This window comes from Oculina patagonica, chromosome 4 (genome assembly GCF_052425735.1).
Source record: "Oculina patagonica isolate OP01 chromosome 4, crgOcupat, whole genome shotgun sequence".
Classification (NCBI taxonomy): Eukaryota; Metazoa; Cnidaria; class Anthozoa; order Scleractinia; family Oculinidae; genus Oculina; species Oculina patagonica.
Window position 1 is genome coordinate 54,110,972 of NC_135761.1, and position 143,277 is coordinate 54,254,248.

General features: G+C 38.3%; 9 protein-coding genes across 17 annotated transcripts; 3 read left to right on the forward strand and 6 right to left on the reverse strand.

Moving 5' to 3' along the window:
• Positions 1-1,185: 1,185 nt before the first annotated feature.
• On the reverse strand, positions 1,186-2,450 carry LOC144648852 (univin-like). Its single transcript, XM_078508298.1, has 2 exons — positions 2,165-2,450; positions 1,186-1,956 (listed from the first exon to the last, which is right to left on the reverse strand). The coding sequence occupies exons 1-2, from the start codon at positions 2,370-2,372 to the stop codon at positions 1,604-1,606; spliced, it is 561 nt and encodes a 186-aa protein (XP_078364424.1). The 5' UTR covers positions 2,373-2,450; the 3' UTR covers positions 1,186-1,603.
• A 2,229-nt stretch (positions 2,451-4,679) lies between these two features.
• Positions 4,680-5,906, reverse strand: LOC144648853 (univin-like). The gene is made up of 2 exons (XM_078508299.1): positions 5,647-5,906; positions 4,680-5,438 (listed from the first exon to the last, which is right to left on the reverse strand). Exons 1-2 carry the CDS (start codon positions 5,852-5,854, stop codon positions 5,086-5,088), a joined length of 561 nt encoding a protein of 186 aa, XP_078364425.1. The 5' UTR covers positions 5,855-5,906; the 3' UTR covers positions 4,680-5,085.
• Positions 5,907-16,545: 10,639 nt separating this feature from the next.
• Positions 16,546-18,262, reverse strand: LOC144650676 (uncharacterized). The gene has a single exon (XM_078510398.1). The coding sequence runs from the start codon at positions 17,924-17,926 to the stop codon at positions 17,201-17,203; it is 726 nt and encodes a 241-aa protein (XP_078366524.1). The 5' UTR covers positions 17,927-18,262; the 3' UTR covers positions 16,546-17,200.
• Positions 18,263-44,141: 25,879 nt separating this feature from the next.
• LOC144650680 (ras and EF-hand domain-containing protein-like) lies at positions 44,142-76,956 on the forward strand. 8 transcript variants are annotated; one of them, XM_078510404.1, is made up of 25 exons: positions 44,142-44,611; positions 55,416-55,568; positions 56,100-56,190; positions 56,793-56,888; positions 57,149-57,220; positions 57,718-57,833; positions 58,170-58,238; positions 58,789-58,843; positions 58,983-59,095; positions 60,408-60,636; positions 61,403-61,603; positions 63,955-64,049; positions 64,666-64,720; positions 64,872-64,910; positions 65,243-65,331; positions 65,859-65,964; positions 66,855-67,832; positions 68,834-68,899; positions 70,132-70,335; positions 70,762-70,897; positions 72,198-72,279; positions 72,799-72,913; positions 73,375-73,494; positions 74,009-74,085; positions 74,611-76,956. In XM_078510404.1, the coding sequence occupies exons 1-25, from the start codon at positions 44,298-44,300 to the stop codon at positions 74,711-74,713; spliced, it is 3,774 nt and encodes a 1,257-aa protein (XP_078366530.1). In that variant the 5' UTR covers positions 44,142-44,297; the 3' UTR covers positions 74,714-76,956. The 8 variants fall into 8 exon arrangements, with proteins under 8 accessions (XP_078366530.1, XP_078366531.1, XP_078366529.1 ...); XM_078510405.1 differs by having other exon boundaries at positions 60,411-60,636; XM_078510403.1 differs by lacking the exon at positions 44,142-44,611 and adding an exon at positions 52,330-52,765 and having other exon boundaries at positions 60,411-60,636.
• Positions 76,957-78,123: 1,167 nt separating this feature from the next.
• LOC144650677 (m7GpppX diphosphatase-like) lies at positions 78,124-82,274 on the reverse strand. Its single transcript, XM_078510399.1, has 4 exons — positions 82,079-82,274; positions 80,546-80,856; positions 79,462-79,686; positions 78,124-78,509 (listed from the first exon to the last, which is right to left on the reverse strand). The coding sequence occupies exons 1-4, from the start codon at positions 82,242-82,244 to the stop codon at positions 78,204-78,206; spliced, it is 1,008 nt and encodes a 335-aa protein (XP_078366525.1). The 5' UTR covers positions 82,245-82,274; the 3' UTR covers positions 78,124-78,203.
• Positions 82,275-82,348: 74 nt separating this feature from the next.
• On the forward strand, positions 82,349-89,937 carry LOC144650678 (ADP-ribosylation factor 6). The gene is made up of 5 exons (XM_078510400.1): positions 82,349-82,568; positions 84,769-84,869; positions 85,498-85,601; positions 86,767-86,965; positions 87,478-89,937. The coding sequence occupies exons 2-5, from the start codon at positions 84,788-84,790 to the stop codon at positions 87,618-87,620; spliced, it is 528 nt and encodes a 175-aa protein (XP_078366526.1). The 5' UTR covers positions 82,349-82,568; positions 84,769-84,787; the 3' UTR covers positions 87,621-89,937.
• Positions 89,938-91,731: 1,794 nt separating this feature from the next.
• On the forward strand, positions 91,732-102,898 carry LOC144650708 (ADP-ribosylation factor 6-like). The gene is made up of 5 exons (XM_078510444.1): positions 91,732-91,859; positions 95,044-95,137; positions 96,191-96,294; positions 98,349-98,547; positions 99,549-102,898. Exons 2-5 carry the CDS (start codon positions 95,056-95,058, stop codon positions 99,689-99,691), a joined length of 528 nt encoding a protein of 175 aa, XP_078366570.1. The 5' UTR covers positions 91,732-91,859; positions 95,044-95,055; the 3' UTR covers positions 99,692-102,898.
• A 1,625-nt stretch (positions 102,899-104,523) lies between these two features.
• On the reverse strand, positions 104,524-112,331 carry LOC144650679 (splicing factor 3A subunit 2-like). The gene is made up of 9 exons (XM_078510401.1): positions 112,151-112,331; positions 110,577-110,648; positions 109,690-109,736; positions 109,097-109,148; positions 107,716-107,773; positions 106,981-107,030; positions 106,338-106,478; positions 105,433-105,501; positions 104,524-104,886 (listed from the first exon to the last, which is right to left on the reverse strand). Exons 1-9 carry the CDS (start codon positions 112,274-112,276, stop codon positions 104,728-104,730), a joined length of 774 nt encoding a protein of 257 aa, XP_078366527.1. The 5' UTR covers positions 112,277-112,331; the 3' UTR covers positions 104,524-104,727.
• A 29,010-nt stretch (positions 112,332-141,341) lies between these two features.
• Positions 141,342-143,231, reverse strand: LOC144648854 (uncharacterized). Of its 2 annotated transcripts, XR_013569789.1 has the most exons (5): positions 142,895-143,231; positions 142,173-142,245; positions 142,018-142,083; positions 141,842-141,919; positions 141,630-141,650 (listed from the first exon to the last, which is right to left on the reverse strand). XR_013569789.1 is itself a non-coding variant. In XM_078508300.1 (4 exons), the coding sequence occupies exons 1-4, from the start codon at positions 143,024-143,026 to the stop codon at positions 141,561-141,563; spliced, it is 537 nt and encodes a 178-aa protein (XP_078364426.1). In that variant the 5' UTR covers positions 143,027-143,231; the 3' UTR covers positions 141,342-141,560. The 2 variants fall into 2 exon arrangements, 1 of the variants encoding a protein (XP_078364426.1); XM_078508300.1 differs by having other exon boundaries at positions 141,342-141,650; positions 141,842-142,083.
• Between the last annotated feature and the right edge of the window lie 46 nt (positions 143,232-143,277).

A 143,277-nucleotide genomic window follows, 5' to 3' on the forward strand; every position in this document is an offset into this window, starting at 1 on the left:
TGTTTTTAAAATTTAAAAAATAAGAACATTTGAAGTATATTTTAGGCTCAAATCTTCGAAAAAGTTAAGAACGTCCAGCCTCAGCCGAAAAATTAGACGTTCTCATATAAAAAAAAGAGTGTATACTCTCACCTGGCGTTGGTCAGAGAGCCAAGTACATTAAACCAAGTCTCGTTTAATCTCTGCTAGTGGATCTGTCCGGGAGGTAACCAAAATGTGGAGAAAATTCTTCTCTCGAAATTTGTTGCCCCCTGGACAAATGACGATCGACAATTTTAGAAACAGTATAATACATGCATAAGAATGTGATTGTTCTTATTGAAGATGCGTGTTTTAATTGTCCATTACGTACTACTTGACATCTCAAACTTTAATTTTATTGCCTCTAAAATATTCTTCCGCATTTTGTTGCATTATAGCCGTGCTTTTAATACATTGGACTGCTGAACTTTAGCACTGCCCAGGACATGTTGGCCGTACATCTAAAAACACATGCCAGACCAGTCAATCGTAACCTGCGATCAGGCGAAAAAAAAAGAAAGCCTGATCGCAGGTTAAGTCAATCGCGGAAACACACAATGAGATCGAGATAGATTGATATCTTTATGCTTCATAATTTCGCTTTTAGTTTCTTACTATCTATGGAAGCCTACAACAGTGGGACTTAAGGCGCTGCAGAAACTAGTGTAAACTTGCAATATCTTGCGAGCGATAGTGAATTTTTAGAAAAGAGAACTAAGGCAGCACATGAAATTGCTCTTCCTATCTAACGGCCATGCTCTTTTTTCAGACTTCGCAGATTCCCTCGATTCAGTAACAACTTATGCTAAGTGATTTCCAACAGTTTCTTTAAGTAACACCAAACAAAGAAGGTGAACGAAGTCCGAGCGTACTTTGACTGCCAGTACTGCCTCGTACCCAGACGCCTCTCTCTAGTTTGGGGACATGGGCCTTCCCGTGGTCCCTCGCGCTTCGCGCTCGGCACCAGTCACTCGCGCTTCGCGCTCGCTTTGTTCTTTGTCGGAGAAAGAAAATCGAGGCGCCTGAGGAGGAGGCAGCTGCCAGTACGTTATTCTTCTACTGAAAACAAACGAATATCCTTGTTACAACTAGTAGCTAGCCGAGTGGACATTAATGTAACGTACAATAATTTTATCACACAGAATCTTCCATGGCAAAACCTTTATTGTCATTAACTATTCCATACAAAAGTCTTACTACAAAGGAAAATATATTGTGAAACTACAGCAATAATGACCAGATTCAGTTCGCGCTCTGCGAAGACGAATGTTGATTGTTCTGTAGTAAAACATTGACATTGCACTAATCCATTCATGAGAAACTTTATTCCAGAAATCAACAAGAGATATGGCTTTAATTCGCAAAAACAAAAACTATTATGCCAGTAAACGCTACTTATAACTTGCTTCCTTTTAGCAATATAAGACACCTAAAAATAAAAATTACAAGCAAAACTGAAGAGCCCCCTTTTGCTAGAGATCTACATGTCATTTCTTGTTATAATGGTTTCCATCATTAAAACTATCTTGAGATTTTAGTTATGCCAACAGTTATGCCACAAATGAATCAAATGCGGGGACTTTTAGTAACATCCGCATTCTTCAACAACCATATCATAATTGCGCATTACGACATTTCCATTTTCTTCCATTTGAAGGAGAGATATCGGTCGCAGTTTGGTTGGGACACAGCATGCCTCGCCATTGGTTTTGTTGCCGTTCTTTTTCTCTATCAAGGCTTTGAGCAGCGAGTGGTTTGTTGGGGAGCATTTGCCTTTGCACTGATAGGCGTTGAACGACGCAGGTGCAATGATCCTGTCATACAAGCCAAGATCTGCAAAGTCGACAAACATGTCCACCTTTCGGCAGGCATCAACTTGGAGTGCAGCCTTCCCTGGAGAGGTGTCACGATCTTGAGGTTGGACGTCGCCAGGACCTAGATCAAATAAAGAGCGATCGTTAATATTGTTAAATTCAGAATTCCAACTGAAAACATACTGGCTAGCTAAATCAAAATCACAGTTTGTTTCTCGTTTCAATCTTAGACACGCCTTGTGAAGTGAAATATCAAGGACCAAAGCCCCGAAAGAAACCACTGTTTTTATATTACGTTGTCTTCATTACAATGCAATTTGTACACTTACATTTCCCATGACATTTTCTTTCCTTCATGATTTCGCGTTTAATTGGCAGGAGAAACTGTGGAGTGTTTCCGTCAGTGGATTCCGATTCGGTCTTGTCCACCTTCAAAGACAAAGGTTCTTCTTTATTCTCAACTTGTTCTTCTCTGATCACCGATGGAGTCACCAAGAAGAGCTGCGAGGCGAGAAGCGAGAGAAACAGAAACAGCATTGTGAAAATGTTCACAGCAAGTTTCTGATAGCGTCAAGTAGATCGTTCGAATGTCACCGATAAACTACTTCAAAAACATGTGAAGCTCTCTTTATATAGCACTGCAAGTACTCATTATTGACCTTTTTGTTCGTGTAAGCATTTTAAGAACAAAACTAATACTTTATCTGTTACATGATAACTCAATCGCATTTAGGGAGGTCTTTGGCAGATAAACTATTCTTGAACCATTTCTACCTCCAGCGGAAAATTAAATGTCAAAAATATCCCATGGGTTAAAATAAATTGCACGCGACGAAACAAGCACTCAACATATTCTCATTTTTGCGATATGTCTGATCTGCCCTGGGCTGATATGTCATTGCTGCAGTCTTGTCATGCAGTATTAGTCAGTATTACGCACTAGCCGCTTGTTTCTTTCTGCTTTGTTTGTGGAAAACATACAAGTAGCTGCTGGTAAACTTTAAAAACTAAAGTTTACTCAATTGCCAATCTACACTCAGCTCCTTAGCGATTTATTCCTTACAGGAACAAACGAATCTCCTTGGACCGCTAGCAGAGATGATATCGATTGCGAAGCGGAAATCTGACCTTTCGAAAGTGCTAAAACAATCCGACTGCCAGAAATGAGGTTAAATACTGTGATATGAAATATTAATGTCGTCTTAATCTTTACAGGGAATTGATCTGTTTTTAAATATTTTCACATTTTGATAAATTACGGGCTAACAGCTTGTCATCGAAAACAATACGTATAACAAATAGAAATTACTTTAGGGTTAGGGGGAGTGAATTTCAATTTTTTATGCAAAACCGTAAGATGTAGAAGTTGAGAATGGCTAATGAATAAAAAGGTTTTAGCTCAACATGTAGAAATTAAGAATATAGCTTATATTTTTTCGGACTTCCCTTCCAATGATAGCTTCGTTTGCAATTTTTCTTTACGTTTCCAAAAATCGAGTGGTTTCCAACCACAGCAGGAAACAAACAGTGTTTCACCCATTTATTAGTCCTCTCGAAGTTAAGTTTATATAATGAGATAAATTCGGATAAAACGTTAACACCATAATTATTTTCAGACTTTCCGTAGGTAACCAAAACATTCAATTAATTTCCTAAAATACAGTGTACACTGACGTTTCGCGAAAAAACAATGTGAACAAACAGTTCCTCTATCTGATTTTTATTAAAACCAGCATAGATCATATCAACTAAAGCACTGATATAATAATACCAAATATAAAGAAGAAAATACCAGCTTGTTGTTTCTTCCCAATCTTTCCAGCTGGACTTTTCGGTCTTATATTGTGCGTTCCCCATTCAGATTTAAAGGGACTGTGTCACGGCTGAGTTAAGTTTATTTTATTAGGCTTTGCCAAATACTTGCTATGAAACTTAATGTTTGCAAAAAAAATACTTCTAGGGATCTAACTGACAAAACCATAGCTTCATTACAACCAAATGTGTCTACCAGGCGTTATAATTTAAAGTTACAAGCAAACAAGACTAAATTTTAAAGCTGTTCAGCCCAACAATATTTCAAAAACCCATATCGCAATCCGTTTCAATCTTCGTCGCTTTTGGCAAATCGTACCTTCTCTTGTATTCGCTGTGTTCATTGAAATATTCTTTTCCACTATTTTAACAGGTTATTTTTTATATTTTACCCAATTTGATTGTCATTTCCCATGCCTAAATTTCCCTTAAATCCGTGTCACTGTCCCTTTAAGCACACAGTAATAATAAGCAAAGACAGTGCAAAGGTCATAAAGAGCATTTGATATAATGCCAACCCAACTTTGAGAACTCCATAACACGATAGTCATTGCGGGAGTCTTCGACAGTGTATCTGACGCCATGACATGCCATGACATGCCTTCAATGTGCTTGTCTAGGGGAAAAAGGGTGTTACTAGTTGCTAATACAAGAATCTGGTGCATTTATCTATTTAATGATAAAAATTGAGTGTTGTTTGAACTTGTGTCTTTCAATGCAAAACGCAAATTTCATCGGCAAGTAAAGAGTTGTCGACAATTCAACATATTCTGTCAACAGTGTTCAAGGGCAAAACAAATCGACATCTTAAAGAAGTTGACGAAATCAGAAGAAGAGGATAGAAAAAATAAATGGCTCTTTGCAGTGATGAAGGACGTGGCTTTCACACGGCGATTTCTTTTTTCGAGCGGGAGAATTCATGACATACTAACTGATGATTTTTTTGGATAAAGTGGACATTTACCTAAAGTACAATCATTTTATCACAAAGGATCTCTCATGGCAAAACCTTCATTGTCTTTATTAAACTATTCCATACAAAAGTCTTACTACAAGGCAAAATGTATTGTGAAACTACAGCAATAATGACCAGGTTCAGTTCGCGCTCTGCAAAGTCGAATGTTGATTGTTATGTAGTATTACATTGACATTGAACTAATCCATTCATGAGATACTTTATTCCAAAAATCAACAAGAGATGTGGCTTTAATTCGCAAAAAGGAAAACTATTATGCCAGTAAACGCTACTTATTATAACTTGCTTCCTTTAAGCAATATAAGACAACCAAAAATAAAAATTACAAGCAAAACTGAAGAGCCCCCTTTTGCTAGAGATCTACATGTCATTTCTTGTTATAATGGTTTCCATCATTAAAACTATCTTGAGATTTTAGTTATGCCAACAGTTATGCCACAAATGAATCAAATGCGGGGACTTTTAGTAACATCCGCATTCTTCAACAACCATATCATAATTGCGCATTACGACATTTCCATTTTCTTCCATTTGAAGGAGAGATATCGGTCGCAGTTTGGTTGGGACACAGCATGCCTCGCCATTGGTTTTGTTGCCGTTCTTTTTCTCTATCAAGGCTTTGAGCAGCGAGTGGTTTGTTGGGGAGCATTTGCCTTTGCACTGATAGGCGTTGAACGACGCAGGTGCAATGATCCTGTCATACAAGCCAAGATCTGCAAAGTCGACAAACATGTCCACCTTTCGGCAGGCATCAACTTGGAGTGCAGCCTTCCCTGGAGAGGTGTCACGATCTTGAGGTTGGACGTCGCCAGGACCTAGATCAAATAAAGAGCGATCGTTAATATTGTTAAATTCAGAATTCCAACTGAAAACATACTGGCTAGCTAAATCAAAATCACAGTTTGTTTCTCGTTTCAATCTTAGACACGCCTTGTGAAGTGAAATATCAAGGACCAAAGCCCCGAAAGAAACCACTGTTTTTATATTACGTTGTCTTCATTACAATGCAATTTGTACACTTACATTTCCCATGACATTTTCTTTCCTTCATGATTTCGCGTTTAATTGGCAGGAGAAACTGTGGAGTGTTTCCGTCAGTGGATTCCGATTCGGTCTTGTCCACCTTCAAAGACAAAGGTTCTTCTTTATTCTCAACTTGTTCTTCTCTGATCACCGATGGAGTCACCAAGAAGAGTTGCGAGGCGAGAAGCGAGAGAAACAGAAACAGCATTGTGAAAATGTTCACAGCAAGTTTCTGACAGCGTCAAGTAGATCGTTCGAATGTCAACGATAATCTACTTCAAAAACATGTGAAGCTCTCTTTATATAGCACGGCAAGTACCCATTATTGACCTTTTTGTGCGTGTAAGTATTTTAAGAACAAAACTAATACTTTATCTGTTACATGATAACTCAATCGCATTTAGGGAGGTCTTTGGCAGATAAACTATTCTCGAACCATTTCTACCTCCAGCGGAAAATTAAATGTCAAAAATATCTCATGGGCTAAAATAAATTGCACGCGACGAAACATGCACTCGACATATTCTCATTTGTGCGATAGGTCTGATATGCTCTGGGCTGAAATGTCATTGCTGCAGTCTTGTCATGCAGTATTAGTCAGTATTACGCACTAGCCGCTTGTTTCTTTCTGCTTTGTTCGTGAAAACATACAAAGAGCTGCTGGTAAACTTTTAAAACTGAAGGCAACCCAGTTGTTATTCTACACTCAGCCCCTCAGCAGAATCTCCTTTGACCGCTAGCAGAGATGATATCGATTGCGAAGCGGAAATCTGACCTTTTGAAAGTGCTAAAGCAACCCACTGCCAGAAAGGAGGTTAAATACTGTGATATGATATATTAATGTCGTGTTAATCTTTACAGGGAATTGATCTGTTTGCGAGCTAATAGTTACTTTAGGTTTGGGGGAGGGGGGGGGGGGGCGTGAATTACAGTTCTCACTGCAAGCAGCTGTATTTTGGTCTATTTTTACCGCAAAATTTCGCTCCTGTCCATTTTGCGACCATTTCTTCTCAATTGAGCAGGATTAAGGTCGCGGGCGACACCTTAGGCTCATCATTATGCATTTATTTAAAGCGTATGCACGAAGTACAACGACTGACATCGACAACTTTACGAGATATTTATGACTAGACAAAAATATGGGCGAGTGCGCGTGACTTGTAAAAAATCCCTGTTTCTTTGATATTTTAACCAATTTAAAACAACACAGCGATATACGTTAATATAGATTGTAGGAAGTCTTTGAGCTTATTTTTATTTAAATTTGAATATTTCTGCAACTCAGGGTAATCACAAAAATATTCGGCATAAACAATCGTGTCCTTTTTAAAAACGCATTGTTCTCACCAAAAAAGCGTGGAATATAATTACCATAATTACATCTCTCCTTGGCAAAATGATCGTATTTAGGTCGGGACACCTTCGGAAATCTCAAAGTTTGGACTTTTCCGACAATTTTGTGGCAGAGAATACAGCACGGATACAGAACTTCATGACTTGCCACTGCAGATAGGTAAACTATGAATACTGTAGTGTGTCATAACAGAAGCGGGATTTTAAAAGAGCGCTTTTAGAAAGATGTAGAAGACATTAAATTCAAATTTGCATTAAAGACATTAAATTCAAATTTGCGCACTTAAACCGCCATAAGTTGCTGGCAAACTTTAAATTAAAAAATCAGCTTCTGTTCACGACACTCTAGAGGTATAGACTGATTAATTTTTGACAAGATCACAGCGTGCTGTCTCCTATTCGTTCCGCAAACTCTGCCACAAAATAATGTTTTTCCCAATTTGGCACTAACGAGGCTATAACATCGCCGTTAAATGTAATCTACCAAATAAAAGATGACATTCACAATCTTTCCTCATTTTTTTATGTCTCAGTAAAATTTGAGCTTAATCGCACCCATAACTGCGGAGAAATAAGCGTTTTAAAAGATGCAGGTCAAGCAAAATTTCCCTTCATGAATTTATTCATGCTGTAGATATCCCCCGCGACCTTAAAATAAATGTGATTGCGTTTGAGATTACCCAGCCTTCACTATAAGATGTGGAAGTTGAGAATGGCTACGGAATAAAAAAACTTTTAAGGCGGGGGTTCGCGTGAAAGCCGTTTTCCACCATTTAATGTGGGTTTTATGCGAATATCTCGTTAGCGTTTCAAGCAATCCAAAAACTCTCCGCTCATTTCACAAATCTATGTTTAGCGGTGTTTTGTACATATTTGGGTTATATTTGGGATTTTTTGGGAGGAGATAATTTTTCTCAAAGGATATGTAAAATTTAGAGAAATAAGAAATATTGGAGATTAAATGTGATTTTTAAAATTAGAATTTAAAGTTTAAAATTGGTAGGCGGACATCAGTTAGTCCCCCTGACAACCTGGAGTGCTCTTGCGTGGGGGTCAACTGTCTGGTGGTGTTTCAAAACCAATTTTCTTTTTCCTTTCCTTTCTATAAACCTCCTACAATTTCACTCAAATTCATATTTAACCCCGCCTTAACTCAAAAGGGAGAAATTGAGAATATAACTAATAATCTGCGGACTTCCATACCAATAACAGCTTTACGCTTCCCGCAAAAATTGAGTGGTTTCCACTGAATCGAAGCATAAAACAAACAAACTTCAGTCACCCATTTATTAGTCCTCTCCGACTAAGTTAAGCCGAGTTTGTATAATGAGATAAATTGGGATGATAAATCGTTAACACCATAATTATCTTTAGACTTAGTTTTCCGTAGGTTACCAAAACATTTAATTAGTCTGCCATAAAACAGTGTACACTGAAGTCTCACGAAATGTGAATAAACAGTTCGTCCTCTTTTCGCTTTCAATACCAGCTTGTTGTTGCTTCCCAATCTTTCCAGTTGGACTTTTCGGTCTGAGCAACGAGTATTAATGTATCAGTGAATTCCAAGCGACATCACCCCCCCCCCCCCCCACCCGGCTACCCCCGGGCATTTGACCTCTACTGAGGCCCAGATAGTGTGAAATTTGATCGAACAGAACCTCAGATGGTCGGGCATTTGTTCGTTGACAAAATGTGTCATAAACTATAAAAACGCTAGTGAGAGTGAAGTTAGTATTTTGTTACGTTAATGTAAAGTAGTTTCAACGTACCTTTTTCTATTAAAATTTGCTGATTATTGAATAGGGCATGAGTGTCCGTTTAGACCTAGTATTAACGAGAAAACCCAACTCACAATGACATTTCAGGTCCGACTAGTGCAACCGGCCCACATAGTGGGGAATTTAATCAGACATTTTGAAAAAAATCAAATGCCCGGGGGTTTGCCCGGGGAGGGATGATCTCGCTTGGAATTGACTGATACATAACGAGGCAGCTGTCTTCTCATCGTTAACTAGTTTACATTGTGCGTTCCCCATTCACATTGAAGCACACAGTAATAATAAGCAAAGGTCAAACAGATTATTTAACATAAGGCCAACCCAACGTTGAGAACTCCATAACACGATAGTCATTGCGGGAGTCATCGACAGTGTATCTGACGCCATGACATGCCATGTCATGCCTTCAATGTGCTTGTCCGTAGGAAAAAAGGTGTTATTAGTTGCTAATACAAGAATCGACACATTTATCTATTTAAGGTGGCCCGCGGGTATTTATGAGGCTGACAGTTCCCTTTTTTAAGCGCGTTTTAAGACGGGAAAACGTGAAGCGATTGCTAAGATTTTTGAGACTCTGAAAGAAAATCCTTAAATTATATAAAATGATAAGCCTTATAGCGATCAAACGCGATTTGTTTAAGTTATGAGCGATTTTCGGAAGCCTTCGTTTATAATAAAATGCGATTATTTTTAAAATGCCACGGTGAATTTTTCTTTAATTACCCCAAAACGCTGCCAAACAGTTGAAGTTTACTCACAACAACTTACAGGGAAATCCACTCCGTAGATTTCCTGAACGAGCGACATCTTTATTTTGCCTTTAAAAACTGTTGTGTTATGCGTCTGTCTTGACCGTCGCATAAATTTGATACTTATAATAACCCAGTACCAGCCAGTTTTGAGGCTGGTGTAACCTTAATCTTGTGCGTAAAAGTTAGAACGATCGTGTATACTGTATACATCAAATGATAACAGTCAATAAAGATGGATGGTTTTCAGCCGAATTTTTGAAAATATCAAACAAATGACGTTATTTCACATTGCGAAAAATTTGTCAATTTGTTTTGCATTTTTTTAAAGCTGCAACTAGAACAGGATATTGCAAAGGTTTGTGCTAATTTTTAGCGTGTTCCTTTCATACGGTTTGAAGAATTTCGGTTGCAAAGTTAGGTACATTTGCTTTCCAAGTTCTGGTCGCTTTGTAAACCCCGCATTTCGAATGAAGTTATACTGTTGTTTTCGAAGAGAGGTGTTACTTTCAAATTCCGCATGATCTTCTGTCACTTGGAAATTACACAGCCTGAAATAGTTACTAATAAAATGACAATTACCGTTCCTCCACATGTATTCTCTGACGGCAGAAAATAATTCTTGATGTTACATAATTTAAGAATTATTCTTTCATATTCTTAAAAATCTAAGCAATCGTTTTACGTTTTCCCGTTTTAAAACGCGCTTAAAAAAGGGAACTGTCAGCCTCATAAATACCCGCGGGCCACCTTAATGATAAGTGTTGTTTGAACTTGTGTCTTGCAGTGCAAAACTCGAATTTTATCGGCAAGTAACGAGTTGTCGACAAAATGTTCAACATATTCTGTCAACAGTGTTTAAAGGCAAAACAAATCAACATTTGAATAAAGTTGACTCTTCGTTGCGGGACGCGAATGAGAGGCGGCTGTATTCGCAGGCTAAAAGTTGACAAAATCAGAAGAAGAGGATAGAAATTATTTTAAAAAGACATTAAAGATATTAAAGACCAGCTTGCGAAAGATACATCGATTCATTTGATCATTCTGCTTAGCTAAATTAGAATCTATTTTGCCTAATGACTTTTATTTTTTACCTGTTAATGCTATAATTGTGAGTGCTGCCATGTATGCTCTCATTTCGTGTTGGTCAGAGTGCCAAAAACATCAAATCAAGTCCTGATAAATCGCCGCTAGTGGATCTGTCTGGAAGGTTACCAGAATTGACAAAAAATCTGCTCTCAACATTGGCTACCTCCTGCAGATTTTTTAAGAAGGCTGAATGTAATCAGAAACTGTGCATTAATCAGGGGCACCCAACGGAATATTTCGTTAAAATATCTGTTCGGAAGACGATTTGAGATCTAGAATTTTAGAACATTCATTGTAAATTTTTTTGCTTGCCTGCCTTTCCTGGGATTTTCGAATATCTAAAAAATAGTATAATTGTTCATTTTTAACGGATTTTTTACTCTAAAAAGGTCGCCTAGAATTTTCGGGAGCCTTTCTCTGGCTGGAATTTTTTCGAAAAGGTAAGTTTTGATCTCTATAACTTTCGGATCACTAGACTTTCAGCTAGGAAATCCGAACAGATAAAAAAATTTTAGGGGAAAAAATATGTCTATATCTACCCGGTTTAAATACTAAAATACGTTCAACGATGCTATCTTTAAGTGGTTTTAAACTATATTCTCGATGGGTGCCCCTGATTAATTATTTTAAGTGATTCAATACCTTAGTGAAGGTTGAAAATTTGTGATGACATTTGGAAAACAGCCTGGCCTTTGAAAGGCCACTATTTCTGCATCAACATGTCACTGAATTTCCATGAAGGTTTATATTTTTGATCTCTAAATATTTTAATAAAAAAGGAACGGCTTTTAGAATTAGAAGTTAAGGTCTTAGATGATGTAATGTAAGTCGCGAATCTATATTTCTTCTTCCTACGTAGCAGGGTAGAGCAATTCTTTTCCAAAAGCCTATACGCATTTTGACGATTTCCTCGACTTAGTCACGATATAAGCTTACGAACAACATGCCTTTCAACATGTGTATTTTCATGAACGGCCTTGACAGTACTTATCTTCAGGAGGTCGTCAGTGCGGTTAATCTACAACAACATGATCTTACGGACAGTTTCCTTCAAAAAGATCTGCATTGATGAAAGAAGTTCTTAGGTTGGTGTTCATGAAGAATTCGTCAAAAGTGGGCTGAAAAGACACACTGAGATAAAATGCTTTCTGAACTTTCCAGCCGCTTCTAGTTTCTTACTGAGTTATGGATTCCTACAACTTAAGTTTGGAGTTGGACAATACCTTGCAAGCGATCTCAAATTTTTAGAAAAAAATACTAAAGCACATAAAATGCTTCTGGCGAGTCTGTCCCTTTAAAGTAAAATAAATGTCCGAGTTTACTGCTTATGTCTTCGTAATTGTACATGGGTTGAAAGGAGACAAGAAAGCCAAAGATATAAAAATAGAACAAAAAATACGGTATTTGGTTCGTAATGGTTGAGAAGCACACTGGTTCTGTGTGCCGCCACCAATTCGATATTCAGTTCAAAATGCTTTATCATCAATCTATATCTGCGATAAACGGTTGTTACTTCCTCGTCCCCAATGAAGCACAGTTGAAATTTGCTGGTAAAAGGCGGGAAACAGGGGGGGCCGCAAAACGTTGAGCAACAGAGCCCACAACTCCACGCCTGTGGACTGGGCAGCAGTTGTAAAGTCAAGCTCGAGACCAGTGCACCGCGCAATGAACGCATAGATTCTTTAATTAATTCGCTTTAGGCTTAAATTTTGAAATAATGAATAGACAAAAACCTTCAAAAGTGAAGTCGAAAACTTTGTAGATTGTATTGACTATGTACGTTCATCTTTGACCTTGGTTGTAGATAATCGGAAAATAATTCTTGTCAAAAAGGTCGGATAATTTCCCAGCGAAATGTTCGAGGCACAGTCTTCATCGGCGATTAAAGTGCGATGCAGTCGAAAAGCTTTGCTAGGAAATTATCAGACCTTGTGACAAGAATTATTGTCCGATTCTGTAATTGTATTGTTTGTGTATTCGGTGTCATTTTGAATACAAATCTGCAAATAAATTTGACACTTTTATCCTCATAACCTCATTAATTAAACCAGGCTTAAAAATATATTAAAACGTCGAGTTTTATATCGGCAAAAATGACATCTTATCTTGATTGTAGTTGAATAGTCAGAAATGATTTGATTTACTGAATTTATTTCAAACCACTTCTAACTATTAAAACAGAGTAAAGTTTAAGCCTTAATATGAATTGGGTACCAGTTATCAATATCAAGCTTTCTCTCTGTCCGTTTGTGTTCCGTTTGTTCCCGCATATCCCGGCTCCTGACATGAACATTATATTGTATTAACAAAAAGCAACATGGGTAATAATTTTGTTAAAGTTTACTGTTATACTGTCATAAAAATCCTTTGGCTTTTTCTTTCAAAACAGATCATAAAACACGTGTTAAAAGTATACACTAAAATTTTGATTAATGATTTCTCGATGAAGAGAGCACAATGCATCACTTAAAGTTAAAAATTGAATTCACTTGTTTACATTTGAGATTTTTTGGCGGTAAAAGTGGTATTTTTAATATTAGCTTTGCTAGTTAACTAATATTGTAGCGACAAGAGAAGTGATCGGCGTTTTTTAAGGCAAGAGCACTCAAATTTTACAGCAAATGGAAATTTCTAGATCATAATTAGTTTGCGGTTAGTATAAACACACTTCTCGTGGCACGCTGCATGTTTCCTTGCTTTCTAAGATCTTCAACGACTGTAGCTCACGCAACGAGGGGCGTTGAATGGCTCAGCGGGTCAGCGCGTTCTGCGTATGTTTCCTAATCAACACGCTGTGTGCGCAAAGCGGGCAGGTTATCAACCTGTATTCAATTCTGCTGACCCTTTTCTTTCACTGCAAGCGAAAATTCATTAAGAAAGCAATTAACGCTACAAAGTCCTTGGGGGTTAATTCTCTTGCTAGCATTATTCCCATAGTATTCATTCTCTTCGCAATTAAAGGGCTGTTGTTCAGTTCCTTAAAGAACATAAAATGGGTCAGTCTCTTTAGAAATCTTTTAAAAGAAAGTAGATATAACATTTATAAGCAACTCACGACTCTTGTTTGGTCAATTGACCGGTTCAAAGAACATTTCTAAACACCTCGCTGGCGAGGCCGCGGAGCAGATTTTTTCCCAAACTTTGTTGTTTTGGCAAATTCATATGCAAATTTTTTTTCTAACGCGTTGTTTACGACTTGAAGGCTGTCTCATGCAATTTGTCATAAGGACGGAAAAAAAGATTTATCATTAATAAGTCTTGAAAGTGTGTTTTTCTTTTTAATCTGATGGTGAAAAGATAAGATTTGTCCTTGCACATCCTTGAAGCAAAAGATACTTTTTTCATGGGATTATGGCTGAATCTAAATTAGCCATTCATTTAGACGCCAGCAGTTGTTCAAAGATTGAAAAGGAATTAATGATTGTAAAAGGCGTCATGGAGTGTTACTTTTCCGCTTATGGCTCCAGTGATCGCTTCATGATCTAACGCACAGAGCGATAAAACAGGAAAAGAGTTATTTGAAATCTGGCGTTTTCTAAGTTTGTTTAAATCGTGTTAAGAAAAAAAACCGCGGTAGATAATATTCTTGATTAGTGCATGTTACAATTGCGTTAACTCGAATATCTATTGATATTTAAGTGAATTATTTCAATGCGAATCCTTAGAACCAGACAGCCAGCATTGGAAGTAAATTTCTGTGGCTTTTTTTCCTAACTTAAACATCTAGATAAACAAAGAAAATGAAAATCGCAATTCCGGTCGGTGTTTTCAATAGGTTCTTTTTTAATTAAAAGACCCTGGATTAAGGTTATTGACAGGTCGGTTATGCATGCACCATGAACGTGCTCTTGACTTTGTGGGAGGAGATTGATGTTGTGCCCGAGGGACCGAACCGATGCGAAAAAACCGCCACAAAAAATGTACAAACACCACAATTATTAAAGGTTCTTTTCTGATATTATTTTTTACTCTAAAGAAAATTAGGTTTTCAGCTAGATTGACTAACGCTAAAAAGTGAGTGAAAGCCATTGAATAGTCTAAGTGTCATTTTGGTAAGATGCTTCCTTCGGAAAAGAAAAATGGGAGCGCAGACATTATTCCGCATTTGATAGCGAAAAGACAATGAACTCGACAATCAGAGCGTTTTTTCTTAAAGAATCGATTTTCTTAATGCAGTAGCTTTAGCAATTCGACAACCTTAACTTGTTACTGAATAAAAGGCATATTCTTTGTCGCTATTCACCGGCACAAAAAGCCGCCTATTTGTTTTGACAACCCAACTCAATGTGTCCCTTTGAATTTCTCTGCGTGTGTCATTCTCGCTACAGAGAAAAAAAGAATTGTTTCTATTTCCTCGGCTTTTCCGGCCTCGTGTTGAGAAAAAATGATTTTCAACCGTGAAGTTTCAGTAGGTTTTTAATAACATGTGGTTAGGATTTATTGGCCAGGGCACCAGGGCTCTGTTTGCTGTGGTGCAAGTCTTAGTTAACTCAGGCATACTAAACGGCTCGTAGAGAAGAAATTAAACTGTCGTTAGAAAAATCTTTAGTTTTCGTTTTCAGCTGTTTCCTGTTTTGTCCGCTAAGACAGGTGTAGATTCACGCGGTGGCTTGAAGAAAGGGTCACAGTCGTGGCTTAAATCCATGTATCCATTTAATTTGTTAAACGAACTTCGCGATACTTTAACTGCCAAATAATTCTTCTTAGCTCTTTCCTCGTGGCCAGATTAATCAAGACCCTGCTTTAACTTCACCATGACTAACTTTCGGCTAGCTCAGCCGTGTATTTAACGGATACAATTTATTTTTATTGCGTTCTGTGTTTTTATTCTTAACCACAACACCCACGCGCTTGAGGGCAAATGCAAATTCTCAAACCACCGAAGATGAGAGCCAAAACATGACGGACCTCATTCTGTCTCTTCAACTTTTCAGCGCCCGTGTTTGCACGATCCCTTAGCTTGTTTTCACGTTTTTACAAAGAGCGACCAGACAATTTGTTATTCTTTTCAAATAAAACCCGCTTTCCTCATTGATTGAACCGAATCGAACATAAATTTTCAAGATGTTTGGCACTTGAAGACTCGTTAGTATTCATTCGTGCTATCATTATGCAGTTTTCAATGTGCTACGGTTGTAATTTTCGTTGTTAATGGCTAGTTCACTCTACCGTTTTATCGTTAATTTTATCTTTTACGACGTCCTTAACATAAAAAGGCAAAATAGCTTTGTAACAACTTTGAAAAGAGACAAGAAAAAAAGAATAAACTTCAGAAGAACGCTTTGTTTGCATCGCTTTCTTGTATCGGCGCCATTTTAGTCTAACAAATAAGTGTTTATACGCACCACAAGAAGTGACATTATATTAGTTTTACTCACAAAGACATGACTGTGTTAAGTTTGAGGCTGAGCGATTCCTTTGAATTCACTTTTGAAAACTTTTATATTGTGTTGTTCAAAAGACATAACCCTTTTATTGTATAGTTTTATAGCTTCTTGTACAGGCAGCGAGTAATTTCACCATTAAATTTGAGTTGAATAGGCTCAAAACAAAAGAGTAGACATATCAACGTTCGATTTCAATGCACTCTAGACATTGAAGGTTACCTTCCTTTATGATGGTTTTCGTGGTTCGTGATTGATACATTACCGACTTTTTTACCTTAAAAACCTCTCCTTGAAAGTAAGGGGACTAAACGACAGGGTTTTTGACTCGTATTTTTATCAAACAAAGACGTTCTTTACAAAATATCGGCGTTGCCTCTGGATACCAAGACCACTAAGTTCTTGCCCCCTAAATTAAACGTTTCTTTTCTCCTGTTTAATGAAACTTAATCACTGTTGTTTTATCGCTTTCTTTAGCATGCGAGTATTTGACCTTCTGCGCGTAACCAGCTCAACATCTTTCACAAACAATTGACGCTAAACGCATAACAGAATATTCATATTTTATTAGTGTGATAACACTTAAACGTGTTCAGCATGCAGCATGCACGATCATCAAAAAAGAAAGAAATCCAATTTTCACTCTTGCATGATTAGTCGCTGGGTGAATAGTACAGAACACAAAATTCACGACTGAATAAGAAATAACTCTCAGCGATACTCGGCGGACAAGGTTTACCGCCATCTTTGATTTAGGTGTGAAAACCTTGAATAAATAAATCAAACAAAGAGCCAGTCGTTCGATTATCGCCGTTATAGCTTCTAAAAGCGTGTAAACTGTAAATTATTTAGATAAGAAAATAAATGATCAAAATAATTCTCTGTCTAAATTGAATAGAGCGGACACAGGTTTTATTCAATTTGTTATCTTTGCAAGCCTCCTCTGCCTGTGGTCTTCAGTTATCAATAAACTTCGTCAAACATTCGCGATGTAAAGATCGCGGGTCAATAGCATAACGTTATAATCCTATAAACTTATAGTGTTTACAATCGTTCCTCGGAAAAAGTAAATATAAACTTAGCTAATAATTGAATGTCAAGTGTTGGGAAAATTATTTTTGACACATGAATTGGAAGATAAGCTGTCTTTTTGTACCGTTAGATACACAAAGTAATAATACCGCGCGTTAATCAGTCAAACCTATACATGCCGTTGTGTGTAGAGTTGAGGATAAGAAGAGTTGGATTCTGTCACTTGTTGACTATGAATGTTCTGAGCAAAGGACGCCGCCGAGGAAAATGCCGACACGGCGCTCGTTGTAGGTCCTGGCTCCATTGCGCTGCTGTAAAGATGGGCCGCCGTGTGTCCGTGAGGTCCCGTTGGAGACACCATCATTTCGGTCGGACGAACTGGATAGGGCAAATCGTGCACGCTGTTAGCATGGCTTGGAGGCGGCGGTGGAAAAGCATGAGTTTGTCTCTGAGCGTGTACAGCAGCCATATCGTACATTGGATAAGAGGCGTGTTGTTGCATCTGGTAGTATTGATGTGGATACATGGACTCGGGTGTCATTGTAGGCGGATATGCCGTTAATTTCATGGCGGCAGCGTGGACTCCAGGCTCTGCACCACCGTATGGAAACGAATACGTCGATTTCTTCATTAACTGCTTTTGTTTTCTCCGTCTTGGTTTGTACTTGTAGTCGGGATGTTCTTGACTGTGTTTCTCTTGAAGTCGCTTGGCCTCTTCTTGGTAAGGTCGTTTGTCGTGGTCCTTCATGTTTTTCCATTGCGCTCCCAAAACTTTGCTAATTTCCGAGTTGTGCATCTTCGGATTCTCTTTGGCCATTTCTTTTCTTCTTTTCTGCGACCAAACCATAAAGGCGTTCATGGGTCTCTTTATGTGATTCGGATCAGTTTTACTCATGTTGGTGATGTTTACGCGTCAAAACTTTGCAAGCGCTTTGTCCCACTCGACTATCAAGTGAATAGTTAGCCGTGTCAACTGGTTCTGTCCGTCAGAACAAGGCCATACTTTGGTGTGTAATATTCAACAAAGCTATTTACATTTCTGGCGTTGCATGCGAACAATGGAGTTTTTAGAAATCTTTAATTACCATAATCATTCCAAACATCAAAAGGACAAAACACAATAGAGCAAGTATTCAACATATTTACTTGAATAATTAATTATTTCGCTGATGCTTTACCATTGCTCTTTCTAATCCCCGAAGTTCTTTAAACGTCCATTATTCCGTAACGTAGCTTTTGTGGACCGTGCGACCAGTTGAAGTTTGGTTTTCGAGCAAAAAACGACGTTGCTTGTTAAACCTCATTTTCATTAGAACACAGCTGGGTACCCGTGAGATTAATCATTTCAAAGTTAATAACATGTTTGCTTTAATATTTATGTCCAATTTAAGCGAATATTGAAGTAAGTGTATCTCGAAACTAATTACAGAACGTAGTGATTTCAGCGCATTGTTGGTATAAGGTAGGATTAACAAGAATTTAATTTATCTAACTACATTTCGTTTGGAACGGAAAAAATAAGTTGAAAGAGCCCAACAGCGGGCAATTAAAATTAGGCCTCGACAGTAATTCATATTCATAATAAACAGAGCGTTCTTGTAAAGTTTTCTGACAGTTTTATTGTTATGTAGATGATTCAATTTACAACAAGCCTAGAGGCCTTTTGACATTACCTACACAGATCCGTTATAGACGAGCAATATTCGCGCACTGATGTTTGAGTTTCAACTCGCTATCAAATATTGAATATAAACACTCGAGTGGTGTAATCCGTGATTATTTACTCAATACTCATCCATACAGAGAAATTTTAATATCAATTAAACAAGTTCGTAACACAATAGGTCGACAATATAATCCTTCATATTCCACTTGACCTAATTTTCGTCCAAGTCTGTAAAAGATGTCGCTTCAAACGCTGACACTTTTGAAGAGTTAAGCAGCGATAATGATGGAATCATAAAGAAAACAAATCGCATCAAAAACAAAAAGAACAATGTCTGTGCCCGTCGGACAAGTTTGTGTTTCGAAGGAACAAGGCGGACAGCTTAAACTCTTTTAACAAAATTTTACATAACAGAAGATTGCGAAATGAGATGATTTGTGAGGCTTTGTTTTTGTTTCTTGTAGCATTTGAACAGGATATAAGGTGGATAATTAGTAGAAATGAACAAGGAAAATTCGCTCGAGACCACAAACTTGTTAATTGCCCAGCTCTCAAAAACTCGTTATTGAATGACGTTAATTAACGAGTAAACTTTGAGAAAAAAAGCGCCCTCGAACGGAAATTGACTAAACAATACCAGGAAACCCAAACAAATATTGTTCAATCTTTTGTCCGTTTTGATTTGAAAAGAAACACACACTATCCAACGCTGTACAAAACTTGACGGAAATAAAGAAAGGGAAAGGACTTTAATTTGTTCCTTTAACCCCATTTTTTTAAGTCTGTTTTTGCATGTTGAAACAACAGTGACGCAAGAAGGCCGGCGCGGGAGGGCCGCGAAGCATTATCGCATTTTAGACGCGCGAAAATTGAGGCCCTCGCCCCAATTTTTACGCGGCCAAAATGTGGAAAACTCTTCATTCCTACCGAAATGCTTGCTACACAGGCTACCGATAAACGCGCCAAAATTTCGCTTGTCACGTCACGTCACGCAATTTATCCTCAGCTATCCTTTAACAATTTGTTCATTATTTTAACTGACAAAGAAGGTGTATCTGTAGGACTTTTCAATATAGAGCGACCTCTCTGTGGAATGAGTTGCAGCCTGCACTCAAACTTAGTCCATCCTACTCAGGCGACAGCTTTTTTATGACTGTTTTATCTAATTTTTATTCAACCTTTGCGTTTTTTACGTTTCATTGTCCTGTGTGTTTAGCTTTCTGGTTTTTTTTTGTTTTTTTTTTTTATTTTGTATGTACATGACTCTGAAAAGCCCCGTGAGGACGACCCAATAAAGTATGTATGTATATAAAGCAAAGTCTCGAATGTGAACTGAGATAATGGAATATAACTGGATGTAACAACAGCAGCTGCAGTTTATTTGTATAAAAATGAAAAGATATATATATATATATTTACAAAATATTATCTAGAGCACCTGAATTGACTGTAAGGAGCTGATCTAGGTCGGATGCCCATTGAATATTACAATAAACAATATATTTGGTCCGGTGTTAATAAAGATATCAGTGTTTATTATTCAACACATGCGCGCGCTGCCCATATATGTAAAATTGTTTATAAATTTGTTTATTTTTTTACTTGGAAATGTTGATTTTAGAAACCCGGCCTACGGCTCGTCGGCTAAGTATCAGCCAGAATCCCCGATTTCGCAGGATAATTGTTAAATATAGTGCTCAATTTAATAGCGTCGTAGGTGGCAGTAGACAACTGCCAAAGGCAAATCAGGAATTCTGTATTTTGAAACAGTCATCCCAGGAAACGTCAAGTCAGCGAAAAGACTTCGAACTCTCGTTTTCGAAGGCTGAGTAGTCATAAGATGAATAAGAAAACTAGGACGAGAAGTGCTACTTGAAAATGCAATGAAGGTGTTGGTATCAATTGAAAATCCACTAATAGTGGCCTGGCATTGCTAAAATGTTCTGTACTAAATAATAAATATGGTAAATTTTTAGCTCGGTGATAAATAATGAAGATGAATTTTTCAACAATGACACGAGCATGAGACAAAGAAAACTTCTGAGTCCCCGATGAGAATCAAACCCATGGCCTCCCAGATACCGGTTGGGCGCTCTAACCAACTGAGCTACGAGAGACTCGTGGTAGTTAATTGCCCAGCTCACCACGAGTCTCTCGTAGCTCAGCTGGTTAGAGCGCCCAACTGGTATCTGGGAGGCCATGGGTTCGATTCCCGTCGGGGACTCAGACTTTTTCTTTGCCCTATGCTCGTGTCATTGTTGAAAAATTCATCTTTATGTACTGTACTAGTCATAAAAATTGGGTACGGACGGATAAGGCAGTGATAAGGCAGTAGTAGTCTAAAAACCTTGAAAAAGTCTGGCCGATGTTTTCAAGTCTGACAGTGTTTCTTATAGAAAGTCACTTATAAACCATTGATTACATTTATTCACACCTTGTAGAATAAATTTATGCCTTTTTTGTTGTTCCAAGTTTATTTTGTTGATCCCTGAATGCACCTTCATAATTCTATCATAGTTTACACAAGAACTTATAAGAATTCTCGTGATACTGCCCCTTTCAAAAAACAGACCAAGATACATATTAAAGGTGAACCGCGCGGCTGCCATGTTTTGTCACTCATTTGCTTTTACGGTCGTGGGGATGGCTAATTGTCGCCTGAAATTTTTGGGATACCCCATGAAAATTCGTGGTCTGTGTAAAATTTTCACCATCAAGCGAGCGCGTAGGGTGCAGTTCACCTGTTAAGATTTGTGCAGCGATTTGTAAAACTATAAAATATATAATTCATGAAACTGAAGTCTCGCAAAAATATAGCCTGCGAACAGGCTCCCGAGCGGGCCCCATTACTCCCCCTCAGGCTCCGCTCTTCCGCTCGCTTCGCTCGCGTAACCCCACTCACCACCCCACTCGGGAGCCTGTTCGCAGGCTAGCAAAAATACTGCCCACCTTGTAAAATGAAACCGTCAAATTTTTCAAAGGAATCGTTTAATTTTTTGTATATAAAAAAGTTAAGAATAGGTTATTTTGTTCAGCTTGTCAGTTATATCACCTTACACTCGTTAATACTGGTATCTCACTCCACGTTTTTATAACATAGTCTATTATCCTTCTTTATTTTACTTTACAACTGAATATTTGAAAGTAAATATTTGAAATTTGATATGTCGTCGTAGTTATGTACTCAAATGTCAACTATACTTGGAAATAGCCCAAAATGAAATTCCTTCAAACTCGGCCTGAATAAAGCCCCAGGGGTCCTAGCTACAAAAATATAAGTTTAAGATCAATCGGTTGTTTATTGATTTTATAACGAATTCTTTTCTTCCCAAAACTCAAAACCGGACAAAATCGAACGAAAATGTGAGGTAAATTCGGAGGCTTCTACATTAAAAATAACGTTTGTCATGAAAAATTAATTGCACATCGACTTTGTACTTTCCTTCGACTATCTTTAGAGATAATTAGATTGCAATTTGATAAGAAAGCAAATATTTTACAAAATTTTGAAAACCGGTACCTCAAATCACCTAAATAATAGGCTAAATTTTAAAATATTTTCAACTGCTTAAAATGCCTTCTTGTACATCGCTGTGCCCAAAACAGTTCGGTCAGTCTGAAAGAGCATGTTTCCTACTACAAGTATGTGAAATAAAATTTTTGGGTAATTAAAATGGCGAGCGCTGAGGCAGCGAAGTATTAAACTGCAGCCCTCCTCCTAAAAACCCGACCTTTGACCTTGCCGTTACGAAACCGCTAATAACGAGTTGTGACAAACTTTTCCCTATTTTGCGTAGGTTTCTTCCGTTATCGGTCCAAAACACGTATAACTTTGATTAATGCAATCTTACTTAGTGCATGAAGCGCCCAAAAGTCACATATGGACTTCTGTTCGGACAAAATAAAGCACTTCGTTTATAAATAAGCTTGCCGAAATTTCAACTTGAACGAATACAATATTTAATTTGGTTTATGCGTTTTACAAACTAGTAAAATCACGACAATACCCACCTGAATATTGATATTCACAGCAGTTCCATATCCCTGGAATAACGTAAAAAGGGAGCTGAATCGAAACTTTGCAATGTTTGCGACTGATACGAATCGAATGTTAAAATTGTCACGCGCCGATTAGATTGTTCATCAGAGGAAAACAAATGCATTGTTTCCACGGGCAACTAGGCTTTTGTACATTATGCTTTTGTTTCCCCACTAAAATGCTCCACCTTAATGCTTCATTTTTTTCCACTAAAATGCTCGGTCTTCCCCAAAAAAGTCACTAAAATGCTCGGATAATGCTCGTTATACAAACGGTTTTTTAAATTAAAGGAGAAGTTCACTCCAGAATGGCCTTTTTTTTTCTTTACGCTGATAAAAAGTTTAAACAAAGATATGTTATTCACCAAAATTTCAGCATTCAACGTTCGCTATAACCCTACGAAATCTCTCCCAAAACTCGACAACTGAACGCCGCCATCTTGGAGGTAGTCATGTATGCGTGACGTCAAAGAGCTCAGCCTGAGATTTTGCAGGAAAATTTTAATAGTCGAAACTCCTTGCTTTTTGTATTTTTTGAAGCTCTGTTTGAGCAAAATGGAGCTACATAAAGAGGCATTTTGACAAACAAAATCCACTACGAAGAAACAAGGAGTTTCGAGTATTTAAATTTTTCCACCAAACTTCAGGCTGAGCTCTTTGACGTCACGCATACATTACCAGCTCCAAGATGGCGGCGTTCAGTTGTCGAGTTTTGGAAAAGATTTCGTAGGGTTATAGCGCACGTTGGAGGCTAAACTTTTGGTGAATAACATATCTTTGTATAAACTTGTTTTTGGCGTAAAGAAAATAAATGGCCATTCTGGAGTGAACTTCTCCTTTAATTTCAAAGTTTTTAACATGGTGTTAACTGTTAACACTTACAAAAACGTACAAGTGTTAGAAGTAACAAAAACAATGTATAAAAGTTCATAAATACAGCCAAAAAAATCATAATCCTCGAAATCATCTACGAGGCTAAGTACAGAAAGTAGTTGACTATCTCCAGAAAGCTATTTTCTGCAAAATTTAGCTGCCAAAATTGTGCTCGATATGCCAAGGCATTCATCTGCTACCGAGGCGCTCCAACAGCTTGGCTGGGATAATTTAATGGAAAGAAGAAGACTTCATAGATTAATTTTGTTTTTTAAGGCATTAAGTGAGCGTCCGTGTAAGAACCGACCACTCGATTTTCGGCCCAGAACAGAATTCCTTCAAATTTTCTGTGCAAGACAATTGATCCATATGATAAACAAAAATAGCAATATTTTGGCTTGTAGTGTTATTTGTCAATATTTTTGGCGATGATTGCTGAGAACGGTCAAAAACCGAAAAAATCATCCTGTTTCGAGTCAAATTTAGGCGTCGCGCTCAACGCGCTGAAAAATTACTCTTTAACTTAAATAAAATGAAACTTGTATATCATTTTATTTTATGTCTTGTCTATTAGTTCATGTTAAAATATTTGAAATCGGACTTAACGAAAATTAATTATGATTTTTTTAAAACACCCCATAAAGAGCCATCGCAAAAATCACGCAAACATACTGTTGGTTAGAGAGGTTTTTCTCAAAAGTTTAACGCGATCTAGAGCCCTAGACACTATCCACGATTAGTACTAGGCTTGGTGTATTAGAAACAAGAAAAAAAGTTTTGGGCACTAAGCCTTTTGAATTTTAGGAGTTCTATCAACAAAGCCTATTTTTAACGGTCGTAACGCGCGTCACGCAATTTCTTACTATTGTGTTTCCTATCTTTCCCACATATAACAGTTGTCCGAGGGAGCAAATATTTTTGAAACTAGCTTTCTGCTCGGAAAAAGGCATGGACAAATCTTAAATTTATCAAATATCGCCCCAAAAATAAGAATTAAGAAGGTTAAATCATGAGCGGCTCCGGTATGAGTTGTCTTTAGTTCCGTCTTTAACTGTGCAAAAAGCTTCGAAAAGCGGTTTCCGTGATTCGGTAATCATAAATAGGGAAAGAACTACGAAAGAAACCCTTAATAATTTAACATATTAAACACATTTAACAGCTAGAAATTATTATCATTGTATTATTAAAGTGTACGCCCAGAGAAAATGCAACACAAATGAAAATAGGCCAAAGCGAATTTCTCAGAAAATGTCTGTTTCAGTCGGCTTTGATGCACGCGGGAATGTCAATGAAAGTTATTTTTAGTAGGTTAATTTCAACCCGTGTGACAAATGCTTGCTGCTAAAACTATTTCTTGTTTTACTTTATATCATTTGTTTTTCAATTTTGTGAATAGGCTACAAACTTTGCCTTTAATATTTATTTTCTTCACTTTTTTTTTTTTTGCACTGCCCTTGTGCTAAATTTAACTTATGCAAATTTGTGACAATTGATGTCGTGCGTGCTTACATTACGGCAGGAATAGTTTTGCTCTTTGCGTTTCGTGTTGTTTCGTTCTGTGAAATGGCAGGATTTTGTTCCTTCTCGGCAATTTTAGGTGGTAAGTGCGAAAGTAGTCGTGGACATACCGATTGTATAGCCCTAAATGATTGTGACGGCGATATCAGTTTGCATCTAGCAAATCACCACCTGTCAAGAGAAAATTCATGTGAAAGGGATCTAATACTGGCAAGAGCAGGTCTTTTAGAACTCACTGAAGAACAGATTAAGAATATGATGGTTTGTCCAGCCCATCGTTTTACCTTAGGAAAGTACTGGCAAGCTCCGAAGACCTGCCAGTATCCAAGACATCATGGAAAGAAATCGGCGGTAACAGGGACTCATGTTATAAATTTCAAGCTGGCCAGGGAAATTAAAAACCTCTTTGGAGAAGCTGCACCCGTTGGTTCCCGTAAGTTTTATTGTTAAAGATTGTTCTTAATCGCTAAAAATTGTTTACATTGTTAAGCCCTAGGCTGAAACAGATTTCACTTCCGTAAATATGAAATGCTAGGTCATTACTATTGTTGCATGGTGACAACTGTTCTCTGGACGCGTTCTGTTAGCTTACCTGAGACCGGCTCAAACACAGGATAAAATGTTATTATAAAGTAATTTGAATGCGACTTAAATAATTTATTCTTAGTGACATAGCTTGCAACACCTGATGTTTTTAACCGTGACTAAATAAATTACTCTTTCAAGTTTGCTGCGAACACACAGGGGTCAGGGTTGGTTGAAGGCGATTGTGGGGGAGGGGGGGGGGATTACTATACGTGGAGGTTCTGCCCATTTGTATGGTTTAGGTATATTAATGGGCAGAATTTTGCAAGTTTAAGTATATAAAAAGGTAAAGCATGTATACGAGCCTAGGGGCCCATCACGTTTCCGTAGCATAAAGCGACTAGGAGTATTCCCATCGCAGGGTTACCCCCAGTCTTGCCCAAAGAACACGACATATTGAACCCGGCCAGGACTCGAACCCGACCACTGCAGGAATTTTGCACTTAGTGATCCGGTAGAACCCGAATTTCAAAAGTCCTGTTCACATCAGCACTTATCCACTTGCGATGACTGCCAAGGGCTAAAGAAAGTACTTCAGGAACTACGACTTGAGATCGAAGGTCCATCCTGGACGCCAGTTAATTCAGAACAACGAGAAGATTTACTGTACGACTTTGACCGCGCAAAGTCAGATATCTTTCTATGGAAAGCGCACATTGTCCGCTCAATAAACCAGGAAGAGGCGAAGCAAGATTTACTGAAAACAGCCGACGCGACGTCCGCCATTGTTATAATGGACGGGGCCATGAAATTTCTTCAACTGAAATATCGTGAGAAGCAGTCCGAATGGTTCGGAAAACGAGGGCTCAGCTGGCATATATCCACCGTCATAACCAAGAATGTCAGCACTGGTAATCATATGCTCACATCCTTGATTCCTGCCAGCAGAATTGGTATGCAGTCTGTTCGATCATCGAGAACACACTGGAGGCCTTAAAGAAGGAACATCCTCACATAACTCAGGTGAACTTTAGAAGTGACGAAGCAGGCTGTTACTACAACAACTTTCTCGTGGCGGCCGTAAGAGATGCTGGGAACCGAGTTGGTATCACCGTCACACGGTACGACTTTTCCGAGCCACAATACGGGAAAGATGTCTGTGATAGGATCCTTTGCCCGATGAAGTCAGCTATCCGACGCTATTGCAACGAGGGACACGATGTTCTTTCTGCAAAGGACATGCGTACAGCGCTTTCCGAACGTCCTGTCCGAGGCACAACTGCCAGTGTTTGCTCTGTGAATGAGTCTCAAAAGACACTTGAAGTAAAAATGACAGATCATTTCAGCAGGTATCATAACTTTCAATTTGAATCAAATGGCATTAGGATCTGGAGAGCTTATAATGTAGGGCAAGGGAGGCTCATTCCCTACCAAGACATCATCGTCAAGCCTCAGGGTCCTACAGATCTTGTTATAGATGTCGACTTTTTTCCAGTCAAGGAAGCACGAATCCATAACGCCACATCAACTGATGGTGAGGAAACCAGCGGTCTTTTCTCTTGCCCTGAGCCTGGGTGTCAAATGGTCTTCAAAAAAGTTAGTGAGCTTGAGAATCATCTTGATGTTGGCGAGCACCGCCAAATGCGCGGAGGGTCCGAAACGGTGTATGACAAACTCAGAAGAGACTGGGCCGAGAAATTCCTTAATGTTGACAACAACGAGGGAAGTAGCAGTGCACCGGTAGCACATTGCGATGAGCGAGGAGACGAATTTGAATATCAAGCTCCTAGTTTTTGCAGTGACTTACAGCTTGGCTGGGCTCTACACAAGGCGCGAAATCAAGGTGTGCGATTTCCTGATGATGTTAAACAATACCTAACGAGAAAATTCGACCTTGGAGAGAGAACCGGCAACAAGGCAGATCCCGGAAAAGTGGCTGCAGACATGAGAACAGCAAGAAGACCAGATGGTTTGCGGATATTTGACAGGTAAGACTGGCTCACGAAAAGTCAAGTACAGGGTTTTTTTTCGAGACTAGCGGCCACACGAAGAAAGCAGGGGAACCAAGAGTTACAGATGGAGGATGTGTACGCAGAGGAGGAAGAGGAAGAAAGGCGTGAAGTGCTAGAGAGCGTCGCCGCTGAACTCAGTCCCAGGCATCCAATCTGCTATGATTCTTACTGCCTGTGTGACCTGGCACGAGACGAGAGTCTTGACAGTTTCAGTGTAGTTATGCTTAGGAAATATTAAGTTATTTTGAGATTCCCTTTGGTTCACGAGATCGGAAAAAAATCTAGTAGTGAACTTGTTCTCATTCTTGGAAGAATGTGACTGTCGCCAATAGGAAAAAACGTTCAAATGCTATCTATTCAATTCGCGGATGCGTTTGGCTGTTGTTCAAACGTTTAATAATAGTTTTCTGTGAACCGAGAAAATAAAAATAGTTTAAAGCCCTGTATTACTGTTAATGTAGGAAAGGATTAAAGTCGTTCCTTTTTGTTGCTGAGTTAAATTAGTTATACTATCCACTTTAGAGACCGGTCATTATTTATCAGGGGTGGAGGGCCCACGAAATTGTGGAAAAAGTGGGCTAACAAATTATGACCCTCCCCCACACTGGAACCAAAAATTGTGACCCTCCCCAAATTGGAGTCTATTAAGGGTGCCCGCGGGTATTTCCAGGAGCGGAGGTGCTATTTTAAAAATCGAATTTTGGGCATGGAAAGTTAAACCGATTTTTCTTATTTTTCGGTAGTCGTAATTACAAACTAGAACTATAAAATAAACGAGATAAATGAACAGGAAATATCAGCATATTTAAATTACTCTATTTTTATTATTACGGCCACCTTGTTAGAAACCCCGTTTTTACTCCCATACAAACTCTGTATTTTTACATTCTCGTAATCGGACATTTCCGTAAGCGGCCGCGGACACTTTCCGAGATTACGACTTAGACTATTTCTTTGTTTTTAAGCTCCCGTAAGCGGACACCGCAAAGAGAATCATATAAAAAACCTCTGTATCTTGTATTAATCAATCAACTTCACATCGCCGTTCGTCACAATGATTTTACTGTAATTACAGAACCATATTTCAGTGTTTGTTTTGTCGTCATTCACGTCCGGTTACATTTTGAAACACGAGCTCCCGTAAGCAACCATCTATCCCCTTACACCTCTAGTGGCCGCTTACAAGAACCATTCTCGTAAGCGGCCAGCACCAGTTGCAGACACTTTTTTCGCGTCCCGAGGGTGTCCGCTTATGAGAGCTTCGACTGTAATACTATTTTTCTAAACGCAAAGATAGCTTTTTTATTACTGTCAATAAGTTAAAATTATCCAAAAATTCATTTGAGCAAGTTTCAACGAAATCGGCTGGGTAGAAATCGCTGCACAGTTGACTGTTATAGATTTCAGCTTCGCCAGTTGTTACAACAACGCTTGAGTAATGTTTCGATTGCATTGACAGGTCCCTTACTTCTCTTCTTTTTCGATTCGCCATCGATGTAAGCCTTACAGTATCTTTTAATAAAAGTGGAAGCAGAGAGAAAGAAACTAGACACCCAATTATTTTTTTCTTTTTTGGGGGGTCAATTTTACCAGAATTGAAATCAACTTTGTTTTGATACGCCGCGACGTGTAAACCTTCTACAAATTTGCATAAATTGAATTCAGCGAAGACTGAGAATTATTTGATGACGGCATATGGGCTATTTTCAAAAGTCGAAACCAATTATAGAAGTCGTTTTGCTTTGCCAACGTAACAATTTAAGAAATGAAGTATAAAGGGAGGGCAAAATATTAATGTACGTGACATCCTAAAAATAACATTTACATTCCAGCGTGTTAGCCGATTGAAATCTACATTCCCTGCAAAGATTTTCGCCGTAGTATAAGTCGATGTAAATTCGCCGTACATAATTTTTTAAGGCACTTTATACTATGAATAAAACTTCTTGTTGTTAAAAATCTCGTTGTCAAAATGCGCGAAGGGTTTTTTCATAGTTCATTCCTTATGATATCCAAATCACGGAAACGTCTTTTTCGAAGCTTTCCGGTGAAACTAAAGACTCACACCGGAGCCGCTATGATTTTAAAACCTTCTTAATTCTTATTTTTGGGGCGATATTTGATAAATGTAGGATTGTCCATGCCTTATTCCGAGCAGAAAGCTAGTTTCGAAAATATTTGCTCCCTCGGACAACTGTTTTATGTGGGAAAGATAGGAAACACAATAGTAAGAAATTGCGTGACGCGCGTTACGACCGTTAAAAATAGGCTTTGTTGATAGAACTCCTAAAATTCGAAAAGCTTAGTGCCCAAAAATTTTTTTCTTGTTTCTAGTACACCATCCCTAGTACTAATCGTGGATAGTGTCCAGGGCTCTAGATCGCGTTAAACTTTTGAGAAAAACCTCTCTAACCAACAGTATGTTTGCGTGATTTTTGCGATGGCTCTTTATGGGGTGTTTTAAAAAAATCATAATTAATTTTTGTTAAGTCCGATTTCAAATATTTTAACATGAACTAATAGACAAGACATAAAATAAAATGATATACAAGTTTCATTTTATTTGAGTTAAAGAGTAATTTTTCAGCGCGTTGAGCGCGACGCCTAAATTTGACTCGAAACAGGATGATTTTTTCGGTTTTTGACCGTTCTCAGCAATCATCGCCAAAAATATTGACAAATAACACTACAAGCCAAAATATTGCTATTTTTGTTTATCATATGGATCAATTGTCTTGCACAGAAAATTTGAAGGAATTCTGTTCTGGGCCGAAAATCGAGTGGTCGGTTCTTACACGGACGCCCACTTAAATGGCTTGATTGACTGGGATTTTTATTTTTATAGCTTTAAAGACATTCATCATTATAATACTCGTGGACGAAATGACATTTGTAGGCCCAAGTCATGTCGCTCCTGGGGCCAGAACCGTTTTATTAATCAAGCTGCTCACGAATGGAACATTTTACCCGACAAAGCAAAAAGCGCATTTGACATTTTAACTTTTAAAAGATATATTAGAAGTATTTGATAAGTTTTTAAATTGCTTATATTCATTTTTTAAAATTTAACTTTTTACATCTTCTATTTTTAATATTCACTTTTTAACCATTTTAATCATATTTGTTATTTATTTTATGCAGGGCCCCACTGAAAACCACCTTTTTGTGACGTGGGCTCCCTGCTAAAATATCTTTATTATTAGTATTATTTGCAGTTGAATTTTGAGTTTTAGTCTTCATTTTCTCTAAAAAAAATAATTTCTTTTTTATTTTCTCGGGAAAAAGTCAATTTTCCGGGAAAATGAATCCGTGGCACTTTCCGCCATTTCGTTTCCGCTTGGTTAGTAGGGTTCGTAAAACTGAATGTCTCTTTTTTATATTTTCCGTTCTCGATAGTGCGATAAAGTTTTGAAAATTTTATCCTGTGCTTTATCCATTTTTCTCTTTCCTTTTTATTAAATTATTATATTCCTTTTTCTGGTTCCATTTTTTCCTTTTCTTTATTCCTTATTCGATTTTTCATTTTTCTTTTTTTCTTTTTTCGTTTTTCTTTATTTCTATTTTCCCTTTTCCTTTATTCCTTTTTCCTTTATTCCGTTTTTCGTTTTACCTTTTTCCTTTTTCCTATTTTCTTTTTTATTTATTTCTTTTTCTTTTCTCCTTTATTCTATCGTTGATTCAGAGGCTTCTCAAACCCTTGTTGTCGAGCAGTATGACACGTGTTCTAGGCTCCTCTTCAACCGGCCACCATTCGTGTGACTTGCTCGAACGATGCTGTTTCATTTACTGAAAGTGTGGTATATCTGATAGATGGGTAAAGGTTTATCATCCACAACGTCGGAGATAATAATATTCTTGCGCCATTTCTAAGTTTAAACATGTTCTCTGCTTAACTTGAAAGTAAATTCCCGTCGCGAGGGAAGCGACTGTTTCTTACTGCAGCTGGTTTCTCTCTTTTTGCCACTTGTGCCGGCGGCCAAATAAGATGATTGGTACGAATAATGATTTCCAAAGGGAACGGGTAACTTGTCGATGGGGTCGTGCTTGCCAGTTATTTGCTGACCATGTACTTCGTATGTAACAGATTAAGGATAATATGCCCGCAACATTGAAAACCATTGTGTCTGGATCGGGCATTATCACACTAACTCACACTGTCATCACCGATTTATAGATAGATCGTTTTGGCCTGAAGGCTAAACACCTTAGACAACACAGTAATCGTGCTATTATTGGACTTGCACAAAGTTCTCCACGTCAGAATTTGATCATGAAGACCACTAGGCACCAAATGAAGCTCATATGGAAATGGCGAAAAATGGCGCGAAATTTGCGAGCAAAGGTTACTGGTAAGCGATTGAAAGAGAAGAAAAATGGCAGAAAGGAAAAAGAAAAAGGTAAAATGAAAAAGAAATACAAAAAAGAAACAGGAAGAAAAGAAATAGAGAAAAAGAAAAAAGAAAAAGAGAAAAAGAAAAAGAAAATATTGATAAAGGGAAAGTAGAAATTTGAATAAAGAAAAGGGTAAAAGGATAAATGATTAGACGGTACTAGAAAAAAGAAATATGAAAAACGGAGCAAGCGCAGGATAAAATAAACAAAGATACACCTAATTGCAATAAGGTTGTCATAGAAAAAAGGAAAAAGGAAAAAGTCAAATAGGAATTAATTAAGCGAATGCATAAAAATTATTTGTACAAATGGCCTCAAAATGCTTCAAAATACGAATAAATCAATTAATCTTGTTACAGCATAAAAATGGGGCTTAAAAAGTGCAGATAAAACTCGTAAAGTTTTCTGTGAATGCTACCAGTTATGAAACTAAGCTAATTAATTCCTATTTACCTTTTTTCTTTTTTACTTTTTTCTATGACAACGTTACTGCAATTAGGTGTAATCCAACTATCGAAAACGGAAAATATAAAATAAAGAGATTTTCAGTTTTACCAACCAAATGAATCAAACGAAAAACGAAATGGCGGAAAGTGCCACGGATTAAAATGCCACTAAAATGCTCGAATAATGCTCAATGCTTTTGCCCCACTAAAATGCTCGAAAAAATGCTAGCATAATGTACAAAAGCCTACGGGCAACCCCAACACAGGCACTACCGTAACATGAGTAATGAAGATATTTTTTTTATTATTATTACAAACAGTCTTTTAAGATAAACAATATAAAACCAGACTTACGAATTATTTCCTTTTTACAGGACTTGTTTTTTATTTTTTTTAAGTTTTGTACATTAATTCGAAATTGGTTTACGTTGGAATGCACACAGAATTATTGACAGGTGTTATCAGTTTTCCGATAAATGTTCATTTCATTATCCAAGCTCGTGAGTAAAAGAAATCTTGGTAGTTTTCTCATTGAACTCTGATTGCAGTTTTTGACATTTGAGAAAAAAAGCGCACGGTTCGCGGAGTCCACCTTTTTACTCGGAGCTCTTCTTAAGCAGTTGCGAAATGAAATCCTGAAAAAAATTAAACTTGAACATTCAGATATCATCAAGCAAGTACTTTTATCAACATGTTTACTCCTTTTGGTTGAAAATCATTTGATACGAATATCAACGAAGTGCAAGTGTTCTTAAAAGGCTGTTCTTAACAGAGCCAGCATGACACAAGAGAGGCCATCTCTCGGGGGGCTCCCATTTATGCTGGTCGTCTCGCCTGGAGGTGTAAATTTTGGATTTTTTGTCTCGGGGTGTTCCGGGCAAAACGCCAATAATTAAAGCCGTGAAGGTATCGTTTAGGGTTCCACACGAAGAAATATACAAATATAAATTATATTTTAAGTATTTTGGTTACGTTTTAGGGATCAAAAAAAAAGTTTGAGCCACACCCAGATTGGTCTCTTTTAGGGGTCCTTTTAAAAATTTCCGACTTGCATCCCCTCCCTCTCCACCGGTTCTGGTGCATTCTACTACCAAACAAACATTGATCTGGACAGGGTAGTGGAGTTATTTGCTTAGAAGCACCCAAGGAGGTTGGAGCCTGCCACATTGCTGAAAAATCAACAACCTGAATAAATAGGATTTTTTTATAATTTCTCTGTTTTAATAATGTAATTACTATTAAACGTAATAAAAATTCCCATTTTGTGTCTGCCTTCTTTTCTTGTCAGTAAAGATATGTTTCTGTCGTCGTTTTTGTCTAAAACCTTAAATTACATATCATGCAAAGCTTCTGTTTCTCAATGGTCCATTTTGATTTAAACATAAAAGAATAAAAATATTCATGCTTTACGGTTGCTTTTGGCTACCTGAGTTCCTATCGAACTGCCTGCAAAACGCACGAAATACTGTATCAGACAACTAAAAATTCAAAATCCTGGGGTGGGTATACTCCCAGGCCAGACTCTCGCGCCTTCAGTGCTCCCTAAATTGTGCCTGCGTGGCACTACCCCGAGGTCCAAGCCATTACCCTTTTATGTACCACTTTTCCCAGAAAAGGTAACCGTTTCATACGCCTTCTATAGAAAATGGTCACCCTTTCACATACCCACCTAGGGGATAATGCATCTTTCTTTATTTTTCACTTATAATCTCTTAAAATACTTAGTTGAATCGACCGTTCTGTAGGTCTTTTCAAGATATAAATGCCGAAATGACAATTTTCCCTACCCTTTTCTATACTCCAACACGTGAAACGCTCTCTCTTTTATACACCTCAAGCAAGAGAAAGGCACTTCTTTCAGACGGAGCCTCCCTGTACAGTCCACTATTAAGAGTACCCCCTCTCCCAGAAGTGTAGCGTTCCTGTTCTTTCTCCAAATCAGGATAGAAGTAAGTAATTCTAAAAAAAAAAACAGCTTTAGTAAGACTGTTCACAGTCCCCTATTTGTCCGTGAAGTCGTAAAGGTCGATCGTTGAGACCGACGCGCCGCAATACAAAAGAAATCACATAGAGTATTTTGTTTTAGTCCCCTTATCCACCGAGCTATGTTACAACTATCGAAATCGGTCTATCGTCCTTATTTTTCATTTTATGAATTTATTAGTAAGCTATGGTGACGTCATTAACACCCTTAAGTGACAAACACGTTATAATGTTGCACTGTTGTTTTATGTTGCCTCGAAAAATTAATATAGTTCTGGTAATTATAAATACTTCGTTGTAATTTCGCATTGAAGAGTAACTGCTTGAAAACCAACGTGAACGAAATGGGATCCTTTTCTTCCAAGACAAGGAAATCCCCTAATCCTGATACTGACTGCCGGCCCAAGACGTGCGATAAGGTAGATGAAGTGGCCAAAGTCGGCGTGAATGCAAATGTAATGGTAGAGAATACAAATCGTAAGCCTCAAGGGCCAGATGCCGACTCAACTGACGAAGGCAGATCAAACATCCAAGAACAAGACATCGTTCCAAAGGTACACCAGTCATTTTCTTGGCTGGCAGCATCACCTGTACTAGTTGGCTTGGACGCCGCCGCGAACGAACAGAAAGAAAAGAGGAGAAAGGCCACAGAGGGAAAAGCAAGGTCGAGATATGTTGAGAAAAACCGAAATGAAAAATATGTTAAATCCTGGCAGCACTCCGCAGAGTCACCGAAACAAAGAGACGATGACAGTTCACATTCATCTGATTCATCTTCAACGGCGAATAACACTGGCAAGTGTGCTACAAATGACACCACTGGTTATGAAGAGAGCAAGAAGGAGATGGAGGGAAGGAAATGAAACAAGAAACATTGACCACTGAGAAATAAACAGCAAGTTTCGACGACAAAACATAGTGCTATTCGAGTCACTTGATGTTGCAACCTTTTTGAATGTGGTAACTCTCTCCAAATCGGCTAAAAACACTTACAACATAATGCGTAACAGTATACACGTATCCATGTGAACTCAGACAAGATCGCCGACTATTACAAGAAATCACAAGTATAGGTAATATTAGTAACGATAACTATTACTAACAGGTTCAGATTTAGTTGACATTTATCATTTTATTCCCTTCGACAAAGTTTTCTCAACGGCTTAAAATCAGTAAGAGTCAATTTTCTGTGATCTGATGTGTGAGCTTTAAGTTCCAGGTAGAAACTTATTGATGCTTTCCATATCAGAAAAATCTTCCTTGAGAAAATATCGATGGCAACTTTAAACTATAGTTGAAACGATGCCAAACGAATGGAGAAACAAACTATATGAAAGATATCGTAGCTTTTACCTTCTAAGAACTTTCTTATGCTACACGAGACAAGCAGAATAATAAGAAACAACGCAAGTCGACTTTCGTAAAAAAATAGCAATTCTGCTCCATAGCGGTAGAGGCGAAAACCCGACTTTATGAATCAAACTTGGAAAATGATCTCAAGAAATCAAATGTTGAAACGTTTTCTCTGCTATACAATCACGTATTTTTGTAAAACCAGGAATTTTTCTACATAGCAGATTTCTATTTTGTGTTTGTTCCACATGGTATATATTATCCCATCGTTTTTTAACTTGGTTTAATTTTGTTTCGTATTCAGCTAATGATTGATGTGTAAGACAAACTTTGTCGATGAGATATGAAATAAAGTTACAAAAAATCAATGTAAAACGAATTAAATTGATGATGATGATGATGATGATTCTTCAAATCTATCACATAGTACAGGCGATACACCCGGTTGGAAAATATCAATGCACTTTACATATGCATGTTATGGGTTAGATGATGAATGTAACCAATAGCTATGATAATTCACTATCTACTTTTCCTACCTATTCGATCGCTTACAGAAATGAATATACGGACGGACGGACGGATAATTGGATGAATGGGTGGGTGAACGAACAAATATTGACTGTTTAGCTTTAACCGGTGGCTTCCTTATGTTCAAAGATTTACTGACCCAACGATCCACAGATTTTCTCATTTTACGTCTTTTTGGTGTGTTTTTGCCCTAACGGTGAACGCAAAAGCCATTTATGGCGACTGTGGCATGAGGGTTCGTTGGGTCTCTTGCGTCTCCTGGGTCTCTTGGACCCCTTGGGTCTATTGGGACTATTGGCTTTGGGTTAATTGTAACTCTTGGGTCTATTGGGTCCCTCGTGTCCCTTGGCCCTTGGGTTCCTTGTCTCTCTTGGTCTCTTGGATCCCTTGAGTCCCTTGTGTCTCTTGATTCTTTTAGGTCCCTTGTATCTATTGGGCTCATGTGTCTCTTGGGTTCCGTGTGTCTTTTGGGTCTTTTAGTCCCTAGTGTATCTTGGGCCTCTTGGGTTTGGGTCTCTTATGTCCCTTGGCTCTTTTTGGTTCCTTGTGTCCTTTAAGTCCCTTGTGTCTCTTGAGTATTTTATGTCCCTTGGATCTAATGGGTCCCTTGGGTCTCTTGGGTCTTTTGGGTCCCTTAGGTCTATTGCAGACCTTGAGCCCTTAGGTCTTGGGTCTCTTGGATCTCCTCGGTCTCGTGGGTCTTTTGTGTCTCATGGGTCTCTTAGACCTCTTGGGCCTTTTGGATCCCTTGTGCTGCTTCAGTCCCCTGTGTCTCTTGGGTCTTTTAGGATCCCTTGTGTCTCTTGGGTCTCTTTAGACCCCTTGGGTCTTTGGGAACCTTGGATTTTGTTTGGTCCTTTGTTTCTCTAGGGCTTCTTAGACCCCTTGGGTCTCTGGGGTCTATTGGGTCCCTTGTGTCTCTTGGGTTTCTTGGACCCCTTGTGTCTCTTGGGCCTTTTGAGTCCCTTGGGTCTATCGGATCCCTTGTGTCTCTTGGGTCCCTTGGGTCTTCTGGGTCCCTTGGGTCTTTTGGGTCTCGTGTGACTCTTGGGTTTCTTGGACCCTATGGGTCTCTTGTGTCTTTTTGGTCCCTTGTGTCTCTTGGGATTTTTACGCCCCTTGGGTCCCTTGGGATTAATTCTTCACATAGCATAATAGTAATGGGTGATTCCTTTCGGAAAATCATTGTATTATAGTTGCAGATCCTTGGCACATGAAAGATTTTCAAGCCTTTTCTCCGCATTGATTTGTCAACTTTTTTGTCGTTTTTATTTGTGTTCGGGTTCCTTTTTTTCTTGGTCGTTTCGCACTGGCAGCACAGTCCTCCCTTCACTCCCGGCAGCCATTGTTCGCTTTGGATTTGTTATGTTAATTGTCCAGTCATCCTGGTCAATAACAAGACGTCATCGCCAGTACTGACATCATTCCGACTGCCGGCAGCACTCAAAGTCTAAAAAATTTGAAACAGAACGAGAATTTTACTTCAAACCTGCCATCTTGCCCTCGGCATATAATATTGTTTTCTTAAAGTTTAGGTCGGTATCTTGCCTTTTTGCAAATTTCTTAGTTTCCTCTCAACTCTTTGGGTTGATTAAGCAATTAGCGTAATTACAGATTGAATTTCTATGCACGTCTTATACATTACCGCGAAGCAATTAATTCAGTTCAACACAACAAATCAAGTTGCACCTGACACTTTCGAAAGAGTGAAATCAATGTTTAGTGTAGTTTAATCGGATCATTTAGTTCCAAGGATCGTTCAATCCGTTATGGTGCAGTGGCAACCTTCGTGAGGGGACGAGTGTTGCTCGCACGTGCGGGGCCTTTGTTAATAGGCAATTAACGGGATAATTAACGTCATTATTAGCGATTGACATTATTGATTGTTAGTAGAATATACTGTGATACTAATGAAAATAATTATCAAATCGCACAGCACATTGATTAAGAGAGCATCACACAACAAAAGCAGCATTTGAGGAAAAAGTGGTTGAAATGGGATCCTTTAGTTCTAAGGTGCGTTCAATCCGCTATGGGGTCAACCTTCACGAGACGTCCAAAGAAGACATCAATAGTGAAAATGAGGACGAGTGTCGCTCAACAACCGATGCCAGTGAAATGGCTGAGAATTCCACACATCAAGGGCAAGATGAAGGAACGAATGGAGACGAATCAAACACTGGTGCCATCGCAACCCATGAAAAACACTCTGTTCCAAGGGTATACCAGTCTTTCGCTTGGCTGGCATCGCCACCAGTGGTTTTGAACACCGCTGCAAACGAACAGAAAGAAAATGGAAAAAGGCCCGTAGAGGGAAAAATGAAGTCAAGTAATGTAATGGAATACAGCAGTGGAAAATACCTAAAATCGTGGCAGCACTCCTCCGAGAAAATGCCCGAGCGAAAACCACAGGGTGATGCCAGTTCGTCCTCCTCTACTTCGCCATCGGCGGATAGCAAGGGCAAGTACGCCGTAAATAAAGATCGAAGCAGTGAAGGCAACAAAAAGCAGAATGTAAACCAGGCACGTTCGCGTCCAGGAAATACCGAGGATTTTTCGTCATCACGTGCAGGCTATGGATTGCCTCCACAACAAAGTTCTCCTTCTACCAGTGCTCGACCAACCGTACGTTTCTCTCCGCGGGAAACTCTGCCCTTGAAAAAGACAAAGAGAAGGCTTGAAGGAGAGGTTTTCAGGACTCTGAAAAGACACAAAACTATTACGAACCGTGAGTTTAAACAGTACGCTCATGTGAACCGTTTTGAAAAATAACTGTTAAGCTTACTCTTGAAACACATTTTTATGTTCAAATGAACTCCTTTCGTATTAATTGATTTTTTTCCTTTTCTATCGCATTAAGATGTAAATATGAGGTAGATGTAATTTTCATCATGCCCATGTCACGAGCGTTTGCAAAAGGAAAACCTATCGATCGAGTCCCTAAACTGGGAACTTCGATTTTTCTCGTATGCTAAAGGCATGATGAATATTAAATCTTAATCATCGAGCTTACAATTTACCACCTTTTTTTCGTTTATCACCAGATGTATATTTTATGTAATGTATATTTGTGACCAAATTGTATCGACGGCTTGGCGCAACCGGATTGTTGTGAAACTGTCTTGGTGCTACACCGTTTGAGATTTTAAAATAATCTGAAACTTATTAATTCTCGGACGTTTTCTTGGATTGTAACCCAAGTAAACCAACCAAGCCTTGCACTGTAAACTATATGACAAAAAGATTCCTCTTCAATAAAAAATGTTGAAGCCAAATTCAAGGCAACAACCCTGCATCTTTGACGAAAGCTGAATACGGCTCATATTTTTTCGCAAGCGCAAGCTTAAAGCTAAACTTTATTATATTTTGTTATACGCACGTTAAGTTTGTTAAATTCACACAAATCAACGCACATATAATTTTATCAGTTAACTCACCTTGGGTTTACTTGGCGCGTACAACGATTGAAATCTGCAAAGAATCGAGTACAGAGCGAAGCGCGCGCTCATACCATGTCAGACAAACAAACCGAAATGGCGGACGATTTTCCTAAAACACTTTTTAAAGCAGCCGGTATTCCTAAAACACTTTTATAAAACGAAAACTTTGCTTAGATTCCTTCTATTTCTCTCAAAGCACGCTGATGTTTTGAGCCTTGTGGCGTTTATATTCATTTTCACTGGTTTTTTAGACCTCACGCGCTTTTGTATTCCACTGAAACCAAATCTAGCTTTGTTGACGAATCACAGTCACATGCATATAGGCCTTTCTCGATTATGCTAGTAAAAGTGGCATTTAATGCTACTAGAAATTCTCGCAAAAAGCCAAAAAAATGCTAAAATAATGCCTGATTTCCTTTAAAAATGCCACTTGAATTCCAAAAATGCCTTGTTTTATTTCAAACAAAACGTAAAAACTCTCACATTATATGCTCAAAGTCATATCAACAACAGGTGATACCTAATAATTGTTTGTTTATAAAAAAAATAAAAAAATATATATATATAAAAATTCTTATTTTTTTTTAAATAATAAAAAAAACACACACACACAAGTAACACAACGCACAATTCAGTCGAAACAGACAGAAAACAATCAAATTGTGTAATCAAAATTGTGAAACTTTAGGATTATTTATCCTTTTGAGTTCTGAGTGCTGAAAATTTGGATCACATTCATGAAAAATGACAGAAAATGCTAGCAATTCTTTTTTGAAGAAAAAACGAAAAAAATGCTCGTTTTCCCAAAAAATGCCGAAAAAAATGCTAGCATAATCGAGAAAGGCCTACATGCATTAGGAATTCATGCACTAAAACACTTTTATAAAACGAAAACTTTGCTTAGATTCCTTCTATTTCTCTCAAAGCACGCTGATGTTTTGAGCCTTGTGGCGTTTATATTCATTTTCACTGGTTTTTTAGACCTCGCGCGCTTTTGTATTCCACTGAAACCAAATCTAGCTTTGTTGACGAATCACAGTCACATGCATAAGGAATTCATGCACTGTTGGTATATATCGCACTTCAAAATGATAGTTATAATAATAATGAAGTTTTTGTGGCGCTTTTAAAATTCTCAACGCGGCCATAAGGGACCGTGGTTAAGATAACGTTTTGCCAACTAAATACTTGCAATGACACTTAATTGTCGCGAAGAAATTACTTCAATCTATAGGTCTAAATGGCAAAACATGTCTTCTGGGAGTTTTAATTTGAAGTTACAAGCAAACTAGATTATCATTGAAAACTGGTCAGCATAACAGTATTTCAAAAACCCAGATCGCAATCGTTTTAACTTTCTGTATTTGCTGTGTTATTGAAATGTTCCTTTGCTGTTTTAAGTGTTTATTTTTATATTTCACCGAATTTGGTGGCCATTTTTTATGCCTAAATTTGGCTAAATCCGTGATACAGTATTCTGGGTGATGCAAAGGGGTCATGGCCAAGCGCTACTCTCTGTGAAATATCGCGTCAGCGGAAATCAACCTTAAAAAGATGTTCTTGTTTATTTTTGCACTCCCCCCCCCCCCCCGAACCTTGGTGGCTTTGTGGGCATTATTTTTAGCGTTGTTTTATTCGACTACTTTTCTGCACGTGAAAGAATCTCATGTGACCTGGTTATTTATAAAGTTTCTATATGCAATTGGTGATCGTAAAATTACAAAACCCCAAATAGATCAATGATGTTACTGCGATATTATGTTCTGCCTGACATCTGTGCAAACATGAATGAGAAATAGCACGCGAGAGAGGTTCGATTCAAAATAGTGTTACCGGTGTCGTCTGAGCTAGAAATAGCCGGGAATTTGAGTCGTCTCTCTCGTCTCAAAACCCAAACTTAAAAGATATCTCTAGTTCAGGGATGGGTTGAACCCCCCCCCCCCCCCTGTTCCCGGGGTTTAGGGACTAGGGGAGAGCCGACATTCCATGCTAGGTTAGTAGACATATACCTCGCTCAAACACGCGGAAATTGTTGTTGATATTGATCACAAACAAGAACTCACATAAAACTTGAAGTTATTCCTAGCAAATGAATCGAAGATTCATTGACAACATTTATTTATATACGGACCTTTCGAGTATCCTTTAATTTCATTGAGGCACCTCCCTTGCTTTAGAACTTTGCCAGTGAAAAAAAAAATTATAAAGTAACAACATGTATAACAACGTCGTCGAATCCTGTTAATTTCTAGAAGGACCTACTTGAGCGTCTATTTGAAAACTACGCATCATGCTTGTGTTATTGCACAATATATACGTCATTGCTTAGTAATTGGCCAATATTGGACAGTGCGCAATGCACTAAAATGGGTTCCTTTTCTTACGGAATGTTTATTTTTATTCAATAAACCTATCGTTTCTTTTTCCTTAAATTTTGTTTACTCACGGTCAAGTTGTTAAAGGACTCAGTTAAATGTCCTTGCTTCCCTCGTATGATCACAGATCGAGCGAAAATTGGCCGACACACACGCAGTGGCCAGTCCCATTTAAATTTCATGTTATTTTCTGCACGTCCTAACTTACGCACTATTACTCGATGATCGTAATAATATTCGAGTAAGGGTCATCACTTCTATTTTCCTCGATTTAAACACTGACGTTAGTGAATGAGACTTAAATGCGTTGGATAACATTGTAACATTTATTCATTCATTTTTGGTAGCAAACAACACTACATCTTGCCTTGGGGTATTTACGTCTGTGTCTATCGTTCTACATGTACGTTAAATCAGAATTAAATTAGCATGCAAATAGGATAAATTTCTGAGTGACTTTTCATCGAATCGTTTGTTTGAACATCGGGATATTAATAACTAAAGATAATTTCTTCCTTAAATAAGACGCATTTAGGTCAGGTACAAATCAAACGCTTTCGCTGTTGTTACTGTTAATTTGATTTTTAACTGACCAAGTTGAACAAAATAGTTGCTAAGTATAAATATATTTCCATTCCCTCAAATAAACGAGTATGTATTTACTTTTTAATGCTCCACATCCGAACCAAATTGCTTTGACAAATGGAGCCGGCAAGTCCGCATTTCCCTGTTTTCAAACACGTATTGTAGAACTCTTTTAGCAAAACTCCAAAAAATTTAGTAAATTATCAGGACATTGGTAAAATATTAAACTATGAACAATGAAAGTTAAAATCTTATCTTTAAAGAACTTTTCTTGTTTTTCGTAGATTTCTGTCCACAGTACAACACATGCAAGCAGCTATTTTAATTTTTGGCGGGAAAATGACATGATCGCGGCACATTATGGCGGGAAAAGACTAACACTGTTGCACGCAACAATTAGATGCCGCCAATTTTCCGTCGTTCTGATTGGTTATAATATCTACGTTATGGAATAAATCGGAATATATTTCATTTATTATTTTTGTTTCTTTTTTACCATTATCACAATCCATTCCAAATGTTTCTATTTCGTGTTCATACTGCACGTAAATTCGACTGTTTAGATCGTGACTTCGTGGATCTGTTCTTGTACGCCTGCGGGCAAAATAAAATAATCCATGATTTTTACAGCCATACAGTTGCTAGGAGACGTGCGTGGGCTGTGATGAAAGCTGACAATATGTCATTTCATATTCGAGTACTGGGACGTTTGGACTGCTCTTTTTAACATACTAGTCTTTGCTCAGTGAAGAAAAAACGTTGGTTTTTCATTTTCCTGAAAGCTATTTCAAGTCAGGCTAAAACTGAATAATAAAAGTATATGAAGTTTGAGAGTTTTAACTTTTTAGTAACGATGCGTTTAGATAATAAGAAGATACTTTGCAAATTATAATTGTTATTTCCATCAGACGTCAAATAAAAGTTTCTCAAATTTTCGATTTAATTTGATGTCAATTCTTGAAATCGTTTATTTGTTTTCTTCTACTGTGAAATTTGTGTGAAAGCGGGGAAACTATAGGTGGGAAAAAAATTGTTGTATCAGCAATAGTCGCAATAAATTAGATGTCTACGTTAATTTGAATTATCATTTGAGAGTCGGTTGATCAAGGTTACATGAAAACTTGTGGCGCTTCCCCGCCAAACTATGATAAACAGTTGACATTCAATACGAAAACACAATAGGGTAATGATGCTATTAATATTCTGACCAATCACGGGGCCGCTTAACTGGTCCATATTGTTTTATCCTTCAAATGCTGGTCGCTGATTGGTCGGGCATGACAGGAAATTTACAATCGCGCCAAGATTGAGCGGGTGGCGAGAAACGAACCACTCACAGCAGCTGTATGTGTCCAAGTGACGATTCACTCGAATAATTACTCGACCGCAAAACGCGAAGCCCGTAAGTAGGAGGAAAAAATACAGGACGCAAACAAGGCTTGAAAAAAAAAAAGAAAGATTTTACGCGACTGGGCGCTACATGCACAGGATTTCGAAGGGTATTATGGAATAATTTTACGATTTACGATATGGCTGAATTGGAAAATGTGAAACCCCGTGACCTATTCGGCGCGGTGGACTTAGATGGAAGCGGGTACATCGACCGTGAGGAATTAGCCGCAGTCTGCGATTTGGACGCTCACGATTTAGCGGAAGTCTTTGACAGGCTCGATGCGGACAGAGATGGAAGAATAAGCATCGAGGAGTTTTCGGAAAATTTTAAAAAGTTTAAGTCTGTGGTGACTGGAGTGAAAAGGAAAAAATCAGAGCAATCTCTGAACGGCGATGGAGACTTTGAAGACCTAAAAGACAGGCTGGGACAACAATTTAGCCTCCTTAGCGGGTAAGTTAACTCATGAGAGAAATAATAATATTACCAGGGCATCTAAGTGTGGAAGGGTAAGAAGACGCGCTTAACATTCACCTTACGTGTTATTACAACAGAATAGACACTCTGAAATAAACCCCGCGCTTCACGCGTGAGGGATTTCCAACAGAAAGCTACTGTGTTCCCGCGAGATCCGGTTTAAATCCCGTAAATTACATTTAATAGCTAGAATAACCATTTATCTTTGCAGGCAAGCTATGCTGTGAAGATCTGTGATTATTTCTGGTCTATAACTATTTTAATTCTTGATCTGACTCGTGTTCAAATACAGCCATTAGCTGTACATCCACTTGAGATGTTAAAAGAACAACTTAAGATTTATGTTGGAGATATTCAGTCCGAAAAACGAATTAAATAAACGCTTGTTAATTCTGTTAATTTTTGGACTTCATATCATCCGGGATTGCTGGTAAATGGTATAACAAAATTGGGCAATTTAGACTCGTTTTTATACTCGATATTGCTGGTTTTTCCCGCGTATATATATAACAAAACAATTTCATAACAAGACCACGGAACTGTGATTGTCTTATGATGGAGGGGTAGGGCTCGCTGTTCTTTTCTGCTAAACTAAAATCGCCAGAACTACACAGATCTAATAAGCCTTCTTCCACCGTATTCTCAGAGAGTTCGTGTCTTGTGCGTGAATTTTACTTCATTAGTAATTGGTAGGCACGTATCGAATTGTACTAAGTTAACTTGGCTTTGTATTGAAACGAGGAATTTGTTAAGGTCGAATATGACGAGAATGCCGGGCGAATATCCAGCCGGTGAATTTGGCATTTCTGACAATTTGTTATTGCACATAATTATAGAGTTGTTATATCGAACATTCGGCCTCACGTTGCTTCCAAACTGGCTGCCGTCAAACAGTTGATAGCAATATTTTTATCTCACCCGTTTAGCTGATAGTCTCAGTAAGAAAAACAGCGATTGCTTTCTTTTTCTTTTTTGCTTTTTCGAGCTTACATTTGGATCACGTCTCCGGAAAAAGGAAACATAGAAACTTGAGAATTTTACGTAAGATAAAATGATTGGTAATGACGCGTAAAAAAATCAAATTTTGGGACTGTACAATATACAAACATTTCAAAAACTGCGCTTTATTTTTAGACATAAAATTTGTGAATATTTTTAAGGAAAAAAAAGAGCGATTGTATTTCTCGTTTAGGCGTGTTTTCGTGCGTAAAAGCTACACAAGTAGCACGTTGAAGCATAGACGAAGAAGTTAAACTTGCGGATTATTTTTAGCTCTCACATTATCTATCTTAACCGCATTCATTATTCATACAGTGTCCCCCGGAAAAGCAAACATTATTCAAATGAGATTTGAAGAATTTTGCGGCGCGGTTTGTATATTGGATATTGCTGTAAATATATAGCTTTGTTTGCTTGTTTTTCCGATGTGTTAGATCGCTGCGCGCACGAACATCCAATTTTTGCAGGCTAGTTTGCGTTTTTCGTAATAAAGGCCTCACTTTAATCTTGAACGCTCCACATCAATTGTTGAATCATTAGTATGGATGTTTTTCCAGCAGTTTTGTAGCCTAGAAACAGATTAAGAAATTCAACATGACTCGAAAATCCCCGCTATCTGCACGTCTTTCGGCCAGAGAAAAAAGCTTTAAAATACTTCCTGTCGCAATAACATTATTTCAAACCTTTTCTAACTAAATATCAATTGTGGAATCAACTCGATACTTTGGTCTTGGTTTCTAGGAAAACGCTTCATTTTACCAAAAATGCGCAATGTGAAAGGAAAGTTGTGAAAGTGGGTAGGGGGTCGTGACATAAAGGCGGTATAATGAGACAAAACAAGGGGTATTGCACTTATGCTTCTGCTATTAAACCGGTCTTTTCTTAGTTCTTTTTTGGCTACGAGTCTACATAGATTTTGTAGCTGATTCCAGTCGTCTGCTCAAGGTCGTTTACACCATTTATGATTATACAGATTATAACTTGAGTGCTTACACCTCCGACAATGATAATTTAAAAACACTGGACCTTTTTGTGTTAAGCCTACGCTTAATCCGTAATGAGAAGTATTGCAAAAGTCATCTTAGTTTTATGATACGTATCTTATAAACGGCCATGCTCCTTTCAACTATTCTTGAATAGAAGCGCAATAACTACTCGCTTATTTCGGTATTGACCCGGCGGTCCATAAGCGGGTGAAAAGACAGATAAGATGTTGCACCACCAATCAACACCAACATGAAACAAATGCGCATCAATCGATCAATGCTTTTATCAAGCAGCTACGAAGCTTTTTTATCGTCGATGTTAATATCATCACGAAAACTTGTGAAAACAAGTCAATGTGTCAATTTTCCGGATGATAGATAAGTAAACACTTGGTCAAAAATTGCATGCACACAATCTGTGGTGGCCCATGCAGACGGTTTTTGCTGTTTGGCGTGAAATACGATCGAAAGTCGGGTGGAAATCAATAAAATAAAACTAAGCAAACTCTCCAGGCTTTTAATTTTAACTTAGAGACAAAACAAGGTGTACCAGCTCAGGTTAAGAATATAAAACACGTTTTAAACTCTGGCAGGTGCTAATTGCAATATATTAACATTTTCTATTGGCACACAAACGCCTACAAGTAAATACAGCATTACAAAAAGGCAAAGGTAGTCTGGGTTTTAAAGGAAATGTCAGAGTCAGACAGTTTTAGTTTCATGTTTGTGTACACTCTTAAGCCAGCTGCTTCCTGCATGAAAAACACCGAAAAAATAGTATTATTTTATTTCTCGCAAAAAACAGCAGGGAGTATTTATTAATATAAAGGCTGCTAATAATGAGGAATAGGTGTTGCGCAACGAATAAAAAGGATGTGTTAAATGCAGTTTTCATCAAAAGGCGATTTATTAAACCTTAAGGGTAACCCTTAAAATATTGTAGCCTGGTATCAATCAATGTGAAAAGTCAAAAATCAGTTTGGAAGTTCGTGCAACCTTTGCTTCGCTCACTTGATTTTATAGTTCTCCCGAACAGCTTTTGTCGCAACTAATTGACGAGGCGTCGAGCTGGTTATATAAAACTGAAGTAAGTTTTACGAAGTAAAGTGACACCTTTACTTTCCACCTTGTTTTTAAAGTGTTGTTTGTTTCGCACATTTTAGGGGACAGTCTGATGTTGAATTAACCTGGTATCAGTTACACACAGTTTGTCGCAAAAAGCTTGTGAATTTCACGTTTTGGTTGTCAGTTTTTTCTCCTTTCTCAATGTACGTGCGCATTTATAGACATTTCTGTTAAAAAGAAGACTCTTTACTCTTTGAAGACACCTTTCTCGACCGCATAATTGTTAAATAACTGCTGGTATTTGGAATTTAACGCAATATATACTGACCTGATCAAAACAGCGACACTGAGTTTGTTTTCAAACTTGGGGTAGTGTAGCTTGAACATGCGAGTTTTAGCGCGGCAGTTACCGCTGAAGAAAATTGTTCAGATCGAAAATGCGTGTAATTCAGTTTAACACTGAGATGTGTTGAGCTCAAAAGAAAGGGAATAGTCGAAAAATAGATATTCCACAGAGAACCTGTTTGTTGAGTTATTTGTATAATTTGGTATTGGAATAAGCAATAAAACGATAGAAACAAGAATAAAACGAAAGATAAACTACATGAACATGCTCTTTTTGGTCAAACGATCACATCAAGAAAAGCCGGCACTAATAAAGGTGGAACGTTGCCAGATATTTCAGACATACAGGCGACCTGTTTCATACCTGGCCCGAAGCTAAAAGAGAGAGATACTATCTCTTGGCATAGTATAGGACAGTAAAAAAAAAAAAAACTTCTCAAATATCACCAAAAATATTTTTGCAGCCTGTGTTCATCCTAGTCAAAATTGAAGTTTGTATTCCGAAGCAACGACAAGCTTAAAAAAAAGTAGCAAAAATGAAATTGATCAATTTGTGGGAAAGATAGAAGTCTATTGTTTGGAAGCATTAGCAAAAATTGGCTCATCGCGGCATTGCCTAGTCGTGCCATCTTTGCCTAATTTCTACAGTGAAGTGTTTTGTCGAAGAGAGTGAAACAACCTGACCTTACTACGCACGATGCCATCTTGTTTTTTTAATGATCTGGAGCAAGACTCAAAGTGAACCAAAATCGACAACGATAAATTTGACTTTCTTGTCAAGAATTCTCAGCTTTCTCTTGCGTTTGTCCATAGTTAACGAACGGACATAGACGGTTTTTCGCGGCATAAACCCTTAACAATTTGCAATTTTCAATGTGAAGTGCAAACCTTTATTTGTGTTTGTGTTTTGCAAGCAATGGTTTAGCCGTCAAAATTTACTTTTAAGAGTGTTTTTCTTAGCTTGTCTTGTAAACTTAGTTAAATTAATATTTCAATTTTCGCTGTTTGTAGACATCTTCTGAATCTTTTTCAGTCGACGGCATTTATTTTAAACCTAGCAAACAGAAGATTATTTCGGCAGTTTTTGAATCAGTACCCAGAATTTCATACGTCTCACCCTTGTCGCACGACCAGAAGAAGACGTATAAAATTCAGGCCATTCAGTAGCTCCATGTAAAAGACAAATTTTTCTTGCTTCATATATTTCTTACAGTGCTATTTGGCGAGAATTATTAAAACATAGAACAAAATAACTTCCTGCCTAACTGACTTCCTTAACTTTTGTTCTAATATTCTGACAAGAAATTACAGTTAATGGCTGTTTGAGCTAAAAAGTGATCTATTTCACTGATTAAACGGCAACGTAACTGTCAAGATGCTTTGCATGCTTTCTTTCACAAATGAGCACCGTGGTGAAATAAAAAAAAAGTATCTTGAGCAACCACGACGGGAAGTTCAAGAACGAGGTCATTAAAAATGACAGCTCGGTCTTTTGTATTTACAGTATTTTTGGTTAGAACTGCCAAGAATAGGCTGAAAATGTAGACGCATATTCCACGGTCGTGGTCCAGTTTATAGAACCAACAAATTGATGAACCATTTAAGATGAAGCATTTCTATTCAAATGTTGTTGGATGAAAAGGTTTGAATAAATGATCAGCCAATTTAAGGAACGAAGGCTTAAGGGTCAGACATGTTCATCCAACATGATACAGTACATACCCGCGTATAAGAACACCTATTTTGGCGGTTCAGGCTGATTTGGTTCTTATATAAAGGGTTATAATCTGCAAAATCAGCATGTAAGTGTTCTTAAGTGTTCTTAAAAAAAGTTTCTTAAAATAAGGAACATACTAGGCTACCAATAGATGAAATCAATATATATGCACACAATTGTATTTTAGTTTTAATAAAATTGATAAATCAAGGCAATACTGTACTGTAATTGGGGTGGAACTATTATGTGTGCAATGAAAAGTAGTGTTGATCTTTGATATTTTTCAATATAAGAACAACTTTCATTTTTCAGGCTGAATGTGTTCTTATATAAATGGTACTTTATTTCCTAAAATCAGGCCTGGGTGTTCTTAATCCACTTGTTCTTATACGCGGGTTTTTACTGTATTGCATTAGATGAACATGTTAGCGCTTTTTAGTTACTCATTTTGTTGTCTTGAAGAGGCCAGAGCACCTAGGACAAGTACCAAGATGTATAACCCATTTTCTGAGCCCCCCTTTCCCCTAGATCCGCCATTGAAGTTTGTATTTGGCCGCGAGTTTATCAGGTTTTTCCGCCAGTTTACTTTGTATGCCAAAGAAAAAAATCATAAAAATAACTTCATTTGATTTAAAACGATACCCTCTTTATACTCCGCTGCTTTACGGAATTCATTTTAGCTGTCTGCTTATCAACATTCAGTTATTGTATTCAGTGTTGGCGGAATTGTAAATACCACGTAAAATCATTGGCAAAATAAAGGAATGTGGAACCGTACCAGGTTTTTATAAAATGCATTGTAACCATTATTTGGAGAAGCAGGGATGAACGAAAACTGGGACGAGGAGAGAGATTCGAGTAGCCACTGTTTTTTCCCATCGACATTGTGTTTCTAAATCCAAATAGGTAATAAAAAGCAGAGAGAAAGAATGACTGTAGCTTACGTCACTGAATCCCCAGTTACTTTTTATGTTATGTGCAGATGACATGCAGCGTCCTTCATCAACTTTGATGCAGGATTAAGTATCCTCGTGTACGTGACCTGCGATCATGTTTTGCTGTCCAGTCTTACTGGAAAACAAGCTTAACGGATTAAGTTCATCTTGTCTCACGGGAGAGATGTTTACAAAAATGGTCCATGCCTCAAGTTAGGCGGTACTTTTTAGCTTAAGTTCCTTGAAACTCGACATACCAATCTGATGTTCTGTATAATGTCCATTTCAAAACTACCTGAACGTTACAAGTAATTGCTGGATATTTTAGAAGACAACGTGCCTTGGCTAAGTGAAAGCTAAGAGGGAAACAAATCAGGAGTCAAAAGGGATTAATCGGAGGCATTGTAGAAATATGAAATTTATATAGCACCGATATAACAGTTTTGAAGAGATTTATTCCGTTAAGCTCATCTACAATGTCTTCCTTTAAAACACCTATACCAAGTCAATTAAACGAAAATTGGATTCATAGAATAAAAAACAATAAAATTCAGTCAACTCTGGTACAACAAGGTATAAAAGGTGACCGGGAAAAGAAAACTTGTATGATGACTTAAGGCAGGTTTTTTTTCTTGCTAACTGCGTCTATAACAGCGATGACAATTTCCTTCCGGCAACCAGAAAGTGTTTTTTCCAAGTCGAGACACAAGAATAGTTTCAAAAGCATCCGAAAAAATGTATTATCGAACTGGTCCCTTAGGTATTAATTAGTCGACAAAAGAATACTGCCGCGAAAATGGAGCAGCTGACCGCAGTATGGTGTAGGTAGGTATGGCTTTGGTTCGGTTTCGTAATGAAACGTAATTCGTAATTCGTAATAAAACTAGGACTTGTAGGAAATATACTTATCAGGAAGGAAGCTTTTGTTAAATTATGTAATACAGTATTGCTTTTATTTGGATATTGGCTCTGTATTCTTAAGGAAAAAATTCACTTAATTCATATCGCGTATTACTGAAGTCCGTTATACACGACGTCACATTTTCGTTATCTTACATTAAGTTCCGCATTTTTGTTACTTCAGATCTCTTATGATCTCTTATGGTTCACTTGAGTCAATATCGTAAATTATTACGCCTGAAAAAAATATACTAGCTTCTTGTAAATCGTACGGTTGAGTTTGACAGAACCTTGATAAACAGTGATGACATCTTAGCTTCACGACTCAATTTTTATTTGTGAATTTATAATATATTACAATCAGTTTATTTAAGCGAAATAAAAAAAAATAATACTTTTTGCCTGTTAAAAAACTCCCCGGGCCAGTTTATAAGCGATTTATTTTATTGCCGCTCGCAGAAAGTTCTGTGCTGCGCGGTATAGTTTTGTAAGCCTTGAATCTTGAATATTGTTAGTGGTTAATCGGAATGTCCGTTTCCATGCACGAGTTGTTTTCAGGGGTTTTTCTCAGGGATACGTAATATGCCACATGGAGTGGGTCGTCACTGACGTTTATGCAACTAAGCATCCTTGACCCACAAACAATATATGTCACTGGCTTTCCGTTAATCCCTTTGTCCATGTTATCGTAATTGTCAGTAGACCTGTTGCATCGCTATTCTTATGCAATACTAAAGACGTTTTCGAGAAAAAATTTGTCTATGACGCGTCCTAGTCCATAAATGATAATTTTAGTGCGGTCAATGTTGACTTGACAGTTATTTTATTAGTATATTCAACGATGAAATAGTATGGCTTCTCAAGGAAGCGTCGATATAGATAGCACGGTCAGAGACATTTTCCAAGCTTGGGATCTGAACAAAAATGGATTCATCGAACAGTCTGAACTCGCTTGTTGTTGTTCGGAGTTGAATTTGACAATTGAACAAGTCAGCAACTTGTTCAGTGAACTTGACGTTGATGGGGATAAAAAAATCAGTCTGCAGGATTTTTCCAAAGGCTTCAAGCGCGTGTGTTCTTTATTCGAAACGGACTTGGATGAAGTTTCAAGCGCGGAGGCGCGCGAGACGCGAAAGTTTGACAAACTTTTAGACGCCCTTGGAGTCAGGGACCTCTTATCAGGGTAAATACATCTTGTTATCTTCCCGGCTTTTCTTCCACATCAGTAAATATCTAATTCTTGTCCTTTTGAAAGGATAATCACGCTTAGGTAAAACAATTATGAGCGGTGCGAAATATAACTAGGAAGTTCAAATATCGGGTTGAAACTTGATACCCTAAGTCAAAACATTTGCTTTCCACGGATTCACGTTAATTTTTAACTCGATTATTGCTCATTTGCTTCCTGGTTTTATGTGAGAGCAAAATGCCACTACTGTATTCCGAAGAAACTTCAGAATTTTAGTGGTCATGGCTGCGATGGATTACCGTAAGATACAGTTAATTCTCGAGCAAGCGGGGATGAGGTAGTATTGACAGTTTATTCTAATTTTAACATGCTTCAGCCAGTTGCCAAACAGTTCAAAGTCTTATCGTCATCAAATTCACATCACGGTAATATTTATTTTGGTATTGGGACGGGGATGGATTTAAGATTCAAATTAACGCTGCAAGGAACGGTGGACCAAGTAAACGTAAAAATAATTAGCCGTATTTTTTGTTGCGTGAAATAAAAAACATTGCACGGCGTGGTTTTGTCGGCGTGATTTGCATTTGTGCAATCTTCGTTCCTCGGTTAGAAGAATGGGTTCGAGAGAAGCGGGACCTTCGTCCTTCGACCAAAACACGGCAAAAAGAGAATTGCAAAACACGCGTTTAGTGGGTTTATAACTTTTCATCAAGGTCTTCATCACTATTCAGGATTTAAGGTATTTTTGCGGGATAAAATAATAGTTAATCTAATTGGAATGTAATTAAGTATATTGGGTTGTGAGTTGCGAAGTATTAAAAGTTGAGGTCGTTGATTGCCATCGCTGATTTGTACACAATTATTGCTTCTACGATCTTGTGTAACTTGTAATCTTGAATGAGGCGTTCGTTCGTTCGTTTCTAAAGGAATTTCGGCTGTTTTCGTGGCGAGTAAACATTTTAATTGTTCGACTTTGATCCCTGTAATCAGCTGTAATCCCTTTCGGATAAACAGCCAGGTCCGCCATTTTGTTTAAGTAATTATCATATAGGGTAGTCAGGGTAGTGTGGATGTGTTAAAAAAGTACGCTATGAAATTCAGCGCAAGTTGTACTGATACAGCTAAACTTGTAGTATCCTGTTACACTTTTGAAAGTGCATTGTCCTAAGTTGCTCTCTCCTGGCGTATCAAATCGAGCAAAATCGAACCAGAAATCAGTCGAACCCAATCGAACAACAATCAATTGGGTTCGGTAATCGAACAGAATCGAACATCTACTTTGCTGTGAGTTCGATTTTCGAACCAATAATATACACAATCGAACAAAATCGAGCTCAATCCAATTAGATTTTTTTCAGAATCCGTCTCCTGATAATGCACCTATCAATGTTAAGCCCGAGGGGGGGGGGGGGGGGTCGGGCAAGGGGTGGGGATTTTGACATTTTCCATAAAAAAATGTCAAATTCCCCACCCCTGGGACAAAATAATTGGTCAAAATCCCCATGAAAGGTGGTCAGATGTCCCCTCAAACCTTCAAATATGACCAAAATTCCTACTCTGGGGCCATCACGTACGATCAAAATCCCTACCCTGGGGACCTACCTCACGATCAAATTCCCGTGGTTAGCCCGACCCCCCCCCTCGGGCTTAACATTGATAGGTGCATAAGTAAATCACACAGGACTAATAAAGGGGACGGTGCACCGTACAAAGTGTCCGCAATATAAACAAACAGGAGTGCGGTAATCGAACATTCGATTTTGTTTGAGTGACCAAATTTTATCGTGAGTTTGATTATGTTCACCTACGGAACCTAATCAAACGATTGGTGTTCAATTGGGTCCAATTACCAAACGTTCGATTGCTCACATCTGCAGCCCTCCTTTTTGGTGTTCATTTTGCATGTGGAAGGGGTGGGAGAATAGGAGTGGGGGCCTATTTAGGCAACTTTTGTCATCTCCAACATGTTTCACTTTTTTGTTGTACTTGGTTTGACTGTATGGTATGATTTTTCAATCATAATCATGGGGATAGCATCAGCCTTGTGGTGATGTGTTTCTAAATCACAAACTGTTGGCACTGGGAACCAGGCAACCTTTAAACTATTTCATAATTCAGGATCACGTTAGCTTGCATCACTCTGTATCAGTAAAATAACTATCACATGAATTGTAAAAATACATCATGCTACACATATAGCTTAGGATGTACAGTCTACTCATCAGTTGCTATCGCAGGATCGGGCAAATGAGCATATCAACATACCAGCAATTTACAAGTCTTAATTTGTTTGATTCGTTCTTGTGCAACAATCGCTTTGTGACGTTTGTTTAAAAAAAGCCATTGCGACCTTTATGACATTTGAAATTGACGAAGACCGAAGATGTTTGATCGAAACCCCTTGATTTAGGTTTTTGTGAATGTTATATATTACATTCAGTACTTCAGTCAGTCTCAGACCAGTTTAAATTCTGTTATGGTAATATCTGCTTAAATTGGTATACATGTACTTCAGTTGAAAAGGTCTTTTCTGATCCTAAGCATCAAAGGAGCAATATGGATACCGTCTTTGATTTTTGCAACTTGTTCATTTGGATTTTATCAGGTACTTAATGCATTTTACTATCTTGCTTTTTTTCACCAGGCAAGAGTATGTATCAGAGCTGTTCCATTACCTGCATAGCTCAGCAGAATCACCACAACTTTTGGCACTACTGGAAAGCTTTCTGTTTAGTGTTGTCAGAGATGTTAAACATTATTCATCTGAGAATCAAAGACTTGAAGATGCTCTCAAGAGGTACGTTAAGCCTTTCTGAGACTCTCTTTAACTGATTTTGGATAATAAAATGGTAGGGATGAGGCACAGTGGCCAAATGTTTAGAGCGCTGAACTCCAGATTGACTGCCCTGGCTGGGGCAATGTGTTGTGTCCTCAGGCAAGACACTTTACTCTCATAGTACCCCTATCAACCCAGGCATATATGTTGTGGTTTAAATTTGGTTTAAATTTTTTCAAACAATCTCTCATTGTCTGATGTTTATTATAATAATAATGTGAAACAAGGGGTAGTAAAAATCCAACTATTTCGAAAATTTTTAACCAAGGTTAAAATAAAATCATAACATATATAATTTATGGGTACCAGCGAGTTTAATGCTAGGGGAAACCCTGCGATGGACTAGCATCCCATCCAGGGATACTAGTCCATGTACACTGGAAAGTTCCGTACATGATCAATACATGTTTACTACAATATTATTGTAAAGGTCGATGGAACTACGTGTATCCTAAAGCATAATTTTTTTATATAATTCACTTGACTCCACAGGACATGTGAGAAACATACAGAACATATGGATCAACTTGATAATGAGCTCGAGCAACAGATGCAAAGGATGGAGACACGCATCAGAAAGGAGGTGGGTCTTACTCACATTTAAAAGAGAGTATTATTTACAATTTCCTACTGGAAATGATTGCATAATCTTGGGTTAATTCTTGAACTTCTAAGGCAAATTTTTTCTGGGTGGAAGGGTGGATTGGGTAGCTACACAATGTAGCCATCCCTCTAAAGCAGCCTTTACAAGACAAACTAATGGCCAACTCATGTTGGCAAACTTAAGATGGTGTGTGTGAACGACACAAACAAGTTGACCAAACTGTTGGCGACAAATAGAACTTGTCTCTATCCTCGCCAACATTTTGCCAACTTTTGTTGTGTTGTTCACACACACCAACATGAGTTTGCCAACTTAAGTTTGTCCTGTGAAGGCCGCTTAAATCAACAAAAAAATAAAGTGATAAAAACATTGAAACTAGAAATATACCCGTTGGGTAATACCCCCACCAAGTGCTGCCCCAAAAAATCCTGGACTGGCCCCTGCTGTTGACCAGTTGAAGCTAGCTTTTCAGTCACCTGATAAAATTGTCTTTATTTGCCAATATCAAATTAAGGATAAATTCATACATGGGAGGTCAAAAATCCTTTACTTATAAGTAAAATTTTCTTTTTATTTTCTAGGAAAGAAGTAAACAAGAAAGGTCCAATCTGGATATCGTTTGGCAACTGGAGAATAAAAATAAAGAGATACAAACATTATCTGCAAGAATACAAAAGGTAAAAAATACCATACAGTAATTTATCACCTGACATAGGAGTGATTGCGTGGCACATAATGTTACAGTGGCAGCATGAAAAATATAACATCAGTTTTTTTATACAAACCATTAGTTACTGGTATGTTAAATCCTAAAATACTGGATATTGACTTACTAGTTGATTCTATTTTGCTATTATTTTTGAGAGTGGTGACTTTATATTTTTCTTCTGTCAGTATATTCTTTTATACTCGGTGTTAATTTGTCATTTTTTTGCAGCTTGAGGGAAGACTGAAGAAGAAAGAACCTGAAGAACAAAAGATTAAAGAAGAAGTTGATGAAAAAGTTCAGGTGATGATTTACTGCTAAAACAATATTATTTTGAAATGATGTTTTAGAGTTTCATTTTACAGTTTACTTAACAGTGTTGCACCTTAAAGTATTTTAAAAAGCAGAAATATTAATTAACTACTATATAACAGTTTCTACCGTACATATAAGGTAAGTCAGTGAATCAAATGGAGTAGGCCATTTCTGAATCGCCTTTTGTTTCTGCGTCAAAACGAGTTTTCATGTGAAACTATTCATGCAAATCGGATGCATTTTGACATTAAAAAATTTGCATGAAAACTTGTCTTTAAACAGGGGCAAAAGGCGACTTGAAAATGGTGTATTATATTTTCATGAATTCACATAATTACATGTACAATGACAAATTGCTGACAAATTAATGTTTTTTCAATGGCAGCATAAATTAAGATCACCAGGTATTTTGTTTTTTAACCCGTAAAAACATTTACTGGTTATCTTTAGTTTATAACAGGTTTATTGTTTAAATCTTTGTGCAGGAGATAAGATTTCTACGGAGTCAGCTTACAGATGCACAAACAAATCTGGCTGTTTTGCGGAGTGAGCTTGCCCAAGTTAGAAATGATTATGAAGAACAGGAGGCACAGCTTGCAGCGTAAGTTATTTAAACTGCAAACAGAGGGGAAGGGAGTGGGGTAATTAAATTATACATTCAATCAAATGATTCCATGTATTCATTTAGTATTGATCCACTGATTACACTACAGTAGTAAAATTACCACACATTGTCAAGCAAACATTTATAGACACTTTAGTGACTCTCACAGTAATTGGTCACTCAGTAAGTCATTTAATGGTGAAACAATAAGGAGCATAAATTAGGATGACTTTTGAACAATCATTTCTCTTGAGAATGTCCAGTGTAAGAAATTTTACCAAAGGTGGTCTGAGAATGTAATAATTAAAATCTGTTTTATTTTTTATATGCCAGTGAGAAAAGAACTGTAATGGAGTGTGTACAGGAACAGGAGAGCTTAACAAGGCAGCTCCAGTTACTTCAGTAAGTTGACTTAAATTACCCACTCCAAAAAATGCAATACAACCTTGTCCAAGCGGGAGGCGCGGTGGCCTAATGGTTAGCGTGCCGGACTCCGAAGGGAGCTTCCCGGGTTCCGCCCCGGGCGGGGGGGTTTTTTTTTTTTTTGGGGAAAGAAATTTTTTTCTCTTTCCTTCTCCCCCCCCGGGTATATAATGGGCCGGGCAAAAATGGGGGGCCCCCCCGGGGGGATACCCCCCCCGGGGGGGGGAAAAAATTTTTAATAAAAAGAGGGGAAACCCGGCCCCCGCACTCAACCTTGTCCAAGCAGGCGGCAGGCATATTGAATGAGCAAGATTATTTTGATTTTTTTCCTTGAAGATGATGTCAAAATTTATCAACAAGAGGTCTGAGTGAAGCTTCCATACAAAAGTTATTCATGCAGTTTTAATGAGACAATCTGTTGGTTTTTTTTTTATGATTGGGTTATTTATAAGCAGATATTCACACATGTTAAAGCAAGAATCTATTTTTTTTTTTAAAGTTTGTTTAACAGCCCTTTTTTAACTTTCAGTGAGGCAAACAAAAAACTTCATGACACAAATGATGATCTGCGATCAGCTTTAGAGGTAAAGTATGCTTTGTTACAAATAAAATAATGTCAGCTGTAGGGATTACCCTCTGAAACTTCTTTCATAAAATAACAAAAGAAATAACCTACTGTTGCAAAATTTTGTTGTGATAAAATTTAAATGCAATTTCTTGTAGTCAAGAAAGAATGGTGACAAGAGAAGTCCTTCACCAAACAAGAGACATTCAATATCAACACTATACTCACCAACATCTAGCATGACATGGAAGAACAAGTCACCTGCTAACAGGTAGGTACTTCATATAAACAACATGCTGATGGTAGATTAACCCTTTAACTTCTAACACTGTGATCAAAAGTTAATTTCTCTTTACAATGTCAAGCATCCAGGTGACAAATAACACTCAAGTGGGAAGGGGTGGAAAAGATGGAAGGCGAAACATAAGGAAGATGAGAAACCACGACTGAAGAATCAAGCAGCCAACCAGCATCCAGAACACACAAGCTGACCAACTGAACTGCCCGGAAAAGACACCGGGACCCGGGGGATCCCGGGGGGACCCGCCACGAACGGGATCCCGCAAGATCCCGCCGAGATCCCGCCAAGATGACGAATCCCGCCGGGACCCGACCGGGAAAAATTCCCGGCCGCGGGATCCCGCCAAGAATCGCCGAGACGGGACCCGCCAAGCAGACTCCCGCCAGGATCCCGCCGGAGAACCGCCACGGACCCGGCAAGAACAGGGAAAACCGCCAAGACCCGGCAAGAAAAAAGTCGCGTGATTGCGTCCGGCGAGATCAACTCACTTCTCAGTCTCACCGGGAGTCGATGAATCCTCAAGATGTGGTCGGAATGAAGTATGGGAAAAAGAGAGAAACAGATGTCAAAAATTTCGTGACGTGAGCCGGAGGGAAGGGGCGAGAGGCGCGGAAAGTGAAAAAAAAATATTGATCCTCGCCCCACCTAGGAACAACCTGAGTGACAGCCAGTGTCTGGCCGGGCGTGGGAAACTAGATGAGTCGAAGAGGAAGAAAGAGAATTTAGAGCTTTTACCTCCCGAAGACCACCCAGATAGCGAAGAATATTCCCGCCTTCCCGCAAGGTGTCGAAGAGGCGATGGCTGCCTTAGGTACGTGGGACATGTACACCCCCGGAAGAATCAGTTGAGGATGGAGTGCTGTTGCCCACCAGGGGGATGTGTTTGGCTGGAAGAGAGACCACGGGAGAGCGTGGAAGTGAGGGAAAGATGGAAGGAGGAAGAGTACGGGCAGGAGGACTTATGGAGACAATTGAAAAGCGGCTCGCGGAGAAGGCCCGGAGGAAGGACGGGGCCGGAGGGACGCGGAGGGGAGCGGGCGGGAGCGAGACGGACGGGGGGGGCCGCGGGCGGCGGCGCCGGGACGCCGGGAAGGCCGCGGGAATCCCGGGGAGGCGGGACGCAGGGGGCGGCGGCTCGAGATCCCGGACGGCGGTGTACACGGGGGGGGGGAGGGGTGATGGGGGGGAGAGGGGGGGGGGGGGAGGGGGGTCATTTGGGCGGGGTATATTATTATTGGAATTGCATGATATTCATATCATCTATTTTCTGTCACATTTCTAGCAGGTGTTCTTCGGGATTAGCAGGAGACTTGGCCGCTGATAATGTAGATGGCAAATCAGCACAAACAACTCCATCAAGAAGTGTACCACTGGCTCCACCTAGCAGTACAGGTAGTTCTCGGAGAGGGTCCGCACTGCTTCCCAGTCAGCAGAGCTGTGAAGTGGACGATGATGCACTCGCAAATGAAAACTCTCTGATGACTGAGCTTATTCAGGTGCAACAGCTCTCGGTAAGTCAGGAAATGGCAAATAATCTATATTTTAAGTGTTGGGATGCTTGCATGTGTAGTATTATTGGTTCATCTCAAGTCAGAGTGGTATATCATACTATTACCTTCCCCCATTCTTAATTTAAGATAGATAAAATTTGGTTTGGGGAGCTAAGGTTGTATTGGAACACAGAATTGTTGGTATTAAGAAACAGGTATTACATCCGTCTTTTAAGTAGTTGCTCCAGAACTTTGAACCTTCAGTTTTTCTGCATCAGTTTAAACAGCATTAAAAAGATAAAAAATATAATAAAAAACAGTGAATTCACTGAATAAACAGTGGATATTCCATTTTGAATACCTACTCTTAAAATAAATTTATTTAAGACCATACATTTAAGTGATTTATAGCTAAAGTTTAATTACATGTCGGTTAAAATCTGCTAAATTTCTTAAACTTCTATTTTTTAGAAGCTAAGTTGAACATAAATTAATATTTGCCATTTTCAGATCTGTAGAATTACACAATAAAAATAAACTCAATGTAAACTTTAAATAGAATATTAAAATATCAGAATTTCAAGCACATAACATTGAATCGAGTATTAAGAAACATCTTTTCATTGTTAACTTTAACTATAAAAATAAACTTAAATATACTGTTAACTTAAAATTAAATTTCAGAAAGCAACTCTTGTTTAGCGATTGAATAGATTTAAATTAAGAAGTTAACTAAAAAGGTATTAAATTCTAGTAAGTTATAAACTTATAACAAGCAAATTTCCAGGTTCCTGAAGATATAGCAGAAGATGAGTGCAAATCGGAATTAGACTATAACAACAATGCAGGCATACTAAACAGCCGGGAGACCGGCCAGATACATCACTTATTACCACCAGCCAGACAATCGTGTGAGGTTGATGATCATCTTACCACTGAAGACAAGTCCTTCTGTGATGAGCCTGTCATTTTGGGTTATTGTACAATGGTAGGCTTCGTGAATTAAAACGTTAAACACAAACAAGGGCATTAACACAACCTGTAAGAAATGCTGTCTTACCAGGTGCAACTGAAGTAAAATAGTGATTAAAATCCAATTTCTTCTCACATCATTAAAGGAGCTACGTCAGGGATTTTGCAGATTTTGGCCTAAACTGTCGTGAAACTAGTGGTAAGCAACTTAACCCATAAAAACATGATCATCTAAAAGGAAGAAATAACCTTGATTTGCAAATCAGAATTCCCAAGCGACGGTTCTTTAAATATCGATTTACATTGAAGACACGCTGAAACAACTTGAAATGGTAAGCCTTACTTTTGTCAAGTTGTAATCCGTTTTGGCAGTCCGAGCCATTAGGCAGCAAAACTGGGGCTCGAGTATAACAGAAAATTTCAGTGCCTCTTAAACACCTGAAATCAATTTTTACGCTAATCATGGAGTAATCATGCTTTGAAAAACCAGGATCCCTGCAAAACTAAAACTAAAACATTTTGGCGGTTGCAATAAGTCTGAAAAATTCATGACATAGTTTGAGGTGATGAGAATAGCTTTAATGCTAGTAACGAACCATGAAGCATGGTAAAACTCATTTTTTGCAGGGTTGTGTTAATGTCTGAGTAAAATTTGAATAAATATTCACAACTTAACCTGAAATAAATCTTAAACTAAACAGGATAAAACACGTAAAATGAAAGACACTGCACAATTAACATCAGACATGGACACAAGTGAACAATCTGACACTTCTAAAGACACTGACAGACTACTGAGGAACAGAAACAGCTCAAGATTCAGTGCACGATTTGGAAAATACTTCGGCAAACTGTCAAAAAGCACCAAAAACAGAGAGACAGGCAAACCAAGTGAGGAAGGGAAAGATACTGCTTTGAGAAAAAGTGATGTGAGCGACACTGCTTTGAGGAAAACCGAGACTAAAGTTTCTTCTTCGAGAAACAGTTATACAAAAGATTCCTCTTTGAAGCAGAGTAACGCAAAAGATTCTGCTTTGAAGAAGAGCGAGACAAGAAAGAACAAAAACTATATTAACTATATCAAAAAGAGAGCTGATGGGAGCTTGCATAGTAAATCACAAGACAAAATACCCCAAGTTGCGAAAGAAAGTAAAAGAGGACGAAGTCTTAGCGAGGCTCGCAGTAAGTCAAGATTAGCAGCACCAGAGCATGAGTCAGATTCAGAAGGAATTGAGCAGCATTTTAAGAGAGGTGCCTCGGAAAGGAAAAGTTCAAGTAAGGTTGCTGGAGCAAGCAACAGACTTCGCAAGAACCCTTCAGTTACCTTCTCACCGACTGTGACTTGCACCTCAGACACTGCACCAGTAAATACTGCACATAAAACAAAGAGCACGACAAATAAGAGAATGCCGACACCTACTCACAGCCGCGTACGACATGTTATTGCTAGTGAAACATCTGACACTGACAGTACAACACAGGAACTGGCAACGGTATGACAAGCACATAAAAATTTCTAAAGCACTCGTAAATAATTAAAATAACTAAAAATATAATAAAAATTTATAACTAAAATATAATAAATTGTTTTAAAAATTTAAACTCATTTCAGTGTTGATAAAAACTTCTCCCTAACAAAGTGACTGTAGACTAAGAAAATAGATGTCATGTTGCACACTCATTTCCTGGGATACCAAAGTCTGAGGGCCCGTCCACAGTAATGCGCCTTCGCCTATATCATCTACTTTGATACGATAGTGCTCCGTTCTGAAAAACGATGAGCGTTTCCGATCGTGTCAGTGTGGAAGATAGTTGAAACTGAAACCCATTAACGGAACACATCGACGAAAAGGCATTAGCGTGGACGGGGGCTGAGATTCAAGCCAAACTTTTCTTGCAATATTTTTCTCTGTCTGCAAGAAACAAGCAATTAGAATCTCAGATGTCTCGAGTTAAATAAAGATTAATGTGTAACAAGAAACGTCTGCTTTCTCAGGCTATAGTGACTGTTGTAATTTTAAAACAATGTCTTAAAATGGTACATTGGAGGAGCAAATCAGAATAAAAAACTCATTAAACTAGTAGTTATAAATCGAAGTTAAAAATGGGGCTGGATCGTGTGTCATAAATTAAAGTGACAGTGATGTTAAAAAAAGAATTAGACCATTCCAAAAAACTTCTTTAAACTATAACTACAAATAGTAACTGACGACCAATCTCACTTCTTGCCTGCAAGTCCGGGTTCTGCCATCACCGAAGTCTATTGCAAACATTTCGAAGTGATGGCGTGGGAAGGTTTACATTCTACAGTATTCACCAAATCCAAGAAACGTTGTGTGAATTTTATGTTTTGACTGATTGTTGCAGAATTTTCATCGAGATTTAGAAGATGAGGATGAAGCATACGATACAATGAGATCATCCGAGAGAAAAACATTCTCTAAGCAACTGGACATCTTACAGTAAGTCATTTACTGCTTTTAAATGTACCTTGAATCGTCTGAAAAATCAGTGTGTGACTCTCAAGAAATGTTTTTAATGCCGTCAATGATGCAAACAGTGTACTGAGGGACTCAGTCAGGCCCAAGTCCTTGGCATGAGTCAAATACACCGCCTTCCAGACAGTTGTGAGGATTGGCAGTGTCTATAGCGTCAAATCCTCGCTGTAAGAGCGATTTTTAATTACGATTTAGGTCGTTAAACCAAACCAAAGTTATCACAAAGATAAGATAAGATAAGAAACTTTATTTAAGTGTCAAAGCCTTTTAGCCTTGAAGCAGTCACTCTGGCAAATTACAAGACACATTGAACCAATCAAAACGGAGCGCGGGAAAGCGTGCGCGAGTGGGTCACGACGGATTTTGGTTGTACTTCTGATTGGCTTTGAGAAAGTAGCATGTTTTTTTTTACCCAATCACTAATCTATGTGAAGCAAACGCGAATTTCTTTCAAGGCGCTCTTGCACATTTCGAGAACTGTCAAATTTTGGATTTTCGTGTGTGGCAATTTAGCAATTTAGGTGGAGAGACTTATGCACCGTAAGATCATTGATTTTGTGTTTATCTTTTTTTTTAACAGGGAGACCAACAAGAGACTATGTGAAAGTAATGATGATCTGCGTGCAGCGCTTGAGGTACAGACACTAGTGGTTTGTTTTAAGCAGTATTCAAGAATACAGCTCTAAACATGTAGATTAACAACACAATTAGGGTTTTGTGTTGTATTTTTGTTGTGTTGTATTATTTATATCGCGTTAACCCATAAACTTATTATTTTGGTTGCAGGCTTTAACTGGTAGACGATCAGCATCAAAGCCCTCCAAGGTATTTATCAAACAAACATTTCACGCCTTTATCAGTGTTTTAAAGCTAAATAAAACAAAACCTTCAGTTAAACGATCTTACATAATTTCAAACTTTGTTATTATGTGGGGGCTACCAAGAACAAAATACAGAAATCAATATTCATAACTTAGGCACTAGAGGTCTACTAAAAACAAAATGACAAAAGTCAATATTTATAACTTAGGCATTCGAAGCAAATCCAGGAGCTTTAAGCGACCAGACCTTAGAATTTACTTCTGTTTACCTTTCTATGCCAAAAAGCGTCTATCAATGCAATTACAAGACAGTAAAGTAATCCACTCTTCTTTCAGACGCGGAGGAGTGGCGAGAAATGCCAGAGAAATCCCAGCATTCATAGCGATTATGGCTCCATTTCCAGTCGCAGCATCACACCAAACCAGTGAGTACATCAGCATTGAAAATTCCCATCATGAACATACTTCTTCTGGTTGTAATTTTAATGTATATCAGTAAGAGAACAGCCATTCCTTCTTCGTGATTTCTAAGTCTCGTCCGGGCGTTCGGTTCCTTGCGCTGTTCCCCAACCTACCGAACGCCTGTAACAGCCTAGGCACTCTTTTAGGTAGCTTTAAATTTACATCTTCCAAACATGTTAAAATGTGTACCAAATTTCAGTATAATTTAGACTCTCTTTTGATCAGTTGTGGTTGCTCGTGTCACTCCTTGGTGGGGGGAAACAGGTGCTGTTTTTCAATCCTTTTGAAAAGGCTTTCCAAACTCTTTTGTGCAAAAATATACAAACACACCGAACATTGACATCGCCGCTTTGCCGACGTAAACTGCGACTTATTTTAGTTGACAACCTTTGTTGCGTTTTCATAATACAGCGGCAACAAATTATAATTAATCGTTCGTATATTTAGTCAAGATGCTGAATAACATGCATTTTCTTGCGGCGTTGTTTAGTCTTCACGGACCCAAGTCTGAAGATGATGTTGCTGACGGCGCTGAAGCTGATGAGGTTGACGAGTTGTCTGGATACGAACCAGAGTCTGACGTCAACACCATGACGGTATTGTCACAATTTACCTGCAGCTTTTTAACTACTGCTTGGTAGAAACAGCGAGTCAGACAGTTGGTTTCGTTCAATAAAATACAAGAAGCTTGAAGAAGCTTTAAACGTGTCGAGTAGTTAATGTTTAACTATCCGGTAGCATGACGGTATTGTCACAATTTACCTGCAGCTTTTTATTTAACTGCTGAGAACAGACAGTGAGTCAGACAGTTGAGTCGTTAAGTGGAAGTAACTGTACTTCATGCTGTTCTTTATGAGTTCCCGGGTAGCATCCCATCCAGCTAAAAATCTAGGGGGAATTGCAAGCGCCAAAGAGTTAGAACGTACTTTACCTTACCTTCTTCAGGCAGTAGAGCAGTCAGTTGCTTGTGATCAATTAATATTGATTGATTGATTGATCGATCGATCGATTGGTTGGTTAGTTGATTTTATTTTTGATTGGTCGATGAGTCAGTTGGGTACATTATGTTTAGAGGATCGGTTGGTAAATCAGTCAGATGTCAGTGAATGTCAAATAGGTGATTGACTGCCCAGTTAGACCTTTGTTTTTTGTTTGTTTTCTCTGTAGGTCACTTAGCTAGTCGTTTTATTAGTTATTCAAGTTTGAAACAATTTAGCAAACAATGATCTCTTTGAAATTTTCAATTATTAAAACCGTAACTAAGAGAATAAACCTTTCTTATAAACCTTACTAAAACTGGCTAAAATTAAATATTATTTTGCATGGTTTCTTTCTTAGCTCGTAAAATAAAAGACTGAACTAAGCTTGTTAAACTAAAACTTAAAGCATGATATGTTGATATTATTTTCAGGTAAAGTCGATGAATTAAAATAATGTTAAGTATGTTAAACCTTATTAAACAGTCGTTTTTAAATCAAACATTCAGATAAATTCCCGCCATTTTGAAGCTGCTCCTAAACTTTCCAAACTGGCGGCTACGCCACATGAACGTCACGTGATAATCGAGGAACGCGCCGATGACGTATTGTGGGAAAGTGATCCAGAGAACGAACCAGGCCCCACTCAACCACAACAACAAGAACAACAACAACCACATGAACAACCACAACATGAAGCAGCAAACGTCGAAACAAACACAAACATTTATACGCACTCGCCTTTCGATCGCAACAGTCATTTGCGAAAGCCTTGCAGGCATAAGAGTCTAGAACAGTTATTCAATAAATCAAACAGTAAAGGCGATAGGTCCGCCTGGCCTTCTATAGCGCGAGCGGGTAAGTGGAATAGCATGGAACAAGTGAGAAAGAGGAACGACTTTGTTGGAGAGCGCACCAGGTCACTACCTACATCGCGCTGGCAAAGCGATGAGGGAATCAACTTTGGGAAAGGAGTTGGTTTTTGGCAGCTTTCTGAAAAACTTAACGCTTTGCGATCTAGTAGAGAAAGTGTCGCGGAAGGAAAGGACGATTGCAAAGTTAACATTATTGCTGCTTCGCTTGATCCGCACGCTTTGCGAGATAGAAGAGAAAGTGTCGCGGAAGGAAAAGACGATTGCAAAGTTAACATTGTTGCTGCTTCACTTGCTCCGCACTCTTTGCGATCTGATAGAGAAAGTGTCTCGAAAGGAAAGGACGATTGCAAAGTGAATGTCATTGCAGCTTCGCATAATCTACCCAGCTTACCGACGGTACAGAATTTTAATACTGACATTCAGTTTGCTAATCATGAAGACTTGGATCAATTAATAAGAAGGCCGGTACCAAGACAAAGAATATTCCACACTGGAAATGCCACTGAAAGACTTCTAGACGATGAAGAAAATAGATTGGAAGCAGTTGATCATGTCGAGGGTTCTAGCCTCAAAAGACGAAATTCATTGGTAATAAAACGTAACCGAGCTAAGGTAAATATCCTAAAACATAAACAAATAAATTAAACGTTAAAATTAAATAAAATGATAAAGCGTTATTGAAGATCCTTGGGCCATTTCATCTGTTAACCAATGAAATTAAATTTTAACTTAAAATATTTTTAATTTTAAACATTACGCGGTATTTCGTTTTAAGAACTTTTGATTTCGAGGAGCCCTGTTCTTCACAAAGTTCAATTGCTAACACAATGGTCATTCTAATTCAACGTCAATTTAAATCTACCTATGTTAGCCTTAACCTTTTTAAAATAGTGACTTCAAATAATAACATGACTAAATTAAGACCAGAGATAAAATGCACGGTACGTTTAGGTAATAAAAAAATGCGATTTCGCCCAATCACTCTAAACTGCAACTAAAAACCGAAGTAAATTGAACTGAAAATTTAATAATAAACTAAAATAAATACATAATGAACTGAAAATTACCTAAACGATAAAACTCCACAATAATTAAACGAAAGGTTGACTTAAAAAAATAATGTTCTCGAATTAGGTGAAAGTTCACATTTTCTGTAGTTTTTAAAGTGATGAAACATGACAAACTGCAGGACAGCAAGAGTTATCACAAACTCTCTTCTTACACTTTACATCTCGTTAAAGTTTTTTCCTTTATCATTCGACCTCCCTCCACCCACCTCTTAAGCAAGATATCTTTATTGTTTGGTTGTGTTGGTTCACCTTTTGAATTAAACTTGATCAATGTAGTCCATTGCTTAAACGACAGTTTGTTTCTGTCGTTTAATTCTTGGTGTGTTTTTAGCGATGATTTTAGCCGAACCGCCGAAGAAATTGTTTCACATTTCACTTGAACTTTTTACTTCGCTAAGCTAAACAGGAATTTTATAACCTCTAGAAACGTTGAAAGTATAAAACAGTTTTTTTTAAAGATCATAAATGCCCCTGGTGGCTTATTAGAGAGTTAAAGAATACACAAAAATGCATGACCAAACCTAATACGCTTGTCTTCAACAGACCGACTCTCTTCCCGAGTCAGATAACAGCAAACCTGACGCGCTGAGCGCTGAACTTGAAGCTCAGGTGAAATAAACTAAATTACCTTAACAGTAAAATGTCGAATAGTGTGTATAACGTGTTTATTAACTACGCCGCTCTTTTTTTGCCTAAAATAACCTTAACAGCTAGTTTGCTTGCTATAAAACAAAACATGAATCGCCAATGCTTTTAATTGAAGGAATCCGTCTTAGTGGATCTTCGTAAAAGTTCCCGGAGGATTTTCCGATTCACATTTACCCATCAAATAATAGCATGAGCACTCTGGGAATTATGACGTCCTGTTGTTACCATGGAAACACGTCAATTTGCTTAGAAACTTAGCGAAGTGACTGACTAGTCAAATGGACAAATTTAATTCCAAGAACCTAAATATACCGAGTGAGTAACGGCACTATATTCTTGTGGCATCGAGTTGAAACTTATTAGTCGGCAGGGAACCAATCTCGTGCTTTATTTTAATTGGATGACGAGAATTTGCCGAATCTCTCCGAGAGCTTTTACGAAGATTCATCGACAGTGACTCTTGTTTGCTGGCTCAAGGCACTTTAAACTGAAAACTAATTCTAATTTTGCTGATAACAGTTAACCAGGATTGCGGTTAAAAAAATAACTCTCAACTAATTATTGGAGCTAAGCTAATGGTATAACGCCTGTTTGTATAATATCAGAATTATCATAACCATTCGGCAGCTTATAACAGTGAACTGTATGGCACACGGGCAAGCTTTGAACAGTCCGTCACCTTTCAAACAAGACTTTGTTATAACGTTATCAAACTCTCGGCACTAATAAATATATTTGCGTTTGAATGTCATAAAAACAAACCAAAACAAAAATAATCACTCTGACGAATCACTAATAGCGTGTTTTTCGTTTGAGTGTCGTAAAAAAAATCACTCTGACCAATCACAAAAGACACATTCAAGCCAGTAAACCCATCAAAACTCGAAGCAAATACATGCAGCCGCCGTCAAGCGCGGGAAAACGTGTGCGAGCGAGTCGTGATTAGTGTTTGGTTTTACTTTTGATTGGTTTATTTATAGCCGTAGTTTGATTTCTATCTCCAAATTAAGCTTATATCTTCCTTTAGATGTTCAAAGATAATGTTTTTCATGGGTAAAGTTGCCTACCACTAATTTCAGAACAGTTTAGACCAAAAATTTGCGAAATCCCCGTGACATAGCTCCATTGCAAGAAATGTATGCTAATCAGTAAGGAGAGCTTGACATTTAACTGATTGTTTTTCTACTGTGCAGTTCAAGAGTGTTATTGAAGAAGACCACGAAGATATCGACGAAGATGACGTTGGAGACGAGGAGTTAGCCCAGCTGGTTGCTATGGCGAGAGCTAACACGGAGTCCGAAGACGATTCTGAGACGGAGACAGAATTGCCTGAGGAGAGGGGTGCGGCTGTTGGTTCTGAATCTTTGTCCGAGGCCTCTTCGAACACTCCATTACATGTAAGTTTGTTAATGTTAAAGGAACCATGGCGTGGTTTGCTCATTTGCCATGTACAAAAGAAACTTTCAATTGAAGGAAACCTCTAAACAGTAGTAAGAGATAAAAATGAACCCAAAAGATACAGATGGTTAAGATTTGGAACAATTGGAACAGATTCCGAACGACCATCTTTGAAAACTTCTACCTGAACTTTTTAAGTTGCGCTCTCAGTGACACGCTAATTTCACAGAATTTGAACCAAAGAGAATAACATCTTCGCAGATGAAGTATCACAATCTAAAATATGTTTGAAGCTCCCCGGTGATTCTATGAGGATCTGCTAAAAAGTACTTGTTTGCCTTGCGGGACTGGCTCGATTGATACTTAGTTTTCGTAATCATATGAAGATAAAGTAAATAGTGTTTGTTTGCTTGTTTGTGTTGCAGGCGTCAGTAGCAGAGGGGAATGTCCCAGAGCGCATGTACAAACTGGTCTTAGCTGGAGACGCGGCAGTCGGCAAATCCAGCTTTATACTCAGACTGTGTAGGAACAGATTCCACAGCGCTCTCAACTCCACGCTTGGTACGTAAAGAATGGCAGCTATGCTGCACGTAAAACCGTTTAATTTCGATAATGACCACCACTCGAAACTACCCCTCCAATTAGGATGATAGACCCCCCCCCCCCCCCCCGAAAAACAGCCTTTCCTCGGGTTCATAATTAAGTTAAGGAGGCTCGATGTAGTTTTTTTAGCCGAAGGGTGGTTGTTTTGAAAATTAAAATAATCTAGGAAGCCAATGTTCGATTTTTGCCAAAATACACCATAATGATCAAATATGGCCAAATTTTAACTTTTTACCCGTCACTTTGTCACAGAGGTTACCATAGCAACCATTGATGTTTTCTTTTGTTCTCAAACAAGCTTGATTTTCTCGAAATCTAGATTGACTCTTGGTATTCATTTTTTGATATGTTCAAGTAAAGTAGATTGACTACCTGTACACAAAATTTTAGGAAAATCTGTAAGAGCGTTTTAGAGTAAATCAACAATGAAGTTTTTGGTATTTTCTTATAATTTCCTACAATCGGCAGTCGATATATTTTAACAAATTAAAGCAAACAGTCTTTTGCTTTTAGTTAATGGTCTTTGATGGTGTAAGTATTTATATTTCAGTGAGAGTAACTGTGCTCAAATAATACGAAACAATCTTAAAGCGTCTACTTTATATTAAAACGGTGTTTTTCTAAAAATATCATTCTTGATTTACTTGAAAACGCTCTTACAGATTTTTCTTAAATTTCGTCAACAGTTAGTCAATCTACTAAACTTTAACATATCAAAGAATAAACACCAAGAGTCAATCTAGATTTCGAGAAAATCAAGCTTGTTTGAGAACAACAGAAAACGTCAATCGTTGCCATGGTAACCTTTGTGATTAAGTGACAGGTAAAAAATTAAAATTTGGTCATATTTGATCATTATGGTGTATTTTGGCAAAAATCGAACATTGGCTTCCCAGATAATTTTAATTTTCAAAACAACCACCCTTCGGTTAAAAAAAAACTACATCGAGCCTCCTTAAGCTTTTTTAAAGAACAATATCTTCCAATTGTAAATTGCATTTTATATCATTTCAGTACGTTCAGTGATTGCTGATGTTCATTTTACGACCGTAAAACTTGAAAATATTTGAACTATAATTTTGAAACGCAAAACTACAATAGTTCCGGTAGTAAGACCATCCGAAAATAATTCCATGAAAAACAGCCGATTGAACAAAAAGAACAAAACCCAGTTCTGATTGCTGGAATTTTCCAGACTTTTGTATTTTACATGTAATTACTTGTTTGTTGATGTTTTTATTTTCTTTTTTGTTTTCAGGTGTGGATTTCCAGATGAAAACACTTGTTGTTGATGATAAAACCATTGCATTTCAACTGTGGGATACTGCAGGCCAAGAAAGGTACTACACTGTCGTCATGTAGTGCATCACTAGGTGTCCACTTAGGTTTAAGACTTGAATAGGGGCATGGTTGGGATTGAAATTTCGGCCCAGTTGGGAAATATTCATCTGTGAAGTGTATACAATAAAAATAACACATTAAACGAAGCGTGGTGACCAAATTGTCAGTACGTTGGATTTCAGATCAAAAGGTATGAGTTCGAACCCTGGCGAGTGTCTTTGTGTTGTGTTCCCTACAGGCAGGAATATTTTAAATAAATACTGATGAATTGTAAGGGCAACCCAACCAAACTGCTGGGAAGTAACTTGTGATGGACCAGTATTTCATCCAGGTGATGGTGTGGCAACAGACCTCAACCTTTTTGACATAGTTACTGTACCTCAATAAACAAAGACGGTTTCTCATTAGATGTGCTTTATAAACCTTGTTTTTCACCATTTCCTCTCTTCTATGTTAGATCCTTTTCCCCAATGCTTGTGCGTTCGATGTTCTTCTGACAAAATATGTTTGTGTTCTAGGTTCCGGAGTATCGCCAAATCATACTTTCGTAAGGCCGACGGTGTGTTACTCCTGTATGATGTCACTTGTGAAACATCATTTATTGATGTTCGCGACTGGGTGGAAGCCATAGAGGTAGGTGTTTGATTTTTATAATCGTTTAATAACTCCTTAAAGTCAAGCCTGTTAACTGGACAGGGTCGGCCAGGGTGGGATTGGGTGGAGTGGCGTAGTGATACGTGGTATACCGATATACCTTAAAAGACCTCCCACTATACCCCAAATTACAAGGCTGCAGGAGAGAGAGAGAACTCTAGATCAAGGACAAATTAAAATGATTTTAACTTATTATCTACTGAGTATTCTTCCAAAATATACCATATTCCCATTTTTCACTGAAAATTTGCCGTACACCCAATTTAAAACCGCCCTTTAAACCGTACCACCAAACCCCTGGCCGACTCTGAAATAAGGAATGTCTTGAGCTTCGTTTGGTGTCCTCGAAGGAAGAGATAAATGTTTTAAGATTCAACCTTATGTTAGTGGTTGTTACTCGTATTTGTGAGTTGTTGCTTAAGTCGTTGGTTTTATTACAGGATAGCACATCAAAGCCTATTCCCATCATGCTCTGTGGTAACAAGACTGATTTGCGCCAATCGTATATCGATGAAGGCAAGACAGTCATAACACACGAAAATGGAGAGAAATTAGCCAAGGTGAGGAATTTGTAAACGACGTCTTTATTCGAACCCTTCACCCTTGCGACCCCCATGTTTGATAAGCTAACCGCGTGCTGAATTTTGTTTAGCTGTTATCAGCAAATGTCTGTGTTAAGTTTGAAGCGTTATATGTAAGACGCTTTAAAGAGGAAGTTACAAAAAAATATCGTGGCAAGCCAAAATACCAGGCGATAAAGCTATAAGTTAAAAATTACTAAATTTTAAGTAGATACTTAACATTTGAAGCTTCTGCGACGATAATGACGTCGTATTTTGACTTAAAGCAAGGTATTCGTTAAGCAGTTTCATAAATGTCCTGGCAACAATTGTGGGGTATCTGCGCATGCTGTACGTGTTTGACCGCTGACTCTCGTTATGCATGTTTTAATTAGAGACGGAAACACTTCGCTCTTATACTGTTCCAAGAAAGTAGACTGAGTCGAGGGGAAGAAACTGCGACGCACAAGTTGTTTAGTTAACGACCCGTTTGTGTTTACTTGTTTGTTTGCAGGAGTATGGCGCTTTGTTCACCGAAACCAGCTCAAAAGAAAACAAAAACATCACGGAAGCATGCATCGAGCTAGGAAGGTGAGAAATGTTTTGTAGTTTAACAGAGTGATCAGCTTGTAGTCTCTCTATACATGTGGGGAAAATTTATTGATGTACAAATAAATTCTCAAAACTAACGTTAAAAGAAATGTGTGGTGACCAGTCGGGAGATATTTTTTTAGTTTGACTGAAAAGGCGTAAGGTATCAGCAGCGTGCTGAAGTATGTCTTGAGAATTATGCACCTATCAATGTTAAGCCCGAGGGGGGGGGGGGTCGGGCAAGGGGTTGGGATTTTGACATTTTCTATAAAAAAATGTCAAATTCCCCACCCCCGGGACAAAATAATTGGTCAAAATCCCCATGAAAGGTGGTCAGATGTCCTTCAAACTTTCTATAAATGACCAAAATCCCTACCCTGGGGGCATCACGTACGATCAAAATCCCCACCCTGGGGACAGCGCTCACGATCAAAATCCCGTGGTCAGCCCGACCCCCCCCCCCCCCTCTCGGGCTTAACATTGATAGGTGCATTACAATTCACTTTTTGTTCCTATTTGTTGCAGATTGCTAAGAAAAATTGAGGACACGGAGGTAGAGGAAAGCAATGGATTGAGATTGTCGGACGGAGATCAGAAGAAGAAGAAAGGCAACTGTTGCCCTACGTAGTTGGACGTTTAACATACAAGTAGCTGGGGGAATAAGTACCAACGAAACCTGCGCTGACTGTAGAACGCGGTTGTCGTTCGAGGAGGGGTTGCTAAGCAGCTCGGCGCATTTCGTTCGGAGTGTTCGTGCGATTTTTGATTGGCTGAAACTAATCGGGAATTGTTCGTGTACTTCTACGAAGATTTGCCAGAGTCAGTATTTTTCTTTGCGTTGAATCTTCTTAGCTTTACGAGAGACAACCAGAAAGATTGAGAATTCTTAGAAGGATTGTAAAATGCCTGTCTTGCTTGTGAGATTTTATTATTCACCCTGGAAGAGCGCAAGCGTTATTATTGATCACAGAGAATGTGAAGCCATATTTTAGCTCATAACATTTACACTGTAAATAATTCATATTTGGAAACAAATTTCAATTGGAATTTTTTTATTTGTGCTTTGGGACCTAGTCTTACCATACCATGTATGCAAGAATTCACCATGTACTTCTTTGAATTAGTATTTTATTTATTCAATTCGCGTCTTCCTCTGGATGCGAATGCACGCAATTTAGAAGAGAGATAATATAATTATATTAAAGTTTATTCAGTTTTCAATTTCTTAATTTTAAGTAAGAAACGTTTTGTAAATAAAGAGTTCATTGAATAGAATACGTAGATAACATAGGTCGACGTGAATGTTTTTAGAGATTTTCGTCCATTTTTTTACTGTACAAAAGTTTTTGCATAGCGTAGCACAAACCATCAGGGATGGGAGAGTATTTCTTAAGCGATGAATAGAAAGCAGAGGAGGTTCAAAACGGTGTAACTTCGACATAACGAACGTGTTCGATAAAAACGCAACTCGAGTGTGAAGTTTTTTTTCTGTCTTAACGAAGTAGCAAAATGTACGTTTCATCAATTTTTTTTCCCTGGCAAAGAAGAAAGACAACTGAGATCACAGCCCAATGCCGTTTATATCGCCGGAATTAATTGGTTTACTTTGACTCTCAGAATAGAAGACAGTTGTTTTTGTGGACAATTTCAATGTTCATTTATTTAGAAAATTACGACCAAACTTAACGTAAATTCCTTATATGTGTTATTTATACAAATTGACGTCAGTTTCTAATGCGTCTGTACTCTTATTGATGGTTATAATTTCCACATAACATTGTTTGACAATGCTTTGACGAAATTTATCATCAATAAAAGGACAGACGCGTAAAAAACTGATGTCAATTTGTTAAATTACGGTGATTTTTCCAGTTGTAGTCCTAACAAACTCTGCACTCAGTGAGACTTGTTCGTTATGTCGAAGTTACACCTGTAAAATTCAACCCCACTTTGCAAGGAAGCTGGTTTTCCTGTTGTGTTTACTGTGCCTTGTGTGATTTGATCATTAAACGAATCATGTAGCGAAGTCAATAAATGTTAAATGTTACCCATGCATCCTTACTTTCACAAGTTTTTATTTAAAAACATTTAATATCGTATCTCGTGTTCATTCATAGAGGTATTAAGACAAAAAATTGATAGCTAACGATTTTGTATATAAATTTCCTGTTGGCCGAGCTAGTGGGACTTAAATAAAGTTGTTCTATATGTACTCGAATTAGTAACCTGCCTTTGATAGACATTTTAACCTTACAAACTCAGTGCTCATTAAATTGGAAAATAGTTAGATTCTTGTCGTTTATATACCGAGCAGCGTCAAGCAACGACATAATGCCACAATGGAACTTATTTAAACAGTCCAGGGGATTAGTTTCTAAAGAAACTTGTATTGTGTTGGCGGCAAGTGAAATAAGTTTATTATCAACCAGCTGAGCCCAGTTGTTCAAGAACGATTAAGCTGACACAAGATTAGCGTTAATTTTAGTTTTACTTTATAACTTTTCAGTAAGGTTTTCTGTATTTTTGCCCTTCAGTTTTGACAATGACTTATGTCAAACTCCACAAAAACATTTCCAGTGAAAAAAACTTTTATACGAGAGAAACTACAACCTCACTTAGCTCGAACCCCTAGATTGGCATTAATGAGCTTTCGAAGAACTGGGCCCAGCAGTCGAGAAAGTAACTCAGCTAATTTAACGTTTTATTCAACTTCAAGTTGATATCGATTGATAATAAACTAAATTGTTTGCAGCCGCAGTTTACTTGCATTAATGTGGTAGGTTTACTATTAAAACAGTGTCACGCCTCTTTAACTTTATTTCATGACTTGTAACTGTGAACGAGAATAAAAAGTAGTTGTTTTCAACTTTACTGGTTGTTATTTTTTAAATGTAAATAACGTTTGTGTAGAGTCAGATAGTGATTTTCAAGTATTTAAGTGTCGCAAAACCAAAATGAAACCGGTCGCTATGGCCAATCGCAAGAGACAACACTGAACCAATGAGAACTCGAAGTACAGTATATGCAACCGGCGCCAAGCGCGGGTAAACACACGTGACCAACTCGCGTGTGGTTTCGGTTTGGTTCGTGATTGGCTGAGAAGGAAAGGCAAAAGAATATTACATATATCTGCAAGTGAAAATAACAATGAACCAATCAGAGCACGAAGCAAGAACATGCACAGGGACGGATCCAGGAATTTCTGAAAGGGGGGGGGGTGTACAATGGTGTGGAAGGCGAGTTACGGCCCCGTGCCTTAAAAGGGGTCCGGAGCTATGCCCCTCCCCCAAAAAATAATGTTGCCGATTTTTCCCTCTAAAACGCCTTTTGCAGCATTTGCAACAAAATAACAAAAAAATACTGCTCAAAGGGGGGGTTGCAACCCCCCCTGGATCCACCTCTTGTGCATCATTGTTTTTTTTTTCTGATTACTTTAATAGAGCTTGTTGCACGAGTTTTTTTTAGCACAACAAACGCAAAACGAAAGCACACTCTTGCCAAAAACACGCCTTGGCAAGACACGCTGGAGATTACAGATTTTATTTAACATAGGATTCCCATGCAACCTCTGAAATTTCCGACATGTTTGCTAAGCCGACAAAATGTGACTGTGCTGTATTTTTTGCCCCATCCGTCGGTAGCTATTTTCTTTTAAACACATTCGGATCCGCATAAAATAGGCATAACCTGACTGACTTTCTGTGGTATAGTTTCACTGTATAACGGCATTATGTAAAAACATTGACAATTCAAGAACCAAGGTCAAGGGTTGTTCTGGTCTTGTAAAAAAAAAATTAGACAAACCGCCAACATGCCTACCAAAAACCCGCGAAAGTATTTTTCGTTTTAGGATCCAGTGAAGACAGACTGAAACCGGAATCCGGGACAAAACTCTCAGCTGAACCGCGATCCTCTGTATTTTCGAGAAGGCCAAAGACGTCAATCCGTGAACCTATTCAGGCCTCTCAAAAAGCCAAATCCACGACAAGGCTGTGTCGGTGTGCATAAGACGTAGGAACGAAAGGAAATTAAGTGAACTGCAGTAATGATGATTTTATTATCAAACTTTGACATAAATAAACTTCAGTATAAAAACAATTTCGGGATCACAAAAATGATCATTGGTCCCCACCCTCCTCACCCTCAACAGATTTGTCAACACGTTCTACCGACTGGAACCTTTTGAAGAGTTTGTCATTTTCTTTAAAGAGGCATGCTAATGTTCTCTTGCTATAATAATCTGAATCAATGTTCTCTATGTTGTCAATCACATCTTGTAGAAGATGAGCTTTGCCAATGCCGCACCCAGGGGCATCGTACTTGAGATGAGTAAAATGCACATGAAAATGATAATAGGAAGGTTGGTAGTGCACATAAATACGAAGCTGATCTGAAGGAACGCTATACTTCTCCTTGATGGCTTCCTGCAAAATGAAACCAAAATAAACCGTAACGAGAACAATAAACATTTTTTATTGATAATTAAAAATAGGAATATAATTTTAGCTTATAATTTTGTGATGGTTGGCGGGGTGGAGTTCCAGATGGCAGTTAGAAATCATTCTGCAAAAATGGCTTTTAAATAACATCTTTGATTGAATACATGTTGTTGTTGTTGCAGTTGTTGTTACAATTTGCTTCACGATTTTAAAATTTGTGATAAAGTTGGCCTTGTGCTGACAAATTTGACTTCTCATGTATAGTTAGCATGAGTAATGAATGCCACAACATCTTTTAAATTCCTACAGCCAATTGTTTATTACTATTAGAGTAGTTTTTTTGCTTATTTCAAGTTAATTTATTTTATGCAGTATATATTTCTATTTTTTCTGGCAAAATAAAATGGTTGTTGTTGTATAAAGCCTGGTTTTCACTAGCAACGCAAGCACACGCGCAAGCACAAACGCAATCACAAAAAGGACAAAATTTGATGCTTGTGCTTGTGCATGCGGCAAGCACAAGCACAAGCTTCAAAATGCAATGCGCTTGTGCTTTTGCTTGAGTCGAAGCCGTTTTCACTGAGAAATAAGAACTGTTATCTTTTCGCTTGTGCTTGCGTCGCTGGTGAAAACCAGGCTTAAGGTATCATAAACTATACTAATGTAATATAATGTGTATTACTATGCGAGTGCTTTTGCTTGTTTTATGGTATTATAAAACTGTTTTCATTGCATTTGGTTTACATATTATATTTGTGAGATACAGTATAATCAAACTATCACATTCAATCTCATCTAGTAAAAATAGTTTATTGTTAATTGTCTGTCTGTTTAGAAAAGATTCCAGTGTATCTACTGGCTATCCTTGTCCTACTACAATTAATTTTTACCACCAAAAGGGCTAGGGTTATAGGCTAAAACAAACAAAGATTCTTACCTGTCCTTTCAGCAGGATGTTTTTCAAGAGAGGGAGATGTGACTGATTGAGATCTCTGATTGATTTAATCCCATGTGTATGGCATATAGCCACAAGGTACATGTTCTCAATCTGCTTCTGATCCCATTTCAAATCTGGCAACAAAACAAAGCCTGTTGCAGGATCACTGTCTTCAAACACAACTCGCTCCATTTCAGCTTTCTTCTCTAAAATGTTGTACACCCACTAAAACATGGATAAAAACAAATAAAGCAAAGGGTGATGGTGGATTTTGTAAATAAACAACAAAAGATCATGGTGGAGTTTGAAATTATTTCGAACCTCGCAATGTATTTTCACTGTGCATGAGGTCTCTAAAGGTCTCTAAGGTGTTGTTTAGAAGTAGTTTACAGAAACAAAAAAAGAGACAAAAAATGTACAAGGTAAGCCTTGAGCCAAGCCACCCATACTGCCGCAGCTTATCCAGATTTCAGTAGAATTAAGAGGCTAGAAATATTTCTACTACCCCCTGGTTGGGATGCTAGTCCAACACAGGGTACCCCCAGCATTATTTCACCGGTACCCATTTATACACCTGGGTGGAGAGAGGCACTTTGAGAGAAATGTGTTTTGCTCAAGAACACAACACAGTTACCCTGCCCAGGGCATGAACCCGGGCCTTTCGATCTGAAGTCCGACAAGCTACCCATTAGGCAACTGTGTCTCCCATCCAAAAATTGTATGAAAGGGCATTACTTAGTAGGTTGAACTCAAATCTATTTATTTCAATCAGAATACAGTGCATGGAAAAATATTTACTGTGAAGTGGAGATGGTATGGTCGGTTGGACTAGGGACCTACCCCTCCCCAAACCTAACATTAACACTTACTTATCGTTTGGGCAAAATGTTAGGTTTGGGGAGGGGTAGGTGGGCAGTTTCCCAGAAACCTACATTGATCCGAAATTTTTAAATTCTTCAATTCTTCTGGGCCTAACTTAACCCAGTTAACAGTAATAGAAATGCTTGATGTTCAATCAACCTACAGTACAGAATTTCCTTTTTAAAAATATTTCTTTTTGTTTTATCTTTTATTTTACACAAACCTGAATACTGAATGATTGTTCTTCAAGAAATGGCAGAGTGATGGATTTATAATCTGCTGCCGTCTCATACACAAAATGCACATGATGAGCAGAAAATTTATCCAGGTGCTTAGCTGTGGCTGGATAGATGACTGTTCCCTTCAAAGTGTTAAACTGTGATGGCAGTTGGCACGTGTACTGGCTGTAAATGTCATTATTAAACTCTCTCACTAAGCTGGTTTCGGCTGATAACATTTGAGGCAAGGTATCCCCTGAGAATGGGGTTTTCTCCAAAAGAACCACAGCATCAGAATCAGAATTTTCAAATTTTCCTGTAAAAAATTAAATAAAAAAATAAATAAAACAACTTTGTTTCACAAGGGTTGCATGCAACAGCCTTGCAACTGACAAACCTGTGGCCCTTGAAATTCAGGGGGGTGAGTTGGTGAAAACTGGAGAACCTTGAGAAAAACCCTTGGAGCAAGGACGAGAACCAACAACAAACTTGATCCACTTATGATGTCAGGCACGGGAATCAAACCTGGGCCACATTGGTGGGAAGCCAGCGTTCTCACCACTGTGCTATCCCTGCTCCCCCTAAATTAAGAATTAGTAACTTTTTATTTCACTGCTTAAGGCCACTTTACATGATCCTGCGTTAGGTGCTAGCCTGTAACAACCTAAAAATGATGTTTACTTTAACCCAGGTGGCCTGGTAATAACAGATTCATTGCAACCAAAAACTGAAAATGGAGAACTGTCAAGGTGCAAACTACCACTTTTTTTTAAAGAAACCCTGGCCTCAAATTTGAAGAATTCGTCCACAGCCACTGTTAGTACAGGAAATCTTTGAGTCCGGAGTGCATAACACAAAATCAAGCGTTCTCGTGATTGTTTACCATATAACTCCCTATTCTTGTATCTCTCAATAAGATTTGTTTGCTTTTCTTTTTTTTTTCGCTGTCGTAATTTCACAGTAGCATCTCGTCGTACGTCATCATTTTCTTTTTCACTGTCGTAATTTCACGGGAGCATCTCGTCGTTTGTTGTCACTTCAGTTCCTTCATGTCACTGCTTCAGAGCCATGTCGCCTGTCGGAATTTACCCTAACTAGCCCTCGACCTGATCAGTTTTCAAAATTCTCTGACTTTTCCCTAATAAAAATAAAACTCCCCTGACTAAATAAATACAAAATGTCAGATATAGTAAGACATCTTTGCTTCCAAAAAAAGTCACTGAGATCACATTGAGCTGAAATGTTTTTTTTTTTTCAGCCACCCATGGTATTAAATCAGCAGTGTTATAATATCAATTTTCTCTCACTTTTTTGAAAAAACCTCCTGACTTGTCCCGTACCTTCATTTTCTTCCCCCTGATCTGTGGCAACCCTGTTAATATATTAAACTAAAACTATCTGATTGACCATGATTCTTGGAATCTCGGAACAGCTACATTCCTAATTTAAATCTCCAACTCCTTTTGCTTTTCCCGACATCTCCAGGAATTAAGTGACTTCAATTATTTTCCCGCCATGAAAACATGACTCGCGCTCACCATGTGCAGCAACAGTCTTTGTTTGAGCATTCTCATTTAGGACTTTGATGAGCTGAAACCCGCGAAAAGATTGAAGATTGCAACTATTATCTTCCTGACTTTTTTCATTCGTTAGTTTCATTTTCTTGGCCGGAGTCTCCTCGCTGTTTCGGCTGGAGGCAGCCATGATGTCTCGCAGTCGTCTCGCAGATACATCGAAATGTAGTCGTGTTTCGGTTTTACTCGATAATGGGTCGGAAGTAAGCTTGGTAGCCAGGCACATAACCTTCGGAACTCATCGACCTTAACGTCCATGTTGTGTTTTACCAGTCGGCACGCCCTCACGGTGCGGCATATAGAACAAGCAATTCGCCGTGAATTGTAAATTCATCTTCATTTAATATACCAGGATTAGCGGATGGGACTTTGCCGAGACATTTAACGTTTGTGTCCTGCGAGGAAACCGAAGATAGTCAAGTTTTGGGGCGAGCAGTTTCCCGATACTGCATCGGTAAGAACAGCTTTTGGAAATACATTTCGGAAATATTTTGATGAGCTTAACTGCTTTAAGCATATGCTTAAGTTGTAAGCGGAGAAATGCCTGTCATTTTTAAGTGCGAAATCACGATGTTTTAATGAACCTTCTCCTTTACGGTGTAATTTTTAAGCTTAATGTTTGCTAACATAATATTTGATACGGAAAAAGTACGGTACAAAGTTTTTGATACACCGGTCGATGTTGTTGCAACATATTGTTATTTCATATTTGATCCATTGTGGTCTTTGATTCGCGGTTATGTCGTAGCATCCTCCGGAATTTAGGGTTTGAGAACGTCATTTAGGGTTTTTAAAGGTTTCCCTTTAATTTTTCCATTTATAGAAGTTTTCTCATATATTTGCATGCAGTTGCAAGTACAAGCCTCAGGGATTTACGTCATCTCGTCCGAGTCAAATATTGCCAACACTGTGAAATTTACGCAGTAATCAGTAGAATCCGAAAACATTTATAATCATTTAATAAAAGATTGTCGTCATAACTGTCGTGTGGGCCAATCTACATCTCGTTGGGAAGCTGTCGTTGGAAGATATTTTTGAAGCTCTACTTGATATTGGCAAGCATTGCAAATATATTTTAATGATCATTAATTCTAGAATTTTGTAGTTCACGACTTAAAAATAATTATTGGAGGAGTTTTCCAGATGTCTGTAAATTAAATTATTGATGTTGGTATAACTGAAGAAACAATGCTATATTTTTGTGTCCAAAATAAGAATCTTTTGAATTATCAGCCAGTTTGTAAAATATTTTTTTGTACAGCACAGACTTGCAAATTATCAATATGGCACACAGCATTTTGTGTTATCTCACTCTGTTTTCCGATGAACTGAATCCAGAGTTCATAACTGTGGTTATGCCACACATTGGAATCAGCTGGTGATTTTAAAATTTGTTTCCATCGCTTTCACTTGTAATAAATTAATGTGACAGAAAACTTTGCCTAGGGATCATCTACATGCAGATTATAACTTAGGTTTTCCCATTGGCGAATAGTCATTTTAAACATAATTATCTTACCCTTAAGTACAGTGAAACCTTAAAATAATGATGTTCCAAGGTTCTGGGAAATGTGCTCATTAGCACATGTTCGTTACACCAGAGTTTTGTTCCAATACTTTTTGCTGCTAGTAACTCTGTTCTGGCTGAAGAATATTGTTTGTTATACAGCTGCCTTCGTCATAAAAGGGCTCATTATATCTGGGTTCCCCTGTAGTTACAATTTTATTGTAAACAACCTTCATTAAAAGGGAGGACCGTTTGCCGTGGATTTGAATTAATTGATCTGTACCGTATCTTTTGTATTCCTTCAAATATCCATGTTTGGATGTCCACACTGTTCTTCAACCAGACATGCAAATGACATTCGTCTAAGAAGGTGTAAACCTTAGCAGGCCTAACACTTACTTTTTAACGCAGCTGTCATGAAGTTTTAAACTACCGTTTGGCTTTACTGTTTCACCTGTGACAATTGCTTAGCAACTGTTGACAGTGTGCAGTAACTTTCACCTGTAACATCAAGTCAAAAGCAAATAACTCAAGTATAACTGGTAGAGCTTGTGAATGGTCTTTTAAAAATATGCATATATAGTCAACTCTCGTTATAGTGGACACGCTCGGGGCGTCGTTAAGTGTCCGTTACAGTGAGAATCCGTAATAGCGGGAGCCATTTCCAGTCAAACCTCTTTTGCCGCGGATCTGGATTTTGTCCGTATAGCGAGTGTCCGCAATAGCGGGATTTCCGCAAGGCGAGAGTTGACTGTATATGTCTTGCAGAATTTTGGTGACATTTTACAGGTCTTATTAGGTATTATTTCACAGTTATTATTAGGTCTCACAGTTATTTTTAGGTCTCACAGTCAGAGCTATCTCAGATTCTGATATTAGTGTTACTGTCTTGCAAAGTCTCTAATTTACCATTTGCCATGCAACCCCACTAGTGTTGTGGCCTTTTCTTCTGTGCGCCAGATTTTTTAACCTCAAAGACGAAGAGACTAGAGCTGTGCTTCACTCTGCCATTTTAAAAAGGCTGTGAAATAATTTTGTTTTCCGCAGAAATGTTTTGCATTGTTATTTCAAAGTTACATGTAAATAATCTCAATAAAATAATCATTGAGGAGTAACTAACAAATTGAACTGTGTTGTACCTTTGCAGGCTTTGCCGAAGCGTCAACATGGGGAAGTTATTATCTAAAATATTTGGTAACAAGGAAATGAGAATTTTGATGCTTGGTCTTGATGCTGCTGGAAAAACTAGTATCCTCTGAGAAAATTGTTACTTGTCGTTGTAATCTATATTGGGGTTTGAACCCATGGCCTCCCGCACAGCAGAACAGTGCTCTACCAACTGATTAAAGCATGTTTGTGTACAACCATTATAATTATGAACATGCTCAGTGGCAGTGGACTTTCTGTAATGGGACTGTTATTAGTTTCAGTAATACAGTCAGATTGAGAAATGAAAAAAAGTAGCTGGGGATGACTGATGCTTTCAGTCTCCATCCTTTGTTTTTCTTTCAAGATAGCTAGGGATCAAGCTCACAGTAGTTGACTCAGTGGTGTACTGTCCAAAAAACAAAGCCAATGCTTTCAAGAACCCTGACACCCAGTTGTTGAAGGATGGATAAGGCTATCCACCTGGTAAATCGCTATCAAGTGGATAGTGTAGTATGTTTTGTTAACACTTATCCACTGGATAGCAATTTACCTGGGGCCAGTTGTTAAAAGGGTGTATAACATTATTCACTGGATAAATCGTTATCCATGTGGAGTCCTGAATATATTTTAGGTTCAAATAAAAATACCAGTTGTCTTTAAATATCATAATCTCATTGTAACAATAGCAGTGACAAAAAATAGTTTATTTATCCTTAACTCGTATTAGCTGTATTATACAAGCTTAAACTTGGACAGTCTGTTTCAACTATACCCACTGTAGGTTTCAATGTCGAGACAGTTTCTTACAAAAATGTGAAATTCAATGTTTGGGTAAGTACTGTATCCTTGTAAGTATTTTAAACCAGAGGAGGCTCAGTTGAAGGTCGAAAGTAATCTATACATTTTTAGCTTTGCTTGACTGTTCTGTGACTGGTTTTATAAACTCACATCACCCATTGAACAAATCTGCTGTAAGATCACACTGCCAATGGGAATTTTGGCACGCGCATTTTGCTGCCCAGGTTGCTCATTTGTTTTGTTATTTTCATTTCCTGTGATTGGCTCACTCAGTTGTGATAACTTTGCTTTTGTTTTTCTGATACTCAATTCTTTGTGTAAACTCACACGGAAATGCTGTAGATTTAGGTACTGTAACAAGGGACACTTCATCTAAACTGCTCCTTCTTGGCTCAAGCTCAAAGCCAATTTGTTTGGCTTGGTTCATTTTCAGTGATACATACACAAAGATGAGTACCACGTGTTAGTTCAGAATTTTGCTATACTGAACTGTGGCCACGTTGTACACTTGGTTTACTGGAATGTTTTCAGAGGCTACTCCTATCTGTAAGCTAATTTGATTGGTGCAACATCTTTCACTTAATTGAGCATCCGGTTAATAAGACCAAAGAAAGCCTCAGTCGGCCATTGTCTCTAATTAAATATTAATAATAGCCCCTGTAATACCACCACCCCATTAACAAGGCCAAATTATGGTGGCCCATTTAGTGGTGTATTTGAACTGCTGTTAAGTTGTTTTTGTTTGAAGAGGTTTTGTTTTTATTGATAAAAATTTGAAGAAACATTTCAGGGCCTATTTACACAGTACGACATTCTCGCATGCAAAAAGCTTACGACAGGCCTACGACACGACTTTGGACCATTTACGTGCATGCACATCTGTCGTAAGGATGTGGTAGGTTCATTTATGTGATGCGATTTGTGTTGCAGTCTTGGCGTAAGCGTGTTGCATGCGATAATCGTAAGCAAAATTGTCTCATGTAATTTGGCCTAAAAGTGGCCAAAAATGTGGCCTAAAAAAAAAAAAAAAAAAAAAAAATGAAAAAAATAAAAAATAAAAAAAATAAAAAAATAAAAAATAAAAATGTGGCCTAAAATGGTATTACATGTAGCTGGCCACCTTTGAGTCAAAGTGATTGGTGACCAAAAATGGTGTTTGTCCATTAATTGATTAGAAGAACTTTTTCTCTGTCTTCAGGATGTTGGTGGACAAGATAAGATCCGTCCTCTGTGGCGGCATTACTATGCTGGTACCCAGGGCTTGATATTTGTAGTAGACTGTGCTGACCGGGATAGAATTGACGAAGCAAGACAAGAACTCCACAGAATCATTAACGACAGAGCTATGAAAGAAGCTATTATCTTAATATTTGCAAACAAACAAGATTTACCAGATGGTAAGTAAATCGCAGGGCTACTAGTCTCTCCTTCTTAGTAGTCTTTGTGCGAATGAAGGCCCAAGCAAGAACAATGGAAAATGAAAACTGAGGGGTGACAGTTGAACATTTATCATCAGCATGTAGTCAAATGAGTGAAATTAGGAAAGTACTTATTATGAGCAAAAACTCTTCTCAACTCGCAAGAAAAATTGATAAAGTTCAAATTCAGTGAAAGCACTTATCAGAGTTTATGGAGCAAATAAGAGCATTGATCCTTGGTCCTTTGCTGTACTTAGCAAAGAAAAAGATCAAAGACTAATACTAGAAAAAAAATCAGGTTTCCAACTTGCTGCTATTACCAGGTATGTGTGGGCAGAATTTGTTTGCATTATACATTGAATTACTCAAAGCTTCTAGATGTTTCCTTTCCTCACTTTCCTTGACCCTGGCAAGTCTTTTTCCGGGGCCATGGTGGTGTGTATCATCGTTTAAAGATTAATCACCAAATTTATAAAATGTTTTTTTCCTAGCGATGAAACCACATGAAGTGCAAGAAAAACTAGGACTCACAAGAATCCGTGACAGAAACTGGTATGTGCAACCATCATGCGCAACGAGTGGAGATGGCTTGTATCAAGGATTACAATGGCTCAGTTCGAATCACCGGTCATGATGCACAGCTTAGAAAAATATTGTTTAATGAATAATTAATGAAACTCTGAACAGTTTTCTACACAGAGTGTACTCAGCAAGACTGTTTTTATTATAAGTATTATTATTATTATTATTATTGAATGCTTTGTTCAAGACTTGCCATTTGGTGACTGTCACTACAAACTGCTGTGTATATTATTTTAGGAGAGTGTTCTTTCATGTCGGGACCATGCTTAATGCGCCAGCATGATTAAAGGACATTAGAAAATTAACAATTAGATTGTGAGCTCAAGATTTATTTGAGGGGCTGCAGGCCAACACAAATTTTGAGCTCATAATCAAATTGTTTTTAGTAGAATTCTCACTAAACTATTCCCAATCGAATGATTTGCAGTTATTTCTGCATTATTAAGTGTAATAAATATTCACACATTCCGAGCTCCCACAAACTTCTTAATACTTACGGCTAATGGTATACAAGTAACTTGGCCAATCAGATTGTCACATTTGCATTACTATACTAGTAGAACTCTACTAATCATTGTTAGTAGAACGGCTACCAATCTTCGTAAAAGGGGGATGATACTTAATAAGGTTTCTTAGAAGTATTTGTTTTTATGTATGACTGAGTGTGAACAGGCAACCAATGATGAGTGAAAAAAAAACCTTTCAAGTGTACTTTGCAGCATTGCATTATTATACAAATTAACGTTTTTGTCAACAACTTAATTTCTCCATTTTGTAAGTCAGAGTGACATTTTTAGAAATTAGGAGAATTTGCTTAACATTTCTGTAAAGAATTAAGCCACCTGCTTTTTTCATGACATCAAATTTTCTAATTTAAAAAATATTGCAAAAAAATGTAAAAAATTTGTCATGCTTGGCAATTCCTCAATTCCCATACAGAGATAATTTGAAAGTTTTTTGGATTGAACTCTAGGGTGTAATCCTATAGTAATTTGTTTTCAGTATTTTGCAAAATGATTATTTTTTTTTGATTTTGAACATAAATTTTGAACCATTTCATTTGCTTGACTGTTTGTGAGACTGTTCCAACCATAGACATCAACTCCTTGAATGTACATCATAACTCCAGGAATAACAGGAAATTTGTGTTTTAATTGGTAGTTTTCGGGAACGTGAAGTGTGACTTTCCTGCCCGTGGTGTTGGATGTCATGCTGAATTTGTTTGAATTTATAAATTATATTTCACTGGAAGAAATTAACAAGCAATGCACTATCCATATTTGCATTAAATTGAAGCCTTAAATTTATACTTAAATTGCCTGACAATATCAGCGGAGGGCCTGAAACTCAAGTAAATTAAAATATTCCCCATTAAAACTTTGTGATAAACGTTTACAACATCACAAATATTTGACGTGGAAAAATAAATAGTTTTGTAAAGGGTGTCTTGGGGTGTCTAGGGAAACTTTTTGTTTTGTGTTTAAATCATTCCCAAGATAACTTTCTTTTACTTGTAACTAGTACAGCTGTTTATGGTAATATTGAACACTTGTTATTACAAAATATTAATTAAAACTAAAATTGTGCTCTTTATTACCACAAAGGAGCACTTTTAAGACACTATTTTAGCTACATTTGTTATGTAACTTATCTGATGGGTTAGTGACAGTAATGGCCTGTTAAGTGTACATGTAGCGTGAGCAGGATATAATGTTATTACAAAATTTGCACGAAGTTTGGGAGTCTTAAAAAGTATCACAATCTTACAACCAGTTCTCCAGACCTGAAAAAGTATGGAAAATGGAATCGTCTGGGAAATTTATGGCCCCGTTTTTTCAAAGAATTGATAGCAACATCCAACAGAAAAATTGTTATTTACTGGACAGCATAGTTAATACCCATTGGACAGTCATTTATTTCGTGGGTATTTTTATCCAGCTACCTTTGAATGGCCACAGCTGGCATTTTTGCCCAAGCTAAAACAATATTTTACTATACATGTAGAGTTATTGTTAATTATTGTGTCATTTATGGAAAGTCGAGTACACAAAAGTAGAAAATTGGCTTTATTCTGTTTTTTTTTTCCTACCGGTAATTACGGAGATGGCCCACCCCGTGCATCTTAGTCTCAAGAATTGCATTGTACTTGAGTTAAGTCTTGTCACTGTATTCAGTGTCATGAATTGTATATAGTTTCATACCTTCTGAGTGGCTCCCTTGATTGCAAGGTAGAATAAGTGAGGAAGAAGGATGCCAGGAAAGAAAATTTTGCTGATATTTTTCTTCTCATTTATCCTTACTTGCAGGCTTATAGCTTCATTGATTCAGTTCATTGAATTCAGTGGTTTTAATAAAATGCTTACAAATTAGACTGTTGTGTATTTAACTTACTCTTGTGCCACGGTGGCCAGTGCTTTGTCTGAATCATCTCTAACCTGTAAATGGCAGCTTCTCTCATTGTTCCCAGCCACTTTGGGAATGCCCAACGCAGCTGCGAGTAATAAGAAGTCGCTGTAATTAGCGGCCACATCTCTGCCAAACTTTGCTTAGCCAGCATGGCAGGAGTAGCAGGGGGAAGGGAGAGCAGGAATTCGGGTACAAGTATGAAGTGCTAGGAAAGAGAGTAAAGTGCTTCTTACTCATACCCAAATTCCCCTTCTCCTTTCCCGGCTTTCTGAAACTATGCATGCAGGCAAGTTAGTGGTGTAGTCCCTATTTGGAAATGTTTGAGAGAACTATTCTGCTGGCCATTAACAAGCATGTTTCTTCTCTGAATAACCCTTTAACCCCTAAGAGTGCCAAATGACACATAATGTCATAACTTGGTCAATATTTGTCCAATTGATTTGAAATTTTGGCACAAAAATTGTCTTGGCCAGATTTTCATTTTGAAAGCATAAAACTGTACCTCCCCCCTATTTGTGACTTTATTGACCACCCCTATTTCGTTTGAAACTTTTTTGCCTGATACATTTGTGGTATGCAACATACCCGGTATCTGAAATTAGCCACTACACTGTGAGCTGCAAAATAAGATATAGTTTAGGGGTATGCCTAAAATTAACGGAGATAAACAAACGTTTGAATATTTTTCATTTCAATGTTTTAACTCATTTCTTTTACAGCTTTAACATTCTTTTTATTTGCTTAAGTATTTTATACAACTTACTGATCAATGCCTTTCAAATGGTTTCTCATACATAGATATCTGATTTATACTTTTTAATTTACGAAAAAGGCCATTTGCTTTAGGGGGTAAAGGGATAAAGAGCAAAGAAGAATAATTTTAATTGCCATTGCCGTTTAGGGACCAGTTATTATTAAGAGGGGTGGTAGGGCTGGTGAAAAGAGGAGGGGGGGATCAATGATTTTTGTGCAGGGAAAAAAGGAGGTGTGTGTGTGTGTGTGGGGGGGGAGTGGGGGGGCATAAAATTATGCACCCATGGGTGTGGGTAAGAGGGGGAGAAAGAGGAGGATCGACATCAAATGTGCTTCATAAGAGGGGAGGGTCAGGGTCTCTCCAGTTGCACCTGCCCTCCCCCACCCCTCCCCCTTCAAATAATGACCTGTCCCTGATACCACCCGGCTGAGTTATACCACAGCTCAGAGAAGTCAAAGTTCAGAGCACATAGTTTTAATTCTTACTTTAACTACCTAAACGATTTCCAGGGAAAAAAATAGAAGCTGGATATACAAATTGTTGTGAATGTGAACATTGCGGAAATACGTCACGAAATCTGCAAAAACTCTCGTTCCGAGAGTGGTGGCCTGGGGCTAGGGTAGACGCGCGCTGAGTTGTGGGATCGTTTGGGGGGCACACGAAATTGTAAACAAAAGAAATTATGCCAGATCACGAAAGGTTGCTCCTGGAATATCTTCCTGTTTGAGAGGCTTTTCTTTTGTTCCGCTAACACCTGCTATTTAACTCAAAACCTCCCTCCTAGCCAACTGGCAACATTTTGAAACATTTGTTTCAATATTTCGTGCTCCTCCCAAACGATCCCACAACTCAGTGCGCGTCTACCTTCGCCCCAGGCTCCCACTCTTTTTGCAAGTGAGCTTATCCTCTACACACTTTGCGTGACTAGACTGCGTGACCGAGTTACCTATTACCCAGAGTGCTCCTTGCGTAATACTCTTGAAAAAGGCTGGGTTCTAGGATACTTTTAGCCAAGGTGTGTTTCCTTTCTAAAAATGGCGGAGAATATAACAATGCAGTAACGATATTTTGAAAGCCATAAAGCCATCTTTTCTTCGATCACTAACCCTGATTTGCCGATTAAGCCTCAAGGTAACGTATTGTTCTATGCTTTTATTGTAGTTTGTAGTATATATTGCTTTTATCGAAGGGTTCCTGCGCTTCAGTACACCCTATGAACGCCGTCATGCCTTCGTGAAAATCTTGAAACTTCTAATTAAACCCATGTTTATTTACGTATTCTTGCAAGATTTTTCCTGTCCATATCTTGTATTGCACTATTTGTGTGATGCAGTGTTGTAACTTATCGCGTCTGTATAGTAATTCCACGCCTTTTAGGAGTTTTTTTGAATCAAAAGCGACTGCTTGGCCTGGTGGAACGCATTATTCTCGTATTTATTTTTATACTGTCTGTAGCAGTGTTTGACATTGTTTCCATTGTATGTAAATCGTAAATAATACATTTTCCAACTTCTAGTATTTTCTGGCCACAGTAATCGATTTTAGTTTATCGTTTATACGGTTTAATACATGCAATTGCAAATCAAATGGGGCCTCAAAATATAAGCCGTACTTCGCTTCGATCGTCGATATCAACCGTAAGAATTTCAGATTAATTATAGCTGTGTTATAGTAGCAATCTGAAAAGAATTGTTGCTTTTAAAAGTGTAATAGTTTGAAGTAACATTTTCTAAAAGGATTAACCTGTGTCCGCTAGAGGGATAAATGTACAAAGCTCACGGAATAAGAAAAAAACTTTAGTTTGCAATGCTGATATAATAACATAGGTAATCATTTATAGAATGCCTATTATGAATATTGGATGTAGATTTGTTGGTAGGCAGCACGATTGTAATATAGATTTAATGTATGCCAAGTATACTATGGTGTAGTCATGTAATGTTGTGTACTTATTCTGGAGGTCTGTAGTTTTGGCACCTTCCTTCAGCAATGTAAATTCCCTCTTGATGTTTAAACATTCAACAACCTCTAATAAGTTGGTTTGCCTAAAATAAGCTCAAAGTATTACTTCTGAGTGTTACTGGGACATTGTAGTTGTTTCTTTTTTGTATTTTTTCTCCTTTTTTCTGTAATAAGACACCTTCAATTAGCAAATACAGACTGTTATACCCTGCTTATAGTTGAACTCACTTATTTCAAATTCCCTGTTATTTCGAGCTAAAACCCATTTCCCTTGGATTTGCACTTCAGTCCTTTACTACCACAACCAACAACCACCTTTAATGTACTCTTGCACTTACACGAAAAAGATTAATAATACTATCAGCTATTATTAAAAACTAGTCATGGTATATTGCAATTCCTTAGTTTTGATTGGTTTACAGGCCATGGTATATAACAGGATGTTCATTAAGCATCGGAGATCGGAGAATTCTCCCGCTACTACGTAGAATTCTTCGGCTAAATTTTTTAATGCCTGTACCTATTTTTTTATTAAGATGCGAAACCTTGAGAAATCATTCTCCGGTTAAATAACACTATTCTCCTGCTATTACAATTCTTAATGAAAACCCTGATATGAGCTCATATACCATGGACCACAATTATGGTAGGTGTACGCGTCAGCGAGAACAGCTGGTGAGCTCAAACATTGCATTTTGTTGGTTGTTTTTAATAAAACAATTATTCCATTTGCGCTTGTTGGGTGTGAGATAGTTATAACCAACTTGGTTCTATCTATCATCTCATATCCAACGTGCGCTTCTGGAATAATTGTTAGTTATAACATACCGCACATGCTGGCTGGCGTATCTAATTCCTATTGACCTATCATGGTGTATAATTACGCATTGCTGTGGATGAGTATATAACAACAACAACAACAACTTTATTTGCACCCTACATCAATAAATTAAAATACAATAAATAAAAAAATAAAGTAAAGTGATGACTGCCCAGAATAACAAGATGGTAAAAGATGGGCAGTAAATTATAAAAAGGTCAGTAATTAAGAGTACAAAAAAAAAGAGAAGAAAAATAATGGAAAAAAAAATGACGTATACCGACGCAGAGTAATAGAGTATAAATAGAAAGGTTCAGTAATAGGATCTAATAGAGACCTGAGCCCGAGAATCCCCCCATACTGACAAACGAAAAAAACAAAAAGACACAAAAAGTGGAGAGAAGTATTGAGGAAAACGGACCACGTCGAAACGGCCATCATGTACGCTGACCGCTGACGTGTGTGGTTGCATTTAGTTCAGTCCAGTTTTATAGCTGCAATTTCCGTTGCTTACTTTCTTATACAGAAAGACAGCAAGCATGAAGGTGAAATTGAAGCAGAACAGGCACACTTTCCAAGTTTTTCCAAACATGAGCTCCAGTAAATTCTAGTAGAAAGGCATTCAACAGTAACTAAAAAGGCCACAAATTTTTCTGTGGTAACAATCCATGGTACTAACAACTTTGTTTACTGTTGGCAGGTTGAACAAATGTAAAAACAAAAACAAAAAATACAGAGAAACAGTTAACTGTTTCTCTGTATTTTTTGTTTTTGTTTTTACATTTGTTCAACCTGCCGAAAACAAGTAAATTACAAAGTTGTTAGCATACATGCAAACAATCTGGGACCCAAAACTGTGTTTGCGCAAAAGTTTGTAGTCCCTGTGTTATAAAAGAATTGGTTTATGCTTTTATGTGTATATATTGAGTTATGTATATACTTGGGAAGTTTGGAGAGCAATCAACAAGCTAGAGTTGCTCTTGGCTATGCCTTGAGCAAGTCTTACGCATCTTTTGTGCCCTCCAAACTTCCCGCGTACATCCATTACTCGAGTATGCACGCTAATACCAATTCTACCCTTGTTTCCCCTGACGGTTTGAAATAATGGGGTTTACAATTAGCTGTAGTGCCTGTGAAACATGTACCATTACAGGGCTGGGTTGTTCAAAGTACAATAAAGCTAATCCAGATTTAACGTGAATTTTGATGTTAGTTTGTTAACTGTTTAACAGTGAGGTTTTGACATCAGTTTTGATGTACGCTGATCTCAAATTTGACAAAGCATAAGCAATACAAGAGAAATTGAACCCTCAAATAACTTTTAATCCTGGGTTAATGTTAATTGGCAATTTGCCGTTTTGAACAACCTGGCCCAGAACAACTTTTAAGGTCTTGAAAGTAACAACCCCCTGATAGAAGCCCACTGTCAAAAGTATTTAAGTTGTTCATGTGGCCCGCGTAAAGCCTTAGTCCCCCTTTTGTAGGTTGAAGATTAAGCATTGTTATAATATTTCCTTTATCTTTGATTTTCAGGCTTTGCTCAACATGGGGAAATTATTATCAAAAATATTCGGTAACAAGGAAATGAGAATTTTGATGTTAGGTCTTGATGCTGCTGGGAAAACTAGTATCCTTTTAATTCTTGCTTGAATGTACAATTATGTGTTTTGTGCTTTTTTTGTTAAAAATAGTTATTAAATGCAGTCCCTTGTTTCTACACTGTTCTGACTTGAAATAAAGGAAAATAAAAATTACCGAAGTAACGTTATAGTTTATACCATCACAGAATCCTGATTTTTTGAACCGCTAAGAAAAAGAAAATTAGTTTGGGAAATGCGGGAGTTTAAGAGAATGGGAGTGAAATTGCAGTGTTTTGACCAGGGCAAACAACTTTTGGATTGAGTCTAAATGAGTTTTAGAAATCAAGGGTTTGAGAAATTGGGATTGCACTGTTTCGTTTTGGTTTACCGTATTTACTTGAATAAGCGCTGCGGCGCTTATTAAATTTTTCGTGCCTCAAGTGCGGCGCTTATTCGAGGACGGCGCTTATTTGAGGGCGGCGCTTATTTAAAAATTGGACGCCACAAACAATGTCATCTAGACGAAACTTCTACAGTGACTAAAAGAAGGGTATTTTGATTGTCAGTATTCGTCTCTTAGGGAAAAAAAAAAGTTGCGCTTGCTGTCCCTACAAAGTTCAAGCCCTTCAAAAGGTTAACAGAACTACGTATTGTAAGAATTTTGGATAGAAAAAAGAATGGGCGAGCAGTAAAACATAATAACTTGAACTGCAAAACACTGCTTTTGATGAAAAGGAATTTCCAAGGCTGTTTTAGAGTTGCATTGTAGTGCTATTTTTAGTTACACACAATTCTTCGAACAAGCGCTGCATCGGGACTGCAGCGCTTATTCGGGGGGGCCATATTAACTTTTTTGTCCCAAATGCGGCGCTTATTCGAGGGCAGCGCTTATTCGGGGGCCGCGCTTAATCGAGTAAATGCGGTATTTTTACTGTATTTCTTTGGCATTTTTGACCAAGTTATAAAACTATAACTTTGAATTTCCTTTAAATTAATTTTAAAGTAATTACAAACTTTAGAGGAATCACTTAAAACTTGGTGACAGCTTTACTTCCTTTAATGTTGTTTGATTGTTTAATATATCCTTAACGCACTATCAGCCATTTTATACAAACTTAAGCTTGGGCAATCAGTCACAACTATACCAACTGTAGGTTTTAATGTGGAGACCGTTTCCTACAAGAATATAAAATTCAATGTATGGGTAAGTATCTCAGTGCCCCGTCATTGTATTAACAAGTCAGAGTGCTTGCATAGATGCAGTGGAGTTAACATTATGATCAAATCTGATGTTCTTTTAGTTTTTACACAACTATGTAATGTTGGAGTGGGATGTTCCAGTACTAGTTGCCAGTATGCTCAATAAACTTGCAAAGTCAATTTTCAATTTGCTGTACATAGCAGGTTACTAACTTCCATTTGGGCTTCAAAATTGAAAACATAAATCACAACTTGCATAAATCACAATCATAATGTTATCTCAGTTTTGAAGCCTTGTTCCCAGGGTGGCACTATGTGATATTTAGGCCCCATTTCCTGCAGTCTGTCAATAAACAGTCAACCATAGCAGGGCCATAACTAGGAACATACAAACCCAGACACTTGAAACAAGTGGTATAAAATCGTGAATTTATGTTTATTATGCTCGTGTAAGAGGTTATGCATTACTAGAAACTACGCTAATTTGGAAGAGGTGTTTTCTTGCCTAAAAATGACATTTTCAGGCTGGTAGATTTCAAAATTTTAAGGCCTAGCAGCTCGTGTGTTTGGCATTTCGCATTTTCCTCGGTTCTCAGAAAGTCTGGCTACAGGCCTGCATGTCCCCCTTTTTGACAAGTGGTATTCTAGTTTTTTCACAAAAAATGAAAACCAGAACTTGTCAAATTAAACGGAAAATTGTCACAACTCAAATGGAACTCAGCAAAAAATTTGCTTATCATCAAATTTGAATTTAATTGGAAAGTTGCTTGAGGAACTACAAAGTTGCACAGAAAAGAATATTCAATATGATTGACAGTAGCAAATCTACTACAGGTGCCATTGTTTGTATTTGAGGGGCATGACTTGATGACTTGTCAGCAAACATTTGAATTTTTTTGTAACTTTGCTTGTCTTCATAACTTAAACTACATGAAGGCCTGAAGACATACCGTAAAAACCTGCAGATAAGCCGCACCTTTTTTCCAAAAATTTTCGCTCGAAAGCGGGGGTGTGGCTTATCTGCGGGAACATTCGGAAAAGGTGCCGTAAATTTTCGTGAACTGATGCTAATTTATGGACAATTATGTAAATTAATATAACATAAAACTACAAGAGAGTACCGGTCATTGCTTTTGCAAGTTTGACAGCTCCTATAGTGTTTGCAGTGTCGACAATGGCCTATAACTTTAACAGTACGAGCGAGAAAATACCACGAGTATTCACGAGTAAGATGGCCAATTGTTTCTTTCTCATTTTGCACTTTGATGGAAAATTTGTCGAACTGATTGCGAAACTCTCTTCATGTAACAAGTTTATCTCCAATAGATGGCTCCCAAATCTCTTTAATTTGTCGATGTGATAGCCACGAAACCCGAACGCCTCCATCGCCATCTTGTTTTGCTTTACGTTCTCGCCCTAGTCCCATATTTCGCGTCCGATCAAATGCCTGGTTACTAAGCTACGAACGTTCTGCAAACGCGTGTGGGGTGTTGTTGTGACAAAATCTATGGAAAAACTGCGTTGAATGAAGAAATACCTGTCAACAAATGCCAGAAAAAGATCACGGCATAATATGTCAAAGTTGGTTTTCATTATATTAAAGAGCTCAAACTGTGGGTAAGACTGAAGTATTTTCTGTTTCAATGTTCATTGAGTTTACGTTCGATGAAGAAGACTTCCTAAAGACTCAACTTTGGATTTTTGACTCGACTTTGGATTTTCTTTGATTTACTTTCAAAAAACTTTTTTTCCAACATTTGAGTTGTTAAACTCAGGGTGCAGCTTATCTGCGGGTGCGGCTTATCCGCGGGTGTTTACGGTATTTCTTGTTGTGTGATGATCTTTATTTTTTAAATTTTGCGTTCTTTAGTAATAATAGTATAAATTAAATCTATCTTTATTTATTGCCATACAATTTTCTTGATGTCTGTTGTGAGAATTTTGTTATAATCATTAATCATCTAAACTGATTTCATTCCATATTCTCATCACCTATCTGTTTAACAATGTATTGATATAATAAGGAGAAAATAGACATTGATAAAATGTTTATTTCAGGATGTTGGTGGACAAGATAAGATTCGTCCTTTATGGCGTCACTATTACAATGGAACCCAGGGCTTGATATTTGTAGTAGATTGTGCTGATCTAGACCGTATTGACGAGGCGAGAACAGAACTTCACCGGATAGTCAATGACAGGGAGATGAAAGATGCCCTAGTTTTGATATTTGCAAATAAACAAGATTTACCAGATGGTGAGTCAGAACAATTTACTTGATTAGGTTATCAGATTAGTTAATCACATCAGGGGCAGACCTAGGGGGAGGGTGTAAGGGAGGGCACCCCTCCCTGAGATGACCTGCGGCTTAGTATTCGCTTTTAAAATTTGTTTACGTCACCAGTCAGTTACGCCATTACTTAGTGGTGTACCCCCTCCTAAGAAAAATCAAGGATCTGCCCCTGCAGGTTATTTGTAATATGGTATGGTGGACCCTCTTTTTAACAAAGTGTCGAGGGCCTGTTACATTATGTTTGTTTACTATAAAAATTTGTGGAAAATGCCAAAGTTTGTTTTATTAGGGCTAGGTTTATACGGTAATTTAAAGTTTTTTTTTGCATTAAAATTGAACTTATGTGCCTTCCAGCACATGAGCTGTTATCAGGAAGAATTTCCATGTCTGTTGATCTGTTTCATACTCAATTTCAGTTGTATGATGACATTTAGTTGTTTCTTTCTGGTAGCTTCTGGATTGTTCAATGTTATAGTGGGGATTTCATTATAATTTTTGTATCTGGATGTTTAACCCCAGGCGAGTACTTAGAAAGAAGTTTTTATGCTACTAGGAGACACTCTCTCTCCAAGGTTTAAACCTTTCAATATGGCTGGGTGGTTAGAGCGCGGCGGGTTCAAATCTTGTTCTGACCACTAGCTGGTGTTGTTCTTGGTAGTTCCGAGTTCAACTTCTTTGCTATGTTTGTAAATAGTCAAATTATAATCTGCCTCCTGCCAGTTAGGATTTTTACAAATATTATGTTCATTAGTTTCAGTGTTTATTCACATTGGCCCTGAAAAGCCCCACTCAGGGAGTAGTCATTAAGTACAGTATTTATTTTAGCTGTAACTTTGGTTAATAGCTGTCAATGAATGGTCATAAACTAGGTCCACAGGCTTAAAACTCAACAACTGTATTTTTTTTTTATTTGACCCCAGGAACAAAAAGGTGAAAACCCTAAAATTTGTCCTTTTCTCTTGCAGCCATCAAACCTCATGAACTTCAAGAAAGACTAAACCTTACAAAACTAAGAGATAGAAATTGGTTTGTGCAACCATCATGTGCTACATCTGGTGATGGCTTATACGAAGGATTAACCTGGCTGTCTTCTAATCACAAACATTAATTCTTGACCTCAGCAGTAGCTTGAGTGTGTATAGATGCTCTAGCTTTATTGTACTATAAATTTGTGTCTTTTAATAGCCACCTTGATAACTTTAAGAGATACATGTATTTCTCGTATCAAGTAACTAACTAATGAGATTAGAGCTGTGTAAGGCCATTTTGTATAGCTATGGTGATTCATGCAACTCTTTCTCCGCGGTGGCTGGCAGAATAATCTGCCATATTACAAGTGAAAACAAAAGGAAAATCGTAGAAAAACGCTTAGCATTGCAGATTATTTATAACTCAACTGGCCTTCTAATAGCATACAGTAGTAAATGAAACTGAAACTAAAAAATATTAATGTAAATTCAAGGTTGCGCTCCAAGGAGGTGTTTTAGAGCTTCTAAAATGCATATTAAGTTTGATGAGAAGTAGGTTTATTTTGTCAATGAAGGAAGGAAAAAGGTTACCTGCCTTGGACAGAAACTGTAGGCCCTTTGCAGTGCGTCAACACACGACTGTGTTGGTCATTTAAGGGTTACCAGAACCGAAAAGGGTTAGTCAAAAGCAACTTAGTAATTTTTTTGTGACATACAAGAATGGAAATCAGCTCTTAGCCGCTTGCCAAGCTGAGTCCTGCTCTCAACTCTGGGTATTCTTTGCTTTGTATAAATTAATGTCTAAAATTTCAGGATTTTTTTTAGGTCATATTACAGCCCAGCAGCCCTCTCCATTTAAATGTTCTTAATTTACCTGTCATCAAATCTCACCTAAAAAAATTAGTGGTCTCAAAATTGGAGTCTTGTTTTTGTCACACTCTTTTGAACCTCTCACTTACTTTCTACAATTTTAATGCATTGAAATGCGTTTTAACAGAGTTAAGAAAGAGTACCAATTGAATAGTGCTTGTGGTTTAAGGTTGGTTTGGAGGGGCATGTGCAGTAGTTCCCTGCACTGTTCATGTGGCATATGTTTCAGGCAGCACAAGTGGCACAGTCGTGATTTGCCACAAAGGACCTATTGGGAGAAATTGAAGTTTATCACATTGAGTCAACATATTTTTGCTGTTTTCTTATGTTATATTTGTTGCTGCATTTTTTTGTATATTATCGAGACATTTTGGATGTAGAGACATTGTTGTGGTTATAAAAGGGTAGGAATGCACCTTTTTTTAGTCAAGTTGAATCTGTGTTGGCTGGTAGGTAGAATTAGGCATAGCAATATGAACAGGCCATGAACTGCATATAAGTTTGTTGTCATGCAGCAAAGCCACTATGTGGTTGATAATATTACTGCAGTGAAGTATGCATATTAAATTTTCCTCTTAATAATGGTTTTCGATCACAATGGGTTTTTTCACACATCTCTGCCAATTGATAAATAGCCAACAATTTTGCATAGAGCAGTTTTCAATTTAGTGTCGTAAAACCAAAACCAATGTAATTACTTTGGCCAATCACAGAAGACACGGACAATCCAGTGAACCAATCAAAACTCGAAGCAAATACATGTAGCCGGCACGAAGCGCGGGAAAACGTGCGCGAGCGAGTCATGATTGGTTTTGGTTTTAGTTCTGATTGGCTGAGAAAGTGGTGCGAGATTTTTAAGCCAATCACTAAGCGTAGCAATGCAAAACCAAAGCAAACGCAATTTACTTTCGACACTCAAGTGAAAACCGCTCTATAGCCGGTGGTTTTATAGGTGTAGTCTGACTCCTCAACCTTCTAGACTAAACTGAGTTTTATTAAAAGTATGTTAAAATTTGGTTCTAAATCAATTGCAAATTATGATCAAAACTTTTATTGAGAGGTAATGGTGTGGCATGTCACTCCAAGTACATGTAAATGGTTGATAAATGTACTTATCTGAATGATAAGCATACTTATCATATTGATCAAGTTGATAAGTGTACTTATCTAGTTGGCAATGAGGCTGTATGTGTTTAGACACTTTTATTATTTACACATTACACTTTTAATTCTGAGCAACTTAATTATAAACCAGTAGTTGAATTCAGCTATAATTAACTTGTTATATAAATTATTAATAATTATTATAGAAGAGGAATTATCAGTCTTAGGATGTTTTTGCTCAGGAAGAATTCAGTGAAGTCAAAAAAGGTTCTCATTATATTATTGTGAAAAGTTTAATACACTGTAATAGCTACAAGCAGTACAATGTGGACATAAATCATTTTTGGGTAATCTGTTAGACACTTCTTCCTTTAAGGTCCAGTAATATGGGCAATATTTTCTTTCAACTTGTCTGGCAACAATGTTGCATTGCAAGTGGTAACGTGTGTTGCGTGTATTACCACCCGTGTTGCAAGCTGTGGCACGAAGTTGAACTCATGTCTATTTCGTGCAACATGTTGCTGCAACTTGCAACATGGGGTCATACCCACAACAAAACATTACAACTTGCAATGTTGCAAGCGCAAGACAAGTTGAAAGAAAAAGTTGCCCGTATTACAAGGCCTTTTTTAGTCTGTATAGTAGACTGTTGATTGTGTGTGTGGCACTGATGGGTGTGTCTGTGATGATACTTCGCCTGAATCATAACCTCTGTATGGCAGATTCTAGTAACTAACATCTGTATGCATTGCTTTTCTGTTACACTTCATGAGAACATATTTCCAAAATAAGACATATTTTTCAATTTACACTTGCTGTCTTGTGTTAAGAAAAGTCAAGTCCTGAGGGAAAAATTCATGGTGTACATGAAAAGCACAGCACACTTGACAGTATTTTATTCCATTCTCTTATTCTCCAGCAGCAGAATTGCGGCAAAAATGCTGCTGCTTCCACAAAACAACATCAAAACCAATCAAACAACCAAAAAATTGCCTTGAATACAGACTGTCAACTGTATACTGTAGACAGACTGTATACTACAGCTTTGCAGCCTTCTGATTCGCTATATTCTCCAAGAAAGGGATTAAACAAAATGTTTAATGAATTAAAAGTTATGAGTATCTGTAAAATACTGTCAGTGGCTACTAGCTAGGCTTTCAGGGAAGAAGAGGCCATTATGTTAATAATAGCTGCCGCACAATGCATCATCAAACTTGTGGCAGGTTTTAGTCAGAAATTGTCATTGTTGAATTCCATGTCGTCTATCTTGAACAAAAGTATGTTATTAAATGTTTTTACAGAAAAACAAGTAGCCCATTTGGAATGGGCAGTCTAGGAGTTTGTTACAGAAATAAAAAAAGCTGAGCAACATCTGTTATTGTATAAGATGTCTGAAAATGATGACCCTCTGACATTAACACACCAGCCCCCTCCCCTGGCACTTAGTCAACCCTGCCCCCCTCCCCTCCCAGATGACAGGATTTGAAAATTTTCCAGTGATTTGCAGACATAACAGCCCCAGTCAATTTATTGTCATCCAAAACTAGGAACTTCACACTGCCGGACGAAACACCATATCGAAGGAGGAAATGGAATGTGTAACAAGCGGGAAATGGTAACCAATCAAAGCTAAAATCTGACAGAATCGGAACAAATCAATGCTAGCTTGTTGTACAATCCAAAGCAAACAATGCTAGCTTGTTGCACAATTTAAGAGCTGATTGACTTGACTTCACGTTTGTGACTCACTGGGATGCTGCTTCAAACTGCCCGATTCTCAGGTGTTCAGGGGCCACACACTCTCCATGGCCTCGAGTGACCTAGACCGTCTGAAAATCAGGCTAGTAACTGCGTAATTTGATTGAATAATTTATAAGCAAGTCTTGCTAGATTTGCAAGTAGGTTTCAAAGCGTCAGAAGCGTGTTTCACATCAATCACAAGATCTAAGATTTCAAAGGTATTTCGTTCAAATTGGTTCTGTATATCTTATGCAAAAGCGTGCCTTATTTCTAACAAAATAAAAAAAATTAAAAAAAACAGTACCGTATTTACTCAAAATTAATAAGGTCCACCCCCGAATAACCGCCGCCCTCGAATAAGCGTCGCATTTGGGACAAAAAAGTTAAATAAGTGACGCCGCAGTCCCAATGCGGCGCTTATTTGATGAATTTTGTTTAACTTAAAATGGCACTGCAAAGCAACTCTAAAACAAACTTGGAACGTTTCTTTTCATCACGAGCGATGTTTTGCAGTTCAAAGTGATTGTTTTTGTGCTTGCCCATTAGTTTTCTATTCAACATTATCACAATACGTAATTCTGTTAATGTTGTGAATGCCACAAACTGCCAGGACAGCTAGCGCCACTTTTGTTTCAGCAAGAGATGAATATTGACAATCAAAATTTTAAATAAGCGCCACACTTGAGGGGCGAAAAATTTAATAAGCGCTTGTTCAAGTAAATACGGTACATAAAATTCCAGGTTTTCTAGGACCCATACGAGCCCTGATAGGAGTATCCTCCCCTGGGGAGGTTGACTGTGTGAACATCACATCAAAACCGACATTACTAGGGAGACTCCCAACCCCGCAGATTCATTTTTTATGGTAGAGTTTTGAGCCGATTTGCTGCAATTTAGGTAATTTTCAGTTGCTTTGCCTTGCCCCCTATATGTAGGACAGCAAAGGGAACTAACAACCACCTAAATAGCTATAAATCTGCCCGCAAAAGCTCACAAGAAACATAAAGACCAAGCCTGAAGCATGCTTAGATTCCTTTTTTTTAAAAATCAATGATATTTTAAATTTTTGTAATACAACCTTTCTAGTACTCTCTCCCCATACAAATCCTAGTTGAACCCTGTAACTCGGCCCGAACTTTTCTCCCTTTTTTTTTTTTCCCTTTCGGTATATTTAAAGTGTTGTGCAACAGCGTACAACAGATACTCATATAACAAGCTTGGGCTACCTGCAAAACCACAATGACAAAATGAAACTACATTTTTAAGGCAGAATGGATTACATTTTTATTCCAGAAATAATGCATACATGTACACTGACTGAAGGTTTTCTACATGGCTGTTCGACTTAAATAAAAAGGCATGCATGGTGTAAAAAAAAAAAACAACTAAATATAACATTCCTAATAGAAACTGTTCATTTATTTAAAAAAATAATTATAACAGTGTGTAGATCATGAAGTTATCAGCGCTGAGCAAAAGGATTGAGAGGATTTGCAGATGGAATGTTCCTTGGCGGAGGAGGTGCTAGACCTGGTGGGGCACCTGGCTGATTACCGCCTCTCTTCTGCTGTTGCTGCTGTATTTGAGCAGGTGTCAACCGGAAATGAAACTGGAGAAAAAACTGCAAAAGAGTGGATATGGATGTTACTTTCTGTTAAACAAACTGTTTTCAAAAATGACATTCTTCCTACATGTAGGTCACTCATTTGTACAATTATCGTCACAATTGGTTGGGACATGTGGATCAAGGTGAGATTACATTATTTTTATCCGCACCCTTCCTTCTTAATGTTGAGTAAACACTGAAGGATGAGGCCCAGGAAAAGTGACCCAACAATATATTTTACTGAACGGGCGACCAAGTCGTTCGAACGAGTGGATGTTTTTACTAAACAGTTGACCGAAGTCGTTTGAACGAGTGCAAATTTTTTCGAATGGCTTTCACACGGGTTGTAAACAGAAAGTCGTTAGTGTACGTTTTTGCGTGAAAGGTCACAGATTGTACATGCATTTGTTGCTACCAATATTTTGGTCCGCAGTTATTTCAAGCCATTTCAGGCTTGATTTTATTGTACTTACCGATCACTTTGTGTTGCAATTTTTGCAAAATAAGATGATGGGAAAAGATGAGGCATAAATTTGTGTTATTAATGCATAGAGAACTGACCTGTTTTGTGTCTTTATTCCACTCAGTCCAAAGCCTTCCTTCATCTTTGTCAATTTCCCGACTTGGAATCTACGCCAGCAAAAGACAAGGATTAATCTCCTTTACCCCTTCCTTTAGTTCAAAATTCTGTTCAGCCAAATTCAAAATTCCTTTTTGCATAATTTTAAATATTTTCTCTTACAAAAAAGTTTGGGTGTTCAAAGATGCAAATTTGTTGCTATGACAAGAATTATGAGCCACCACTGCAGCAAACAAACAAGATACATGTATCACCTAGCATGAATTTATGGACAGCAAAGAACAAACACCCACATGTAGTGAACTTCTCAGAGAGTGTGCTATGCTGCTCAGGTTATGCCGAAATGTTTTTCTGCACTTGGTAAATGTTTAAAATTTAGAAGTCTACTACACCACCCTGTACTGCCTTGGATAAAACCTTCTCAAATTTCCTGCACTGCCCTGTTTTTGTGTATAGTGTTCAAATTATTTTTCTGAGACGCTTAGGAAACACAAGCAGTTTGTTTTTTGGGCAGGGCCAGTAAGGGAAGGGTTAAAAGCTTGAGTCTTTCACAGCGGACAGTCACAAGGTACAAAAACTGCATTTTGCTAAAAGCTCTGCGACATCCCGAAACTTCATCTTGGAGGCATGCACATTCTTTGCCAGCCAGCATGTGACCATTTGCAACATCTTTTTCAATTCTTTCAAACACCACATACCGTAGAATCCAATCAATTTCCGTTTCCCTTGGATAGTACTTCTCTGTAATTTTACCCCCCGATTTCCCAAAGCATTTTTTGTTTCCCCTGGAGGTTTGAGAAATCAGGATTCTACTATAATATTAAAGCCAGAAGAGTGGGTTGTGGGGGGATATGCTTGGCCATAAGCAGCATAACCATTTACATACCTTAAATGCTATTGTTTCATAAGGTTCTGCAGCAAACAAGAGGTATTGCCATGACTTATCAGGAGGTTCAATACGCTGTTCATAAGCTGACATGAATCGATGTCTTGGTGCAATGCCTTCTGCTATCTCAGGGTAATCCACCTGTAGAAATCAAATGAATCGACAGTTTGGTCAGAATTACAGAAAAGAACAACATAATATTGCAGACTAAAAATTACCTGTACAGTCAAGACAATATTCTGCCATGGATGCAAAAGTTACACAGGACAACTGAAGGCACTTTTTCATTTCCTTTTCACGTGTACGCCGGTACAGTAGTTTGTTTTGATAGAAAACATGACAATTAGGGATGTAGCTAAGAAAACATTAAGCCAGCTCATAAACATGTCCAGCTGGCTTTTCTGGCCTTGGCAGCTCTAAAAGTTTACCTAAGTCTTTGTTTTGATGTGAAATTTAAACTGGATTTAAGTTCTCTTTCAGCCGGTGAAATTAGCTGGCAGCTGGCTCTTAGCAACTTCACTGTGACAATATGTATTGGGTATTAACCAAGCCTGGCCCTATTCTCCCAGAGGAGAGCTAGGATTTAAGTCATTGACCAAGCTTGTTAGCCAGCCATATAATATAACGACTTCACAATTCTTACCTGAAAGAGTAGACTGTGCTGCCCTGTGTCTGGGTCCCTCTGTTTTGTAACTACATGCAATAATACGAATGGACTTGTAAGAAAAAAAATTCAGAATGTACTGGTACACTATCAATATTGAAAGCCCCTATGCAGGGCTGCAAATATTTTTTTTTCACTTGAAAGGACATATGTCCTACTAAGACACCATCTTGGTCGGACAAAACAAAAGTTTGGTCGGACATCACCAAAAACAAAAGGTTGAATTTTATTCTTTGTTGCAGTAGAATGCTTTATGATCAAAAATGTTTTCTCCAGATATCATGTCCGATCTTGGGATTTTGTCGGACATGAGCAAATTTAGGTCCGCCAATTTCTGATGACCGACTGTTATTTGCAGCCCTGCCTATGGATACCAATGTGTACATGTTGTTGTGGTTCAATTTTACCCTTGGTATAATCTGTTATTTTCCTTTGTTTTATATTCATTATCATATATTACCAAACACTAGAACAAAGGAAAATACCAAATTGTACAAAGGGAAAATCAAACTACAGCAATTCTGTACAATTCTGTCAAAATGTACAATAAGTGTGATCGTCCGTGTGAGGGAAGTCCTGAAAAAAAAAAAACTGTTGTTGATGACTGACCGAGGCAAGGAATGTATGAAGCAAAACTGGAATTTACGAAAGGGGATGCAGGGATATTTTAGGGAACAACAGATTGTCAAAAAAAGACGAGGTTTTGTACTCTACCTTTATAACCTGGACGTCCTATTTTGACAAACTTTTTAACAGATACCCTTGGTTTTTCCTGCAAAGAGTGAAGGTTAACTTTAATCCGGGATGAAATGTAAAGATGTTCCACATTTGTAACTTTTTTTTTACTTTCCCAACCTTGGGCTATCAGACTTGGTGAAAATGTCACACACACAAGTACAATAAAGCTGTCAAGGTGGCTTGTTGACCTCAAGATGCATTGATGCATATTCATGTATATGGGCACATCACAAAGCAGTAACTCTGCTGAACACAAATTATGGCCCCTCTGCTGTTAATTCAGAGATATAGAGGATATTACATGGTTGCGCGGAGATATGAAATTTATCTTCGAGTGTTCAAATCGATATCTCACGAGTGAGTGCAGCGAACGAGTGGGATATCGATTTGAACACGAGAAGATAAATTTCATATCTCCGAGCAACCATGTAATATTCTGTTTATTATATAAACCTACTAATTACGATGTTTTTTTTTTACGATTTTCCGAAGATTGCCGACCATTTTCCGAAGATTTCCGAAGATCTGCAAAATGTTGTCCGAAGATCGTACGAATGTTTCCGAACATTTTCCGAACTTTTCCGAAAATTTGGCCGAAGATTGCCGAGGAAGATCCGAAGATGTTTCGACTTAATATCGATTTACTTTGGCTCATTCAGCATTGAAACAGGGCAAACTTGTCAGAAAATGTTTCGAAATCGATATCTTCACATGTGAAAATAATATGTTATTTTCACGTGTGAAGATATGATTTTTTCGCGCGAAAGATTTCCTGGTATTTCACTGATGTTTATATAATAAATAGAGGATAATACATGGTTGCGCGGAGATATGAAATTTTTCTTCAATGGTTCAAATCGATAGCTCACGAGTGAGATATCGGTTTTGAACACGAGAAGACAAATTTCGTATATCCAAGCAACCATGTATTATTCTATTTATTATATAAACCTACTAATTATGATGTTTTTGACAAATTTCCGAAGATTTCTGACCATTTTCCGAAGATTTCCGAAGATTTTCAAAATGTTGCCCGAAGGTCGTACGAATGTTTCCGAACATTTTCCAAACTTTTCCGAAAAATTTCCAGGAAGATGTTTCAACTTAATATTGATAAACTTTGGCTCATTGAGCATTGAAACATGGCAAACTCTACGAGCTAATTGGTCAAAAATGATATCACACATGTGTGGATATCATTTTTATCCACACATGTGTGATACCATTTTTATCAATTTGCTACCATTAGCTATTCATGTACCACTGCAGTTTATATTATAAAATAAATATCTCAGGCAAAGTGTTACCTAGGTTGGCAGGGGAATTGATGGTACTGAATTATATACAAAGTACTCACAGGTGCTGGTTGAGCTGGGGCCTCTTTTGCTTCTTTAGCAGCACGACGAGCCCTGTTATACAATAAATTTACACACACAATTAGAAGGGTAAGCACCCAAGAACAGTCATTTTAAAGATGTCAATTAATACATTAGTTTAAATGTACATGTATGTCTGCAAGAGCATTCCTTTCCCAGTAATCAAACATGTACATTGTCTTCCATGATAAGATCAAGAAACTGAGCTGTCCAGGACAATTTGGCTTTCCAACAAGCATTACTCTTTTCATTCTCACTTGCCCAATGAGCAAGAGCTCGGGAAAGTCATTATCCACCAAATCATGAAGAAAATAAACTAAAAGAAGCATGTAACAGCCTGAGGCAAGGAAAAATTGAGAGCTATTGCAAGCTGGATTCAAGTTTTTTTCAAGCCCTAAAGAATGACAAGAGAAACATCTCAAATGAAATTATTACGCTTAGGTTTTCCAGTCAGGCAAGTAATTTCTCATTCCCACTTTCCCAATGGGCAAGAGACCAGGCAAGTCGTCTGCTGACTGACTGAAACCCTGAAGATCAAGAATGACAAGAGAATCATCTTAAATATGATGCTTACAGATTTGATTGATGCTTCTTTCCCTGCGTATGTGCCAAATAGCTTCCCTGTAGAAAATAAGAGATAAATCTTAACGACCATAATAGTGAACCATACTTAATCAATTTAATTAATAATTTCTACAACAGTATTCTTTATTAATAATATACAGTCGAAGCTCTCTTAACGGACACTCTCGTAAGCGGAAAGCTCTACCTTCAGTCGCCTTGTCTGAAACCCCCGTTTTAACTCCCATACAAATTCTGTATTTTTACATTCCTGTAAGCGGACATTCCCGTAAGCGGCTGCAGACACTTTCAAAGATTACGACTTAGACTTTTTCTTTGTTTTTAAGCTCCCATAGGCGGACAGCCCAAAGAAAATCCTATAAACAAAATCTGTATCTTGATTTTATAGATCATCTTCACATCGCCATTCGTCACAATGATTTTACAGTAATTACAGTACCATATAGTGTTTGTTTTGTCGTCATCCACGTCCGTCCGGTTATTGTTAGCTTGGCAACACCTGTAAGCGGCCATCTTTCCCCTACACCTCTAGTGGCCGCTTACGAGAACCATTCTCGTAAGCGGCCAGCTCCAGTTACGGACACTTTTTCCGCGTCCCGAGGGTGTCCGCTTACGCGAGCTTCAACTGTAATTATTTTATATTATAAGACAGTTTTGATTGTGTATACTCTGATAAGGAAAAAAATAGTTTACTTGAGGTTGAACAGAAAGTGGCATTGGTTTTTTTAAAGCCACTCACTAAGCGAAACCAAATGTGAATTACATTGAAACTCAAGTTTAAATAACCACTGTCTCATAAAAAGTGAGTGTAGGAAGGCTCCAGGAGTTCAATGTACTGAAGACCTTTTGATTTTTTAAACAATGTCAGTAAGAACTAACCTCATTGTTGTGTAGCGTAAGGCACAACTTGCATTCATAGGAACCAAGATGATTTTTCATAAAATATGGATCCTGAAAAATAAAAGCAGGTACATAGTATTTCCCCTTTACTTTACTTGTAGACAGTATTTATTATGCAGTAGAGAGCCCAAAATGGGATAACCAGTCCAATGATTGTTATATCACATGTGTTTTCTTTTCTTCAAGACTTGCTTCCACAGTTCTAGAAACACTCGAGCAAAACAGGAAACAGCTTTTTCCATTCCCTGAAGCAACAATCAAGGCATTGTGATGTTATGGAATTAATTAAAGGAATGCTTTGAATAGAGCTTCAAGCGACTTCTGTAAAATTTGCTAGATTATCCTTCCAATGTTTAGCTCAATCCAATGGAAATGTTTGTTTAAAAAGCTGTCATTTTTTCTGAATCAAAGGCATAAGATATTTTTCATTCTATTTTTGCAAACACTAGGCAAACAAAGACTACATTGCAAATATACATTTTGATAAGGAAAAGCTATGTAATCTATTTTATTTCTTCTTACTAGGGGCCACCCCTGAGGTCACTATTTTAAAAAATCTACTGTGTCATGAGCATGCATAGTAACTTTAGTTTCAAAGCTCTTACTGGCCTGACATGGTTATTGACAACAAACACTCCAATATGCAGAATGCTTGTGTCGGACAGAACTAGTTGTCGATTTCATTTAGTTGTCAGTAACGAATAATTGCCCACAACTAAATGTCTTGTCTGTAGAGGCCCTTAGAACTTTTGAGAATTTGATCAAAGTAGCTAGCAAAACTGAGCCTCTCTATGGGTACCCACGCTCTTCGTTTTCTTCACAGTTTTTTTGCAAATCTTCTTTTTTTTTGAGTGAATCTTCGTTTTATGGATTGAAACAGTTTGAACGTTTAAAACTTGTAATGGCTTCATGTGATTTCGCGGCAGTGTCTGTAAACCACTATTGTGGAAATCACAGTGAAATGTGGTCAAATGCCAAAATTCAGAAATTACAGATATTTTCTGTTGTGTTTACACAAGTTTTGACAGTTTTTAGCCGAGTGTTCAATTTGGTCAATTTTAGATCTTAGACATGTTCGCTTCAGTCTTGAGATCTTTGTTTTTTCCGCGGTGATCTTCGCATCTTCGATTTCTTCGGAAATACCCATAGAGAGACTCAAAACTAAGATATCAACAATTACTCTTAAACCTGAAATCTTGTATTAAGAACAATTTCTTAAAACAAATCACAGGATAAGAGTTTATTTTCGTACATAAAATAAGATGATATGCGTTTTAAATCCACAGCCTTCTTAAAATAAGAAAATAAACACTCAACCTTTGATTTCATTTGAGAATTGTTCTCAAAACAAAATTTCAAGTTAAGAGTAATCACGTCAGGTTCGGGTTATAGTTTTAAGCTCTGTGGTAGTTATTGTTAGCATCCAAGGTGTTCTCCCCTCTCTCCTATATCACTACAAACCAGAATCGTGTTCTTCCCTATAGCTCACAACGTATAGACGGCGTACGTATGCATGCTTTACAAACGACATACAAAGTATCGATTATTTTCACCTTGTTGAGGTCGATCGTCTCCAAAGCAAGCTGCCTCAAGCGTTCTCGACGGTCACGGTTTGATTCTGACCACGAGGCCACACCGCCCGAGCCAGTTTTTCCTCCAGCACGGTTCTGAAAATCCATGTCGAAAAAGAAATAAAGCTAAAACTAAAAAAAAGATGGCGGCGAGACGAGACGCCAAGAGCAAGACTGGGAAAGAACATCATGAAAACGAGACCCATTCCCAGGACTTCTGGGTTGTACCTCGCTTCCACGTTTTTTGGCGCTTTCAACGAGGTTCGTTTCGGTTCGTTTGGTTCTTCGATGTCTGCCGGTTGTGGCTTTACTTGTCGTTATGCTCTTTTGCTGGACTGTTAAACGGTTTTTCTGTAGCATTAATTCTGTGAAATGCCATTGTAAGATGAAAAGTTGCTATCCGACTGAAGACCAGTCCAGTTCTATGGCTATTTGGTCTGGCCCGAATGCGAAGCAAACGAAGGATTCCTCACGAGTCCGGACGGATGGTTCGAGCAATTTAGTTCAATGCATAACTCTTCCCTCGTCTTTCAAGCGCCCTGTTCCACTGTGACGTGACTCGAAGCTTTAAAAGTTGAATTTAACGGTGTATTTTTGGTAAGTTGGCTTGAAGTAAATGCACTAAGCTGAACTCACACGTGTTTCGCATGCTAAATGTTTGTGTATTTTTTTGGCGCCATATTTGTTCGATCGAACAAGACATTTTTGTTTCTGGAAAACAGTTTGTTCAATCCAAACTAGTATTGTCAATTAAAAAGCTTCATATTTTATTTTATTTTTCATAGCTGGTGAGCAGATGGAGTCCAGAAAAGCAGATGAAGGAATTTATCAACCACAGTTTGCCGTTTGGAAGAAAACGTAAAATTTCCCGTTGCCGTCTGCTAATTGCTTCACAACACAAACTTTTCAAATGACAGTGAAAGGTATGAGACTTTTCATCGAATTTGTAACTTCCTCTAGTTAGTCGGGTTTTTAGAATTTAAAAAGACTGTGTCACGGATTTGAGCCGCATAAGGCGTAAAAAAATGGCCATCAAAACAGTGAAGAAACATTTCCATAACATTATTGCCCCCGCAAGGGTTTTGGCCCGAGACAAAACGCCCCCTATGAGTCATAACGCCCCTTATCCTAAGACATAACGCCCCCTATAAAACATGACACCCCTTTTAATGTAAGAAAGCAAAGTTTAATTTGTAATTTTATGATAACGATAGCAGAAAGATAATTTTTCCGTTTTCGATCGTAAAAACCGAGTTTATAGTGAGCGGGTTCTACCGATCCAAGGTTCTTATACTTTCCTATTTTTGTTATTTGCTCTTTTCATTACGTTTTTTTCCTTGCTTCGTTCTTTGTTGGGTTGTTTGGATTGTGATCGGTATTCACTGTGCCATAAGTGTTTGCCATATTAGATACCAATTCTATATCGCCATAAATCTCACTGTGAACAGGTAAGTATCTTTCCATAGTTTTTCATCTAACTACACGTTGCTCACATGGATCGAGCGAAACGGATCGAGCAACAAAAACAGAAGAATCACAATTGTGTGGTTCCAGAAAATATCCATACCCCCACCACGGAGGATGGAAATTCCAGAGGGGTGGGGGTCAAGGCCAGGATCGAAGAGGAGGGGGTGCCAGTGAATTTGTTTCCGACTCAATTGATGCAGTACAACACTTCTTTCACCTACTCAATTTACATAGCAAAAACACCCTGGTTTTGATTGCAATCGCTTTACTTTTAAAACAGGTTTTCTTTTTCCTGAAAGCACACTGGAAGCAAATAATTTCACTGAAATCCTCCATGTTCGTTCATCCGCCATTACTTGTTACCAGTCCCCCGAAACTTGTCACGTGTTTGATGCACTGGTGTCAAGCGTTGCTTGTTTCACGTGATAAGAAAATCGTCCTTTTTGAAATTTAGTTTATTAGCGATGAAAATAGTTATGTAGAATCGAATTACTTTTCTTGTTTTTCTGCTATTTTTTTTTTTTTGTTATTTTCTTCTCAGCAGCAAGTTTTATCACGCTACGGTGAATTTTATATCAACACTCTCAAATCCGTTTATGATACATTTAACGGTTTTTAGCAGAGGAATTTATAAAATGATATTTTTTTTTTTAGTTCCGTATTTTTCTTCAAAGTACATTTTCATTACTCCGAATCACTATGATTAGATTTAAAATCTTTTTCCCAAGGGGGGGTTTTGATCCGGAGGGTGGGGGGTTTATTTTTTTTACAAAAACGGAAATTCCAGAGAGGTGGGGGGTCTTACGTGAAATACCCTCCGTGGTGGGGGTATGGATATTTTCTGGAACTACACATTGCCATTAACGGATGAATCGCAACGCAAACAGGCCAGTAAACTACAGTAGTTCATATCATTTATTGATTTTATTATATCCTCGGACCATTCTCTTCTCTCATCTTTCTCTGAATATATAATTGCAATAGGGGGCGTCATGTCTTATAGGGGGCGTTATGTCTTGGGGGCGTTTTATCTTGGGGGCGTTATGACTGGTTACCCATTGAAGTCCGCGCGTATAATATTGTATATAAAGGAAAAAATAATGTTACCCGGAGGTTACTACCAGGTTCGAATCCTCCATCCTGCCACTATATGAATTTGCCTTCGGTTGTCCCGAATTCAACTCCTCAACGCTTTGTATATAGCCAACTAGTCAGCCTCCTGCCAGTTGGGATTTTTAACAAGTTTCTGATCGATTTATAAACTTGTTTCATTATTTGCAGTGTCCTCAATTAGAACAGCCGTGCTAAATACAGAAAGTGATTTATTTATTTTTATTTTATTTCGTAGTCATTTCCTTAAGTCTAAATTTGGCTAATTCTGTGACACGTACAGTTCCTTTAGACTGTGACCAAAGGCCAAACATAACATGGGCAAGAAAACTGTTAAGTACAGAGGGACGATATACTACAATTCATTACCCGCCTATGTTAAAAGTGTCCCGTCGTTAAATAATTTTAAAATTATGATAATTAGGCATTTTTATTTGTACAGGGCGTCAAATTGCGTCTAATACAGGCCCCAATGCGCCTAAATTTTTCACTTTGGCGACCAAATCCTGAAAGTTGGTCGCCAAATTGGCGACTACAAGTCGCACAATCGACCTAAAATCGCATCGGATCGCTTTATTCATCAAAAACTGTGCACATAACTCATAAAAAATCGCGCACAGGGTGAGCAAAGTACACAATAACTTCTTGCTAAAGATCTTACAGTATTGTGAAAAAGTAATGCACCCGAAATTCGGCGAAATTCGCGCTTTTCGGGGCTTTTCGTCGTATTTTTGTGACGTCTATTGTTTAAAACCATGTGAAATTTCGAAGGATAATTCGCTGTGTGCGGTAATTTGTCGCGAATTATCGCGCACTTTCGCGAATTTTCAGGCACTTCTCACGCGATAATTCGCTTGATCCTGAACTTTCATAGCGATATTTCAGGGCAGTTATAAGTGTTTCAAGCAAAACTTACCGTGAACGAAATTTAGATCTTTCATCTTGATCGTTTTCTTTTCGAAACTGTTGTGTCGTTGTGAGACATGGCTAAAACGCGTTAGGCATTGTTTTTTAAATTCGAACACGGAGGAGAGAAAACAGGAAAGTTTATCCAGACCATAAAAATTTAATAAACGCATTAGAATTCAAACAGCTACTAAGCCATTTACCTGTACCCGACAATGAAACAAAAATAGCCTGATTCCGTGCAGCCTGATAGCGTAAAACAACTCAGAACAACTGCATGTCGATCGAACATGGCGCCTGGCACATATAACAACTATACAAGTTACAGTTGTTTAGCAGGTAAAGTCCTTTCCTTTCGACGGTTAAATCTATACATTGGTTAGCCATACAGTAATTCTTCTCATCTTTTCTCTTCTTGGTGTCCAAGAAAGTACAGAAGTCCAGAAATTATAACAATATTCTGCCTATCGACTTCAACTTTCGAGCGAACAAACACAGGCACGTACTCGGAGGATCTGGGGCCAGACGGTTGCTATGACAATGGCAGAGTGTCCTGGGCACAAGATTGATTCCACAAGACGATTCCTGAATTATTTTACAATGTTGATATGTGGAAATCGTACACTTTGAGACCTTTTTACGCTTAAGTGAAGACGAAAAAGTCTATTGAAAGGTTCCTTGCAATGCCTGTCTTTTATTTAGATCAAAGGGTCGAAAAATATGCGAGAATTAGTGACATCTGCAGCGAATTTTGCTTTCCATGTCAGTGCGATCTTTCCGTGAATGTTTTTACGAACGCACTGTTTGCCTTTATGAACTTGGAATTTTTGGTAAGTAATAAATTATTCTTATCACTCAAGATTGTTGTGGTGTTATTTAGAATTAATTTGGAACAGTTTATGATCACGCTACATCGAATTGAAAAGAACATGAGCAAGCGATCGTACCAATCACAAGGAGAACTACCAAACTACTGTTGAGCTGCACGCGAATTTTTTTCTAGCGAGAAGCGAAATATTGCGAATTATCGCATATTATCGTTGAGGTAAGGAAACTTCGAAGAAATATCGGCCTTTGTTCTCGCGAAATTTCGCTCGAAGTGACGCGAACTTTTTGCGCGACTTTTCGAGCGAAATTTTGTGAGAACAAAGAACGAAATTCACGCTTTTCGGGTGCATTACTTTTTCACAATACTGTACATCTCAGCTAAATATATCAGTTTTAAAGGTTATTTACCTGTCCAAAACTGTAAGAAAACCTCTGATATGGTTTGCAATTGAGCATAGTTATTTTGGGTGGGCAACTTCCTTTTTCAGTTTCGACTTAGCCACACAAACAGCCACACAATAAATTTGTTTTCTTATCTTTGCTCTTTGTATTGTATTGAAGTTTGCAAGGCAAAATGGTTCAACTCGAAATGTTTAGATCCATAGATTAAGTCAAAAATATCGCCAAATGACTGTCAAACATCGTGTAGTCTTCGATGCATACGTGGCACGTGCGCCTATTTTGATACGGTCAGCGGTGTTCTCTGGTACTTCATGTAATGTCACCAAAAGTCTTCCCAGTTCTTTTGCACAAAAAGCAATTCCAGATTGAAATAAATGCAAATGTGATGAAAGCAAGCCATGAAGGTTGCCCCCTGGCAAGATTCAGAGCTTGAAGTTCTGCCACTGCAGTTCTTCTCCAGGTAGTTTTTTTTTTCAATTTTCTTTTCCCCTTATTTGATTTTTCATGCTGAGCTGTGTTGAAGCAAACAACACATAACTTGTATGAAGTGGTATATGATTTGAAACTAGTTTGAGCAAACGATTGCCTTAGATATCTGCAAAGCAAAATGCAGAAATGGGGCAAGACAGCTTATCTCTAGAACACAGAGTTGTTCTTTGAGTTTTATTCGCCACAAAAAAAATTAGAGTACAAAATCATTATTAAAGATAACATAAATTATTAAAGTGGCAAAGAGGTCTAAAAGAAGCTTAAAAGCTTATTATTCTCACACACAGCTGGGAGCCAAGCCAAACGTTCCTTTAACTTTAAGGTACACTCCTCATCACCAATCACTGTCAGTGCTTCATCAATTTTTTCCACGACCTCATTGTTCAGCTGGTACTGCTTCTTGTTGCCAGCAAAGCGAAATTCAGGCTCTGCTGCGTGGGGTTTCTGGCTGCTCTGTGACTTGAAACTCGCCACTTCACTCTGCAAGGTTTTAACTTGGTGGCGTTGGCTTGCTGCTGCCTAAGAAGCTTCTTTGCCCAGTCTGGTGGATCAGAAGAAGCGTTGGGAGGCGAAGAACGAGTACGACTATTGCTATTCGATTCGCCACGAGCACTCCGATCCGCGACGCGATCCTCGCCACTTTGCACAGATGAAAGAGTCTTCAGGCTTTTGTTGTACGGTTCAAGCCTTTTAGCCGCTCTAGATTTAGAACGAGAACTACCTTCTGAGAAGCGCCTAGGTTTGTGTGTCATTCTTCAAAGCAGCTGCTCTTTCAAGGGATTACTTGGCAACCTTGACATCCATTCGCTTACTTCAGGTGCTGGTTCTTAGCTTTACAAGCTTCGCATGGTAAAGCTTTTTTTTATCCTTTTTTGACGATTCGATTGTAAATATGATCAAGAACATCGGCATAGACAGGTTGTGCTCATGGTCATCCCGCAGGCTTACGTGATACATGATTGCCGATCAGTTCCTTGCTGAGTTTTGAGCAAAAATGAAGATGACTAAGTTTGGGAGTATCAGGACTTTCGCTGTAAATATTGAATGAGTTAACAATTGCAGCATCAAGAAAGAACCAGAACAGGTACTTCCACCACTTTACCGATTTTATCATGAGGTTGTCAACTCCACCCATGAACTTGTTGTGGAACGTAACACTGGCTGGACGGTTGATCATAATATCTACCCACTGCCCTCCTTGTTTCTTCACCTGATCTCTACCAATTGGGTTGCACTGGGTACTAGTAGTCATATCGGCCCACATTTTGACAGGTATTCATCATAATTGGTTACCATAGCAATCGTGGACAAAAGGGCCCTCACCAGAAGTGACCAGACCTGAAAAAGAATGTTCAAAATCATTTTATTATCAAAAACTTAAATATTAACACTGCAGGGACGTGTGCCTCAGGTCCTAATTGGCCTCTAGACTGTTCTATGTCATTCAGCCCTTATCACGCAACAGCATGACTACCTCTCGTAAGTGAAAAATACCAGAAATAAACTGTTCAAAAACTTTTTATTCCTCACAACTTAAACAATGCGGGACGTGTGATGCAGTCCAACATCTAGTGAATAGTTCTCTTCTCTGTGGCATCCTTTCTCGTATGGGATCAACTCTCCTTTGTACTCAAGTAAAAAGTCATTTTTTAGACATGGTTTGTTTGTAAACACACACATTTCTTTATGTAACCATTGATGAACTTCTACTCAAAGCCTTCTTGATCTTCACCAGTAATTGACTGTTCCGTTAAAAGTCCCCCAGCAAACATTTGGCTGTGCCCTAAAATCAATCAAAATTAATCAATCAAATCAATCAATTTATTCATGTCATGGCACATAAAAAGCACATGACAATAATTAAAATGTAGTATAAAAACAATGGGAATCAGTATAAGTAATAAACAATAAAATACTATCGCTAACTTTGAGATGTAGTTCACAGAGGGAAAGGAAATCTCCACTGCTGCTTGTCCTCCAGAATACATATCAACAGTAACAATAGAAAAAAATATAAAAAGGGCCAAAAACAGGAGTATGAATAAAAATTAGTTACAAGATTATGAGGAAAAAACTATATAAAAAATTAGAATGAATTGCTAAATTAAGTCTAAAAGCTAACCTGCTTGAAAACTCTCCAAGCTCCAGTGCAGCAATCTGGTATTGAACTGGTAGTTCTTGAAATCACGTCCTTTTGCCACTTCTTGTGGGAAAGTCTTTAAGTCAAACAGCCAGCTCTGTGGGTCCACCTGTAACATGATGCTGAGAAGCTTTCTGCTTGGAATCCCAGATTTCTTTTTACAAAAAGATACTTGGACCATTCCCCAGTTGTGGTGTTGTCAGTGCCCCATTTGCACCTCCTTTTCTCTGATTAAGTGGCAAAGTTTATGCTCTTCTTTTTAAAATCATGCTTGCCCCTCCTTTCCAACCTCTCCCTGCACTTTTTAGTGAAGACATAGCGTAACTCCTCACCAACTGCAATATCCTGAAGTGCATAAAGGGCCAGGTAAATCTTTAAATCTTTTTTTTTTTCTTAACAGTCTCCAGTCTTCAGACTCCCCAGTCCACTTGAAAATGAAGCATCTAAACAATATGAGTCGCATCCATCGTAAAAGAAAAGAGAAAATTTCCAAAATTTGGTGAATAGTCCATCTTTTCTTGTATAGATCAACTCTCCTTTATAAAATGTCATGTTTTAGACATGGTCTCTTTGTAAACACACTTCTCCCTATGTAATCATTTATGAACCTCTCCTCAAAGCCTTCTTGGTCTTCACTGGTAATTGACTGCTCTGGAAAAAGTCCCCTCAGCAAACATTTGGTTGTGCCCTTGGAGGCATAAGAATATTGCAGCGCACCAGTCTCTTTGTTTAGAAGAATAAAGCCAAAAGATACATTGAGCTTGAACACCGTGGACCGGTCAGTAAAGATATTATCCAGATGATTGATAAGCTCTTGAGGTTAAAGGGAAAAAATAATGTATGAAAACATGAATAAGGTTTGCAAACGAAATAAAGGTGCAAACTCTTTGTGCAGATGAAAATATAAAAACCAATTTCATAGTATCTGCGACAATGGCTTTGTTGGGGTTAACATCTCCAGCATGGCTCTCGAGATCAATACTAAGATATGCAAATAGAAAGCGGATTCGCCGCTCGTATTTCCCAGACGCGAGCCTGCTCGCAGAACTGGCAGACCACCCTATGTGTTTGTGGTTCGTGGTTAATAATTGTTCAATTATGTTACTTCGGCCGGAGGTCTGTAAGAAGAGTAACATACAAATTAAACGCTTAATACGGCCCGGAACGCGAACAAACACCACACATGAGTAGATTAACATTTAATTAACCTTTATTGAAACATTTAGAATGAGGTTCATTTATAAATGTAATTTTCAAAGCTTTATCCGTAACTCTCATAGATTTCAACATACAGTAGAACCCCTGTAACCACGAACACATAGGGTGGCCTGCCTGTGCTCCCAGGCTGTATGTCGGCGTATACACTTTTCATGACGTCAAATTAATTGCAAGATCTCTTATTCACAGAAACCATGAGTTCGATTAACCTTTTTACATCATTTCCACAATTAAGTGGGCATGGCACTTCTTTTTAGCAACACATGGTCTGGATGTGGCTTTCTTCGTCTTTCCTTTTGAACGTTAAACCACATGGGCATAACACATCAGCCATTTAGCAGTTTGCGCTGTGGGCATCTTCTTCCCAGCGTTTTACCATTGTCTTGCACTGTTTGCACGGGCCCTCCATTTCTTGGCAATTCTTAATGTGGTCTTTGGCTTTGTTGTGTGTGTAATATGAGTGACAGGCCTTGCGCGACTTCCCAGTGTGTGCTACGTGGTTTTAGCCGTTTTTTCAGAGTTTTGCCCTCACGAGTATATCTTTGAGCGACTGTCCTCTTTTGTAAGATATTAGAGGCGGATCTTTGTAGATTTCTTTGAGCAAAGGTTGTTGCTCTATTAAATGCTAGTTTTTCATGAGGATTTGTTTTAAGTTAGGCACTGCGACTGAAGAAAATGATACTGTCGGTGTGGAAATACAACACCCGTTCCTGCAGGAGGTTGAGGGGTTCGTACAAGCCTAAGCAGCCCAACAGGAAGTGAAACATGCCACAAAGATGTTAAGTTTTGGCGAGACAGGATCTGTCTTCGAGTTCGTGTTTGAAGTGGATCTCGATCCTTTATTTAGTGAGTATGCTCAAATAGCGGATATCGTACTTGTCGCTCTCCTGGAACACACTGAAGGTTACGGGATCGTCGAATTGGGTCTGGTCTTGTTTCTGACCAAATTTCCTCCACATGGAGTTCAACATCATTTTGGCTAGGGCTCTTAGACTGGAATTCTTTTTGACGTTAGCAGGGTCAAGACAAATTCCTTCTCAGGCGTAGTAGTCCTCCACGTACTGGCACTGCTTTTCAGGATCGTCACCCACATGAGACGGCCAACTGCTTGCTTCTTGAATCTTTAACCACCTGTTTACATAATTGGCAAAGAACCCCTCTTGTTTTCAGGAATTTGTCAAAAAAACGATATGCATGGGTAAATATAACTTTCTTTCTTTCTTCCAACTTTGGACTTCGTAGGTATTTCCTTCAATCTGATCAATATCTCTAATAAATGGGGTGTTGATGAGTCGAGGAGCTTTGGTTTCCTCACAGAACTTCACTTCTCTGTGGCGTTCTTGGTCTGTAATAGTTTTTCCATAACTGGAGTTTCCCACCTAAAAATAGTGTATGAAAACATGAATAACGTGTGTAAAGGAAATTGAAATGCAAACTATGTGTGCAAATGAAAGTATAAATACCAATTTCATGATATCTGCGATGATGGCATTGTTGCATCTCCAGCACACGTGGCGTCAGAGACATGAACTCGCCAATATCTTCTGGAGATTTTTTTTGTATTTTTTGAAAATAGGGCACTTTTCTGAAAACTTTGCTTTGAGATGGTCAGTTACTCTGATGTCACACTTGACAACACCGAATAGCGTTTTGTGACAGATTGTGCTTAGAATCTGTTCTTTAGTTAGGGGATGCTGAAACTAAGTGGACAGAGTTGGAGTCATTCACATTCGTAGATTTCCAGGAGTTTATATCCCTGCTTTACAATGTATTTGAAAATATCTTTGGTCTCTACATCTACATCTACATTTTATAAGGCCGGTAAAAGTCCATTCGGATATCACACCAATGTGTTAACATAATTACAGTGATTAAAAATAGGTAAAATACAATATATACATATATAATAAATGAAAAATTCTAAAATAGGAAAGCTAAATTTTAAACTATGGGTAAACAACTAAATAAATAGAAATAAATGAGTAAACACACCGCACATACTTTCTAATCGCTTCCTAGGTAATTGCACAGTCCAGACTGGAAACACGCAAAAAAAAGTCAGACTCGTATACCCATTCGTATGGAAAGAAACCTTTGGTTTGAGTACACTCATAAGCTTAAGAAACTTGCCTTAACTAAACCCATGAGCCAGGAAGTTGGTGACATCAAGGAAGCGTAGGTGTTCCATCTTCAAGCATTTGAAATTGTTATTCTGCTTAATAGTAAACTGAACTTCCTCATTCTGGACCAGAACTGTAAAGAGAAATTCTTTTGCGGTATCAAGTCATATTTTTCTGAGTTGAAGCCAAGTACTGGAAGCTTTTTCAGGTATTCGTTGAGTCTCTGCATTTCAAGACAAACTGCATTAAAGCCAGTTGCTCAGTAATACAATTTAAAACTGTTTCCCTTGCAATGTCTGCAACATGGTTTGCCCATGTTTTTTATTTTGATCACTGACTTTTTCTTTGCAGACACCTTGTCGGGGTGCAGTGTACCTAGTTTTAATTTCACTTTTCTTCTTCCTGCACCAGACTCAGGGATGTGAGAGATGTTTAAGCTGAATTTATCATCCATGCAAAACTGTTCGTTGGAATTAAGTACTCAACTCGACTGTTCTGATACCACAACCAGAAAGCATGCCATTTGGTCATATGACAATGACCTTATTTTAAATGAAAACCACAAATTGGTTTAGGTTCGACAACCAACTCTTTCAACACATCATATTTCGACCATCCATACAGTTCTAAATTCACGCTAGGAATGTTCAGTTTATTCAACAAGTCTCTTTGCACATGTCCTCCCTTGTAAGTCACCTCAATTCTCTGAGGGGTATTGGTCTCCTCATACAAATCTCTCATCAATTCTTCCACACTGTAATACTTGTAGGCCTTTTCTTCCTTTCTGGGTTGATACGTCAGTCTGTGCACGTTGTTTTTGACAGCAGACATGGTTTTCCTGTCTTTGGAAGATAAATTGCACCACAAAGATTTCATGTTGACGCACATGTATGATAGCGGTTCTGGCACAAAAAGCGACAAAATAAAGCAAATCACATGTGTTTTGCGAGTTATTATTTATTCAAAAAACAATATTTTATATGACTTATATGTAAATGTTGTGCAAAGAACTTTCTACCACATTTTACAACAATATTTTGGCTCACGTGCAAATATACCATGAATTATTGCGCTAATAACTTTCTAGCATTAGACCGGCCGTGAGTGACTTATTACAATCTTAGTCTTCTTCAACTACTTCGTCAGCTTGGACATTTAAAAGTTCTAGTCTTTGAATTTCTGCTTCTACCATATGAAATTTTACTTTGTTTCAAGATCCATAGTAATTACTCTGATCTTTCTTCTTAGGTTGTTTCTTTGTTTACACAACTTTTCCCTTTCGTTTACTTTCTTTGCCAGTCTTGCTCTGATCTTTGATTTCGTAGTTGTAACTTCTGCTGCTAACAGCTCTAAAAAATGATGTACTTGACTTGGGTTTGCACCGTTTGCTGCCATTTTAACTACAAAAAAGCTTTTTATTATTAAATAGACAAATAGAAACCACATTTTATTAACAGACAATAATCGATCATCTTAATACTCCTCTTAAATGGATTGAGAGACAGTCAACGATTAATCTTAATCTTGCTCGCTATTGGATTGATCTGTTCCATCCTGGACATTTGTTTCCAGTTGCTGTATTTCTTGTTCAACAAGGGCAATCTCCGCTTCTTTTGTCTCCAGAGCCTTTACTAGTTCTTGCATCCTTCAACAAATGCTGTTCCTCTGTTTTATAAAAAAAAATAATAATGTGTCTTTATTCCAATTGATAAAATACATATCAACAGTAACAATAGAAAAAATATATAAAAAGGGCCAAAAACAGGAGTATGAATAAAAATTAGTTACAATATTATGAGAAAAAAACTATATAAAAAATTAGAATGAATTGCTAAATTAAGTCTAAAAGCTAACCTGCTTGAAAAGTCTTCATCGCTCCAGTGCAACAATCTGGTATTGAACTGGTAGTTCTTGAAATCACGTCCTTTTGCCACTTCTTGTGGGAAAGTCTGCAAGTCAAACAGCCAGCTCTGTGGGTCCACCTGGAACATGATGCTGAGGACATTTCTGCTTGGAATCCCAGATTTTTTTTTACAAAAGGATACGTAGACAATTTCCCACTTGTGGTGTTGTCAGTGCCCCATTTGCACTTTCCACTATTCAGTGAGGCAAAGATAAAACTTGCTTCCTCCTTTTCTCTGTTTAAGTGGCAAAGTTTATGCTCTTCTTTTTAAAATCATGCTTTCCCCTCCTTTCCAACCCCTCCCTGCACTTTTTAGTGAAGAAATAGCGTAACTCCTCACCAACTGCAATATCCTGAAGTGCATAAAGGGCCAGGTAAATCATTAAATCTTTATTTTTTTTCTTAACAGTCTCCAGTCTTTAGTCTCCCCAGTCCACTTGAAAATGAAGCATCTAAACAATATGAGTCGCATCCATCGCAAAAGAAAAGAGGAAATTTCCAAAATTTGGTGAATAATCCTCTTCTCTGTGGCATCTTTTCTTGTATAGATCAACTCTCCTTTGTACTCAAGTAAAATGTCATGTTTTAGACATGGTCTCTTTGTAAACACACTTCTCCCTATGTAATCATTTATGAACCTCTCCTCAAAGCCTTCTTGGTCTTCACTGGTAATTAACTGCTCTGGAAAAAGTCCCCTCAGCAAACATTTGGTTGTGCCCTAGGAGGCATAAGAATGTTGAAGTGCACCAGTCTCTTTGTTTAGAAGAATAAAGCCAAAAGATACATTGAGCTTGAACACCATGGACCGGTCAGTAAAGATATTATCCAGATGATTGATAAGCTCTTGAGGTTAAAGGGAAAACAGGCAGTAATTGACCTTCTTTTTAATGAAAACCACAAATAGGTAAAGGTTCGACAACCAACTCTTTCAACACATATTTCGACCATCCATACAGTTCTAAATTCACACTAGGAATGTTCAGTTTGTTCAACAAGTCTCTTTACACATGCCCTCCCTTGTAAGCCACCTCAATTCTCTGAGGGGTATTGGTCTCCTCATACAAATCTCTCATCAATTCTTCCACACTGTAATACTTGTGGGCCTTTTCTTTCTTTCTGGGTTGTTACGTCAGACTGTGCACCTTGTTTTTGACAGCAAACACGGTTTTCCTGTCTTTGGAGGATAAATTGCACCACAAAGATTTTATGTTGTCTTAATTTGAAAATAGCTGAGAGCTGTTTAGCTCGCGTTTTAAATTCGTGATTGCTTGTCTTACGTGATTGCCCAAAGTTATGTTTTGAGTGATAAACATATTGCATTAAAGAGTAGGATTGTAGGAGCCATCTTTACATCTGGTCAAGAAATTCATGCAGATGCTTTCTGCACATTACGCCTCACTTCTTACAAATCTCTCCTCACTTCCACCCTGTAATACTCAGGCCTTTTCTTCCTTTCTGGGTTGATACATCAGTCCATGCACGTTGTATTTGACATAAGACTCAGTTTTCCTGTCTCTGGAAGATAAATTGCACCACGAAGATTTCATGCAGAAAGCATGGCATCAAAATTTTCCTTGCCAAGTGTAATAACCCAACTTGCATCCTCGAAACGTCTTCTCCACAAAGAAACCTTTGAAGTCCAAGGTCATGCCCACTTTTCTGGAGTCATGCTGGAGGCAACTGCACTCTGATGTTTCATGATCGTCCGTAGAAAATATAACTTTTTTAGAGATAACAAAAAACTTCAAGAGATGGAACCAGAAAAGCAAGCTTCACTTAAAAAATTGAAAACAGTTACTGATCCATTGCTGTTGCTTTGAAAGGACGTTCGGAAATTTATGCAGCTATCAAACAACATCTTGCAGTTAACATGTTTTCCTAAATAGGAAGGATTGTCTGTCCTGTTCACGACCCCCCTTCTCAAAAAGGCTTTAACAACTCAAACTTGCGCTGCTTTATTTTGATATCTAGGCGAGCCGTTGGAACTCTTGAAAGCCCTGTTTGTGTATTCTCCTCTTCATAGCCTTTGGCGCATTTAATCCTTCTTTGACCATGTTGGATGGCTAGTTTGATAAGTGCAATGATCACAAATCAGCCTTTTCTCCTTCTTTGATTGCATCGATCCTCACTTTCCTTTTAGTAACAATCCAACATGCTTCATCTCCCTTTAAAACCTTTACCCCGTGTGAAATACCCTTTGACACCTGTTGCCATTTTATTCCAACCAGCTTTGCAACTCTGCTGTTACAATTTTTCTTAACTGTTGCGCCAAATGCTAAGGAACGCCATATCCTGCTCTGTCATCACTTGACTTTGCTTTTTTGACCCTTCCTAACCCACCTGTTATGTTGCTACTTTGCTCCTCATTTCATCTGTATCCTGCTTGTCAGTTGATGACTGCAGAAAACTGCATCTTTCCAAAATTGCCCTCTGCTAAGGTTTAAACAACTTCTGCCTTCTAGTCCATGAGCCAGACCTCAAAATTTTACATTTTGGTACCACTTTGAGGGACCAAACGCCTTATTCATTTTTGGAAAGACACATATCCATGGATGTTAAAAAACATTGATGGACTTGAATGGGATGTAGCTGAGGGGTTAATTCGGCAATAATTTCACCACCCTCTAGAGCAAGGACTAGCAGAAGGGAAGAAAGAGCCGGCACCAATTACATAGTGTTGTGACTTCGTAACAAACAAATCTATAACCCTTACATTTCCTTGATCATACTATAACGAAGATTTAAACATTATCTTTAGATTTATTAAGGGTGCGGTAACAATCGTTTCCATGGCAACCAAATTGTCAGTAAAAAGCCAAGGCCTAATAACTTTGTGCACCATTTATTGACCTTCAGATTTTCCGATCCTGAATTCACTTTTTAACTATGCTGGTACATTGTATCTATCGTATTGAACACCGAAAAGGACTGTTATGCATGTGTTCTTCCTGTGTGTCCTTCCTTCTAGTGTCAAGAACATATACTATACAAAACCTTTGAAAGCACTGAATATGAAAGATCTACCTTGAGCATGAGTAGGCTTCAGAAACTTTGTATCAAATTTGTTACACCTCACTTGATAAACATAGACTACTAGCTGGCAGCATAACAAAGTTAATCCTCATCGCCTGAGCTATCTTCGGAATCAGACTCTTGCCCTTCTAAATTCTCATCTTGCCAATTGTTGCAGTCCTGCAGCCTACAGGTAGTGGTACACTTCAGACCATTGGCTAGGCACTGGCAATTTGGCAGCTTGCATACTGAGGTGCACTTGCAAGAAAGAAACTCTATGACGACATCTGGGGCAGGTGATCCGGTCATCCAGCAAATTGCAAGGTTGCCATCTTCATTACACCATCCATGACCAATTGGATTAGGAATTCTAGGACACGTTTCAAGAGCACGGCGCCACACTCCAGCCTGGTAGTTCGCACGTAGGCTGTGCATGAACAGGCAATCTTGACATGGTGGTAGTTGCCCTGATTCGATCTCTCCCTTCTTGGCTCTAAACAGCTGGTACCGTAGGTCATTCACGGTATTAGATGGACATCGGTTTGCATACAATTTACAGGTAAACTCTTGGAGCACACTGAAGAGTGTACTTGACATCGACCAGTCCTTTCCCAGTTGGCTAAATGCATCTTGGTACTTTCTGTTCTTCTGTACCAGCTTCAAGGCACTGATTTTGCCTTTTCCTCCGAAAGCACTCACAGTATCACACCCAGTGAATGCATGCATTCCGGGAAGTGCACTACACATGTTGTGACCAACAGCAGCAGCAACCTTCAGAACATCAACGAATCTCTCTCTGTTTTGGGTGCCGCACTTGATGAACAAATGGCAGCCAAATGTAGGAGCAACCGAGAGGCAAATGATAAGGACATCCGTATCTTCTGATGCGATGATGACGGAACTGGAATCTTCTGCTGCATGGTTTGCGTGGAGTAACATGCGCGTGTCTGCCTCCTCTTGTGTAGTGGACAAAGCGGGAACTTCACTTGAAGTGTCACTCGTCAGCTTGAAGCATGTATTTTCACACGTGATATACATGACTTTGTCGTGGAGCTTTGATCTCAATGCTTGCTTCTGCCAGTCCTGTGCTAGGAACTTGATCAAGTTGGTTTTACTTTTTGATGACGACAGAAGACGCCTCCACTGCTTGACTTTGTGGCCAGCAACGATTTTGCCAAAGAGAAGACCACTGTCTGACCCACGATTGACACGTTCAGCATTCTTTATGGACTCGTCTTTGTAAACATCAAATACCACATCCACTCGGTAGCTTTCTGACCCAGCACGTAATGCAGACACGAAAAGAGCCTCTGAAAGTTCACCGAAAGTTTTGTTCTCTCCGTGGGCTTTCTGTACAAGACTCATCCCATCGATCACACAGGCTGATGGTCGAGGAATGACTTCTGCCAAGGAAACATTTTTCTCCAGCTGTCGTGCTAAGGTGGCCTTGCTTGTTTTCTTAAGGGTGCCATCACAGTTTCCAAGTGACCATGGTAATGGCCCAAGTGGGTGAGCCAGAACTGAACTCATGTCCAACTTTCTGCTGGTAGCAATGAGTACCATGTGGCCAAATAACTTGTGGTCAGCTTTGAGAATAGCCTCCTTAGTAGTGCCTTTGGCCACTTTCGGTTTGTTCATATCAGAAAATGTTTTCAACTTCTGCTTGGGTAGTGGATCATGAAAGGGCTTCTTTCTGCTTTCAACTCGGTCATCTTGGAAGTGCTTGTACGCTGTTTCGCCAACTTGCTTTGCTGTGAGAAGATCCGTTGCAACATCAGCTGGGGCAACAGTAGCTGTTGAAAGGCTAATCAGCTCGGTCGGCTCACCGCTAAATGGATTTATCCATTCATTTTCCATCAAATCAAGAATGGATTGAACAGCTGCTTCATCCTTTCGAATACGAGATGATTCTAAGTCGTGATGGCTGATGCCAGGTGGCCTGATATCAGTCAGTTCCCGTATTTGTTTCAAGCAAGTGCTTCTGTGCTCTGCTGTAAGGTAATAGCGGCTCAATGCAGCTGGCTTGAGGCTGAATCCTTTGGTTCCTCCGGCAGTTTGTGTGTCCTTGTTGACTGTTTCTTCAATGGTTTGGTCAACTGGTATCCGGCCAAAGGGATTCTGTGTGCCCAACTGTACAGAAAATCCTCCATTCTCAAGCTGGACATGGACATCTGGATGATCAATTGAAAGTCGGGTCATCTCAGTGTAGTAAACGGAGAGGTAACGACTGTAATTCACTCTGTCGTAAGCAAAACACCACGGGAGAACAGCACGGATGGCATACAGATGGAGCATCCAGTTGCCTTCTCTTGAAGATCTAATCAAATGCAGAAGTGTCTCAACCATGTCCATGTACGACATCCAAAATTGTGCCAAATGCCCTGCCTCAGTTCTCAGGAAAGAAAGATAATCCTGATAGAGATCAAACAAATAGGCAAACCGCGGACTGTTGAGAACCGCATCTAGGTTTTCCTGCCGATTAACGTTGACAATCAGTGCTCGCGTGTCATCCAACAAGGACTGTAACTCTCCAGGGGAAGCTTGTTTCCCTTCAAACCACTTAAGGAAACCTTTCCAAGCTAGTCTCTGAAGCGCCTCAAATACAAGCTTGTGAAGGCGTATCCCTCGGTTGTGCTGCTGGCCATTCAAAACTCGATCTACAGAACCTTCTGTGATGACTTCGGACTCAACAGCCAGATCCCGTAGTCCTGCATCAAGGAAACGCTTTCCAATAACCGCCAGGAAGTTGCAAATTGTGTGAAACGCGCCCATTCTCAGTACAATTGGTTGGAACTTGTCTGGGTGTTTCCAGGTGATTTCTGCTGCCTTTGCATACATGGCTTGGTCGAAAACACATACAATGTCCTTTAGATGAAGAGATTCTTTGATCTTGAGAGCTTGGTTTAACACTTCATTCACTGTGCTCATTGCTGTCGCTGGTGCGTTAATAGTTGGAAGGTAACCTACTGTGTCCTGGTTGACAGGAGTTTTATCTCTCGTCATGATGTTAAAACCAGTCCACCCACTAATGTTCTGCTCAGTGGTGTTAATTTGTCTTGCCATACACCAAGTAAAGTTCTTCATGTTCGCTGTTTTGATGGCATCGCTAGAATCAACTGGTAGCAGTTTTATTTCTGGCGGGCCAACACGCTCACCAGCGTTAAAACTTGGCAAAAGAAACTGTGCTTGTTCGATGCTTCTTTTCTTTTGCTTTGGCATTGTCGTAGCAGGTGTTGGTGCTTCAACTGTGTGTACCATTGGCTGAACCACGATGCTATTTACACGGTGAGATGTTCCACCTCCACTGAGAGTTTCCTCCAGTCGGTCAATGTTGTCAAACGCCAATGTTGTAGGCACACCAGGATAGATGTTTGATGGCAACATAACACCCATTTGCTCATCACTTTCAATCTTTTTCATACACAGTGCAGTTTCTATTTCCTCCAGTTTTGAATATGACACGCCATGGCCAAGCCGGTTTAACAGCTTAATCACTTCCACGTTTCCAGTGAGTGTTTTTACAGCCCAGGGAAGCAGGATGTGCTTGGCTGTAGTACACGACCCTCCGCTTACTGCAAACATGCAGTCTTGGGAAACGGAGTAGATAAACCTATTCACACGGGACGTCATAGGCTTCTCTGTGTCACCTGCCACAAGGGTCTGCAGGAATGCTGTCAGGAGGGGCGTTAAAGGTAGATAATCCTTATCCAACTCATGTGGTTCAGGAGGCCATCCAAGGTGTGCTTCATCTTGGGATTTCTTCAACTCGTCTCTGAAGTATAATGCTGTCTTCTTGACCAGTTGTAATGGATCTGATTTACCTTCTTTCATGGACTTTAGCTCTCCTTTCATTCTCATTTGCTCAGCTGCCAAAGTAGTGATCTTTAGGTTATCAGGAATTATAAGGAGTTTTCCATTGTCGTCAGGAAAAATCAACAGACTTTCCCCAAATTCTCCCTCCAATTTACGGCGGATGTGCTTCTTAGTACTGGCTTGTACGTCTTCAACACCATGCGCTTTCATGTACAGAACTAGCTGGCCTGTCAAATCCACCATAGGCAAAACCCGGGGATTCGAAAACAATTCTTCCCTTATGTTAGCAAAGAGCATCTGGTAGGCATCGTCTTCAGCATCTGCATACATCCTGTCCCCATCTTTTCCTTTATCCAGATTGTCGCTGGGTTTATAGTATTCTCGTGTGTAATCGCGGTAGCAAGTCTTGTGATAATGAGCCTCCGCAGCAACCAATTCTCGAGACGTCACTGTTAATATCTTGCTATCCCTCTTGGCAGTGGCCACAGCTCTAACTTTTTCATCTGCACGAAGTTCACTTGCTTGAATAAGTGGCTCCCTGGAGTGTGATCGTTTTATGTATTTGTTGCCTTTGTCACAGAAAATACATATCTTTTGATACACCCGGGAACTGCTGGAAGCTCTCTTAGAAGAAGATAGCTGTTCATCACGAGGGTCTTCGGTCACGGTATTGGCAATCTTTGATTGTAAGCTGTTCAGCGTCTTCTTGTGCGTAAAGGCACTCCTACATTCTCGATGGTAATAAACAGCAGGAACAGCTTCATTGCTGGTCGGCAGTTGTAGGATGGGTTCGAATTTGTGCATTTCTGCTGCTTTTCGAAGGGTGACCCATGATGACTGATCTTTTGGTGTTACTAGTTCTATGCGTGGAGCTTTCACAGAGCATATTACACAGGTTGTAAAGTCAGTGTCAACACGTGCCCTCTTTGAAGGCCTCCCATCTGAATCCGGAGACGACATTTGCCGTTACTGTCACAAGCACGCACATGACTGAACGTTGAAGAAAGAGAAAATTGCGTCATTTAACTACCTTATTACATGAAATTTTCGCGACACGTTAATTTCGCGAATTTCACGATTCCAAAAAAATCGCGAAATTAAAGTGACGCGAACAATAAGTGTCGCGAACATAACATGAGGCGAAAATTAAGTGACTCACATTATAATAATAATAATAATAATAATAATAATAATATGAATTTATAGAGCGCTACATCTAATAAAAATCCGTAGCGCTTTACAATAATAACAGATAAAAAATTTAACAATAAATGACCATAATTTACACATGTAAACAAAACGGAAAAATAATAATGATAAACTATAAATCATAGGCCCGTTTAAACAAGAGTGTTTTAAGTTTTTGCTTGAATTCCTCTAGAGAGGCACATAGTCTTAAGTTGTCCGGTAAACTGTTCCATAGTTTCGGGGCAGTATAGGAAAAGGCTCTACAGCCATATGTCAATAATCAAGAAAGAATAAGTCTAGTACCACTGAAGGAAGGAATTATCAATCTAAATGGATTTTGTCGTCAATTGACTCAAGAACAATAACTCATGCACGTACAAGCATGACCTACTTGTAGACATTGTGAGGATCGGACTGCTCTGTTGTTGCTATTGCCGAGATTTAGTCCCGCCCTTGCGTTTTTGTTAATTTTGACGTTATTGTTCCTTTGATGAAGTCGTTTAATTTAATTCAAGGGCATGTTAAATAATACTGCCAAAGAAATATTAATTGTTTCTTACTCAAAAACGCGAAATTAAAGTGATTCAAAATACAAAATTTTCGCAAAATCGCGAAATTTAAGTGTCGCGAAATATGCGCACCTCAAAATCGCGAAATTAACGTGTCGCGAAAATTTCATGTAATAAGGTATTTAATTAGTTTTCTATGAAATGTTGCTAGCCTAGAATTATGAATTACACTGAACGTATAGCTGAACAAGTAAATCGAGTTGCCCAATCTGCCAACCATAATTATTGCCTGTAACAATGTAATTATAAGTCAACTTGATCACTAGGTTCACCACTATGGTACCTGTAAGTTCGTACAGTTTGACATCGATAACCTTTCTAAGTACTATTTTGGCTATAGCACTTCAAATATTACTGCTTTTAAGGTTTTCTTATCTTAGAAACTCGTCAAAAGGCATTTAAACATGATAAATTTGCTTAAAATGCCATAATAGACAGATATACTTACAGTTCTGGCCTCTCAACATTCCGCCATCTTGGATTCCAAGGATACACGTCATGTAAGACATCACAAAATATACTTTCGTTGTTATTTGCTTTTTTATGCGAACGAATGGGATAAATGCAGACATTTTAACATAATTCCCAAACGGAATAGCATTAGTTTACATATTTTATTCAACAGTTGTGAATGTTAGGGAATTATAGGCATTTTGATAAGAAATACATTTCATGGCCGCCATCTTGGATTTTCACTCTCCAGGTGATATAAAAGCCTACGTTTAATGTTGCTTAGCTACAAAGAGGACAGGTCCATCAAAGTTTTTTGGGTTCTACATACAACAGGTATTAATAAAAACCAGGTAGCGTCTGGTCCCTCCACATGGTACCAGTAGGTGGTCTGGCTCATGGACTATTCTTTCTGGGTGACATAGGAAAGGTGCAAGGAAGGGTGAGCGTATATCTTTTTCAACCATTCTTGACGGAAATGACGAGGGTGTTGCACAATCCATTTCTACAGGTTGCGGCCTTGCATCCTCAAGTTTTTGTTTCTCCCGAAGTTTGTGTACCTGTTCTCTTGTTTGTCTTCTTTTCTGTTCCTTTCTTAATTCCTTTTTTACTTCTCTTTTTCTAAGACCTGACATCGGCTGCTCTTTTTTCCTGCACATTTTTTCCAATGACTCACGTGTTGTCCGTGTTCCTGCCTGTCCCTAACTTTTCAAACCTTCAGACTTGCGTTTTTGACGAAGATACAGTTCCTTGAGTACAAAGTCAGAACACAACATGTGAAAAGTGTAAAAACAACAACATGGTAAATATGTAACAATAATAGCAATGAAATAATAAAAAAGGAGGCATGGTACTCCCTGGTATGGAATTCCTTGAAGCAGTTCCTCTCCTCTGTCACATATATGTGCCTTTTGCATTGTGGTGCACTGCAAAAGGAAAAGACCTTCAGTTCACCTCTGCCCTTGTTGAAGCATACCACACAGCGCTTCCGGTCTGCAGAGAATTCTGGCACTTGCAAAGCTTCAAATTCATTGAGACAAGGGGCTGGCGTTGATCTGGTGCTTGTCAGGGGATCTTGAAATTCCCGGAAGCTGCAAAGTTGTCACACTATCTCCTCCCGGAAACTACCCAGTAAATAGTCCTTTGGTGTGGAAAGAGCTTCATCGTCATGGTTGTTAGCCTGGTGCTCCTGTGACAAAATAAAACTATTCACAATTGCAATGTCAAAAAGATGAAAAAAAAAACAAAGTTTTTTTAAACTTTATTTAATTATGGTGTCACGTTATAGTTATACAACTAATAAATTGTTTGCATCCACCCTCACTTTCCTTTTAGTGACAATCCAACCCCTGCCCCCCCCCCCCCCCCCCCCACCCTGCAATCTGCACTTTTGTGCCCCAGGCGATGGCACTTCCAACACCTCACTGCAAAGGAAAAAGAATGCATTTAGTGTGAAATGGCTACTATTCTTTCACTTCAGGGTTATTAAAACAAGCCGGCACTTGCCAGAGTTCCACCAGCTACTTGATTTTATGTCACCAGTCACTTTGGCGTTAGCAATCAGCTTGTATATTTTAGCATCAGACTTCTTTTTTGTTGTTACAGAGTTCCCAAAAGTTATTACATTTGCTTGATGCCTGAGAAAACTGTTTCAGTATGATTCGCAGGGAGCAGACAAAATTAATATTAATTTATATTATTTTTAATTTGTATTTGACATGCATGCATGCATTTCTACCTCATCAGCTTATTTTCTCTATCATGGAAAAGATAATTTTAGCTTACCAGATTTCATTTCCAGCCTTTTCACCAGTTCTGTAACAAAGAAAGGATCAACTTATAAATTGCACAGTGTTGCTTACTGCACTGTAACCCTCACTTCTTACAAATCTCTCTTCACTTCCACCTGTAATACTCATAGGCCTCTTCTTCCTTTCTAGGTTGATACGTCAGCCCATGCACTTTGTTATTGACATAAGACACAGTTCTTGTCTCTGGGAGATAAATTGCACCACAAAGAGTTCATGCAGAAAGCATGACATCAACATTTTTCTTGCCAAGTATAATAACCCAACTTGCATTCTTGTAATGTCTTCTCGTCTTAGATTCTCAGTTTGCATCCATTCGGCCAACGCAAGAAAGTTTGGTCCTGTGGTTGGATCTGTTGTCGAGTCTAATTCCACCAAACTTGAAATCAGAGGGCATAGGAGTTCTTCTACGTCTCTTACTAAAATAGTCAGTGTAAGAGGCTGTTGTTCGATGACATGACATTGAAGCAAGTCGCATTATATCCTTCCCTTTATCCAAATTGTGATCGCAGCTGGGACTGGCAGACTTCCCTCTAATGCGCTTCACAGAACATGTTAAACCAAAACAATTCTGAGTGTTTTGAGCTGTCACACGTGCTTGTTCCAATAAATACAAAGCTTGGCATATTGGTAAACAAAAAACCGACTTGAAAAGGTAAATTGAACTTAATAGTCTCTTTGCAGGACTCTACTTCATACATTTCCTCGGTGATATTTTCCAGTTTGCGGAATAGAGGTGTGTTCACTTTTCGACAAGCCTCAGCATCACTGCAATACTCTACATTCCTGTGCTTCAGTTGGTTTGTAATCATCTTACCATAGCCTGAATTGCCCACCTTAAAAACAAAAAGAAAAAATAATAATTTAAAAAGAGCTGTATACGTTTATTTCCTATAAAAGATGCCTTGTTCCCTTCCCTATAACCCACCCCAATAAAATGAAACAAACACTTACCAATTTCATTGTATCCACGATAATGGCTTTCCTAGAATCTTCATCCCCAGCTCTCCTTGTGTCGATGTGTCACCAAACGATTTGAAGCAGGGCTCAGGGCTGAATTCAACCACCTGATGGACTTTGGTCACCTCTAATCCATGTTCCAAGTACCATTTGAGAAGAGGTGTGGCTAGCAGGATCTTTTCCCCTTTCAATCTCCTGATGAAGCTGCGACAGGGCTGTGCCATGATGTTGTTCTCCTCCGCAAAAGCTTTCATGAAATCCCCAATATCGGCGCGGCTAATTTCTGTGTTATTAAAGATGGGGCTAAACTTCTCTTTTAAATGATCAGACACACAAATATCCACTTCCACGCGCCCAAACAATCGCTCATTTCGAACCTTGCTCAATATCCGCTCCTTGCTCATAGTATTCACTTGATCTAAGGTTCTGCGGATTTCCGTGGGGATAAAATGCTATAGTTCTTGGTTGGTTTTCTTCATTTGCTGCCATTCACACTCCCACATCTCTACAACATTGAAGTCTTAGCTGGGAATATACTCATTGTTGGCTCTCGTTTCTTCCAACAGTTCACTCGTGGGTTTCTTGTGCTTCTCGTTAAATTCTTTTCCGCGGTTGAGCGAACAGTCATGACCATGCCAATAACACCCGTGGAGTTGATAAACAGTTTGCCTCTGCGCATTGAAATTGTCCATGGTTTTTTTAGGATCTCTCTATATGCTTCCCTGTGCTGTTTATAAACTGATGTTGGATGTGAATGCTTTCTTTGTATTCGATCGCCATCTTCATAGAACCTTTTGTTTAAACTGATTTTCTGCCAACCTTCTTGTATAGCTTCCGGTGGGCATGTCTTGCATTTGCGCCCAAAGGTAGAGCGCATTGGCATCATACCCCACAATCTCCTCACACAGCTTAGCATCTCGCCTTGTTATACTTCTCTGATCTTTGTTTTGCCTGCTTCATGGTATTGGTGAAAGATGATACTTGGACCCCCGGGGTTGTTGTCTTTAATAAGGTGATAGAGATCGCTGTTTGCTTGATCAAAGCAACTGAAGTATGTGTCACCCAGAAACAAAAAGAGGTACTAGAGGGTTAGGCCGGGGACCGAGATGCTGTCTTTGATTCTTGCCAAAACCTCGAGGAATGGAACAACATCCAGATTATTGCACCAGACCAAGAAATCTTTGAAGGTTGACATTTCATTGTCTTCCCACTCTTGCTGACAGTACTGGTATTCGTCTTTTGTGATGTTATTGTTCTTTAGAGATGATTAGAAGGCAGCGTGACGGGTGAGCAATGTATCTTCTAGCTTGTCCAGGCTGTGGATCCACTGGTCTGTTCGCACTCGTTGGCTTTTAGGAACTGGTCATAGCTGAACCCCGGAGCGAGCTAGTTAGAGATGTCCATAAAAAGTTAAGAAGTTTGTCTTGAGGCACATGTGATTACTGTTTCTTTTTACAGTGAACTTGATCAGTTGCGCCTTGATGAGGTACAGAAACAGAGATTCTTTCACAGCATTGAGTTTATACTTGCTAGAATATAAACCCAAGACTGGAAGTTCTTTAATGTATGCGTTCAGTTTTTTTTTTTCTAATTGATAAAGGTTTTGTTGTCACTAGTTTGTGCTTCCCTGAATAATATATCCTCACAATCTGACATTTCATCTCGCCTCTGTCTCTGTTCTTGTTTTCTCCCCTGGTCCAACTCCATATTTTATTTTCTATAAAAGGACGGATGGTTTTCACTCACTTAAAAAGGTGCGATCTTCTTCGTTCTCAGACTCAAACTCTTCCTCATTCTCCTCATCATTGCTCGTCATGAAATAAGTACCTCTCCTTTCATCTCGCTCTCTTCTTTACTATTTTTATCTTCCCCAGACTCTTCATTTCCTTGTTGCATATCTACTAGCATTTGGGCTAACTGATTTTCATGCATCTCACCACGCCTAGGTGCAGATGCTTGGTTAAGCACTTCAAACATGTGAGCTAAACTTTGCTGTCACAGGTTTTCTCATGTTGTCCCAAGTTATGCACTCGCTTCCAGTACTTGACACAGCAAGAACACTGAAATGATTTACTGTAGCGGGCAAGGTCTTTGATATACGAAAAATGGTTTTCGTACAAGTTCAAGAACATCGTCCTTGAGTACTGGCGGTGTGAGCAACAAATAAGTGTGGCTGTTATCTCAGGCCTTTCTTTCTTGTCATTTTCTTCGTGGTGTGTCTAAGTTGGGCGAGTCTTCACTTGAAAATTGACTTCATATAATTTCTCCAACTCATCTTATTTCGGACAACTTGACTCCATGAAACTTTTTTTTCCTAACTCAGCGTCTTGGTATTGTTTATAATAATAATATTTGTCTCCCACTAAATTCTGTGTGGCGACTGTTTTTTATTACTGAAATAAATGTAAAAACTTGTAATGTTGTTAAGTATTGTTAGTGGTGTAAGTAGTCGCTTGTATTGTAAATTTAATAGTGTATGTTACTATGTGTTATGCAAATAAAAATTATTTTAAAAAACTGTTATTTTATTTTTTATTTTATTAATGCTCACAATACAATACAAACAAAGAAAAATAAAGGTTACAAGGGTAAATAGATAAATGAAATGAAAAGAAATGCGCTTTACAAAACTCTGGACTGCTTAGCAATAAAAAAAAATAAATAGATAAATAAATAAATAAGCACAGAGGCGATTTAGCAGGAAAAAAGGTAGAAATCTATATGGTGTGGCAACTGTTTTGAAGGGCGAGGCAGCGGAAGAAATAGAGATTGTCGTCGAAAGGTTTACCTGTTTTCGAGTTGTTTTCCAAGGCATTGATTTCTTGATTCTCCGCTATGTAGCCTGGCAAATATTTACCACACCTGATCAGATGATCACGGTTTTTTCAAAAACCCAGATGACGTTCGTAACTTAATCCACGGCCCATGTTGAATTTGGTCTCTGCTGGGGAACCCACTCGAGGAAATCAATGTTGTTTACTTGTTCACACAAGCGGTCTAAATCAGCTTGATTGGGGCCACAAAAGGTTGTTCTAACACCATGTTGTGGTTGGCTGACGGGTGATGGTACTGGAAGGCCCCAGTTTCTGTATCACGTAGGATAAATCCAAAGGCAAAGTTGACTTTGAAAACTGTTGGTTGGTCAGCAAAGATAGGTTCAATTGTTCTCGAGGCTGGCAGGGTTGATTGTGGACAGGCGAAAATTATACCAATCTTGAAGTCTGTTGTGGTGACTAGATCGGGTACGAATCTGTGGCCAATGTTGCCTATAGGTTTCTGCTATGTTTTCATCACTACTGGTTAACTAGTGTATCTTAGAGATAGTGATTGCTGCGCAGAGTTGAGTGGGTAATGTATATATACGTAGAAGAGTTTGTAAGGACTTGTTTATAAACACAACAATAAACAGTATTTTTATTAAATAAATACAGTTATAAACAGGAACGGTTGATGAAGTCAACATGCTAGTTTGAACAGCAGCCTGCAAGAAAGAAGAGAGCACACCATGCCACAAAAGAAAACATGATAGCTGTTTGAAAGCACAATATATATTTAGTATTTAAAGATGTGTTCATCAGTCAATATATAAAAATAATCGAAATGGGAGAATTGAATCAGCAAAAACAATGTAGGGGGAAATAAACTCAGAAATTCGACACGAAACAGCCATAAACACGCCATATAAATAAGTATAAATACTTGAAAAAAGCAAGTGCATGTACCAGGGTGGTGAGCCTTCATTTCAATTTCCCTGATCTTAGTTTTCCCTGCCTCATGGTATCGATGGAAGATGATACCTGAGCCTCCGACCATATTTGACTTGAATAACGGTAGAGATCTTTGTTTTTTTCGTTGAAGAGAGAAATGAAGATGTCAGGTTCCGAGGTTGTGAAGAAATAAGTCAGAGTGATAGCAGGGATGGAGATTCCATGTTGAAGCATGTCAAATTTTTTAGTCTCCAAAATGCACATACCGGTATCTTTTCTGGAGCGTCACAGAACGACTGAACGTCAAGATTTTTATACCATATTAGGAAGTCTCTGAAAGACTGAATATTGTTGCTGGCGCAGACGTTTTGGCAGTATTGGTAGTCTTCAGTAGAAATGTTAGTTTTAGTAAGGGATGAAAAGAAAGCCTCGTGCAGAGGGAGAGACAAATGTTGAAGCTTCTCAAGGCAATCCATCTACTTATAAGGAAAAAATCCCTTCGTTTGTGGACACTTGTAAGCCTTGAGAAACTTGTTGTAGCTGAAACCGAGTGCAAGAAAGTTGGTTACATCTAGGAAGCGAAGGTGGTCAGTCTTTCACACATAGAGTTGTTGTTGCATTTGATGGTAAACTTTAATTGCTCATTTTTAACCAGAAATGGAAAGAGAAATCTCTTAACGGCATTCAAATCCGATAACGGGAAGTTCTTACAGGTATTCATCAAGTCTATCCCTCAGTCTCCTTAATTAAAGGTGTTTGTTTTATCTTCTCAGGTTCAGAAGCAGCCAGCATTGACGGTTGGTTGCCATCACTTTGTTCTGCACGATTTCCCTCTAAAGCTCGATAAAACGATGGGCCATCCTCTTCAATTTCCTCGTCTTCTATGAAAGCACGATCCTCCTCCATCTCCAACTCTATATTGTCTTCTTCACCATCGGTATCCATCAGGTCTTCGCCTTTATCTTCCTTGCTGTTCTCTCCAACATTTGCTTCTGAGTGTGTTATGAAGCTTACTTTTTCTTTCTTAACTTGTGGTCAAAAGCTTCATAGATGCTATGAAACTCTGCTTTCATCAGGCGGTAACTTACTTTGCTTATGTCCACTAGATAGTCCACCCTGTCTTTTACCAGGTGTTTTGAATCACCGTTCGATACAAAGCACTTTGGTTGACTATAGGAGGGGATGTTGGAACAGACACTAATGCTGAGTGGAATGTGTATGGCTGTCCAGGTCAGTTTTTTGGTATCGTCAAGACCAGTTTGAGAATTGAACATACACTCGAAGTCAAATGTTGCTCTAACTTTACCTAGAGTGAATGAAACTTGCTCTATCTTGTTGCGAATACTCCTCCATCAACCCATCAAATGCACTTTTGGGTTCACTGTCTTGCAACTGTTGATTAAATTAAATAAAGATCATCAAATAAGGATAACAAAAGGGTGGTTGCTGAACTGTCAACACACATGTCAACTTTTGTTTGCAAGTGGATGCCCAAAGCACGTGTTTAGTATAGAACAATTTCAAAAATCCTACAATGGGCACCTGAAAACGAAAATAGTGAGGAAATGATAATATTATCTCACCTCTACACCAGTATTACACAGCCCATTCGCGTTACCATCTCTCAAAGATTGATTAATGATAGATTCATTGAATGGTACCTTAGAGCGAGACGGTAAACGATTAGAAAGAGGCTGACTTAATATATAATAGGCATTGCACAATGCAAAACTTGTTGTGCAAGTTATACGAAACTTACTTGTTCTACTACACAGTATTCTCCCACCGAATCGTTTAAAATGTTTATGGGTTTGTCGTCTTGCAACTATTAAAGAAACGAATAAAATAAGGCGGTTTTTTAAATTGGTAAAACTTAAAATGCAAAACATTTTATTTATTCTCTGTGTGACATACCTTTACAGATGAATCCCCCCTTGTCGCCACAGAATGGGAAATAGTTTTTTTCTGTTGGTTGGTCCAGGGGAATCTGAAAGTATAATTCACGGCTAGATGAGGGATACGATGAGCTATATGAAGGACGACAAACAAGTAGAAAAGACAGCTAAGGGTATTAAAAAGAACGTAATCAAAAAGAATATCACGCATGAAAACTATAAACAGACACTATTTGAAAATAAGCAAATGCATCATACAATGAAAACCATTCGAAGTATAAACCATCAACTCGGAAGCTATGAGATTAATAAAATATCACTGAGCTGTTTTGATGATAAACGATATATATACAACAATGGTATCACAAGCTATGCTTATGGACATAAAAACATCAAACAATAATTTCCATTGATTGTTTTTAAGATGTTTCAAGTTCTTCATTTTTTTCCATGATCTTCATCCATTTTCGGTTCTTCCATCTTCTGTTCTTCCATCTTCTTCTTATTATGCATATTGGGTATGAACATCGGCTCAACTTTCTTCTTAAAATTGTTCTGAATGGTTAAGCGTTTGACTGTTTCCCTTTGATCTCGAGCTTTGATTCGTTGACGAATTTCTTTACAGTATGATCGACGCTTTTGCTCAAAATTAAAGATCCTTTCACATTGCTGGAATATGTGTAAAGCTGTGCCGACTGAAGAGATGGATTTGTCAATATTAACAAAAGGTAAATTTTTTACCACTTCTGCCAAAGAAAAGTTGAGCTTATAATCGGCATCTCCAACTTCACTTGCGCATAGAGCTAATGCTTCCTGAATTCCTTGTTCACATCCATTGATCTGATTTTGCAAGGTTGTGATTGATTTCGGCATATTTTCAACTGCTTAGATTTCAATACTGAGAATAAACTTTTTGAGTAAAATAAATTTTATCAAAAAAATTTATAATAAAGTTTGTTTGAATATGATTGGTTGGTGAAAAATCATCCAACTGTTAGCTGACCTTGGGTAGAATCATCAAGAAGGATTCATCTATTGTATTTCAGAGTGATTAAGCAAATATTATGAAACCATAGCAACAATGGGTTCAGCAGATGTTTTTACTATAATAGCTCAGCTTGAAT

Bases quoted from the DNA above. Each gene is read 5' to 3' on its own strand.
- LOC144650680 (XM_078510402.1), top strand. From the start codon at position 52,434: ATGGCTTCTCAAGGAAGCGTCGATATAGATAGCACGGTCAGAGACATT. The intron at 70,898-72,197 runs GTACGTAAAGAA...TTTTGTTTTCAG, and splicing joins CGCTCTCAACTCCACGCTTG to GTGTGGATTTCCAGATGAAA. The intron at 73,495-74,008 runs GTGAGGAATTTG...GTTTGTTTGCAG, and splicing joins ATGGAGAGAAATTAGCCAAG to GAGTATGGCGCTTTGTTCAC.
- LOC144650679 (XM_078510401.1), bottom strand. From the start codon at position 112,276: ATGGATTTTCAGAACCGTGCTGGAGGAAAAACTGGCTCGGGCGGTGTG. The intron at 107,774-109,096 runs GTGAGTACTTTG...CACTCTTTGCAG, and splicing joins CCCCAGCTCAACCAGCACCT to GAAAAACCAAGGGTATCTGT. The intron at 106,479-106,980 runs GTAAGAATTGTG...TGATTTCTACAG, and splicing joins AGCACAGTCTACTCTTTCAG to GTGGATTACCCTGAGATAGC.
- LOC144648854 (XM_078508300.1), bottom strand. From the start codon at position 143,026: ATGCCGAAATCAATCACAACCTTGCAAAATCAGATCAATGGATGTGAA. The intron at 142,246-142,894 runs GTAAAAAATTTA...TTATACTTTCAG, and splicing joins ACTTTTCTTTGGCAGAAGTG to ATTCCCCTGGACCAACCAAC. The intron at 142,084-142,172 runs GTATGTCACACA...TTTCTTTAATAG, and splicing joins GGGGGGATTCATCTGTAAAG to TTGCAAGACGACAAACCCAT.
- LOC144650676 (XM_078510398.1), bottom strand. From the start codon at position 17,926: ATGAGTAAAACTGATCCGAATCACATAAAGAGACCCATGAACGCCTTT.
- LOC144650708 (XM_078510444.1), top strand. From the start codon at position 95,056: ATGGGGAAATTATTATCAAAAATATTCGGTAACAAGGAAATGAGAATT. The intron at 95,138-96,190 runs GTATCCTTTTAA...ACGCACTATCAG, and splicing joins TGATGCTGCTGGGAAAACTA to CCATTTTATACAAACTTAAG. The intron at 96,295-98,348 runs GTAAGTATCTCA...TGTTTATTTCAG, and splicing joins ATATAAAATTCAATGTATGG to GATGTTGGTGGACAAGATAA.
- LOC144648852 (XM_078508298.1), bottom strand. From the start codon at position 2,372: ATGCTGTTTCTGTTTCTCTCGCTTCTCGCCTCGCAGCTCTTCTTGGTG. The intron at 1,957-2,164 runs GTAAGTGTACAA...TATTTGATCTAG, and splicing joins AAGAAAATGTCATGGGAAAT to GTCCTGGCGACGTCCAACCT.
- LOC144650677 (XM_078510399.1), bottom strand. From the start codon at position 82,244: ATGGCTGCCTCCAGCCGAAACAGCGAGGAGACTCCGGCCAAGAAAATG. The intron at 80,857-82,078 runs GTGAGCGCGAGT...AATTTTTTACAG, and splicing joins AAAGACTGTTGCTGCACATG to GAAAATTTGAAAATTCTGAT. The intron at 78,510-79,461 runs GTAAGAATCTTT...TTCATTTTGCAG, and splicing joins ACATCCTGCTGAAAGGACAG to GAAGCCATCAAGGAGAAGTA.
- LOC144648853 (XM_078508299.1), bottom strand. From the start codon at position 5,854: ATGCTGTTTCTGTTTCTCTCGCTTCTCGCCTCGCAACTCTTCTTGGTG. The intron at 5,439-5,646 runs GTAAGTGTACAA...TATTTGATCTAG, and splicing joins AAGAAAATGTCATGGGAAAT to GTCCTGGCGACGTCCAACCT.
- LOC144650678 (XM_078510400.1), top strand. From the start codon at position 84,788: ATGGGGAAGTTATTATCTAAAATATTTGGTAACAAGGAAATGAGAATT. The intron at 85,602-86,766 runs GTAAGTACTGTA...CTCTGTCTTCAG, and splicing joins ATGTGAAATTCAATGTTTGG to GATGTTGGTGGACAAGATAA. The intron at 86,966-87,477 runs GTAAGTAAATCG...TTTTTTTCCTAG, and splicing joins CAAACAAGATTTACCAGATG to CGATGAAACCACATGAAGTG.